General features: G+C 43.0%; 2 protein-coding genes across 2 annotated transcripts; one reads left to right on the top strand and one right to left on the bottom strand.

Moving 5' to 3' along the window:
• Positions 1–1,728: 1,728 nt before the first annotated feature.
• Positions 1,729–13,147, top strand: LOC134542855 (small ribosomal subunit protein RACK1). The gene is made up of 7 exons (XM_063387425.1): positions 1,729–1,973; positions 3,888–4,096; positions 5,463–5,573; positions 8,654–8,749; positions 11,235–11,345; positions 11,627–11,767; positions 12,929–13,147. Exons 1-7 carry the CDS (start codon positions 1,865–1,867, stop codon positions 13,103–13,105), a joined length of 954 nt encoding a protein of 317 aa, XP_063243495.1. The 5' UTR covers positions 1,729–1,864; the 3' UTR covers positions 13,106–13,147.
• Positions 13,148–19,194: 6,047 nt separating this feature from the next.
• LOC134543223 (monocarboxylate transporter 2-like) lies at positions 19,195–96,766 on the bottom strand. Its single transcript, XM_063388126.1, has 10 exons — positions 96,502–96,766; positions 94,264–94,429; positions 88,685–88,779; positions 46,648–46,941; positions 35,045–35,213; positions 29,704–29,868; positions 28,608–28,887; positions 27,849–28,023; positions 22,390–22,596; positions 19,195–21,914 (listed from the first exon to the last, which is right to left on the bottom strand). The coding sequence occupies exons 1-10, from the start codon at positions 96,764–96,766 to the stop codon at positions 21,493–21,495; spliced, it is 2,238 nt and encodes a 745-aa protein (XP_063244196.1). The 3' UTR covers positions 19,195–21,492.
• Positions 96,767–139,455: the final 42,689 nt, after the last annotated feature.

Here is a 139,455-nt window from a genome sequence, read left to right as displayed (position 1 = left end):
TACCTATCTTTTGTGAATATTTTGACTTTCCATTAATTATTACGGCAATTAAATACACAGGTAGGTACTCATAATACAGGGCCTAATACACGGCACGGAGCACTTACTTAGTTATGGACACACTAACTTGACTCCTGCGGATGTGATGCAAGGTTGCGTTCCGGCAGCGGGGACGTACTGGCAGGGTGGAGACCGGGCTTACTATCATAGACGGTACGACGTCAAAGAGAACAAAGATTGATGGGCTCTGCGGGGCGCGCGCCTCTAACCTTGTCGCCGAGAGGCGGATAACTGTAGGTGACCCTGAAGGCCATGGCGACAGGGGGGGTCTCCTGCAAAAAGACCCTGTAACTGCGAATAAGGCGAAGCCATGGCTTTGAGCGAAGTCAGGTCATTTAAAAAAATCATTGAATAGTTATATGTTTATTATCAATGAAATACATTGTCTATTAAATAAGTACATAACTATAAAATAAACATACTTAACACAGAAAAGAGCCCTATCGATTGTTGCACGGGCGGCAATCAACGTGACAGTAGTGGCGTCCGCTAACCGCACAGAACTACACTGCACTCACCCGACACTGATTGCATTCGTGTCTCGCGCACGTCCGCGCTCACGCCCCGGTGAGGCGACCGCTGGCCATAAAGGCCTGTTCTAGCGGAGGGAGTACTAAGTTATCCTGCTGGGTTTTACAAAAATCTTATTAATGTTCAAGATTATTTGGCCAGCATAAAGATTCAAAGTATATTGTAATTTTATAAATGTAAGTAATCAGAGGAGCCACACAGACTTGTGTCATTATGAAAAGTAAAAAACAAAAGGTCTGGTTGTGACTTTCGCGCGATTGATAGTCAACACAGAATTAGAGACTGCTTCTCTTGCCCCGCTGTACTGCCCTGCCCCTGTCTATTGTTCGGCATGGCGAACGGCCCTACTCTGTCCACACACACCTTGCTAATGCGTCGACAGAGCCAAGCGTCTTGTACATTTAGATGGAGCAGCGGCGATCGGCATCCGTGTGTATATATGTGACGCAGGGTCTTGGAGAATTATGAATTATGATTAATTTTTTTTTGTTTTCGTTTAGTTGTATTTGAATTTAAACTCAATTGTTTTGATGTTATTTTGTGTGTGTGTTTAAAAAATACAAACATTTGTAAACTAAACAAACTTAATTTTAAATAGGGAGAATATGAGATTTTTGTGTTCTTTTTATTAAAATTTTAATGTTACTATTGGATAAATAATTTTAATGTCAATTTTTATAGTTTTATAAATATATGTGTGGTTAAAGCCCTGTATGTGTTGTATACCTGTGCTGTATTATTGTAAATTATTGATATAATTAAATATGTTTGCCAAGTAAGAAATGAAAAAAATAAATAATAACAATAATTATATATAAATATAAAATATATACAATTGTATATTATTAAAAATATATATACTGACTAGGTCCCATTTTCTTTCATATATGTACTACTCTACCATGAGTTAGTGAACGGTTTTCCCTAATTCTTGGATCAGCTGGCACCTGACTACATCATGTTATTTTCCCAATTCTTAGTTCATTCCACAACATTACGAACCCAACTTCACCGTCCAAAGGGCATTAACGTGACAAATTGTTACTTTTACTTTATAAATATATTATAATTGTTTCCGTTTTTATTTTATATTTAGTATTTCTTAGTTTACTCTATGCTTAGTACCAAATATTTGCTAATACTCTATGGTGCTGACTCCTTTTCCTGTTTCCTTTTACATTGAAGTGTGTATGGATGTTGAGTTGTGGAAGGATAGATACTTTTAATTAAATCAGTATTGATCCATGCAAGTTTCTTAGGAAAACTCTGAAAAATGGCAGAAACACTTCAGTTACGTGGCACTCTTCGTGGCCACAATAATTGGGTTACGCAAATAGCGACGAATCCAAAGTATCCCGACACAATTTTGTCGTGTTCTCGAGGTAAGAAAATATTTTACATTTCCGTACTTAATTACTATTGTTCTTTTGATAATTTACGTATTACTAGGTAAAGTTTGAATGTTAGTTATTACGTTTCCTGAATAGTTGTGATCTTTGTAGAGTGGAGTGTATTATGATTTATTCTTAAATAGAGCTTTTGCTCTTGGACTGTGCTGTCTGTCATGGCTAGTTTTTCACTGAATGCGGTATTAAGGTCCCCACATTCTTCCAAGTTTTTCACTGAATGCGGTATTAACGTCCCCACATTCTTCCAGCTCTCATTTTGGACTGCTTAACCTATATTGACAGTTTGAACAGAACTGAAGCTTTACCCATGCGCAATTGTCTTGTTTGTTTTTGACGTATCCTTTAATAGTAGAATTTGGTAGAAACTTTAGATGTTACAATTGCAACTGTTTGTTTAATTATAAAGAAAATAGCAATGCAACCGAAGAGTAAATAAGATGTCAGCCATGATTTTTAAGCTGATAGATTTTTTTGTACTGGTGAGATAATGCTCCCACACATGACATTTTGGACACGTGGCATTTTGGACTTAATTTTGAGCTAACAGTCCAATTTGGTTGAGTGCCATCTGTTCAAGCTGTTTAGTCCACCGTCCTTGGATACACAACGGCAGTTCCGACTGAAAATTGAGGACAGATGGTGTGGGGAGCCCTAATAGGCTCATTTTGCGTATTGTTTGGTAGTGTCCTACACAGGCCTTTAGATACACATTAATCAAAAGTCTGGAAAATTGTAAGGGTTGTGGTTTTTCTGTAGTAGTGCAGTAACATTTAATTCATCCAATTAATATCATGTTATTTATGGCAACTGGTGCATCTGGGGTAGTATTTGTGCTTCTGCAGTAACTAGTTCTCTTAAGGTCCGTCTAAAATAGTCCGAACCTGTGCGTGGTCCGTGTCCTTATCCGAATGTGAGTGACGTCACATTGTCTCACCGAAAACTGCCCTGTCCACAATTGCGATGTCCGATGTCCGAATGTATTGATTTCTAAATTTGCTACCAGAGCGCAGTAAATGTGCCAAACAAAATGTTTTTGTTTATTGTTTTGATGGTTTGTAGTTTGAGATTGAACTTTTGAAAGTTGTGGGAGTTTAATTTTATATATTTATTCAGTAAGGCAAAGTGGCAAATGTAAATCCAAAAAAATGAACTGATATAACAGCAATCGAACAGCACTAATTTAAATGTCGTCTTGCTCTTCTTGAATTACAACACCTTCTATTTCCTTCAATAACAAAAACAAACACCACATTTTCAAACGGGAACCGGAAATTCAAATATCGTGAGTGTTCTGTTCTTGTTCTGTGTCCGAAGTACACAGGTTGGGACAAAAAGTTCAAATTGACGAATGTCTTCGGACCAGTTAGGTTCGGACCTTCGCCCACTTGACGCATGACGTCAGAGGGTCACATGGACCAATCAGCGACGAGTGTCCTTTGGACACATTTTAGGACATTGCTATTGTAAACGGGCCTTTATGGTAACTGGTGCTTCATGTTTATTTGTCAACCATATAATTTAATTGGTTGGATCTCTAGTTATTTGCATTGTGATCACTTGTTACCTGGTGATAATGGTGGTTGAAGCAGAGCCGTGAGTACAGAGCCGTGATTGTGGCAGACAACACGCTGATCGTGTGGGAGCTGACGCGGGACGAGGCTAGTTGTTGCACTGTGACCACTCGCCACCTGGTGACAGCGGTGATTGTGGCAGACAACACGCTGATCGTGTGGAGAGGCTAGTTGTTGCACTGTGACCACTTGCCACCTGGTGACAGCCGTGATTGTGGCAGACAACATGCTGATCGTGTGGATGCTGACGCGGGACGAGGCTAGTTGTTGCACTGTGACCACTCGCCACCTGGTGACAGAGCTGTGATTGTGGCAGACAACACGCTGATCGTGTGGAAGCTGACGCGCGATGAGGCCAACTACGGGGTGCCCCAGAAGCGCCTGCACGGCCACTCGCACTTCGTGAGCGACGTGGTGCTCTCGTCGGACGGCAACTACGCCCTGTCGGGCTCCTGGGACAAGACCCTGCGCCTGTGGGACCTGGCCGCGGGCAAGACCACGCGTCGCTTCGAGGACCACACCAAGGTGCGCGCGCGGCCGCCCAGTGAAAAAAACGGAAGCTTTTTTTTATTACAATTTTTTTTATAGTTGAAGTGGATGTGTACGCCTGCACGTAAGTAGAAGCTTGTGCTTGTAATTTTTTTTTTTCAACCCATTCAATCGGTTGTATTCAAGTAGGTTCAGAAATACATATATTGACAGATTCCACCTTTTGAAACTGTTTGATAACAAGTTTCCCTATATATACAAATTTTTTACTCCCGACTGTCATCTGCTCATTTCACATCACAAAATTAGTGTTATATTTGTATACTGCAGCTTAACAGCTGTTTAGTAACCAGTTTTTTAGCCCTGTGAAAATGAAATGTGACTGACGAATAATTAAAAAGATAGAAAGGTGCAGTTTGAGTCTGCGCCGTAGATTTTTCATGAAAATGTCTGGATCAAATCATACTGTGTTCTGTGTTGTCTGGCTACGATGCCTGCACATCCTCGTAGACTATTGGACCCACTGGCCGCCGTGTGCCCGATGGGCCAGCCACGTAATCTCTTAGCGCGGTTTTTCATGTCCTTTTTGATATTGCTGTAGCTCTTGCATTCGTTCGACTGGACGTTAGTCCTTTTGGATTCCTTTTGACGTGAGCTTTCCTGACTTTGGCTTTCTATAATTCTGAACATAATTATGAGTAATGAGTCAATATCTTTATTTCATTTTAATCCCAATTTTTGTTTATATTCCAACAAATGTTTTTATTGTCTCATTTTTGCTTCTAATGGTGCTACGCAAGCTCTTCACAATGATGTCCTAATAAATGCCCTAGTTTGATGTGTTTCCATACAACACCAATTTATAACTTTACACAAAGCTCATTTGTAACAATTACACACATGCGACTACACTGCTACGATGTCATAGGCAAAATAAATACAGAGTGACAAACATGTACAGACATGATATATCTCTTGTGGGCTCAACCATTTTTGGCACATTATTAGTCTGGTAGTTTTTAGAGATTCAAATCTTACTGTATTTTGTCACACAAGAAAGTTCGTCCCATTATCACTAATGAACGAATAGGCATTTTCACGTCAAACATTACATTTTTTAATGCATGTAGATGCTGAAACAGTATCATTTATTGTCAATTTGTATACGTCGCAATGTCAGGGCAGTTGTAGAAATCTTTTAGGTTATGTGCAGTGCCTATAAATGGTCTTTGCTCTTAAATAAAAGATTTCATTAATTTTTTTTTATTATATTGGGCCTTACGTCTCGTTGACAAGAGCATACGTGGAGCATGGTTGAAGGAATTGTGGGTTGGAGCCGTGACTTGGCAGCCACAGTTGGGGGCGAGCGGAGAGGGGGCAGCGGGGTGCGTGCTTGTTGAAGGACGTGCTGAGCGTGGCCTTCTCGGTGGACAACCGGCAGATAGTGTCGGGCAGCCGGGACAAGACCATCAAGCTGTGGAACACTCTGGCTGAGTGCAAGTACACCATCCAGGTGCGTACTTAACACTGTTCACTCGCGTATGATAGAATGTACTGCGATCCATATGCCAATTTTTCCATTTTGGGTAGTAAAACAAAACGGTAAATCTGTATTGTACGGATTAGCGCCAAAAAAAAATCGTACAAATATGAAATAATTTTCATTATATGCTCTTTTACGTCCTCTTTTCAAAACCGCCTGCGGAGATTAAAAATTCCAATTACTTTTGGAGATATCGCCGTTCTTATTTTGCAATACAAGCCCTATGTAATCATTCAACAGACGCCATTTTATATTTTGCCGTGTGTGCGTGAATGCCTAAATAACAGAAATTTTCCATTAGGTAAGGTTAGTTACATGATACATACTTCAAAATAAACGGAAATTAAAAATAATATCAATTAATTTTACTTGTATGGTTTTAAGTATTTATAATGTAACTGACCTGACCTAACAAAACGGGACAAAGGTAGATTAGGTCAGGTCAGCTACAGTATAAATACTTTGAAACTGAACGGACATTAAAAATAATAAAATTAATTTTAATGGTTGTTTACTTTTAAAGTACCGTATATACTCGTGTATAGCGCGCCCTTTTTTCCCCTCAAGTAAAGGAAAAAAATAAGGATGCGCGCTATACACGGAAAAAAAAAATTGGAGGGGGGGGGAGGCGGGGAGGAGTGGAAGTCGTTAACTGCCGGGTGATTGTTGACGTTTCTGGCCAGCCCCCACACATACGCACAAGCAACAAGGCCTCTCTTTCACACACACACACACACACACACGCACACACACAACCTGGTCTCTCTCTCTCACACACACACACACACACACACACACGTGCGCGTGCAAGCACGCAGGTCTCTTGTTTATTTTTAGACCTCCCCCTCTACAGCTAGTAAAATAAAAGAGAGAGAGAGAGAGAGAGAAAATGTTGACACCTGTCCCCCCCTACCACTTCCTTCGCTTCTTCGCAGCTGCTACCGGTGAGTCATCTACTCCGTGTCACATTCCTGCCTGCCTCCCTTCCTCCCGTCCACGTACCAGTTGTGACGTACAGTGCTTCATTATCTTCCGTCTACATAGCAGAGTTTAAGTATTTTCCTGACGCATCACCACACATCAATTTAAATAATCAGGTACCACAAAATGTTAGTAAAATTTATTTATGGGAAAAAAAATTTCAAATTTTTTTTTTCTTTGGAATTTGTTGCAAAAATCGTGGTGCGCGCTATACACGAGGGCGCGCTATACACGAGTAAATACGGTATTTATAATGTAGCTGACCAGACCTAACAAACCGGGAAAAAGGATGAACAGTAGGAACTCACGTAATTTTCTTTTTACGTGATGTAGTCGTTCAACTACGTCGTGAAAAAAAAAAATCATACTTGTAAACAAGCAACAATGCAACAATGGTGAACGCGGGAAGCCTACGATTCACTCATCCTTCTGAACATACCCGAATACTCACGTTGGCAAGCCTTCTTTCAACAGACGAGAGGAAAACGCCCGATCGTGCATCTTCGGTTTTTTTTTTTTGTTTATTGTAAATAAATATGCAACTCATGAAAACTAATGGTCAATTAGGTTATGTTAGCTACATTATAAATACTTCAAAACATTGTGGATGGTTGATTTGGTTAGGATAGCTACATTAAAAATACTGTGAAATCATGTAAACGGTTTCCTAGTGCTGGATAGCTACATATTAAAAAGTTATTTGCTAAGCAACCATGAAATGATTTTACAGTTTTTTTAATGTAGCTATACTTACCTAATATAACCAACCATCCATAGTGTTTTAAAGTATTTTTAATTACTTCTTGCTAATTTTAAGAAAAGAAGGCTTGCCAACGTGAGTATTCGGGTATGTTCAGAAGGATGTGTGAATCGTAGGCTTCCCGCTGAACGCCGCATCAGTGCACAACATGAAAATTAAAAAATTCCATATCTCCTAAAGTATTTGGAATTTCTGATCTCCGCCAGGTTTAATGAAAAGAGGAAGTTAAAGAGCACAGAATCGGATTTTTAAATTTTTTTTTTAAAAAAATCGCCAATAAATGAATATTAAAAAATTCGATATCTCCAAAAGTAATTGGAATTTTTAATCTCCGCAGGCGGTTCTGAAAAGAGGACGTAAGATAGCATATTATGAAAGTTATTTCATATTTGTACGATTTTTTTTGGCGCTAATCCGTACAATACAGATTTACCAACAAAACAGCATTGCACTGTTATGGTTGACTACATGCTTAAATAACTAGGTTTAGTAGTTTTTAATAAATATGTGATGAGTAAATATAAATTGTTTAATTAAAATATCTCAGCTATGCGTGCAAAGCATCATGAACTGCGCTGCTAAGCTACATCTGCTAGTACACCATCCAGGTGTGTAAATACACTGTTTACTGGGCGGATTGTTTGTATGATAAAATGTAATGCGACCCATATGCAAATTTTCCATTTTGGGTAATGAAAAAAAAACAGCATTGCACTGTTATGGTTGACTACATGCTTAAATACCTACGTTGAGTTGGTTTTTAATAAAAATGTCATGATTAAATATAAGTTGTTTGCTGGCCTGGTTCTGGGCAAGAGGGAGAATCTTAAAATAAACCAACCAAAGAGAAGGTGAAAGGGGAAGGGGATGTGTGTGTTTGAGTGCGTGTGGCCAAGCATTAGTGTTTGTGGTTCTCCCGCCCTCTCGCCGTAAATGTCGCTGAACTGGCACCGTGAATTTTTCATGTGTTTAAAAACAATGTTAGTTTTTGCTGCTGCATCTCCCAAGTACCTACGACCACTGTCAGCTACTGCCTCCTGAACCACGGGTGTGACAGGTTAGGAATGTCTGGTGGGAGATGGGGCGAGGGGATAGAGCATGTGCGTTCACCAGTGCTCGCTCGTGTGCGAGACAACCACCTCGCTTAACCTCTGTGGTGTGGTTTAAAGAACGTTAAAATTACGATTGTGACTTAGCTTGGTAGGGTTTCATTTAAACATGTTGTGTGTGTGTATGCAGTGAGATTGTTTTAAAAGATAAGAGCAGGAAATTTTGAGTGTGGGACACTGGGTGTGGGTGTGTGTCGCAGGACGACGGCCACAGCGACTGGGTGTCCTGTGTGCGCTTCTCGCCCAACCACTCCAACCCCATCATCGTGTCGGCCGGCTGGGACAAGATGGTCAAGGTGATTGTCTGCCGTTCAGTCGGCGTGTAGTTAGTGCGTTGTCTGTTATCTTTGAAAGATTTGTGCAATGGGAGTGCATGACTTGATGTAAGCTTTTGGACATACGCCATTGCTAAGCACATTTATGTCTGTAGAAAAAAAATAAAAAAAAATAAAAAAATAAATTTTTCTTTGTTGGCCATGTTCCTGTTACGGAATATTTTGTGGTGTTTATATCCTTGTGATAACAGCATTTTTTGCTTAATTTTGTGTTTTTTGTCTTTTTTGGGTATTTTTATTTATTTATTTCTTTATTTTTTATTTATTTTTTATTTTCTAGTTTTTCTTTAACAGAAAAAGTTCTTAGCAATGGCGTATGTCCAAAAACTTACATCAAGTAATGTGTTATCTGTTAGGGGCCCGCCTAGTCAGGGGTGTATGAGTGTTAGTGTGAAGCGTTATGATAAGTGCGACTCGCTGGTGCTTCTAGCGCGGTGACGCCTCTGAACTGGCGTGCAGAGGACGACTAGGAGATTTGAGCAGTAACCGTAACATTTTATGGTGGAGACGTGAAGATAAAAGTGTAATGCTAGACCTGCGAGTACTTTCAGGCATCTGTGCTGAGGGTTTTCTTACCTAATATTTAATCTAAAAGCATACATTTTTGTCATTTTCACCTCTAAAACTATAGTTTAAAAATAAATATGGAAAGAAACTACTCATCAGTCCCCAGTATATTCTTAAATGCTTTTTGTAAAGACACCTCCGGGATATCCTGAGCAGTTTTCAATATGCTTGGTTTTTTTCTGAAGCTCTGCATACACAGTGCTCAGGTGGGAATACACCTTAATGTCAAATTTGTGTTTTATTTCCCCCCTTCAAACTTCTACTAATTTGCTTTGATTCCTGTGTGTTTGAAGATAAACAAGGTTCTTGATGGCAAGTTATTCTGTACTGTAGCCGTGCGAGACCTTGTCAGTGGGTTAGGCGATGATGATCCTTATGACCTCATGATGATCCATGATTGGTCTGCGGATATGGGACTGAGCCCAGCCCTGTTGAAGAGTTAAAATAAAAGAAATGATTTTCAGAGTATTGACAGCTGAGATTTATGAATTCAGTGCCTTTATTCTACTACGTTTTTAGCTTTGTTATGGATGTTGAAATCATGCTCGCTGCATCTGAAGGTTTTCTTGTATTAAGTCAACCCTTGGATCAAAATTTGGAATTAATCAGCTTCAGTTTTTTCCTAAATACAGTTAACATAATTTTATCATCAATAAAAAATATTCACATTCGTAAAATTTAAAAAAGTAATCATTTGAGTACCAAGACAGAAACTACATGTATTTCCTGCTTTCCACAGCTGTGACTTGCACAAATGAAAGATTTATTGTATTTGATTAACATGAATATGTATTTATTGGTAATACTGTATTGTCCCAAATGTTGGAAATTTTTCCCTAAATTTATAAATAAAAATGCACACCTTACTTATGTGCTGCCATTTCAGAAACGTTTAATAAAATAAAATAAATATATGTATTCTTTAATAAAACATGTCTATTTATCCTACATATCAGAAAATAACTAGAATTTTTCAAGGGTGCAAAAGCATTTGTTTATTATAATCAACACATTTGTAATGTACAAATTGATGAGTAGCAAGTTGTTTGTTCGTCCCTCGAAGCCTGCAGTGAAGAGTCAGCTGCAGTGATGGCTATAACTATATTGACTGCGATTATTAAGTTGTTACCTTAAGTTTCAGTTTTAATTCTTTCATTTAAAATATTTTTTTAAAATTTTGTTGTGCAACCCTAACTTGTAAAAAAATAATTTGTGTCTAAAGTGTGCTTGATGATATGTAATTACAGTACTAAGTTCCCAAGAAGTACTTTAGATTATTTGTAAGCAAGTGTATATATTATTTAAATATTTTGTCCCAAAGTTTTAAATTAAGAAGTAATAGGTAGAGACCTGCAAAATTCGCAGATTCATTCGGTGATAGGCTAGAATTCACACACACATACCTCTTAGATAATTTTGTTATTGGCTTACTGTTCATCTGGACGAATCTCAACCAGTTATAATTATAAACCCTCAACCAAAGAAGGAACGAATCACAGACAAACCAGCTGAGACGACTTACAAGTCGGCAGCCAATGAACTTGCGTTATTTGCCCGAGTGTACAGGGGTATGTGCAATCTATCCTGCAGGCCATAGAAACCGCAAATTTTGCAGGTCTCTAGTAATAGGTTTACTCGCATGAGAACTAAGTTAAATTTCAGGATGATTAAATGATTGTTAGCCGTTTTCATTGTTATTGTTTCCTGTTGTTTGACGTCCGACTTTCGTGTTTGGCTGCGCTGTGATGACACCTTGAACCGGATGTGCCGTGACGTAGTTCAGCGGATATGGGACTGAGCGTGACTGCAGCCCGGCATCGCTGGAGGGGGGAGGGGAGCGTCACAGACCGCAGGTGTAGCTGGAGAGTGTTGTTGACAGGTGTGGAACCTGACCAACTGCCGGCTGAAGATCAACCACATCGGCCACACGGGCTACCTCAACACGGTCACGGTCTCCCCTGATGGCTCGCTCTGCGCCTCCGGTGGCAAGGTCGGTGCCGCGAATCTTGTCCTTAGTTATCTGTGTTGTAATGAAGTCATGTTGGAACAAGTATTCATTTAATATTTTTTCGACATTTTATGTTTTTTTTTGTACCAAGTTAAACCTATAAATAGTTGCTGGGAAATACAGTTTTAATTAAATATTTTTTCGACAATTTATATTTTTTTTGTACCAAGCTAAACCTGTGAATAGTTGCTGGGAAACACAATGCCAACTGCTGGTAGGATTGAGACGATGAGGGGTTGGTTGTGAGGCGTGCGTGTTGGCAGGACTGTAAGGCCATGCTGTGGGACCTGAACGACGGCAAGCACCTGCACACGCTCGACCACAACGACATCATCACGGCGCTGTGCTTCTCCCCGAACCGCTACTGGCTGTGCGCCGCGTTCGGCCCCTCCATCAAGATCTGGGTGAGTGGCTCGTGCCGTACAACTGCTCTAATTAATTGTTTTAAGCTACTAGGCTTGAACTTTTTATTCATATCAAATTTCAAATTGAATATAGATCTATTCACGAATATTGAATATTTTTCTAATCAAATTTATAAACTGCAGAATTTTCCATAAAATGTGTTTTGAATGAGTTGGGTGTATAGCTTATTAAAAACTGGACAATGTGGCGTGGCATATGCTCCGAAGCTGTTAACATGCTGTTGCCGAGTGCATGACGGACAAGTTGCACATGTTTTTGGACGGAGAGTTGCGGTAATTACTGAAGGTTTGCAGTTGCGGTCATCTGCGTTTGCAGGAAATCCCTAGAACTAAGGGCTCCACCTGCTTGGGCACACAGACGGTGCGCAAAGCTCCAGGAAAAACAACGCAATTTCAAAACTACTCGAGATATCCGAGCGGGGTCTTCCTACGAAAAGCATTTAAGAGTTCGCTGAGGGCCGAGAAGTACATACTTTTGATTTCGGATCAAGTTTTTAAGCTGTATTTTTAGAAGAGTTAAAATGGCTAAAACTCGTGTTTTCAGAGTAATTTTTAGGCGTAAAATACCGGTACACATTCTTGAAAGCACTTAAGGGTTTGAATTACACCCATATATTCATTTCTGGGCCATGTAATGTTACGGTCACTGCTCTGTGCACAACGTGAAAGTTAAACAATTGAAAAAGTCTACATGTTTGTAATTACTGTAAATATAAAATCTTGACCTGAAATGGGAGGCACCCCCTTAAGGTCCCTGCCTACCCGGACATACACACGGTGCGCACAGCTCCAGGAAAAACAACGCGATTTCAAAACTTCTCGAGATATCCGGGCGGGGTCCGCTTACGAAAAGCATTTAAGAGTTGGCTGAGGGCCGAGAAGTACATACTTTTGATTTCGAATCAAGTTTTTAAACTGTATTTTTATAAGAGGCTAAAATGCGTGTTTTCAGAGTAATTTTTAGGCGTAAAACAACCGGTACAGATTCTTGAAAGCACTTAAAGGAACTTGAATTACACCCATATCTTCATTTCTGGGTCATGTAATGTTACGGTCGCCGCTCTGTGCACTGGGAGAAGACTGCGCGCCGGAAGCACCCGCCTGACAGGTTGAGGGAAGAGGACGTGTGGTGTGCCGCAGGACCTGGAGAGCAAGGACATGGTGGAGGAGCTCCGGCCGGAGGTGGTGACCCAGACCACGAAGGCAGAGCCCCCACAGTGCCTGTCGCTGGCCTGGTCCACCGACGGCCAGACCCTGTTCGCGGGCTACTCGGACAACACCATCCGCGTGTGGCAGGTGTCCGTCTCCGCCAGATAGCTGTAGCGCCGAGCCAGAGTAAACGCCCTGTCTTGACTCGTCTCTGGTCGTCTCTCTTGCTGCCCCGTCCCGCCTCCCCGCTCCTTCCGTTGTAGCATTGCTGCAGGTGTGGAAATATTATGGAAATTAAAATAGTTGTTGAATACCTGGAAGAGTCAGGGAAATTGCCCAATATTTAGGATTTTTTCTTTTGACAGCAAAATGAAATGGAAAATACTGCATCTGCCAATGTTTAGAGAAAACTGGTACATGTTTTTTGGCTTAAGAATGTTTCATAAGTAATTTTTCTTGTTACAAAAATTTTTTTTAAGAAATCAAATCATTTGGTGTTGAAAAAAAGAAGTACAGTAAAACCCCTTATTTGCACTTTTCAAGGAACCCCAAGGAAAAAGTGTAAATTGCGGGAAAGTGTAAATTGTGGGAAAGCACTTTTATTGGCAGTTAATGCTAAATTTTAGCTTAAGAAAATGTATCAGCATTTACCTATTTTTAATTACTGTGTTTAAAGTACTAACAGGAATATTCAGTTCCTTGGCCAAAACAACTCGGGTACCCACATGCTTGTCAAACTTCTCAATAATTTTAATTTTATCTTCAATAGATAAAGTATTCCGTGGAACTTTATACCTATCCATCTTCAATCAAAATCTTGCCATAAATAATATTGTGAACGATAAAAAATTACGTGCTAACCAAAACGGACGTTGACTAATGTAAACAATGAAAGCCATCATAGATATGTACTGTACATAATGCAGCACTACTAAATATACGTACTGTGTATGAGCGCTTTCCGGTAGTATCGATAGCTCAGCGCTTCGGACTATGCTCTGCTACGAGAGTGCTCTATGACACCATAAATAAAACCGTTTGTGGTTCTGCTATGAAAGTTCTCTATGGCAGCAAAGATTAAAACGTTAGTAGAGGAGAGGCACCATAGAACTTGTCGATACATCAAAACGAAAGGTTACAGACAATAGGCGAACTACTTCAAACTTTTCACATCTATGACTAATGTGACGAGTATTTACATTTTTACCGTGTTTTGAAACGTACATTCCGGGTTTTTTGGTTACGTAGCGGTGTAATTTCAGGGAAAATGCAACACGAAAGTTAATGTACAATAAAACGCACCTACATAAAATGACGTTATTTGCGGGAAAACGTAAATAACGAGAACGTAAATACGAGGTTTTACTGTATTTGTGTTTTGACAGTGGATTATCAAAATCAGGACAACCATAAACTTTAAAGTGAATTAATTATTGGGAATTTCAACTTTGACTGTTGTAGAGCTTAAACCAGAATAATGGCATCTTTTTTTTTTTCTAGGGAAGTTTTTGTCAGAGCATTTGATATAATGCTACACAAGTTTTCTGTGATGAATGACGTAAATGCGGAAGTTGCCGGATTAATATTGTGTGTAGTACGTACAATGTTTTAAAGTTCAGATTTTTTTTAAATTGATAAATATCCAGTTCTTAATGCTTCAAATGATACTAATTCAGGTTCTGCTGTGGATAAATTGCCAATGGAGTTGAGTGAATCTAAAGTTAAAAACTGCTGAAGTCGGTAATGAAAATGTAAGAATTTTCAGCATAGTGAAGAAAGAACATCAGAACACTGTTCAAGTCATATCAGTTTCAAACAAGTTTGGACACTATCATGGTGGCAAAATCTTGACAGGGTTAGGTGTTATGAAACAAAAAGTGATGCTGAGTTTATTAAAAATAGCCAAATCTGCAGTAACATGGTCTAAAGAAGCTATGTATTCAGTGAATGTCTGCTGCATAAAAACAAGTGCTCTTCAACAGAATGGAACAACTGTGTGGTTAACGTTAAGCCCACGTTCTTTATTTGGTTTCTGTATGACTTGCACTTGCTACCTCCTCAGCCTTTCTACGCTCATTTATATTGTATAATAAGTAGTGCTGGGTCGAACGTTCGAATTCCGAACCGAACCCGAACTTTAGGGTTAGGTTCGGTTCGGTTCGGATAAAATTTCATAACAAATGTTCAGTTCGAGTTCAGTTTGAAATACTGACAAAGAGTTCGTATTCGGTTCGAAATTGAACGTAATTAACGAATTTTTAAACGAACCCACACAAAAAATATCTTACATCCACAACTCGTATTTGTTTGGTAAAACAGAAAGTGAACTACTGTTGCCAACATCGGTCACATAATGATTACAGTTAAAATCAATTATTTATCGATAGTTGTAAGCAGAAAAAAAATGGCGTCGCCTGTCATCTTTGCATTTAAAGATTTCATGCGGATATCATAGATTCTTTAACACAGCACACGTAGTTATTTAGTTGTAATCGTCGGAACATACGTACATTATCTTTCGTTCATCCGTTTCTTTAACTTCGTTGTTTGTTTTGCGTTTTGCTCATGGTTGGTGCATGGTGCATGCTGGAATTAAGAAATCGCTTTGTAAAAGGACTACGTTTATTTATAATTCTCAACAGTCCGACATTGAAAACTGTGTTATTTATTTTTTATTTCCTTACAAAAATATTGTGTTACGTTTTCATTGTGTACCTACAGGTAAGTGCATTTTTAAGTAGCTTCCCACAGTAAAATTGTTTCTTTATATTAACTAGAGCTGTGCCGATCTGGATCGGCAGGTACCGATATTGACGATATTTTTGTGTATCGGATCGTATTCAGGATCCACCAAAACGAGAAAAATAATTGCTCATACTGTTTTTTTTGTCCAGATAGTATTTACTACGTTTCCATATCGGGTTTAAAACATTTCGGGTATCTAATTTAGTTTGTGTACAATACTCGTTTCCATGCATTATTTTGATCCAATTGAAAACGACTTCGATTCGCTTGATATATTTGCATGTTATGAGGGTCGCGACATTGGCTAACGTGAAATAAATAAAGACGTAATCAAATAAACTCAATCTGGTGATTTGTCATTCTGCTCCATTCGGAAATACTTCCCCTACTAAAATAGAATGGATAAGCGAAAGTCTTGATATTTCTTGGCTGCATGGCAATTATTGTTGGGTGTATTTCATTTATTAGGGAAGTGGGCGCAATAAAGAACTGCACAACAAAGGGAGCGCAATATTTTCGTACATCAATTATGTGTGCAAAACTTGCATTATTTCAACATAAGGTAAATATGTATTTGAGCGGCCGGTCAGAAAGAAAAGTCTAAAAAATCCGAAAATAACTTCATTCTATTCTCTAAAACGTCCAACTACTGTATTTCAGAGTTCGGTTCGAGTTCGATGAATTGGACTAGTGTTCGGTTCGAATTCGGTTCGTGATGGAATGTTAAAGGTTCGGTTCAAGTTCGGATTTGGAGAAACTGTTATTCAATATGTTCGAGTTTGATTCGAGAGATAAAAATGGGTTCGACCCAGCACTAATAATAAGTATTTATAGGGATATTTATCTTTGTTCTTTGAAAAAAACCATTACCGTGCCGCTTATAAATATCACTGCCATGTTTTATTGCATAATTGTCACACATTCAATACTAAAATCAAGTTTGAAAAGCAGGGGTGTGATTTGACGTATACTAACAGAAAAGGTTATAATTTTTGAAAATCTCTTTAAAATGACATTTACACATCCGACAACTTCGTATTTCTGTTAATTAAACAAGTAAGCGTTAATATCTAAATGAATATTAGATTTAAATTTTGAAGTACATTGTTTTATTTGGGAAACTACTTACACAAAGCACCTGGAATATTAACAGCAGGACCAAAAACATGCAACGTTTATGTGAGAATTTTTTTTCTTAAAATTTTGAGGCCCAAAAATAATGGTGTGAGTATTATGTGATAGAGTGCAGTATTTTTTTTTAGTGATATGTCGAATCCAATATTGATTCCCAGAGTACTTCGAATATACCCCTTGAATCGGAATCTAGATCTCAAAAGGATCAAAAATAAAATAATAATCAGAAATTAAAAATTTTAACTCTTAATATTTACACCAATATTTAACACCAGCAAATTTTCCAAGGTTTACTTTGAAAAATGCTTAAATTGCAACATTTTGCCCTTTCAAAACAAAACCTTTTCTGGAGTAACTCTAGTTGTGTACATAAGCTATGTTGTATTGTTTATGCCAATGACATCTATTTCATTTCATTCTCAGCTATTGGAACATATATTTGCAATGGGCCTTATCCTTCATAGAAAATAATTTATCACTTTATAATTAAGAATACATGAGAAACATAGATTTGCCTTTTAACATCTTGGGACAAAAATCAACCAGGTTACATAGCATTCAATACTAAAATTTAATTGAACTCATAATTTAACTGGGTTATTTTTACTCATGTTTAAACACCTTACAAGAGCTACTAAATAATTAAAAAAATACTGTCACATGTAATTTAGTTCTACCCAATACTTTTTATTTAAATATTTTATGTAATATTAAATGGTTGGTTTTTGTTTGTTCAGATGTAACCACAATTTATTAAATTTTAATCAAAAGTAGTGAGGGTACATGATAATTTTTAGAAAAACTTTGAAAATCCTGGAAGAAATATGGAATCTGATTTTTCCAAGTGTGGCCACGTAAAAACTTACCAATTTAAATATGGCAGCATTGTAAGAACAAAGAATATATTATTTTTGTTTAACATTATGCTGTGATCCGAATCAAGTAAAGTTAATTCAAAAAACTGTTTTAGCAATAGTATTAAGGGACAAGAGTATGTGGTGAATTTCGTTAAAAGCATAAAACCCATATACGTATAACATCATAGTTAATGACCATATATCATAGAAATTCAGGTGAAACCACCGCAAAATACAGAAGTACAACAAACTTATATTATGAAACTAATCAGCATTTTCAATCAAAACTAATGATGAATACGTAATCTTTTAAGTTATAAATATTAAGTCAATGAAAGTAATTTATTTAGCATGATGTATGTACCGCAAAAAAATTTGTAACAGTTTGCTATTATTCTTCTGACAGTTACTATTATTAATTTACTCTTTTTTTTACATTATGACCTTAGATCTTTTTCAAAAAAACAGAAATATTAAAAGATTTATCTTATATGCTACCAAAAAGAGATGTTTATTACAGATCATATTGACAAGTGCATCATGTTTTACTGTTAGTCAAAATGACACTTTTTTTTTTAGAAATTATCATGGAACATTCAGTATTCTATTTGTTCAGTAGTATGCTTATCATTTTAACAAACTGCGGTCTTAAAAAAAATTTATTTATATATTTTTAAATGAAATTTTTTAAAAAATGTAATTGGCCTGGAAATAAAATCATTAAGTCCTGCTTCTAGTAATAAGTAAACATTAAATGTGTACGTATTTGGAAGCTGTAGTGTTGTTGAATGAGTGTACTTCACAGTGAGGGAGCATCACAATTGTACGTATCCTACCGACCAACAACCTCCTCAGCTGTGGCTAGGGTAGAGCCATGCTCATGGGTGTTAGAACGTGAAGCCAAGTAGCTCACGCCTAGCTTCTTCCAGGCTGTAGTTGATGTGACATCTCCGGCAAGTCACACAAGCCACGACCCTGTGTGCGTGATGTTCATCGAGCTGACTCCGGCCAGAAACTACCTACCTACCTTCACCGCCTCATCCTGGAGTGGAGATTCTCGGTTAATAGTTGCTGTTAGTCATTTTAGTTTAGTGTTTCCTTTTTTCTAGAGAGTTGCATTCAACATTTGGCATTTTCTCCAGATTTCGTTGATAATCTGGCAAAGTGATCTACCTGTATAATGGGAAGATTCCAAGTAAAAACTTTATAAAGTATGAAAGGTGTTTGTAATGAATACAGAATCTACATAAATGCAAGAGAATTCGATGTGTGACATTTATAATTTTACTGTCCACAACATATCCTTACAATATCTGAAGGCATGCTCATAATGTGTGCAAACCACTCTGTTGTATTACCGTGTTTTATTTCATATTCCATTGGTAAATTTTGAGTCATTGAGTGATATAAAAAAATTCTTTGATAGTTTGTGGTTTTATTAAATGATTTTATCGGAGAATAATATGTTTGCAATTTTTGTAACTAACTTCAACTTAACAGTAGAAATGAAAACAAGTTTGGTTTTGGTGGTAAAATTTTAATTTTTTATTTGAGCAAGAATTTTATTGTAACTCTGAACAGGAGTATTGAAATTCTAGTGTACATATTATAGATGTTTATTTTGACTTACAATCAAATAAGTAAGTACTGTAAATTTTTCTAATTCATATATTAACATCAACAATAAATTATTTTGCAATTTACAATATAGTAACAATAATATAGTGGTCTTTTATTGGTTGGTCCGTAGCGATATTAAAAATTTGCGGAATTACTTCTTTACAGTTAACGATGATGCTATGCTGTGGCAGTGGTGCGTGCTATTGAGTGATGTAGGCCTGGTGGTTCTGCCATTCTCTGATGAGTGTGTCCTGGACTGTGAATATAGTTTATCTGATGTCTTGCGTTCAGCAACCACTCGCTAAAATATTGCATCTGAACTTGTATTGGTCTCTTCTCTCGACAGATTCTTGCACACCACTACTGAACTGCTCCTTTTGTAAGGTACAATAAATTATTTTTGGTGTTCTTACACACACTTGTGTAAGTGAAACGACAAGTGTGATCATGTGTTATTATTTCATGTCACTTCAGTCGTAATGACCGGCATCTCATTAATTCAGTAATGAAATTACATATAGAAAAATACATCTTAGTTGCAGTTGCACACATTTGAATAATTGATTACAGAGTTGATGTGATAGTGAATATTAAACATCTCAGATGATGTACATCAACACTGACACTTAAAATGAGACTCAATGTTGGCATAGATTGATGTGTGCATTTTTGTTGTCGCAAAGCAAGTTTTGCGGCGAGAGGAATTTTGTTGTGGGTTTGGGGGTAGGAATAATCTCTAAAGAAAAGTGAGAAATATGAAAAAAATTAAGCAACACTAAATCAATGTTTTTAAGCCAATCTGGAACTTAAAAACAGTTTTTCACAGAACGTTAGACAAGAAAAATGAAAATGTGCCACATGGGGCCTTGGAGTAGCCCGTGACCAGGTGGTCTGTGATGTACTGCCAAAAAAAGTGAGCGATTCTTTCAGTACTTGCCAGAGATGTGTAACATCTAACCCTGATAACGAGCAGTCATGTGTTCTCAAGATGCAAATGCACCTGAAATATGGAATTGGCACAAAGTGAAACTTGGAACATTAAAAATAATGCAGAGGATAATTAATATATACGCAAAATTATTTTTTCAGGTGTATCTCACATTTCCACATATGCCACAAAAATTCGCTGCTGAACCAGCTATGTTGACTAAAGAATCATTTGGTTAATAAATCCAAAACTTTAAACCACATACTATATATATTTCCAATTAAATCTAAAAAGAGTTGGAAAAATACTTTACCCCGGCTGTGGGCCTGATTTTTGACAAGTAATTTTATTATAATGCTGTCCATATTTTTACAATTCAACAATTAATACTTAAAGTTTCCCTATTACATTGTGAACTTTTGTTGGCACCATTTGATGCCGTATACGGAGAGCTAAAATGTTGCACATTTAAAAATTGGTTGGCAATGCAGGAATTAGCATGCTGAATTAAGTTTTTTTTAGACCTATTTTTATAAGATTGTATTATGGCACATTTGTAGGAACCTCGCTACTATGTTTTGAAGATGGTGTCAATTTGAAAATTAGCAGAGTGAAGAGTTAGTTTTTGATATTGAAATGCGGCCAAATTTTGCCGGCCCACGTAACATGGGGAGTTCTGTCAGGCTAGGTGCATGAGAGAGTTATGCCTGACTGAAGAAAGCACTGCATAGGTTGACATAGTCTCACCATCTGCTTGATACTGAGGCATGTGGGTGTAAGGTAGTGGCACAACCACTTGGGAGAGGTCAGCAGGTTCTCTGGTGTAAGTTTTGTTGGGCTTTAAGTAATCCCTGACCAGGAGAATTTAAAGTGTTAGGAAAATGCCATTGAAAAGTGGTCATGTATGGTGATCCGGTACAGTAGGTATCTCAGGCTATCGAGCATATGCATCTTTGCATTGTCAGCTGCTGACCCATTAACCATTTGGGCAGATAAAGGTGGTTGACATGGAAGGGTTTCCGGCGGTGCCACGTGCGGACTAGACCCAACCCCTCTGGCATGCTCTTGCTGGGCCAGGGAGCGTGTGTATGAAGCCAGCTGGTACGAGGACGACGCAGCTCAGACCGAGGTGGTCATCTGCTCGATGACTGATGTGGCGTAGAGGTCTCCGGCGGTGCCACTCCCTGCGTGCCAAACCTAACCCCTCTGGCATGCTCTTGCTGGGCCAGGGAACGTGTGTGTGAGACCAGCTGGTACGAGGACGACGCAGCTCAGACCGAGGTGGTCATCTGCTCGATGACTGTGATGTGGCGTAGAGGTCTCCGGCGGTGCCACTCCCTGCGTGCCAAGCCCAGCCCCTCGGGCACGCTCTTGCTGGGCCGGAGTGGCCGCTGACCAGGGAACCCGGGCAGGTACTCGTACCCGACGAGCGCCTCCTCGGATATGCACCCCAGCGGAGGGACCTCCGGTAGGTCCAGGGTGGTGGCGAAGGAGATGCTCTTGGGCAGATGCGGGCGTAGCGGTGGCGCCGGCGACGCGGAGGGGCATGAGCACGTGTCCAGGGCCAGCGAGGGGAACAAGGGCGGCTCCGGTCGCTTGGGGCAGCCCACGAAGAACAGCAGTGCCGCCCCCAGCATCGTCGACAGGAACGAGAAGTAGTAGCCGGCCTTGGGGTGGCTCTGGTTGATGTAGCCTGCAAGCAGTCGCCATCATTAGCATCTGCTTGAAACTCACAACTTTATAGATAATTTTGCGCCCAATAAAATAGTGTGTTTGGAAATGTTATAATTAGAAGGAAGCTATAAATCTATTAAGATGATATTGAACTATAAGACATTAAGTAAATGTTTTATATTCTACATTAATGTACAATTGCCTCGAAAATGTGGGCTTTAACCTACTTGACAAACCACCGTGAGAATTATGAACAGATAGTGTGTTAGAAATTGTTGATAACAAAGATTTTGGTGCCTACAGTATCTGAAAAACTAGGAAACGAGGGCCTATTGTGTAAATGTTGAACAAGAAGGATGGGGACTTATTTATTGGGATGATTAAGAAGTATCAAGACCATAGTAGCTGGTTCGTTAGTAACTGCGATGAGGGATTGTATGGGTGGAAGATACATTTGTTGGACATGGAGGACGGAGGTCAGTATGTGCCAGTACCTGTGATGGGCACGCCCAGCAGAACGGGCAGCGCCTCGGCACCTTGCACGAAGCCCCAGGTGCGTGTGAAGTGTCTGGCGCGCACGCGCTCCATGGTGAACATCTTGAGCGAGTAGAGGAAGCCGCCCAGGCACACGCCATACAGCCACACGAACAGCACGTAGCCGTGGTAGCCCTGCACCGTGCTGAGGGCTAGCAGCGACACGCCTGCAGCCAGCCACACACCCTTCACTCACCAGGGTGCCCACGTGATGTTTCATACCATGGCGGGTCCAACGATCTCCAGGATAAACTCCACACTCCTCGCACACTCGAGCTGATGTCTCCTGTCGATTGTTACCGAGTAGGTACTTTGGCTGGAGTGCACTGGTGCAGAGGGACAGTGGAAACTAACTCGGACAAGGAACAAGTGACGTGTTTTCGGACGCTCTATGCTTGTGAAACCATGATGAACTGCTGCAGGTTGGAGGGTCGTGTTTTTCAAGCGAGCTCGCTCTCAGTTCTAACTTTCTTTATGCTTGCAGGAATGGGAGGGGTGTGCTTTGGAGAGCCTGGCGTAAGTGCCGTAGAACATGTCGACTGGGTTGCCTGTTATTCGGTTCAATTTTTAGTTGCTAGTTCATTATTGACAAGAATTTTGAACCAAATGCCAATTGCAGACGCAGGACAAATATACACGTTATTAAATGTTTGCCGTCGCGAAAAGAATTCTCGAGTTATCCCGTCTTCCGGTAGTGGCAAGATACCAAAAACAATTTGCGGATTCGTTCCGTGATTGGCGTCAGCTCGAATAAAATTTACTTTCAGCTGTTTTTTGAAGGACCACTTTTCATTTGAATACCTCTGCATCAGCAAAATAATTTTAGAAATATGGACATCTTAGTTAAGACATCTCATAAATCAGTAGCAAATTTACGAGTACTGTGGAGTCTATCCTGTAGGTGATTGAACCAGCATTTGTTTTATAGTCCTAAGTCATTAGCAGTATTTAAGTTTGTTAAACCTCTAATCACTCTTATGTCAGGATATTTAGTAACTTAAAAGCCTACATTAAATACACACTGCATCGAATTGGAGATTGAAAGTCAATTATTTTAACAAAAGAGCAGGATTGTTGGAGTTACATTGTGAACAAATGCTGGTATTAGCAATTATATTAGCAAATTGTTATATTAATAGGTCTGTGCACAAAGTAAAATGTTTATTTTATTAGTGGGAATAACAGTACCTGCTGCAGTGTATATGACAACCTTGATCAAGATACATCATTTCAGATTAAATCGGCTACGAATTTTTCAGCCTTGGGATACTCACTCCTTTATGACCTGCACATTTGGCAAATGTGCAGGCATTTACACATTTGTTATCATCTGGATCTAAACTTAGCCGTGCATCAGGAAGTCAGGGGAAACCACTTAGGTATTGTTTATTTCCTAATGTAAATATAAGTTAACCTAAGAGGCAGGTTATAGGGCTAGGAATAGCTATACTGGCATGTGATTGATTACTTCGTCATATTATTGGCCTACTTTAATAAAAGAGAAGAAAAAAAGCTGACCAGGTCAGCATCCTGAACTTGCATATCCATCTCTGTGAACCAAGACCCATCACATTATATTCCAAATATCAAGCAAACGTTTATGACAGGTTTGGTTATTGTCTTCAGTCATTCCATGCTGTAACACATTGATAAACTTCAGGAAGTAAAATTATAGGTCAGAAAATTGGACAAATAATTAAAAATAAACAATGAGATGAACTTAAAAAAGAGCAGAGCAAGATCTATCTGAATAATTTGACTATAGCACCAATCTGTCTTATTTCCCATTTAATTACTGCGAAACGTCAGCACTAATTCCAATCACATTTTGGTTAACCCTTGCACATTTCTTCAGTCGTAAAAGTGAATTCTGAAGCAGAAAACTGGTGGCCGTTGCCAGCAGTCGCTGGGTTATTTCAAGGTTTTCAAGGTATTCCAATCCCCCATCTGTTCAAACATGTCGTACATTCATAATGACAATTTCGGTTTTCTATTGTTCATTAAATCACTTGACGCAAATGCTGAGATGATTTGCAGGATGATACCTCACCCATGCACCTGTGTTGGGAGGGAGGGATCCACAGATCTCCTTCATTGGGGATGACCACAGCGCTCTCTTACCAACCCCGACCATAGCGACCTGGCAGAGGTACTGTCGGGAGATGATGGGACGAGACCTCACCCATGCACCTGTGTTGGGAGGGAGGGATCCACAGATCTCCTTCATTGGGGATGACCACAGCGCTCTCTTACCAACCCCGACCATAGCGACCTGGCAGAGGTACTGTCGGGAGATGATGGGACGAGACCTCACCCATGCACCTGTGTTGGGAGGGAGGGATCCACAGATCTCCTTCATTGGGGATGACCACAGCGCTCTCTTACCAACCCCGACCATAGCGACCTGGCAGAGGTACTGTCGGGAGATGATGGGACGAGACCTCACCCATGCACCTGTGTTGGGAGGGAGGGATCCACAGATCTCCTTCATTGGGGATGACCACAGCGCTCTCTTACCAACCCCGACCATAGCGACCTGGCAGAGGTACTGTCGGGAGATGATGGGACGAGACCTCACCCATGCACCTGTGTTGGGAGGGAGGGATCCACAGATCTCCTTCATTGGGGATGACCACAGCGCTCTCTTACCAACCCCGACCATAGCAGCCTGGCAGAGGTACTGCTAGGAGATGATGGGACGAGACCTCACCCATGCACCTGTGTTGGGAGGGAGGGATCCACAGATCTCCTTCATTGGGGATGACCACAGCGCTCTCTTACCAACCCCGACCATAGCAGCCTGGCAGAGGTACTGCCAGGAGATGATGGGACGAGACCTCACCCATGCACCTGTGTTGGGAGGGAGGGATCCACAGATCTCCTTCATTGGGGATGACCACAGCGCTCTCTTACCAACCCCGACCATAGCGACCTGGCAGAGGTACTGTCGGGAGATGATGGGACGAGACCTCACCCATGCACCTGTGTTGGGAGGGAGGGATCCACAGATCTCCTTCATTGGGGATGACCACAGCGCTCTCTTACCAACCCCGACCATAGCGACCTGGCAGAGGTACTGTCGGGAGATGATGGGACGAGACCTCACCCATGCACCTGTGTTGGGAGGGAGGGATCCACAGATCTCCTTCATTGGGGATGACCACAGCGCTCTCTTACCAACCCCGACCATAGCGACCTGGCAGAGGTACTGTCGGGAGATGATGGGACGAGACCTCACCCATGCACCTGTGTTGGGAGGGAGGGATCCACAGATCTCCTTCATTGGGGATGACCACAGCGCTCTCTTACCAACCCCGACCATAGCGACCTGGCAGAGGTACTGTCGGGAGATGATGGGACGAGACCTCACCCATGCACCTGTGTTGGGAGGGAGGGATCCACAGATCTCCTTCATTGGGGATGACCACAGCGCTCTCTTACCAACCCCGACCATAGCGACCTGGCAGAGGTACTGTCGGGAGATGATGGGACGAGACCTCACCCATGCACCTGTGTTGGGAGGGAGGGATCCACAGATCTCCTTCATTGGGGATGACCACAGCGCTCTCTTACCAACCCCGACCATAGCAGCCTGGCAGAGGTACTGCTAGGAGATGATGGGACGAGACCTCACCCATGCACCTGTGTTGGGAGGGAGGGATCCACAGATCTCCTTCATTGGGGATGACCACAGCGCTCTCTTACCAACCCCGACCATAGCAGCCTGGCAGAGGTACTGCCAGGAGATGATGGGACGAGACCTCACCCATGCACCTGTGTTGGGAGGGAGGGATCCACAGATCTCCTTCATTGGGGATGACCACAGCGCTCTCTTACCAACCCCGACCATAGCGACCTGGCAGAGGTACTGTCGGGAGATGATGGGACGAGACCTCACCCATGCACCTGTGTTGGGAGGGAGGGATCCACAGATCTCCTTCATTGGGGATGACCACAGCGCTCTCTTACCAACCCCGACCATAGCGACCTGGCAGAGGTACTGTCGGGAGATGATGGGACGAGACCTCACCCATGCACCTGTGTTGGGAGGGAGGGATCCACAGATCTCCTTCATTGGGGATGACCACAGCGCTCTCTTACCAACCCCGACCATAGCGACCTGGCAGAGGTACTGTCGGGAGATGATGGGACGAGACCTCACCCATGCACCTGTGTTGGGAGGGAGGGATCCACAGATCTCCTTCATTGGGGATGACCACAGCGCTCTCTTACCAACCCCGACCATAGCGACCTGGCAGAGGTACTGTCGGGAGATGATGGGACGAGACCTCACCCATGCACCTGTGTTGGGAGGGAGGGATCCACAGATCTCCTTCATTGGGGATGACCACAGCGCTCTCTTACCAACCCCGACCATAGCAGCCTGGCAGAGGTACTGCTAGGAGATGATGGGACGAGACCTCACCCATGCACCTGTGTTGGGAGGGAGGGATCCACAGATCTCCTTCATTGGGGATGACCACAGCGCTCTCTTACACCCCCGACCATATCAGCCTGGCAGATGTACTGCTGGGAGATGATGGGACGAGACCTCACCCATGCACCTGTGTTGGGAGGGAGGGATCCACAGATCTCCTTCATTGGGGATGACCACAGCGCTCTCTTACCAACCCCGACCATAGCGACCTGGCAGAGGTACTGTCGGGAGATGATGGGACGAGACCTCACCCATGCACCTGTGTTGGGAGGGAGGGATCCACAGATCTCCTTCATTGGGGATGACCACAGCGCTCTCTTACCAACCCCGACCATAGCGACCTGGCAGAGGTACTGTCGGGAGATGATGGGACGAGACCTCACCCATGCACCTGTGTTGGGAGGGAGGGATCCACAGATCTCCTTCATTGGGGATGACCACAGCGCTCTCTTACCAACCCCGACCATAGCGACCTGGCAGAGGTACTGTCGGGAGATGATGGGACGAGACCTCACCCATGCACCTGTGTTGGGAGGGAGGGATCCACAGATCTCCTTCATTGGGGATGACCACAGCGCTCTCTTACCAACCCCGACCATAGCGACCTGGCAGAGGTACTGTCGGGAGATGATGGGACGAGACCTCACCCATGCACCTGTGTTGGGAGGGAGGGATCCACAGATCTCCTTCATTGGGGATGACCACAGCGCTCTCTTACCAACCCCGACCATAGCGACCTGGCAGAGGTACTGTCGGGAGATGATGGGACGAGACCTCACCCATGCACCTGTGTTGGGAGGGAGGGATCCACAGATCTCCTTCATTGGGGATGACCACAGCGCTCTCTTACACCCCCGACCATATCAGCCTGGCAGATGTACTGCTGGGAGATGATGGGACGAGACCTTACCCATGCACCTGTGTTGGGAGGGAGAGATCCACAGATCTCCTTCATTGGGGATGACCACAGCGCTCTCTTACCAACCCCGACCATAGCAGCCTGGCAGAGGTACTGCCGGGAGATGATGCACTGCTCGCTGGGGCGCACCACCACGACGCCGAAGCCAACGCAGCCCAGCGTCGTCGCGAACCCCAGGAACGTCTGCATGAGCACCAGCGCGCTGTCCTCTAAGCCCTCCTTGAAGCCCTGCAGCGCCTGCAACACCGCGGCCACACCCGGCAGTCAGATTACGTGAGGGGAGTAATTATTCCCATGTATCGTTGAAATGACTTTTTGTAACAGGTAAGTAAAAAAAAAAAAGAGTCCGTGTAACTCAGTACATGTGATAGAACTGCAACTTCTTTGACAATTCAAACTCGTAAGTATATCGTAAGGGGTAAATAATTTACAGAGAGAGAGAGAGAGTGAGAGACGAACTCTTAGCTGATGAAGCGAACACAATCACACACACTTTCAATATTAAGTTTCCTTACACCATAGCAATAAGTGGCGGTAATAACAAGCAAAAAAAAAAAAAAATTCTGTGGAAAATAAAGGTGTTACCCAAATTATTCTAATGAAGTAGGTAGTTTTGTTAGAGTGAACAAATTAACGGTGGTTGTAGAACATAGATTAATTAACACAATTTATAGCTCAGTGTTCTATCGTTAGTACTTTAACTAATATTTTCGACACAACCGTTGTCCAATTCCAACTTCAAAGACGTGGACTATCTAAGGTCGTGTCTCGGCACACCTGCAGGTGAGCCAGGAACCAGAGGGTCTGGAGGCGGGACTGACCAGGTAGAAGAGGGGCGTGTACAGCCCCAGCGCCGCCGTGGCCGACGACAGCAGCAGCATCTGCACGGCTCGCACGCGCAGTGGAGAGAAGTCGAGCAGTGGTGGCTTCTCGGGCCGGCGACCCTTCTTCTCCTTCACCTTTTTGCGCTGGTTCTTGAGGTGCAGGATGGCGCGACGCTGCGGGTGGTACAGCGAGGCGCTGCGGTACAGCGCGCCGGCGAAGAAGGCCAGCGACAGCAGGCCGGTGACCGCCTGCAGCCCGAGCCGCCAGCCCAGCTTGCTGTGCGGGGCACCACCACACCACCGTTACACCACCGTCACACCACCACCGCCTTCAACAATCTGGCCGCGTCCACCCAACACACATCTCCCACGCACGGGCGTCAAGTTTACAAACCCTTTTCATCAACTTTTCACTATGTTCCATGGCACAATAGTAGTAGCCCATATCACATTCGAGTGTAAGGAATGCAGTATCTAGTAAATAAAATATGTCCTGGTAATGAGTCGTCACGATATATTTTACCCACATGCAGCCATTCGCACAGACAGTTAGAATAATCCTTACGGAGAACTTGAACTTGTATGATAATTCTGAAAGTGATCACGACACTGCGGTTTTGATACATATATTTCACGATGCGTCACTATTATGGAAAAAAGGGGGAGATGGAAATGTTATTGAAATACAATTATTTGCATGAAAGTGAAACTCAGGGCTGAATATACTGGCTTCATCCGAATGTGATCTCCATGACTTGTGCCCGACAACAACCGGTCATAGTTAAATAGCATTTAAATATATTTTCTGCAATCATTTTTCCATTGCCTACAACAATCAAGGACACCCAGCAGCAAGCACTAGACCCATGCACTCACTGCGAGTGTGCTAAGTTGAATGTGAGTGTGCTGAGACTACTGTAAGTGATATGGTCCACTGTGAGTTTGCAAGGGTCCTCTATGAGTGTGCTTGGCCACTTTGGAAATGCCGAGTTCACTGTGGCTTTGTTAGTTTGCTGCGAATGCCTCAGGTCCACAGTGAGTGTGCTGGGTCCACAGTGAGTGTGCTGGGTCCACACACCCGGACAGCACTCACCCGACGGCCTCCTTGTAAAAGACGGAGAAGAGCGCTATGCCGATGCCGGCGCCCGCCTGCACCACCATCTCCACGAACTCTCGCCGCCGCTTGAAGTAGTTGCCGAGCATGAGGCTGGACGTCTCTCTCACCAGCCCCGTGCCCACCCCCATCACGATGCCGTAGCTGCAACCACACCGCGCCCCGGCAACACTGCAGGCAGTTGCCACTGCACTGGAGACCACAACCACACTGTCAGCTACTCATGCAGTAGTCTCGCACCAGCCCCGTGCCCACCCCCATCACGATGCCGTAGCTGCAACCACACCGCGTCCCGGCAACACTGCAGGCAGTTGCTACTGCACTGGAGACCACAACCACACTGTCAGCTACTCATGCAGTAGTCTCGCACCAGCCCCGTGCCCACCCCCATCACGATGCCGTAGCTGCAGCCACACCGCGCCCCGGCAACACTGCAGGCAGTTGCCACTGCACTGGAGACCACAACCACACCGTCAGCTACCCAGGAAGTAGTTGTTGCTCAAGTGGGAAAAGTAGTGCACTTATGGAAACAATGACAAACACTGAATACAGTTGCTGCTAAATTGTTAATAGCCAGGCAACAATGGTAACATTGTTATCAGCGAAAGGAATTGATGCCACTAAAGTGGTAACAGTTGTGCAACAATAGGAAAGAAATGTTATCAACACAAATATTTGCTGCTAAAGTGGGGAAATTGTGCAACAATAGAAACTGTTAAACAAAATATAGATATTACTAATGGTAACAGTTGTGCAACAATGGAAACATTATTATCTACACAATAAATAATATCTGCTAAAGTGGAAACAGTTGAGCAACAATAGGAAAAAATTTTATCACACAAATATGTGCTGCTAAAATTGGGGAAGTTGTGTAACAATAGACACACTGTTAAACAAAATACAGATGCTACCAGTCTTAACAGTTGTGCAACAATGGAAAAAAATGTTAACCACAATATAGTGGCTACTAAAGAGGTAACAGAAGTTCAACAATGGAAACAATGTCATCTTTACCATAAATAGTTGTTACTATAGTCATTACATTTGTGCAACAATGGAAACAGTGTTATAAATACCAAAAAATAATTTTGATTATGTGGAAACCGTTGGCATCAATTAAGGCAATGTTAACAACAGTGAAAAAAGTTGCTGCTAAGATATTAATAGTTGTGCAACAATGGTAACATTGTTAAGAACACAAGGAATTTGTGATAAAGTGATAGTTCTGTAGCAATGGAAGCAATGTTATATTATCAACAATATCAGCAATATTATCAATGCAAGGAATAAATGCTGTTAAAGGTGGGAACTGTTTTTTAACAATGAAAAAAAAATGTTATAAACAGTGGATACATTTGCTAATAAATTTGTATACTTTTGTACAACAATGGTAATATTTGTGCCAGGATTTGAATCACTGGCAGAAAAAAAAACTAATTTTAAAGCGGGAACAGTTGTGGCAGCAATGCAAACAATGGTAGCAACACTGGAAACAGTTGCTGCTTAAGTGGGAACTGAAGTGACCTAGAAAACAAATTAGGATTCATTATTGGATACTTATTTTTAAATCTTGCTCCTTATTTTACCAAAAAAATACACAGTATTCAATATAATCAGAGAAGTACTAATTTTTCACATATTGTGATTATGGCAAATGCACATCTCTTTGATTAATTTAATAAAACCATCAAGTCTGTTTTTTTTGTTGGTATTTTCAGGAAAATTTCTTTCATATTTACCAGCCGCCCATCACTACGTTGCATCCTACACGCGTGGTTCTAGAGCTTTGTTTGGACAAATTTGGTTTTCCTGTTTCGCCCGGGGCTGCTCCGCTTTACCTGTGAAGCGAGACGGCGGAGTTGTTCCATAAACGCACCTTCGCTTTTGTCTCTGCATTAGGAAGAAGAGAGAGAGAGAGGGGGGGAGATGGAGAGAGAGACAGAGAGAGAAGGCGACGCAAAAGAATAACGCAATTACTCCCCCGTGAAAATGTAGAAGACGAAGGAACAATGGGCGCTATTGTCTGTACGCCGACCCAGGGGCTGCCAGGTGGTTGGTGGGGGGAAGGGGGTTGCTGGAGAGACGAGGCACTATTTTGGAATAGGAGCTGCACCCCCTCTGCCCCGCCAGCCCCCCACTTGCCCGGCGTCTGAGACCACGAGGGAGGCATTACAGCGCATCATTAGCCGTCCCAGTTCCTCCGCTTCCCTCATACACACCATCCCTCACCTCAATGGGGTAACTTCCCCCCCTCCTCCTCTTCCACGACCCACACGGACAGTTCAGTCCAAGGGCTGTTTTCTTCGCACAACTCCATCATGAAAGAAATGTTTGCTCTCCTACTTTTATTAGTCCATCTTTGTCCTCCTCCTGCCTGAACTTTTCAGGTTCTCAGCCACAAGGTAGGCACAAAGTCGGTGCTTATAATTTCCTGAGCAAATTAGATGAAAGCGGTTAGTCAAAGAAAACTGTCTCTTTGTTTGAGTTGGATAATTCAGGCTTGCAAAATCAAAAGAATGTCCAGCCATTTCAAAGGCGTTTTTTTATTTTTTAAATACGATGAAGAGGCAAGTCCGTATCTCTGGAAGCAAAAGTTACCTTGTCGTTGCCAGGGAAAATAGCTTGTCCTTTAAAGTCGAGCATTCTCTCCACGAAGCATGCGAAGGAAACTCGTAGTATTCTTTACACAGTGGGGTTTGGCCGGGTGCTGTGAGCGAAAGCAAAACTTGTAACGGAAATATGTAAAAGAAAATTCCAGGGGAACTATGTTGTGAGTTCTTCTTGTCTTCTGAGGGACTTATAGAAGGCTCCGTAAGGTTTCAAATCAATAGTTTTTTTTTAAAAATGAATTGTATTTTGAATGGATTTGAGTTTGAACTTATAATTTAAAATATATCGTTTTAAAATTTTGAATTATACTCGTCAAAATCAGAGGTTTTAAAAATACTTTGAAAATCAACATTCTATTCGAACTGTCACTTGTGTGGGCTGGCGTTGTTGTTAGATGTTTGTGGTAGATGTTAGTTGGGGTTGAGTGCCTGGTTACACATATACTTAACTAGCTGCAGTACCCAGCGTTGCCCGGGCTGAACACAGGGTGAAGGGAACTGTTTAGAGATCAGCTGTAGTTAGTAATTGTCTTCTTAATTTGAATGTCAAGTGTGCAAAATAATTTATATCACTTTCAGATCCCGACAGACGTTGTTCTGCCATTTTATAGTTATTTACCTGGTCTGTATGTAATCTAGACTCTATAAAGCAACATAGAAAAAAAAAACTGAAAAATAAGGTATTACTAATATTGAAAAGATTCCATTATCTAGCTAATGCTCGGCATGCATTGCCATTCCTCATTCAGTTTTGTTTTGTAATATGTCTCAAGTAGTTACACATATACAAATAATCTATCCATGTCTCTAAATATATATTTATCTCTATCTTCATCTAAAGTCCTATATATCTATGTATCTCTCTATCTGTATTTATCTCTATATGTACATATATACCTCACACTATCTCTATGTATTATGTATGAGGGTACTGATTGCTTCGTTGTTAATATCACACGGGTGTTTTTTTTACTTGTATGGGAAAATTAAGAATGATAAGACATATAGTGCGTGGCAACAATGTTAATAGGCAATAGGAAATAAACTTATGGCGCCTGCGGCATTGTCAACACACACTTTGTACGTGTACTGCATGTTGTATCTAACCCCCTCCAACGCATTTGATTCTAAATTTGACTTTTAGTAAGGATCCCTTATGTTATTGATGATATAATATAGCCTATAGCCTTCCTCGATAAATGTACTATCCAACACTGAAATAATTTTTCAAATAGGACAAGTGGTTCCTGAGATTAGCGCGTTTAACAAACAAACAAACAAACAAACTCTTCAGCTTTATAATATTAGTATAGATGTGTGTTTTTCTCTCAATACGTTTCAATTAACTTATTGAAATATACTGAGGGTACGACGTAGTAAGGACAAACTCTCAGTGTTCTAGAATGGAACCCATTACATAGAAAATCATGCCTAAAAATTCACACGAGATTCCTGTCATTGATTTAGTGGCACCTTATAAATTGTCACTAGCCTGTGATAAATATGCAGTAAGGTATATTACAGGTAGATATTTGTAAACACACACACAAAGAAAAGTTTGCGTGAGGTAGCACTAACGACTAATTAAGTTACATTTTTTTATAATATGATTTCTGGAATTGATATTTTCTTGTTTATAATTAGGACCAGGTCCCTTCCGATGAAATCTCCCGCACAATAACAATCACAGACTGTGTTTTGTACGCACCTCTTGCAAATCAATACGAGAAGCACTATTCCGTAGTTTGAATTAAGCAAATTGTTAAATCAGAAGCAGGCAACATATATTCGCTCCTTCCACGTATCAAGGCTCAGTCACGCATGCCAAGTGGCACAGTTGGTTATTTTGGTTTGTCGTGATTACTATTAATTAAGTATTTTCATGTGTTTACACTCCGACAGCTGTCTTGAATTACTTGTTGGTTCACTAATCGTTGGAGACCGGAAAAATTCGCGAATTCATTTCGCGATAGGCTAAAATACAAATATTTATACCTCGGTGCTGCCTCTGCCATTGGTTCACAACTCACCTGGATGACTCTGGGCCAATGAGAAACACCCAACCAAAGCTGTATTGAATCACAGGCTGCTACGTTGGGACGTCTCAGAAGACAGCAGCCCAATGAGTGGGTGGCATTTGACCGAGTGTACGTAGAACTATGGAGTTCATCCCGCAAGTCATTGAACCCGCGAATTTTTCCGGTCCCTACTAATCGTCTACCAGAAATTCACTAAGCTTTTATTTACGAGCAGTAAAGTGTAACGCAAGTGATATTTTACCGCTGTCAGATAACACACAGTAAATATCTGTTTGAGATAAATTTGAGATGAAACATAACACGCAAGAGAGCTTTAGAAATTAATTTGAAGGAAAATAATAGAAATGAAATCTAAATGAGATAACAAGTTGTGCAAGTGAGACCGAGGCTTAACATGAGCGGCACAACTATGTATTTGGCTTGATGTAAGCTTTTGGACATACGCCATTGCTAAGCACATGTATGTCTGTAGAAGAAAACTACAAAAAAAACCAAAAGACAAAAAACACAAATTAAGCAACAATGGCTGCATGGCGTATGTCCAAAAGCTTACATCAAGTCACGTACTCCCATTGCACAAATGTGTTCGGCACTTGCCGCGATGGAACTCGGCGGGGGAACCTGCCGCACGGGTCGAAGGGGCACCGCCGGGCGGGGACGGCCGCTCACCTGACGATGACCTGGTGCATCTGCACGGCGAAGGACGTGAAGAGGCAGGCGAGCGCCATGACCAGCCCACCCAGCACGGCCGTGAGGCGCGTGGACTTGCGGCGACACAGCGCCACCACCAGCGGCGCCGTCAGCAGCGACACGGCGAGGCACAGCGCGCCCAGCCACGCTGCCGCACACAACCACACACCGCGCTGCACATCACTGCACTACCTTGCACTGTCCTGCACACCACTGCACTAGCCTGCACTAGTCTGCACTGTCCTGCACTGTCCTGCACTGGCATGCACTAGCCTGCACTACCTTGCACTGGCCTGCACTACCTTGCACTAGTCTGCATACTACTCCACTAGTCTGCATACTATTGCACTATCCTGCACTATCATGGACTATCAAAAAACTGGTCTGCACTGTCCTGCACTAGTTTTCACTAACCTGTTACTATCATGTACTATCCTGCACTACCATGCACTATCCTGCACTGGCCTGCACTGTCCTGCACTAGTCAGCGCTAGTCTGCACTATCCTGCACTAGTCAGCGCTAGTCTGCACTGTCCTGCACTAGTCTGCACTAACCTACAGTGTCGTGCTCTCTAGTCTGCACACTACTCCGCTATCCTGCACTACCCTGCACTGTCCTCCCTAACCTGCACTACCTTGCATTATTCAGCACAATACTGCACAATACAATATTACTCCGCAGTATCCTACACTATAATGCACTATCCTGCACTGCTTTGCACCGCACGCATACGATGCAGACGCTTGCGAACTGGAGGATAGGCCTGCTCTGTGATCACTCAGGAAGGTGTTCACGCGAGCACACTGGCGCAGGGACAGGTGTAGTCGAGGGAGAGTTACAAGGAGCTCAGACCACCGCAGATCAGCTGGGAACCAGGGCGACGGAACCAGTGGTCAGATAGTTCTTCTGGTGATGGTTGAGATGGTTGCTGGGCGACCCTAGTCACCGCCATGGGGGATGGTTATGGTGTCTGGGGAGCAGTGGCGGATCCAGGGGGGGGGGGGGGGCACCAGGGGCAAGTTCCCCCCCCCCCCCCCAGAAAAACCAGTGGTCTGCTACATTAATATTGCCGACAAAAATGATTGTTTCTGAAACCAAAAAAAAAAATATTTTCATATAATTAATGAATTTCTTGTAGAATCATGAAATCTGGTGGTTGGATGTTATGTGGAGTGTGAGTAGATTAAATACAAATTTAGTAATTTTAAGACATTTTTTTTCTCTGGCGGCTCTGGAATCCTAGAGGTGAACCTCTGGATCCGCCACTGCTGGGGAGGCCCTGCCGTGACGGCCAATAGACAACTCGACCGAGGACCGAACCAGGCACCCTCGACACAGAGCCGGGAGCCATGTCCACTGAGCAGGTGCGACTGTTATGTCACGTGTAGTTTACACACGATTTCAGCTATAGCAAAAAAAAAAAAAAAAGTGCACAGGTTTTTATAAAAGCCTATACAAGTTTTGTGAAAGACTTGATATTATACTTCCTAGTACATATATTTCTTTCACGTTCTGATAGTTGCTAAAGTTAAGTAATTGAATTTGAAACCAACACAAACTTTATGCTTTGACCCTCGCCGAACACCCCCCACCTCTACGTGGACGAAAATGCCCCACGGGAATAAAAAAGGTCACAATGATTTATCATCGATTTACGCCGATTTTAAAATCAATAGGTTGAAATAGCGAGGTTCTCGACAGTCTACTTCATTAGAAGCAGAGTTCTAACAGCAGGGTAGGTGGTATTATTTTCGCCTCTTTTAGTCTACCACCACCTGAACCTAGTCAAGGGTGTATCTGTGTTAGTGAGGCGGGATGATAAGCGCGACGCTCGCTGGTGCTTCTAGCGCGGTGTCTCCTCTGGACTGGCGCGCAGTCTTCTCGTCGTGCATCAAGCGGCGACCGTGACATTACACGGCGGAGAAATGAAGATAAAGGGGTAATGCAAGTCCCTTGAGTGCTTTCAAGAATTTGTACCGGGTGTTTCATGTCTATAAATTACTGAGAAAACACGTGTTATTAGCCATTTTCAAACTTCTGAATATACAGCTCAGAAACCAAATACGGAACCAGAACTACTGACCAGCCTCAGCATATTATTAAATGCTTTTCGCGAACAGGGAGACAGCGGGGAGGAGGGGGGGGGAAGCGCTGTGCAACAACCCGGCCCGGCGCAGTGATTGGCCCGGCGCCTCCTCTCGAACGACCAATCGATAATGACCTCCCCCTTCCCCCCTCAACGAACCGGAGGAATCTTATACACCCCCCCCTCAACCCACCGTGCGGTCGGACAACACAAATAAGAAGCAGGAGAGAGAGAGAGAGGAGAAGACTGCGCCGAGACAATGCAGGAACGGCGATAGCGGGACCGAGAGAGACAGACTCCGCGGAGGAAGAGTGCGGGCTCGCGCGAGATAAGAGACCGGGATAGCCCCGCGTGTATCTGAAAAGTTCTCGCCGAAACTTCCCGGCGGCGAGCTCCATTTGCGAGCCGTTCCCACGCCGGAGATGCCTGCATAACTTGCTCGCCAGTTTCCGAGCAGCACGGGCAAGGGCCCGAGATAGGGAACGAGCTAGAGCACGAGCTAGAGCACGAGCTAGAGCACGATCTTGGGACTTCTCGGCGAGGGAGAGTTGTGCCAGGCATTCTGCGCGGACAGGAGCAAGAAGTGCGAGGCGGGGCCCAAGAACACTGTCAAGTAGCGATGCCTCTGTTCGACATTCCGGTGATTTGTCCTCAGTAACTTCGAAAAAATACGATTGCGCACATGTATCTTTTAAATTCTTCTCAAACCTAATTTTCCGCTAATCAGGAAAAAAATATCATTTACTGTATTAACGTCTATTACAAAGCTAAGAAAATGTTCGGGAATCGAAACCGAATGAGTAAGCTTCGTATCACGTACAGTAATGACAGGACTTATCTTGGATCGCCGTCGGCTCAACTAAAGTGTACGTACGGCAGACAATGCACCTTTCACACTGATTGCTGCTACCCTGAAGATGGCAACTGCAGTGACGCTTCAAGACTGAAACGCGGCTGCAACCAGCAGGCGCGGCAACTTCCAAAGTAGCTGCACGAGTGGTTTGTCGACCTCGGCAGTAGCTACACGAGTGGTTTGTCGACCTCGGCAGTAGCTGCACGAGTGGTTTGTCGACCTCGGCAGTAGCTGCACGAGTGGTTTGTCGACCTCGGCAGTAGCTGCACGAGTGGTTTGTCGACCTCGGCAGTAGCTGCACGAGTGGTTTGTGGACCTCGTCAGTAGCTGCACGAGTGGTTTGTTGACCTCGTCAGTAGCTGCACGAGTGGTTTGTTAACCTCGGCAGTAGCTGCACGAGTGGTTTGTCGACCTCGGCAGTAGCTGCACGAGTGGTTTGTCGACCTGGGCAGTAGCTGAGGAGGCTCGGGTTCCTGTCCTCCCAGTAAGTCGCTCGACCCAGAAGCCCACGAGTCGTCCAACCAGAATAAATCGTCCGTCCCCGCTCATTGTTGCGCTACTATTATCGCAGAGGACTGCGGCGTGATCGGCCGGCTCTGCGGGCCATAAACAACCCTCCCCCTGCAGATCGGGGCCCCAGCCAGCCCTCCGTCGGGGAGCACATCTCGATGGTATCGCGACCGGTCCTGCACGGGGGGAACTCTGCACTCCCTCGAGCACAACTCCACATAACTCCACCGGCCGCCCGCCCCCTCGCAGGCGGTAATTACAGGCTGGCGGGTTGGCAGCCCTGCCGGGAGCCGCCATTACGCGACGCGCCGGCCAATCACGCTCCACGGATCTGCGACGAAACGCGCGGACGCCACGGACTTTCTGGTTACAAGGATTTTTTCTACCGTTTCCACCGCTTCGCATCATAATGCGTGCTTTGACTGGTAATACTGTTATTATCCATGAATTATTAAGGTTGTGTTTGCTAAATTTATCTGTGAAATCTTCGAAATGTGTTTACGCAGGGTGATTTTTCCAAATGAACGTTTTACTTAAACATGTCGATTTAAAACAGCAAAAAAAAAAAAAAAAAGATGGTGCGTATGTAATGGCCAAAAACATTTAATACATAATCTCTGATAAAAACTGCGTGTTCATAATAACCCTTATGATTTGCTCTTAGAACTCTGAAAATCACTTTATGTAAACAAAGCCAATTATGATTGTTGACATGGTATTCAAATATATCTATGCTAAAAAATATTACACGTAAATTACAGTTTTTACGTTAAAATTATCAAAATATGCTAGTGAATAAGTGCAAAACAGTTAACTGTTTTTAAACATGGACATACGGCGGGGACTCCATTGGCGCGCCACAAAGCGACGATGGAACGAACGATAAGGCGATACGGCGATAAGGCAGTTGATATACAGGATGTCCGTGAAAGACCGCACGTTTTTTTTTGAATCAGATAGAGAATAAATTTCTGAGATAGGAAGTCTTGGCCGATTTTTGATCTGACCCATAGATAATTAGTAGAGACCAGAAAAATTCGCGGATTCATTTCGTGGTAGGCTGAAATTCAAACATGTGTACAATTATGCTGGTTCTGCTATTGGCTCGCAGTTTAACTGGAGCTCTCTGGGCCAATGAGAGACTATCGACCAGAGAAGCGTTTAATCACAAGCTACCCAGTGGAGACAACTCACAATTTAGTACCCAATGAACACGCGTGTTTACTTGAGAAGTGCAGAGGATAATTGAGGCTATCCTAGAGGTCATTGAATCCACGAACTTTTCCGGCCCCTAGTTATAGTTTTCTGGTGGGTTCAGGACTGGGTGTTTGTGACGTCATGCCGTGGAGGCAATGGTGCGCCATTGCGGTATCACCCTGCCCCGGCAAGCACTGAGCCTTCACGGCGCTGCGTGCTCTCACGACAACCAGCAACGGGCCGATGACTCATCTTCGTGATCTTGAACTCATTTAATTAATTTGGTTCTTGTGCTGCTTCGGCCGACAGCAGAGGGGAGCAGGAGGGGAACTCTCGAGTTGAAACAGCGAAGCGAGTTCGGACATGACCGGTGAGTTGATTGCGCTGAGCGAGTTTCGAAGCAGCTCATTAGTCGTGGAGCGATCAGGAGGTGTACCCCCTCCCTACTCTCCCCCCCTCTTTCGAGGGCGTGGCCTCGCAGTAGAGACCGGAAAAATTCGCGGGTCCAATGACTAGGGACTGGAAAAATTCGCGTTTTCAGTGACCTCTAGGATAGACTCCACAACCCCCTACACACTCAGGCAAATGCCACCTGCTCATTGGCTATCGACTCATGACATCTGTCTACTGGAACGTTGCGATTCGATACTTTTTTGGTTGAAACTTTTCCATTGGCTCAAAGTCCTTCAGACAAAGCCAATCACAGAATCAACATGAAGGTACAGTTGTTTGGATTCTAGCATAACGCGAAATGAATCCGCGAATTTTTCCGGCCCATACCAATGACCTCCAGGATGGACTCCACCATCCTCTACACACTCGGTCAAATGCCGACTGTTCATTGGCTGCTGACTTGTGAGTCGTCTCGACTGGGTGGCCTGTGATTCGACACTTCTACGAGTGAGGGTCTCTAATTGGCCCTCGTTACTCCAGATTTACAGTGAACCAATGGCAGAAGCAGCACTAAGGTATACTTATTTGAACTGTAGCATGTCACGAAATGAATCCGCTAATTTTTCAGGTCTCTACGCTCTCATTGGTCGAGGGCGAACATAGGTGTCCAAACTCGCCAATAGCACACATCACCCGGAACTTTGCTTCCACACAGATACATATTTCAAGAGACTGGAAAAATTCGCGTATTCATTTCGTGATGAGCTAAAATTCAAATATGTATACCGTTTTGCTGTTTCTGCTACTGGTTTAATTTTAATCCTGAGAACTTTGGACCAGTTAGAAACCATCAATCAAAGAAGTATCGAATCACAAGTTACCCGGTTGAGACGCCTCACAAGTCAGCAGCCAATGAACAGGTGACGTTTGCCCGAGCGTGCAGAGTATCTTGGGAGTCCATCCTGGAGGTCATTGAATCCGCGAATTTTTCCAGACTCTACATATTTCATAAAAGAACCACCCTCCCCCCTTCGCTGACAGCTGGTGGGCTGTGCACATTGCCTTTCTAAACGGAACTCAAATATTCATGTGAAACCACACATATTTACAAACTTACACTAAACCAATCGTAACACTACAAACCAGTGTTCGCATTAATCCTGGGTTCGGAGTCTTACCCTGGAGTTTTTATGCCATATGTTGTCCGAGTATCTGTAAATTTTCCCTGAATAGCTTTCCAGTATAAATTACGCACATTAATAAATATTAAAAGAAAATAAAGTCCAATTATTGAATATTCGATTATAATTTTCATGTTTTTTTAATCCGAAATCAAAAGTACTTTTCAGCCCTCAGCTAACTCTTAAATGCTTTTCGTAAGCAGACCCCACTCGGATATCTTGAGTAGTTTTGAAATCACGTTGTTTTTCCTGAAGCTTTGCGCACCGTGTGTGTGCCCGGGTGGGCGGGGGCCTTAAGACCTTTAGTAAATAATACGATTGTACCTGTTTTATGCAAATTATGAGAGTAACAATTGAAGATAGTGTTCGCGAGCCGGGAGAGGAGGCTGTGACCACGTGGTGGAGGGAGTCAGGAGGCGACCAGCTGGGGACATGGTTGACCAGCCCAGGTATCAGTGGCGGGGGGGAATCAACAGCCGCTTCATCTGCATGCGGCCTGCCTCCGGCATAACCAGACCTCGACTCGCGTCTTCATCAGCGCGGGCCCTGCTGGTCTGCCCAGGTGTCTGCACTGCCAGTCCACACTCCTCCCGGTCAGGAACTGAGCTGAAGCCTTCTCTCACACACGGCCTGTCTCGGTGTCGGATCATCCGTTACGTCGCAGAACACGGAATTATATAGGGACCGGAAAAATTCCCGGATTCATTTCGTGATAGGCCGAAATTTGTACAATTCTGCTGGTTCTGCTATTGGATCGCGGTTTAACTGGAGCTCTCTGGGCCAATGAGAGACCATCGACCAAAGAAGCGTCGAATCACAAGCTACCCAGTGGAGACGCCTCACAATTTAGTACCCATTGAACACGCGTTTTTACTTGAGATGTGCAGAGGATAATGGAGGCTATCCTAGAGGTCATTGAATCCGCGAATTTTTCCGGTCCCTAGGAAGAAACCTTGGATGTTGCAATTGCAGATACTTTTTCAGTTGGATAGAGGAAAATAAAAACAAAAAGAGAATGAACGAAGATGTCTGCCACGACGCTCAGATGATGGACCGATTGTTTGGACTGACAGTTTGGACTGGCGAGACGCTGTCCACACACACGATCAGTCCGAACTTAGTCGAAATGTCAGTTCGGACTGATCGTGAGTAGGGCTTTTTCTTCTTCGTTTTTTCGTCATTAATTTTTTTTCTTCCACATAAACACGTTACCCGAATCAGCCGTTTATCCGATACAGACCGTTAATACTTGTAAAATATATTAAAAATAATAGTTTTATTTATATATTTATGTATGAAGAAAAAAAAAACATTGGTACCTAACTGGTTTTTTGTTCTTGTTTATGAAAAATACTGACTAATTGGTTGTACAAATTTAAAGTTGAAATAAATTCCCATACTCGTTTGGAGGGAGATCAAGGGAGTCAACTCAGAGTCCACGATAGTTTCGGAGGACCCCTCAAACCCGTCAGCGAATCACCCGCAGAAACAATATCCCGGTCTCCGCGAGAAATGAGTAGGGACCGGAAAAATTCGCGTTTTCAATGACCTCTAGGTTAGTCTCCACGATCCTCTATGTACTTGTGCAGATCACACCTATTGATTGGCTACTGACTCGTGACACGTGTTAACTGGGAAGCTTGTGATTCGATACTTCTTTTGTCGAACGTATTTCATTGGTCCAGAGTCCTTCAGACAAACTGTGTCCCGATCACGGAAGCAGCAAAAAAGGCAAAAGGTATTTGGATTCGAGCCTATCGCGAAATGAACCCGCGAATTTTTCAGGTCTCTGGAAATGAGATAGCACCGCACACACACACACTCACACGCGCTCGTGTTGAAACCCACTGTCGAAGGTAACACGGGTCCCCGCATGTCTGCGAGCGTCACACAGGGATGTTCGGGAGACACGGGGACTGATTGATTAATTCATGCGAGAGGGCTGCTGGGCTCCTGGGGGGTGGGGTGATTCCCTCCCTCCCCTCAAGGACCTACCAGGAGGTCTCTGGCGGCGCTCCAAGCCACTACGTCATGTCCGTCGAGACGCCTTTAATAGCGTGTGGGAACCGCTCATTACTTAGAGATATTCTGCGGCTGACACCCCCACTCCCTCCTCCTGGCTTGGCGCCGTGCCAGCCCACACAGGACCGGCGCTGACTCGGGACACGACTGTCTGAGTTGGGGCAGGACTTCCCCGGCCAATCCCGCCTCGCTCACCGTTTACAATGCCCCAGTCAGTTATTATCTGTCATTTGTTTTAACACAACTCTCTGTCCATCTCTAATTATTAGAGACCGGAAAAATTTCGTGATAGGCTGAAATTCACACATGTGTACAATTCTGCTGGTTCTGCTATTGGCTCGCAGTTTAACTGGAGCTCTCTGGGCCACTGAGAGACTATCGACCAAAGAAGCGTCGAATCACAATTTACCCAGTGGAGACGCCTCACAATTTAGTACCCAATAAACGTGTTTACTTGAAATGTGCAGAGGATAATGGAGGCTATCCTAGAGGTCATTGAATCCGTGAATTTTCCGGTCCCTACTAATTATCTATCCCTCTATCTCTACATATCCATCTAGATCTCTCTAGCTCTCTACTCTATAAACCCATATCTATATATCCCTCTATATCATGCCGCTCTATAGACATGAACATATAAACATCTATGTTATTACCCATATTTTTTACCTGCCACATAAGTGACATAGGTATACAGAAACACGCGCATATTTGAATGCAACGCTTTGTCAAAAATTTCAAAACAATCGGTGAAGAACTTTCGAAGATTTAAGATTTTCAACAAACGATCATTTACATTTCTATTTGTAATGATTTATAAAATATTTTCGATAGTAAAATTACATACAAATTAAATCACGGGGAAAATAACACTAAATTGTAGAATGAAAGTAATTTGGGAAACCACGCGACTGCAGCGCTTGTTTGGAGCCTGTTGGCCTGGCAACGTACGTCATGTGCCTGGACACGGGGAGCCAAGGTGTTGTTAATAAGTGTGATGTTTCTGTTATACTCTGCAACACCCTCGCACCTGTAGCACAGAACTCTGGGCGCCCCAGCAGCGCAGAGCGCCAAACGAGGAGGACGCACAGAGGAACTGGCGCGCCAATTCCCCGTCGGCCGATGGGAAGTTGATGGCGCGCTATGCGGGGTGTACAGGGAGGGAGAGAGAGGGAGGGGGGACAAGTGGGAGGATTATTCCGCGGGATATATAGCGCGCCTGCGCGTTGCCTCCGACAGTCCTGACAGGCGTGCTGGAACAGTAAATGCCCCGTTCACTCTTGACCAGAAGGGGGGATTACCAGGACGTCAGTCACTTTATGGACGTTGGCAAGCCTCATTATACCCTCCACTCTCCTCTTCTGGACGTGAGAGGCGGCAAACACAGCCTCCCGGCCTCAGTGTCTTGAGAACGTCTGGTTCTTCACCCCACCCTCCTCCCGTGCCTGTACCTCAAAGCTAATACCCAGGAACAACTCTAGACACGGTGTTATGAGCCCATGCGCCACATGCCAAGTGTTCCGCTTGCGAGACATGCCCCTCCAGGTGGGGATCGTGAGGATAAGTGGGTCCTAAACGAGTCCAGCCTTGCTTGTTTCACGCAGAGCTTGAGACGTAGGGCCCAAGTGTGGTGTGCTTGCAACCATGGAAACAGATCACTACATCTCAGCTGCAGGGCATGGGAGCTTTAACTTTGGTCTGAGGTTACATTCGACAACCAGGCCAAAAACCCGGCGGACCCTTTTTTTCCGCATACATTTCGGATTAAGGACTGCTTAACTGTAATGCAGCTTCCTTATCCGCCGCAAAGGTCTTTCCAGTGCAATCCAGTGCAATGATTAGGCACTGGAACCAAGGCCTGTGACTTGAAGCGCTGCCCTATGCTAAGTGGACCGGATCGCTCATGTTCACTGCGACAAGACTAACAATTCAGGAATCAGGAGCGTCTCTGCTACACGGAGCCGTAGGACTACGCTCCGAAAGGACTCCTCCCTATGTACCAGTTGGTCGGCACCAACCAGAAGCATGGATTGGCTCTTCATTTCTTCATTGAGGTGCTGTATATTTCCGCAATAAGCCGGTACATGTGCGTACTAGATGTAAGCCTTATTATGCACATGCTAGTCATGCTGTAACAGACACCGATTATTTATCTCTCCTTTGAGGTCTGTCCCTGAGAAATGTAAAAGTTCGGGTTTTGCATTGACTTCGGCAGCTATCAAGATGTTTTCACCCCTCAGGGCTCGGAGGAGCATATCCCATTGTTCCAGGTGATCCCCTACATCTTCGCGTTGGAAGCAGGTGGATACTAGGCAGATTTCTCTGCGGGAGGAATCAGTAATCTGCACCACAATGTGATGTGTGACGAATAGCTCATAACACCGGCATGTCCAAGTCAATACTGTGTACTTCTACAGCAACCTGGGGATGTTACATTAACATTGTTTTTACAGTCCAACAGGCCCTGAAGCCTACCAGAGACGGAATATGGTTCCTGGGTGAGCGGAATGCTCTTCGGTGTAGAGTTAATCGTAGAGTTGACGTGCTGGAATCTGCGCACGGTACCGCTTGCCCAATGCCAGAGATGGATAAACAGAGTACAATGATGGAGTAAATGAGAAAATACGTGAAATTAGTGTGATCCCAACTAAATGACATAAAATCAAGAATGTACGTTTTTCGAAAGCCAGATTACTCTCAGTCCAGGTGTCACCTTGGACACTCTCTGTGGGAGCCACAGAGGAAGGGAGAGGAGGAGCAGAGACTCACCCGTGTCCATGAGCGCGTGCTCGCCCAGGTGGAGGGTGGCGTAGAGGTAGAGCAGTCTCAAGAAGCCACTCGGTGGGAGCCACAGAGGAAGGGAGAGGAGGAGCAGAGACTCACCCGTGTCCATGAGCGCGTGCTCGCCCAGGTGGAGGGTGGCGTAGAGGTAGAGCAGTCTCAAGAAGCCACTCGGTGGGAGCCACAGAGGAAGGGAGAGGAGGAGCAGAGACTCACCCGTGTCCATGAGCGCGTGCTCGCCCAGGTGGAGGGTGGCGTAGAGGTAGAGCAGTCTCAAGAAGCCACTCGGTGGGAGCCACAGAGGAAGGGAGAGGAGGAGCAGAGACTCACCCGTGTCCATGAGCGCGTGCTCGCCCAGGTGGAGCGTGGCGTAGAGGTAGAGCAGTCTCAAGAAGCCACTCGGTGGGAGCCACAGAGGAAGGGAGAGGAGGAGCAGAGACTCACCCGTGTCCATGAGCGCGTGCTCGCCCAGGTGGAGCGTGGCGTAGAGGTAGAGCAGTCTCAAGAAGCCACTCGGTGGGAGCCACAGAGGAAGGGAGAGGAGGAGCAGAGACTCACCCGTGTCCATGAGCGCGTGCTCGCCCAGGTGGAGCGTGGCGTAGAGGTAGAGCAGGCCGAAGGACAGCTGCATGCCGGTGGTGAGCAGGTGCACCACGAAGCCGGCGCCGCACACGATCCACCCCCAGCCGCCCTCGGGGTAGTAGTGCTGGCGGATGGTGGAGGTGTCCACGTCGTGTCTGCGCAGAGCCGGCACGTTGCGGTGCAGGCTGCGCATGTCCCGGTCGCAGATCACCGGGCAGGAGTCCTCCTCGTCGGGGGCCGCCGCGGGCATGGGCATGGCCCGGTGTCCATCTGCAAGCCGTGGGCATGGGGCATGCGCTCAGTCTGGAGCCAGCATGCGCTCAGACGAGCCAGCACGGTGTCGCCTCTGAGCGCAGTCTCCCGTCTCCAACTACATACACCTTCCGAGAACCTGTATCGGGTGTGCCATTCTTGAAAGTTATTCCCAAACCAAGTGTTTATCCATTTTCACTATTATAAAAACACAGTTTAGAAACAAAATATGGAAACAGAACTACTCATCCGCTCTCAGCGTATTCTTTATTATTATTATTTTTTTCGAAAACAGACCCCACTGGATATATTAAGCAGTTTTCAAATAGCTAGATTTTTTTCTGAATCTCCGCATACCGTATGTGTGTCTAGGTAGGCGGAATCTTTAATACGCACAAGCTTTTTGTGCTTACCTTTTTATTTCTAATATACTCTTTATTCTTCTTCATGTTTTGTTTTTATAGTTATTAATTTTTAAAATGGCTTAGTTTTTTTTAGGGAAATTACTGACGTTCAGTAACCGCATCCTGGGCTGGGTGACACCTGAGTGGTTGTTTGTCATTATTTGGACTGGGTGACACCTGGGTGGTTGTTTGTAATTCTTTGGACTGGGTGACACCTGAGTGGTTGCTTGTCATTATTTGGACTGGGTGACACCTGAGTGGTTGCTTGTCGTTCTTTGGACTGGGTGACACCTGAGTGGTTGTTTGTCATTCTTTGGACTGGGTGACACATGACTGATTGATTGTAATACTTTGGACTGGGCGACACCTGACTGATTGTTTGCTACTGGCTCGCAGTCACGCGTAAGGCGTGTGAATGAAAAACCATCGCCCAATAATGAAATCAAACCAGATATGCATGTGCTGTACACACCCTATCACTGAACTAATACCATAATTCCTCGTGCCTCCACACACTATTTCTGCCCGAGAAAGTAAGAACTGATGATTGATAATGATGAGTGACAGGCGGTCCAAGTGAGAGGAATGTCTTGCCTGACTGATCCAGCAGCACACACGGTGGGAATCGCGCCACAATGGAGGGGGTTGCTAACAGGAGGCAGGGCTGTAAAACCTTCCGAAATGCTCTGCAGTGCAGAATGGTGGAGGAAGGGAACCAGGCTAATTACTCCACGCAGTAATGCTATAACAGGGGCTTGCCGAAAGGGGAAGGGGGGACATGAGATACAGCCACCTCCACGTCTGTCATCTGCCACTCCTCTTCCTGCCCCCCACACCCTTCCCAGCCTCCCACACAGTTCGCTGGAACACGGAACACTGCAGTTAATCCGCGCGCCCCATTCGACCACTGCTAGTCGTCCAACTACGTGCAGATATAAGCCATGCAAAACATCTCAATACTGTGTATTTTATACAGGTTCTATTTTTTTGTGGATTATAGTTTTTGTTCTCGTTTATTCTTTTTTAAATTTCTTATTTGTATTTGTGTACTTTTCTCGTTAAGATATGAATATTTGCGAAAAAATTCTGAACGCCTATTAGACTGCAACAAGGCATACCCCCACCAGTAGGTTCTTCCTTGTGATTGGCGGCCATCTGCGAGAGAAGTCGTTGCCGTATTTCACCGAGCCACTCAAGACTCGTTTGGGGTTCAAGGCAGGGCCACTTGGTAGATTTTTTTTAAAATTATCCAGTTGGAATATTTTAAGATTTAGTAATTTGAATATTGATTTTTTGGCTTTGTTGAAAAGGTGCCAATACCTACAATGTTTTACATGGTGTGAAATGGGTGGGAAACTGACACAAAGTCTGGCCAAAAACAGTAAGTTGTTTGCTTTTCGTGCAGAAGAAACATTTTTCGGATAGACTTCCCTTGCAAGAAGTAGTCATCTCGTGCCACTTGAATTTTAGTTTAGTGCACATTTCATCCCGAGAAATTGTTCGATTTTCCCAGATATGAAGGCTCTAATGACCAGGAAGTAAAATCCAACAGTCTTGTCTTTCCCGTGACTCCCTGCCGAGGTAGAACATAAATCTTTCACTTCGCTGTGTTGCGTCTGATCGTCCTATTTTGCAGTTAAGCGGTTTTTTTTTATCGGCTTCACTTAAAAAAAAATACCAGACCTTGTTTATTACGCTACAGTGCAGTTACGAAGGTGGTACAATCTAGCGTTTCAGGTTTAACATGCTTATTTACCGGTCTCTAGGCATATTACTGAATCTTCTAGTATCCTAATTTAACCACAGCTTGCAGCCGAAGTGTGAATAGAAGAAGTGTATAATTTTTTTTTAAATTTAAATAATGCACGTATTTCCCAGACGCTGAGGAATAGGCCCATGTTCATCGTTTAATAATTACGAGGCCAATCTTCGCTCCTTGCTGCCCGGACAAGTCGCGCATGCCAACGGGCGGATCCCATGTAGCGGGCAACACCCCCTCCTCCTCCTCTACAACCCAAGGGGGGGGGGAGAACACGAGGTATGCGCACGAAGTGTATAATTACGGTTTGTAGTCGTTTAACGTATTTTCATGGGAGGGGTGATTGGGGTCGCGCGCCCTCTGTAATCACACTGTAAACACACCCATCACCCGAAAGGCCCAAAAAATGTTATTCCGACCTCAACCTCCTCCCCGACCACCTTTTACGATCTCTTCCTTTTATTCCCGTAACCCTTCTCTTCCTGGACCGGGGCGCTCCGCAGACTCCTGATCTGCTGGTCGCCGCGTTGCCAAACTTCACACTGATGCACGCCACGCGTTTCAGGCCTGGAGAAGGAGGTGACGGTTAGGGAATATCCAGCAGCACCTACATGGAGTGACTGAACTGGAAGAAATGACAGTATTTGACACTATCCGATGTAGAGACCGGAAAAATTCGCGGATTCAATGACCTCTAGGATAGCCTCCATAATCCTCTGCACTTCTCAAGTAAACACGCGTGTTCATTGGTTACTCGATTGTGAATCGTCTCCACTGGGTAGCTTGTGATTCGACGCTTCTTTGGTCGATGGTCTCTCATTGGCCCAGAGAGCTCCGGTTAAAACCGCGAGCCAATAGCAGAACCAGCAGAATTGTACACCTGTTTGAATTTCAGCTTATCACGACATGAATCCGCGAATTTTTCCGGTCTCTAGCGGCGAGCTAACCTCTCTCTGGACCTGGCTGTACACGGTCGTCTGTCTCGCCGAGCGCACATTATGGGTTCGGTGTTCGGCGGGACGTGTCTGGCAGAAGGAGAGGCTCGCACACACTAGACGCACGCTCCTGGGCCTACAGTTATTCGGCGGGGCGGGTCCGTCAGAAGGAGGCTCACACACACTAGACACACAGTAACTCGCGGGACCCTACCATTTCGCATCGTATCTCACCGGCAGGTTGGCATTTACGACGTTCTAAACACCCTAGAGTAGTGCGCCGGCTGCCGTTCCTGAAGGCTGTCGGAGGTTGTCCACCCGAGGAGGCTAATGGTCGAGCTGAACCCAGGAACCTACCGCGTGGTTCTCGAGGGGAGATCTCTGCCAAACTCGAGGAAGGGCATCGCTCTGTCGCGAGTTCAGTTCCCTGGTCGGGTGGCTCGTGAACTTGGACGGGCGAGGCACAGTAACTTGATTTGGTGTAAGCTTTTGGACATACGCCATTGCTAACTAAGCACATGTATGTCTGTAGAAGAAAACTACAAAAAACCAAAATACAAAAAAAACAAACACAAATTAAGCAAAAATTGCTGTTGTCAACAGGATATATACACCACATAATATTCCATAACAGGAATATGATCAACAAACAAAGAAAAACAAAGAAAAATTGACTAAGGAAACGAAAAAAAAAACCCTCACAAATAATGAATTGAACCCCCCCAAAAAAAATTCAGCACAACAGTTGAAACGAGACAAAAACACAACAAAGCGAAAAGACGAAACAAACCCAATAGTTTTCCAAAGCGGAAACAAGCGACGTTTCGGGAACTGCTATCTGCTCCCGTACTCAGGCAGAGAGAGAGACGCACATGGTACGAAAACACAGTAAATGTACACGACTGCCACCTCCAAGTCCACAGTGGACACTGAGCCATTTCAGCTCCGACTCATAATGTGTTTTTTGGTCCAAACAGATCTGGGTGAAAATAAGTTATCTCATTGCTGAAATTTTGCAAACATACGGGTTTCTGATGTTTTTACGGCCGTCAGTTAATCAATACATAAAACAGGTCCTGTTTTCACCAATTTATTTTCAAGCAGCGGGAATGTTTTGAGGTGGTACTACGATGAAATAAATCTACAAAACCTACTCGTTTATACAGTAGACTAGCATGGCCTCACACTGACGCGAATGAGCTACGAAAGAGCCCACAGAAAAGTCTCGTAATGAGTGTAGAAGGCATCATATTGCAAACTGTGCAGTGCCCAGTAAAATACACCCGAGCGCAGTACATTCAGAATCACAGTTTACAATAGTTACATGGTTGCAAGAACAGTTTTAATCGTGACTAACAGAGACCTTCACAAGTAATTTGCTGTCAAAAATGAGACAAAATACTTGGCAAAAATTTTTTTTTAAAGTAGCTTGGCTTCTGGGTTGTAGCCGTGTCCTTGGCGGGTAATTCACCGACGTTTCGGTCGACATTACAGTCGCCATCATCAGGGAGCAGTTACCTATTGAGGTTCTTACCAGTTATCCTGCCGTGCGTCTTTGTATAAAGACTAATGATAGAAATATATTTAAAATCTTGGAAAATATCGCATGGAAAGAATCGCGAAAATTTCATCATGAAGCGCGCATATTTAAACAAAGATGTTGACGACACATGAACATGGAATCAACGTTAAACTTAAATACAAACAAAATAAATGTTATTTTTCACTACATGAGAAAGGGAGGTGGAGGGTCGTTTCCACGTTGACTTCGATTACCAAACAAGGGGAAGATTGCACAAACATGCCCCTTAGCTTATTACCTCCATAGTTTTATGCTAAATGAACAAAAAAAAAATGCACAGGGTAAGAGAGACGTAAAAAAGCTTTCCACAACCATCTTAATTTTTTTCCCCCTGAAACTTTATTCCCTCCTGCAGTATTTGGAGGCAGAGGCGGTAAAAGATAGAACGACCTGAAAATACGTATATTATGCGCGGACTGCGGTCAGAAGGTATTCCCAGCTGATTGTGTTGCATGCTCCGTTTATAAACCCGGGACCGTCGCACTGGGAGACCCGCAATTATGAGCGCGTTAGCATGCCCGAGCGGGTGGAATGTTACAGCCGGCCAATTACACAGCATCCCACGCGGCGACCGGCGGGGGAAAAAGAACCGACTGTAACATAGTCCGCCCAGCTCGCGGGCAGCTGTGCCACACCTGGGGCGCTGGTGCGACCACCCACGGCCGGCATTTGTCACGTGTCGACACGTGCAGTGTAGAGCAACAGTTACATGTTGGTACGTGCAATGTAGAGCAACATCTGCATGTCGGTACGTGCAGTATAGAGCAACAGTTACATGTCGGTACTTGCAGTGTAGATCAGCAGTCACATGTCGGTACGTGCAGTATAGAGTAGCAGTCACATGTACGGTACGGGCAGTGTAGCATGTCGGTACGTGCAGTGTATAGCAACAGTTGCAGGTTAGTACGGGGAGTGTAGAGAGACAGTTGCATGTTGGTACGTGCAGTGTAGAGCAACAGTCACATATACGGTACTTGCCGTGTAGAGCAACAGTTGCATGTTGGTAAGGGCAGTGTGCAGCAACAGTTTCGCTCGGCTTGGCTCGTGTATGCGCGTGTTCTGACCACGAGCTAAGCGACTCCAGCTCGCTGTTCGCCGACGGCTACCCCCGCAGTGACGCGGTGTCTCCCCCCTGACCCCGGTGCAGTCTCTCCGGCCAACACACGCCTCGCGCCTCTCGGCCGACATTCCTCGCCGGTATTACTCATGCAAATGCCCCACACACCAGCCTTTTTTTTTTCCGTTCCCTGGAAAGAGCCGGAGCTAATGCACTCCCCTCCCCCCTTCACCGGACAAGCTCGCATGCCTGGGCGATGCCGGGGGCGGCGCTAGGTCACCTCCCGGGTGGGGAGCACACATAACTTAGGGTGTTACAACTTAGAACAGTCATAACTTAGAATCCTTGACTAATACCCCACTTAAATTAGAACTGTCATAAGTTAGAACGATCATAACTTAGAAACACGCACTACTTAGAAACATCACAACTAAGAGTCAACAAACTGGAAATGTCATAACTAGGGACTGGAAACATTCGCAGGTTCAATGACCTCTAGGATAGACTCCACGATCCTCTATGTACTTGTACAAATAACACGCGCTGACTGACTACTAACCCGTTACACATGTCAACTGAAATGCTTGTGACTCGCTGTTTCTTTTGTTGAGGATTTTTCTTTGGCTTAGAGTCATTCAGGTAAACTGTGGTTCAATCACTGAAGCAGCATGTATTTAAACTAGTTTGGATTCAAGCCTATCGTGTAATCAATCCGCGATTTTTTCCGGTCTCTAGTCATAACTAAGAAACACGTAACTTAGAAACACACAACATTGCAACACACAACTTAGAAAGTCATAACTTAGAACTGTCTTAACTTACATAACGGAATATCGATTTGTTCCGCGAGGAAAGTTATATAATAAACACTTTCCCCATACATTTTGATTATGTTCGCCCCCCCCCCCTTTTTTTTTTTTTTACAAAAACTGCCTGCCGGATACCTTTTTGAATGTATAATGAAAGTGAATTTTTTACTATGCGCGCGTACCATGTAGCGAAATTTTTACAGGTCGAATAAGATGCTAAATTCAAATAAAAATTATATATGTGTTCTTAAATCTTATAATTTAGTGCTTGATATTGAATACTGGTTCATATAATTGAAAACATTTATTCACTGTTAATATTTGATTGAATTTATACTTTATGAACCGTATTTATAATATCACTCCAATCCTATTATTATATTTCTATTAGTTATTTGTATACAAAATTAGGTTAGTTTTTTTTTATCACCCCAAGTAAGTATAACTTCTAACGTGCGTACATGAGTACACGCACTTTTTTCTTTTCAGTTGTTTAGTCGCTTATGATCTCCACCAAATACATTAGATGATTATATCGTTTGATGCGGGAATCACAGTTACATTAATGATCAGTGTCTAAATAAAAATACGATTTGGTGTTTCGCACTACGTTTTACGCAAGAGTAGTATTTCTAGTTGTGAAAGTATGCCCTACTCCTTAATCAACACTGGAACGCTGATGAAACTATTCTGAAGTTTTTTTCCTTCCCCCCAATTAACGTTTATATTCTGCACGAGTAATTACAAAACAGGAGCCGGTCCATATATCCATCGAAAAGGCCGAGCCCGCTAATTACTTCCAGTTGACGCAGGCGGGCGTTAAACGACGGACATCAACAGGTACAGTCAGGTCTGTTTGAGAACTCATTAAGACCGAAGGGGCCGGGGCGAAGGATTTTGCAGAAATACGAGCGTACTTTTCCTCAGCTGTTTCGACGCTTTTGCAAAGCTTTTAAAACGGCGCGTGTTCATAACACGGGGGGTCGTAAATCCTTACGACCGAAACAAGGCGTGTTGTGATGTTCAAGACCACCTGAAACCCTGCGAGCAGTCTTTTAAGTTTCACGGTGACGAAGTTAGGATCGACATTTGCGGCACTGTACTGCATCATCCTGCTCCGAAATTCAGCCCGGCGTTTCGATGGTGGTCTTGTCATTTGCAGCAATCTGCATAATTTTAAACTCACTGCAGCGAAAATAAAATCGCACAACCTTTAAAAAAAAAAAAAAAAAAAAAGGAATCTGACACAGATTTATCCGTGTGTTGATGCCGTACACCGTAATTTCATGTAAATGCAGGCCTCGCTTCTGTTACGAACCGCAAGTTATGTCCCAGGAGTGATTACGTTCAAGTGATTCACCTCACGAAAATTTGAGCTTGTCATTTTGCAATTGGAATTTCATGACATATTTTTGCATTTAAATTGTTGGATTAAAAGGGTAACGGGTATTGCTGATTATAGACGGTTTTCTTAAGACGTTGAATAATGACTTTAATTTTTTTTTTCAAGCTTTAAAATGAAGGAAAAATTTAATCTTTTACTTTTTAATGTTTACAGAAAGAGATGAAAGCAATACAACAACAAGAAGAAACATATTATAAGAATAGTTTGTATTTCACAGCAACATTCGCACAGGATGAACTCCATAAAAACAAGTCGGTGTCTATTGCCATTGGTCGCTTCTACACGTACCCTCCCAGCGGGATAGCCTGTGATTGGGTCATTTGAATTTGGCAATTCCGTTATTGGTTTCTTGTCCTTCGAGGCGTGTCAGAACTTCTTACGGGCCAATGAGAACGAACTCCAAGTGTATAATAACAACAACAACAACGCTAATTATGCAGGTCTTTATAATGACGTATAAAGTTAGAAGCATTTTTTCATTGTTATTTTTTCCCCCTGTAACGCGAGAAATTCTGATCAATAAATCAAAACTGAAATTGAAGCTAAAAATAAATATAAAAAAAGGGGTTTGTCTGTAAAGTCGGTTTACGGACGATTATATTACGTGATAACGTCATAAGAAAACATTGATGAAAAATTTAATACTTTTTAATTTTCAAATATTATTTACAGGTTTTGCAAATTTAATTTAAATAATTTGTTTAAATATAATCAAGAACAATTAGTTAAAAAGCGCGCCTTAACTGTTTGATATTATAGAAGATTTTCTCGCACGGTGGTTGGCCGGTTCTTGCACGCTTGGCTCAGGCGGAACGTGACAATTTTTCGTGTGTGCAGCCGGCGTTCATCGATTTATAAGACGTTATCTCGTCAAAAAATAATTATATAAAAAAATTGCAAGCTCGCTGGGCCTGCAGCGGGCATCAAACAGACTGTTTGATTGGTCGGTCCAGTCATGGTTAGCGCCGGAACAGACTGTTTCGAGGAAGAGGTCCTGGAATCCCTGGAAGATGGAAGCTGGAATCTGAGGTCCTTGAGTCACGGTCCACGCTTGTCGAGATCTCTCTCCGAAGCGAGCGCATCTTCTCTCTCTCTCTCTCTGTCTCTCTCTCATCTCGAAGTTTATCTCCGAAGGGTCGTAGGAGACCCTTCGACCCTGACCATTACTCCGAAGATTGGATTTGGAGGGAGGGCCCCGTAAGAGGCGAAAATGAGAGTGAAAATTGACGTGGAATCTCCAGCACTTGAGAAGTTCCCTGGAAGTCGCCCAGAGAGAAAACAAAACTCAAGGTGGAACATGCTTCAATTCAGTACTTTCGAGCTAACACAAAATGAGCATTAATCGTGCCGTTCAGAATAAACGAACCTTTACAGTTCACCGACAATACGACTTGTCAAGTTCCTAGTCAACTATGAAAGCAGTTACTTATAGTTAGAGACCTGCAAAATTAGCTGTTTCGATGGCCTTCAGGATAGACTGCACATACCCCTGTACACTCGGGCAAATAACGCAAGTTCATTGGCTGCCGCCTTGTAAGTCGTCTCAGCTGGTTTGTCTGTAATTCGATTCTTCTTTGGTTGAGGGTTTATAACTGGTTGAGATTCGTCCAGATGAACAGTAAGCCAATAGCAAAATTATCTAAGAGGTATATGTGTTTGAATTCTAGCCTATCACCGAATGAATCCACGAATTTTGCAGGTCTCTACTTATAGTTTACAGGAACTGCAACTTGTACGAATCATACTCATGCCAGGAGAAAATATGCTTAATTGTGCACGATGCTTGTATATAAATTTATAACGAGAATATTTAGCGCCAAGAAAGCTCACTCTAAATATGAACAAACTATCCAACAGTCGAGTTCTTTAAACCAATATATGATCGTTTCAACCCATCCGGTGCATTTGTTTCAAACTTTTTTTCTAAACTAAAATATAACTACGTGTTTATACATAAATATCTTAAAATATCAAGTGTAAAAAAAAAAATAGATTAATGTAAAATACAAACGTCATACATCAGAATAAACAAGAGTGAATACCGAACGAAATGGCGAAGATAAATATATCGGAAGTTATCTGAACTGTAGAACAAACGACACTTCACAAAGGATCAATGTAAAACAAGGGCACTACACCCAATTATTCCAGTGAAATGATTTTTTTTTTCGAGAGCGACAAGTTTTGCAGCGGTAGTTATTTTTTTTTTCGAACCAAACACCATACAGACGTTTATTATTCCATGTATTTAATAACTGTATCTGTTGTTTGTACAAAACACGTGGTTCGAATCCAACCCAGATTCGAGACGAGTCCTCTCCAGACCACAAGACGTACACATGTTTCAAGTTATTTATTCATTTATTTGCGTGTCCTCTGAACAGCGCTCGGCGAATCCTGGCCACCGACATGGCCTACAATCGATGTCGCGTTCGCTATTCCAGCGTCTCCAGAGCGCCCCCCCCCCCCCCCTCAACACGTCACTGTCACATTCCTGACCAGTGGACCGAAATAACCACCCCCCTCCCTGCAGCAACCCGGTGTCTAGTATCCGACAGGTTACAACAAGTAATGCCAATGGCTAGGGACCGGAAAAATTCGCGAGTTCATTTCGCGATAGGCTAAAATAAAAAAAATATTTATACCTCAGTGCTGCCTCTGCAATTGGCTCACAACTCACCTGGATGACTCTGGGCCAATGAGAAACACCAAAAAAAATCTTCATCGAATCACAGGCTGCTACGTTAGGACGTCTCACAAGACAGCAGCCCAATGAGTGGGTGGCATTTGACCGAGTGTACGGAGAACTATGGAGTTAATCCTGCAGGTCATTGGACCCGCGAATTTTTGCGGTCCCTAATTATATTATATTTTAGAGACCGGAAAAATTCGCGATTTCATATCCCTAAAGGATAGACTCCATGAACCTCTATGCACTCGTGCAAATTACATCTGCTGATTGGTTACCGACTCGTAACACCTGTTGACTGGAATGACCGTGATTCGCTAATTCTTCTGTTAAAGATTTTTCATTGGCCCAGAGTCCTTCAGATAAACTGTGGCCCAATCACTGAATCAAAATAATGTCAAAAGTATTTGGACTCTATCCAATCGCGAAATGAATGCGCGAATTTTACAGGTCTCTATATATATTATATTTAGTGACCGGAAAAATTCGCGGATTCAATGATTTCTAGGATAGCCACCATTATCCTCTGCACTTCTCAAGTAAACACGCGTGTTCATTGGGTACTAAATTGTGAGGCGTCTCCACTGGGTAGCTTGTGATTCGACGCTTCTTTGGTCGATAGTCTCTCATTGGCCCAGAGAGCTCCAGTTAAACCGCGATCCAATAGCAGAACCAGCAGAATTATACACATGTTTGAATTTCAGCCTATCACGAAATGAATCCGCGAATGTTTACGGTCTCTAATTATATTATATTATAGAGGTGCGCGCGCAGAATCTCCGGTCCCCCGTGGTTGCGGCAGGTAGTTACCCGGACTGCTTGCCGTCTGCTCCGCAGCTCTTCATTACAGGTAATTACGTGCGTCACGTGCCTTCCGCCCAGCACGAGGGGCTTAGCTGCGCAAACAACACGCCTGTTGGCCGGCGCGCTCCCCCGACCTCCCGCGCGCCAGGACGGCGGGCAGTTGTTACCAAGGTCGCGCCAGACCACCTCTTGAAACTGAGCACCAACTGCAAGAACCGCGTGTTGAATACAGTTCTGTGGGAGGTGCACGAACTGAAGTGGCGGACGGGTTCACGAGCTCTGGAAGCGTGGGGTCGCTAAGGGCGACACTGGCTCGTGTAGCTCACGTCTCTTCGCCTCTATGTGCCACACTGTTAAAAATTTTTTTCACCCGGTTAAAAATTATCCAGGGTTCTTCGTCAATTTACGGTCATCTTCGTGAATTTACGGTAACTGAGTTCACTTAATTTGAAAATGTTTCCAACATGAACATTCCAAAAACTGGTCTAGTTTACAGTAAGAACACTTATTTTGCCCAAGCGTGTTTTCACTTTTTTTTTCCAGACAGAATCATCAAACTCAGAATTTGAAACACGGCGCAGTTTCTACAAAGATTAAGTTATTTGAAATTATGGAGAACTATTCGTTTATTTGAGTAAGATTATTCGTGGAAAAGTCCGTAAATTAACTGTAATTCTAGCAGTGCAGATACTGAACTGGCATGGTAACCACCCTTAGCGATGATCACGTACTTTTGAGCTAGAATATTAAAGATAAAATCTATTGTTTTCGCGTCCGTGTATTTCTTTAGAACAAAAAGGTCCGTGGAAACACCCATTTTTTCCTTTCAAACTGTCCAATAAAATACACGTTAAAAATGAAACCACAAAAGAAAATTTACATGAGCAAGTGTAATAGCTAGGGGCATGAATATTTCGCGAAAATATTCCGAGACTAGCTGAAAGTTAAAACACTGTATCATCGTCTGTGTTTCGAGATTGGGTGAGTTTCTTTACGGTATATGCCCATTGTTACAGCACCAATCACAGTAATTCAGCACGGAAGCAAACGCGTCCTGAGTGGCTCGGTCAAACAAGGCAACGACTTCTCTCGCAGACGACCGCCAATCACAAGGAAGATACCTCTGGTGCGGGTATACCTTGTTGCAGTCTAATAGGCGTCCAGATTTTTCCGCGAAAAATGCCTGTCCATAGTAATAGCCCTTAACTGCTTTTCGTAATCAGAATGTTTGAGAACTAATAATTAGGGACCGGAAAAATTCGCGCATTCAATGACTTCTAGGATAGCCTCCATTATCCTCTGCACATCTCAAGTAAACACGCGAGTTCATTGGTTGCTAAATTGTGAGTCGTCTCCACTGGGTAGCTTGTGATTCGACGCTTCTTTGGTCGATGGTCTCTCATTGGCCCAGAGAGCTCCAGTTAAACCGCGATCCAATAGCAGAACCAGCAGAATTATACACATGTTTGAATTTCAGCCTATCACGAAATGAATCCGCGAATTTTTCCGGTCTCTACCAATGAGCAGGTGTAGTTCACCCGAGTGCGTAGATTATATTGGAAATCATCCTATAGGTCATTTAAATAGCGAATTTTTACAGTCTCTAGATATTACACTAAGTGAATATTTGATTGAGTTATTTGTAACAGCAAGGGGAGGTATGGAGTGTACCTCAGATGAAAGTAGCGAGGGGAAGTAATGGCGTGTATTACCGAGCCAAAACAGACAGCACGACTGGACGGCGAGGCAAAGGGAGGTCTTGCTGGCGGATCTTCCGACCAATGGACGTCGAGTACAGTTCCCGAGAGTCCGAGAAACGAGAGAGCAGGCAGGTCGGCGACAGTCCAACTCCTTCCTCCCTCGCTCTTTTGTTTCTTCGGCACGTGATCGGAGAAAGGTCAGGCGTGCACAAATCACAATCGTCTCGGAAAATTGCGCGCGACCTTTTAACTCGCCGGCATAATAACCACCGCAGAAAATTGACAGCAAGGGCAAAGGGAGAGGGGATAATCCACCGTAGGCGCGTGCGACGTGGGCGCAAAGAAAAATTACAATAAAATCGCTACCCCATCCCCCCTCTCCTCTTTTGTGAGTTTCGCGAAGAACATTTCACCGCCGCGCCCAGAACTTCTTTCCAGCGCAGTGCAAGTTTTTTATTATTTTCTTTTTGGCGAAGACGTGGCTCGTTAGCGAGCGATAACTCAGGCGTGATTGGCGCCGGGAAAGCGATAATTATACGGCTGGAATCGCGTGGTCGTACCCCCCCTCCCCCCTGGTTATGGCTCGTCGCGGGCGATTGTTACCACTGAAGAGCGCGTGGCGCGAGGATAGACGGTCTTGGAGCGAACAATACAGGAACAACAGCCAGTCCTGCGTCTAATCTCCGCTTAACCCATCCCCCTTCAACGTTCTGGGCAATTGCATTTACTTGGCATAGTAACATCTAACTATGACAATAAATTAATACTGATGTTACACTGGTGCCAGGACCTGGGGGTTAGGCCCCTCTGGTGCCAGTATCTGGAGGTTATGCCCCTCTGGTGCCAGTATCTGGAGGTTAGGTCCTTCTGGTGCCAGTATTTGGGTGTTAGGCCCCCCTGGTGCCAGTATCTGGGGGTTAGGTCCTTCTGGTGCCAGTATATGGGGGTTAGGCCCCTCTGGTGCCAGTATCTGGAGGTTAGGTCCTTCTGGTGCCAGTATCTGGAGGTTAGGCGCCTCTGGTGCCAGTATCTTGAGGTTAGGTCCTTCTGGTGCCAGTATTTGGGTGTTAGGCCCCCTTGGTGCCAGTATATGGGGGTTTGGTCCTTCTGGTGCCAGTATCTGGAGGTTATGCCCCTCTGGTGCCAGTATCTGGAGGTTAGGTCCTTCTGGTGCCAGTATCTGGAGGTTAGGCCACTCTGGTGCCAGTATCTGGAGGTTAGGCCACTCTGGTGCCAGTATCTTGGGGTTAGGCCCCTCTGGTGCCAGTATCTGGAGATTAGGCCACTCTGATGCCAGTATCTGGAGGTTTGGCCACTCTGGTGCAAGAATCGTGGGGTTAAACCCCCTCGCCCTTCTGCTGTATCTCTTCACGGTTCTGTAATTTGAGAAGTATGTATTTTTTTTAAAAATGAGAATAGCTTATTTAATAAGTTAAATCACACGTGTCTGAAAGCCATCACAATTTGACACCTTACAATCCTTCCGAAACTGCTCTTCAGCATAATGTGTTTCAAGAGCACGATCGCAGTATGTGCTGGAGGCGCTGCCAATTGTTTCGCTGGAGAACTCTGTGCGGGTGCTCTTGCACACGTATTGCAGTTTGTCCAGTGGTATGGAGTAATTTTTTCTATCCTTAATTGCTGGGGGGGGGGGGGGGGGGGCACTCTTGATTGATAAGGGGGGTGGGCTCCCCCACCCTCTGTTCTGACATGTGGGCGGTGGGCGTACCTTAGCATTTGTACCCTGGTTCCAGAACACTTTCAAATACAGAAGCCCCAAAGCATACCTTATGTACACGCTTCCATCTTGCGTTGTATTTTAACGCCAGGCGTACCTCAGTATAATCTCGTGTGTTTTGGCACATTGCCTCAGCTATCTGCTGCTATTCAGCGGACTATATTCACGTATTTTGAACTGTTTTACGATACTTTTGCATATTTTTTATAACTGTTTTAATTTTGAGTAGTTTTAATACATATTTTCCTCATGAATTGATGTTTTTAGGGTTATTTTTCTAGTTATTTTAACACGTTTGTGCGATTTAAAACAATTTTTTGACGTCTTACCCTCACTTTTTCATAATTGAAAATTTTTTTTAAAAGAGAGGGTAATTATACTTATGGGTTTCTACTCAATTGTATTATATATTTGATCACATTCTAATATCTATAATCTAATAAACACTTATTATAATAGAAGTTATTATTAAGGCGACTTTTTTATTTACTTAACGCAGCTTTTGAAATATTATTTAGATTTTAGATTTCTTGCGCTGCGTTGTTTTCTTACTATTTATGCTTGTTTCATCTGACGAGGCGCCACCGCCGCTCTGCCAGGGACTGCAGAGCTGCTGCGCTTCTGCACGCGTGTGTTCTGTGTCCACCTGCCCTGCCCCCCCCCCCCAACCCCCCTGTCCTCGCAGCGAGGCTCTCCTGGTCACGACCGGCCGATTAAATTAAAACACGGACAAAAAAGAAGAAAAAAAACCCGCCGAAACGAAGTAGATGAGCTTCGAATAAAAGCGTCCGAGATGAGTTTCACTGAAGCTCGGGGAAATATTTATTTATTTTTTGTATCGCGGGGGAAAAAAAAGAAGCAATACGTAAGCTGCATCCCGAAAAGTCCGTGGTAGGGGGCGTGTGTTTCAAACAGCTTTACGGAACGAAAGGGGAATGCAAGGACGAGAAAAAAAAAGAAGCAACATTTAAAATAACCTGCATTCATCGACAACAAAAAAAAAGTGGACTTCATGCAGAAAATTTGCCTCGTTAAAAACGGATAGCTTTCCGTCTTTTCCGTTAGTCCTGCAAAATAAATCTTTCCCATTACTTGCAGAGATAGATAGATAGATAGAGAGAGAGAGAGAGAGAGAGAGAGAGAGAGAGAGAGAGAGAGAGAATGAGTTGGAGTAGCCGAAGAGTAAGGACGGCTTTGAGGTGAAATCTCGAACTTCGGTCATCACACACACACACACACACACACACACACACACACACAGCCAGTAACTCTGGAAGCTTGTAAAGTGCAGTTTAGCGGGAAGGCTAATCACGATACGGGGACTTAAGTTTGGTTATGAGAGACACACTTAGGTTCCAACTCAGGCCCTTCAGGACCTAGACTGTTCATATAGGGCCTAGAATGTCCATACAGTGCCTAGTCTGTTCATATAGGGCCTAGACTGTTCATACACGGCCCAGACTGTTCATACAGGGCTTAGACTGTTTACACACGACAAAGACTGTTCATACACGACCTATACTGTTCATACACGGCCTAGACTGTTCATATAGGGCCTAGACTGTTCATACACGGCATATACTGTTCATATAGGGCCTAGACTGTTCATACACGGCATAGACTGTTCACATAGGGCCTAAACTGTTTATACACGGCCTAAACTGTTAATATAGGGCCAAAACTGTTCATACAGGACCTAGACTGTTCACATAGGGCCTAGACTGTTCATACACAGCATAGACTGTTCACATAGGGCCTGTACTGTTCGATGATCACGATGCATTTTTGAAAATAATTGGATAATTACTAACCAGAGTTCTTTGTAAATTTGAGGTGATAATTTTTTTAAAAAAGTGTATGTGAGTTATTTTTTCTTTGTCACCAGTTAACCACAGTCTGCGAGCCCACCGAGGCCTGACACAGGTCAGAAGTCGTAGGACACGTCATCTGGTTGCCGTAGCGCTGGCCCAGCTACGGCGGAGCTACGACCACGGTGCGGCACGTGGTGGTGATCAAAGAGCACTGCCGGAGAGAGAGAGAGAGATAGAGAGAGAGAGAGAGAGAGAGACGGGGCTAGGCAGTGGAGCTGATAGCATCCGGCCCGCCCAATATAACACTTCCCGGAGTCCCCCTATCTCCCCCCCCCTCCGGCGAACCCTCTTCCTCATTCCTCCCCTCCTGCCCCGGGCCAGAGGCCGGAGTGTCGTCGTGTTGGCACACTGCCCCGCGCGCTCCTAAACAACCCGGGCCCCGGCCCATCGATAATCGATACGTATCGATCTATTCGGCCCGAGGGGGGAGGAGGAAAAAAAAATAATAATCTCTCTCCCAGTCCCGGACTATAAAACGCTTTACCTCCCCCCCACTCCTCTCCTCCACCGCCCTATCTCCCGGAGTAACCAGTGAACACTCGCTTCTCTCATCGCGGACGGCAAATCGCGGGTCCCGGGCTTCTGCGACCCCCGTGACCCCGCCACCCCTCGACGGATCCCGACACGATGACATCCGCGCGCGTGTGCGACAAGCCACCGGCTCGGCACCGCGACAGATAAGCCCCTCCCCCCCTCCCCGGACATGGAGACTATCTGGTCGCGCGGGGAATCACGGGAGAGTCCTGGGTGTTGATGAACTGCAGCCAGACTGATCCAGGATTCGAAAATGGGTGGGGTGAGGAGGGGGGGGGGGCGAGGTAAACGAAACCGCTGGCGCCGTAAACCACGTGAAGGGGGGGGGGGGCTTTTATTTTTTTTACGTCTCTTATAAAATCTTCATAAGCAGAGACCTTAAAAAATTCGCGGATTCACTTCGCGATAGGCTCGAATCCAAATACATTTGCCTTTTTTTTTTTTTTTTTTTTTTGCTGCTTCAGTGATTGGGCCACAGTTTATCTGAAGGACTCTGGACCAATGAAAAACGTTCGACGAAAGAAGTATCGAATCACAAGCTTCCCAGTTGACACGTGTCACGAGTCAGTAGCCGATCAGCAGGTGTGATCTGCACAAGTACATAGAGGATCATGGAGTCTATCCTAGAGGCCATTGAAAACGCTAATTTTTCCGGTCACTATTCATAAGTGCACAGAAAGTTTTACATAAAAATTCCAGAGTCAATTAAAAAAACAGCACTCAAACAATAATGTCTACTTGCGAATATAATTAAATCACCGCGAAGTATGATAATATTAGGAGGCTTTCACGGCCATTGTCTGAAGTAGCTTGGCTTCTGGGTTGTAGCCGTGTCCTTTGGTGAAAAATTCACCGACGTTTCGGTCGACATCGCAGTCGCCATCGTCGGGGTGCAGTTTCCTACTGTAGCCAAGCTACCGCGAAGTATACTTTGATATTTGATGCTTAATAACATGTTTTTTGAATAGGTATAAATAGAGAAGGGATAATTTCGCGATTTAGTTTACCTCTAGGATAGACTCCACGATCCAGTACACACTCGGGAAAATGCTGACTGCTTCTTGGCTACTGACTTGTGAGACCTGTCAACTGAGATGTCTGCGATCTGATATTTATTTTTGTGATTTATTTTAATTGGCTTACATTCATCCAGGTAAAGTGTTGTCCAATCACAGAAGCAGCATGGAGGTGGACGGTTTTGATTCTAGTACATCTCAAATAAAAATCCGCGAGTTTCTCCAGTCTCTAGGTATAAAAATGTGCACCGGCATATTTCATCGTGTGATTGTGCGTTCCCTGAAACTGAAATAATTCATTTTAAAATTTACTATCATATTTATCAGTCCGTTAAGATTCAATAACTTCAACGTTCCCATGCGATTTGTCAAATTTTCACACGAGAAAAAAAATTAAAAAGGTTAGGTGCCGAAGCTCTAATACTTGGTGATACCGTTGAAAACATCTGTTAAAGAACAACAAATGGAAGGAAGGTCTCAAGTTAAAAATTTCTAAATTTAGCCTTTAAATAAATGTAATGACGAAAATACAAAAATGCTGAGTGAACCAAGCCCTAAGTAGCTGTGTAGCAGCCTGAAGTATATAACGACATTTACCCATATTTTCTTCACGGATTTTCAAATTACCCCTTGTTTATGCAGTGAGAGAGTTACTACTGGTATAAATGCAAGATTACAGATACAAACATTCCCCGAAACCTTCGTCCACTTCCAGAACTGATCAAACCATGAAAGACACACGACACACCCGTTTTTAGCATGCGTAACCTCGAAATATTTTCGTTCGAAATTCGCCGGCGCCCTATTTGTCATTAACCGCGGGAAGGGCGCTCTCCCAAGTGTCCCAGGAAAAAGTGACAGCAACAGCCAGACTGCAGCTACGCAGAAACAACAAATGCAATTAATTTTTGCCGCGCGGTCGTTACGCCTGGAAACCTAGATGCAGGCGTGGTAGCCTCGCGATGAAATACGGGAAGCCATGTTTGTTTTTTATCTTTTTATTTGCAGCCGTAACTTTCTTGTGCAAATATTTCAGAACGCTGGAGATTTGTTTCAACAAATGGCTTGTTTGCTGTCTGGCTCCCCGAGAGAAACGCACACGCAAATAAATTGTTAAAAATGTTACGGCTGTTGTGTCCTGATGGCAACACTGCGTAAATAAAAAAAATGAAAATTCTGTATAAATTCAACGAAGTGTGTGCTTGTAAAAAGTTTTCATTTAAATTATAACTAGCAGTACATGCTAAATATTATAATTAGACTTGGAAACAAGACTCGTAGAGAACGAATTTAAAGAAAAAAATTTAAACAAAGTACTGCATTAAGAAAAAAGAAAAAAAGGAACATTGGAAATAGGGATGACATTTGTCACAGCGCCAAAGTAGTGAAATAAAACCATAAAATATTTTAAAACTAAATTTACAGAAAAAGAGAAATACATTAATAAAAGTGTAAACTAAACTTTTATTCAGAAGCGAAGGTGTTTTTCCTTCGGTTCTGAGATTGCAGGCAAACAGCGCTATGGGAAACACAACATCCTCGGAGACGCATGGTTACTGAAGGCCTCATCTCAAAGACGTTCACTTAATATCGACATTTCTGGAAGCTGAATCGTTGCCATGGCAACATAAGGCAATCTTGCGACTGTCACGCAGTTAGCCAACTTTCACCCCGGGTGTGAAAACTGTACATAAAAATTTATCGCAGACGTGAAATTATTTTATTGGAGTGCTAGGGTGAACATGTTTTGTGGTGGTTGTAGAACTTGTTCAGTTAAAAATTATCAAGGCGCTCTGTTTTACATCTTAAATATCTTATAAATAATAATTTACAACGAACCGGTTACAAAACTGAACTCTCAAAGGCGTATAGTCAATCTCGAGATGGACTTTACGCAAGAAGTAAATACTTTTTTTCTTTTTCGTTTGTCGGTCAAATTCAAACTCATTCCGTATATGACATAATTTATTTATGTAATCACATTTATTCGTATACAGCCCACAACAAAGTTTTCTATTGAGAAAACACAGATTAATAGCACAGGTGTAGCGAATACATCACAATACCGGAGAACAGATCAAGTGCCGACGGATTGGCCAGCGCAAGGTTGCCAAAGATGTGGAGTGGAAATACGAGTACGATGACCAATGGGTTGGGACTTTAGTATTTGGAAATAGAGTTGGTTACAAACACTTCAAAATTCCCTGGAAAAGAGACGACTTGGACATTTGTAACATTCTGCACAAGCATCGCGAGAGGACATCAAAGACTATGTCTTAAACTGTGGAACGTCCACAGTTCTGCTAACCTAGATAGTTCTAATTGCCTTCACTTTAATTTAGTCTCAACTTTTCGGAAACATCTGCTTCTTCCCCAAGCTAGCTGCGAAGGCGACATAATCTTAAATACTTAATAACATGGAGCAGCTTGAATACGTCTTGTGTATCGAAACAAAAGGATGATCGTAGTGAAAACTATTTCTTCTCCTTAACTATCGTCAGGATATAAACACCACATACTATTAAATAACAGGAATATGGTCAAAAAACAAAGAAAAATGGACTAAGAAAACGGGAAAAACCCCCCACAAATGATGACAGCATAAAACTATTGAACCCCAAAAAAATTCAGCACAACAGTTGAAACGAGACACAAACACGACAAAACGAAAAGACGAAACAAACACAAATAGTTTTCCAAAACAGAAGACAACAGCAATTGTTGACAACAGCAATTTTTTTTGCTTAATTTGTGTTTTTGTCTTTTGGGTATTTTTTGTAGTTTTCTTCTACAGACATGCACGTGCGTAGCAATGGCGTATGTCCGAAAGCTTACATCAAGTCCCCCCCCCCTGGATTCTGGGCTCGTGGACCAGTCCGGAGGTCGGATCCCATCTCCGCCGGAGAGGCTCGCATCCGGCCTACCCCCGCCGCAGATCCGTCCGCCCGGCCGGATGGCAGGGCGCGCGCCGGCGGCCGACGAAATTGGGTTTCAGGGGGCGAACCAGGAGGGGTTTGCTGGGGGGGAGGGGTGAGCTACGTGAGGAACAGAACTCTCTCTCGGTCTCGACAATGAAGTCCTCGGGAGAGCTGGCAGTTACCACGGAATCCACACACACGTGCTTCCAAAACATCGTGATGTTAAAAAAAGGTGGTGTCTGTAAAGTCGGTTTACGGACGATAATTTTACGTGATAACGTCATAAGAAAACATTGATGAAAAATTGCATACTTTTTTTTTTAATTTTCAAATATTATTTACAGTTTTTTTGCAAATTTAATTTAAATAATTTGTTTAAATATAATCACGAACAATTTGTTTAAAAAGCCCGCCTTAACCTGTTTAATATTATAGAAGATTTTCTCGCACGGTGGTTGGCAGGTTCTTGCACGCTCGGCTCAGGCGGAACGTGACCATTTTTCATGCGTGCAGCCGGCGTTAATCGATTTATCACGTCAAAAAATAAATTTTTAAATGCATAAACATGTTAGCTCACGGTGTGCGACATTGGGTAGGAGTGATTCCGTGAAAAATGGAACAGGAAGTCGATGAACGGAAACGTGACACAAAGATGGCGGACCCACGTGTAGATACAAAAATCATGGTCATTTTTGTGAACATTAGGGAACGTACAAAACGTATGGGTATGGTGTGACAAATGAAACAAATTTTCACCGAAATTTCAGAGGGCTTCTTCGTCACCAAATGAGTTTGCGATTTTTGTTTGTAGTTCTAATATAGGCATTATTTTATATTTACATTAAACATTGACTTAGAGACCCGAAAAATTCGCGGATTCATTTCGTGATAGTCTGAAATTCAAACATGTGTGTAATTCTGCTGGTTCTGCTATTGGCTCGCGGTTTAACTGGAGCTCTCTGGGCCAATAAGAGACTATCGACCAAAGAAGTGTCGAATCACAAGCTACCCAGTGGAGACGCCTCACAATTTAGCACCCAATGAACACGCGTGTTTACTTGATGAGGATAATGGTGGCTATCCTAGAGGCCATTTAATCCGCGAATTATTCTGGTCCCTATATATTGTTCAACTTCCAAACTTTTAAATTGATAAAATCATAAAAAAATATAATTTGCATTATAACGGCGTAAATAACTGCTAAGTTACATTAAGAAACATGTTATTAGTGTATTGCCAGTGATAAGAATCAAATTGAATAAATAACTAAAACTATTTATTTTTGAATGCAATGCTTCTGGCTACATCATAATAAAGTTTTAATTTTGTTTCAAAATATTTATGTTTGGGAGTGGAAAAAGGAAAGGGCACGTTCAGTAACTTGAAATATGGCGTTTATTATTTCTTGGTTTTAAAGAGAAAGAATTCTGTCTCTGGACGAATACAGAACGTACCTTGAATATTCCTAACGGATGTTTTTGGGACTAAGATATTTGGCTCGATCAATTTTGTCTCATTGTTGACTGCAAAATACTCATACACATTTTTGTTATTTACCAACATTTTCCATTAACCCTGAGATATTTATTCCAACCAAAATAGTTGGAACAAGTGACGGTGATTTGTTGACTTGACTCGACGGCCGTAATTGCAGCCCAGCGCGCTGGCGGCGAGACAGCCGCCTGCTCGCAGCTGATTGGCTGTTGCGAAACCCGCTCATCCAGCGCCACCAATCAGCCTCCACGCGCGCCCAGGAGCGCGGAAGTGAGAAGTCATCAATAGGGGCAGGCATTTTTCGCGAAAAAAACTGAATACCTATTAGACTGCAACAATATATATCCACATCAGGTGTTTCATCCTTGTGATTGGCGGTTGCCTGCGAGAGAAGTCGTTGCCTTATTTGACCGAGCCACTCAGGACGCGTTTACTTCCGAACTGAATTACTGTGATTGGTGTTCTAACAGCAGACATGCACCTGAAAGAAACTCGCCCAATCACTAAACACAGACAATGCTACAGTGTTTTAACTTCCAGCTAGTCTCGAAATCCTTTTGCCAAATAAGGATGTCCTTAGTCATCAGGACACTTGTGGTTGTAATGGAGACTGACGCTGTTTCCTAGCCAACTTGTTAGCATATTTGTTCAACGCTACTCACTACGTGACGACATCTTTACGATTCTCCCTACACTGTAAAAGAATTTCCACCTTATGTTTACTAAGAACGCAGTTTTCACATTATCCAGGGACCTTATATATATATCCTTACCTTCGTGAATTGACGGGCAATGAGTAGGGGCATGCACATTTCGCGAAAAGATTCCGAGACTAGCTGAAAGTTAAAACACAGTAGCATTGTCCGTGTTTAGTGATTGGGCGAGTTTCTTTCAGGTTCATGTCTGCTGTTAGAACACCAGTCACAGTAATTCAGTTCGGAAGTAAACGCGTCCTGAGTGGCTCGGTCAAACAAGGCAACGACTTCTCTCGCAGACGACCGCCAATCACAAGGAAGAAACACCTGATGTGGATATACATTGTATCAGTCTAATAGGTATTTAGTTTTTTTTTTTTTCGCGAAAAATGCCTGCCCCTAGTAATGAGTAGAGACTGGAAAAATTCGCGCTTTCAGTGACCTCTAGGATAGACTCCACAACCTCCTACACATTCAGGCAAATGCCACCTGCCACGATATCATCCAAACGATGTACTGACATCGATGTATCGAGACGTGTTGAAAATGCCGCCGTCCCGACGGGCGCTGCAGGTTATGTCGGGGTTGCACCACAGTCGGAGGACGTAACTGCTCCGTGTGTCGGGAGACGGCGACATAACGAGCGGTGGAGCGACGCCAGCGCTTCCGCCGGCGACCTGAAACACTGTTATTATTTAATTTCCCGGCCGGCAGGCTCGCACCGCGCCGTAACCGCTCCCGTTTAGATGTGGCAACACTGGCTGCAGGCGCTGCTCCCGGAGAGCAAGATGGCGGCTCGCGAGGCGCTGTTGCCGTCCACTATCACTCGTTCAGCGACACAGGACACGGTCGCGAAGATCACGAGACTCATATCGGCATGGCAACATTACTAGAAATGACCAGGGACCGGAAAAATTCGCGGATTCAATGACCTCTATCATAGCCTCCATTATCCTCTGCACTTCTCAAGTAAACACGCGTGTTCATTGGGTTCTACATTGTGAGGCGTCTCCACTGGGTAGCTTGTGATTAGACGCTTCTTTGGTCGATCGTCTCTCATTGGCCCAGAGAGCTCCAGTTAAACTGCGAGCCAATAGCAGAACCAGCAGAATTGTACACATGTTTGAATTTCAGCCTATCGCAAAATGAATCCACGAATTTTTCCGGTCTATAGAAATGATAAATTTTAAAGTTGACAAAAGAAAGAACAAGAGAAACATAGGAAACAAAATTTTAAGAAGTGACAACCCCAGTGGCTCATCTTATGTCAAGACAATCAAACTGAGTTTTTTTTTAATACACGTGACTTATAACGGAAATACAATTTTACCTGAAATGACAAATTTTAATAAGCTGACAAAGAAGACGGAACAAGAAAGAAAAGAAAGGGAACAGGAAGAAGGTGGAGGGAAGAGGCCGTGGATGCCGCAGAAGGGAACAGAAAAGGTTTCAAAGGACAAGACGAGCTGGCAAAGAGAGAAACATCAGAAAAGTGTGGAATAAGTGTCGTCGCATGTCGCTGTGGCAGGTACAGGCAACCGTCCTGAGACAGACGGCGTGTAAGCGATTCCACGCGGAATGTCAGCAAAGGTAAAATCATTCACCGCTGTTTTCATTGTGTGGACACAAATGTAAATGGATTTTAACTAACAATGGCAAGGCTTTATTCTGGCTGCTGGCACGGCTGTGACATCAGACATCAGGATGGATGTGTTATTCTCGGTAATGGCCCACAGAATGGTTTAACCATTCACAAGGCAGAATGGAACAACTAAGGCCAACAACTCTTTCCAATGTCATCTTACCATGCCATTAGATGCTTGGAAAGTAAAAATATCAGAGTAGTGCTCCTGGTACACCCTCACGGGCTCAGCTCTAGGAGGAGGAGGAGGTGGTGAGGCTAGGCCGGGTTTTGCCCGGAATAACATGTCGCGGAGAGATCACCGCAGAAAGAGGCTGCGTGATCAGGAACACAACTCTTCTCGTTCAACTCCAACCAGTGATGACGTCCCGACGGTATATATCGTAACATTTGAGTACGAACACACTTTTCGGATGGTATTCATCGCACCGTTACTACGTTATACACCACGTGTGTTATCAACTGGAGGCGTGAAACTAATAAGTGGTTAGCGATGTTGTTCAACTAAAATAAGTACAGTCAACTCCCTATTATCCGCGTTGCGGATTATCCGCGCATGTTACGAAAAAAATACAGCACATATGTAAATCTGTATTTTATTACAAGTGAGCACAATTTGAACTCTACTGACGAGTGTATTGTGTGCAGTATACAGTAAAACGCCACAGGCCTTCTGTTCTCGGAACTCACACAGCAGGCTGGCATGCGTTGCTATTTTTGTCTCTGTCGCGCTTTGTTTCTAGTCGTATGGTTGCTCTTTTAGTGTCTAATGAAGTCTCTGAGTACGTACAGTATTGTATCCTTGATACGAAGTAAGTAGGTACCGAGCACTTTTATGTTTACATTACTGAAATGTATTGTATGTTAATTATCCAGTAAAATACTAAAATTGTAGCATCATTAATTTTTTTTTACTATTCATTGTAACTTTTACTGTACATAAATTTTTAGATTTTTAAGTTAAAATTAATGTTTACTTTTTTGCTTCCCATTTTCGGCTCTTTTGCGGATTATCCGCGATTTTCACTATCCGCGGTGGCCTGCCACTTAATTTCGCGGATAATCGGGAGTGTACTGTATTAAATAAATTGAAATTTAATGAAACGATTTTATATATCATATCTAGATGTGTTAAGAAGCCAAACATATTTATAATGAACATTAACGCAATATTTGAGGTTAGTATTTGTTACTGTAGTATTTTTTTATAAATGGTTTCATGATTGCTATGGCAAATAATTGAACATTGACGACTCAAAATTATTTCACTACACAACCACTGAATGTCATGGTTTTTTGCAAGTTTTGTAGTGAGATATATGCTGCATGTACCTACATCCACAAATTTTGGAGTTATGGGGAAGAAGGAGTGCTATGAGTATTTTTTTCCCCCTAGAATATTTTAAACCTTTAACCGTAACGACATATCAGTATTCACTCGTGCTGACAGAACTGAAGGTCTTTCTTTCTGGTGTTCAAATACTGAAATAATCTTTGTTCCACAAAAATAAAATCTTTAACGATTCGTTAAAAAACCCTTGAGAAAAAGGTAACTCAGCACTTCTCATAGTTCTTGCTCAGATCTCAATTGTGAAAAGTTATGTATTTTCTTGGTAACGGTTAGTTTAACTGCACTAAGATGAATCACTAAAGGTCATTTTCAACGTTTTCGATGTTTTGTAATTAATATAATTTAACTTATAGGGTTCCATTCGAGAAATATTTATTTGTATAAATAGGGAATTAGAAAAAAAAACAACCATGCAATATGGTGGGCAGAGCTTTAGAAGAATCATTCGGTTTTGGCGAGAACGGGTGATTTAAGAACAAATTTTGGAATGGAAACTACTGATACATGTTTCTAAAAGCACCACAGGGACTGGCATCTCTAGTTTATTTTTATTTACACGCTATAAAGTGTTATAATCACAATTCATGTTATCACAGATTCCCTAAGCACGACGAAAAGACTGCGCACCAGTTCAGAGCCGTCATTAGAGGCGATACCACGCTGGAAGCAGCAGCGAACATCGCTCTTATCGCTCCGTCTTACCGCCACGAACAATCCCCTCGCTAGGCGGACCCTTAAGGGGAAATGGATGCTGGAATTGGTTTCGCTCATAAGGAAAAGTAAAACATTGGGAAACAAACAGCAAGTATCGTACATAACGTATCGACTGGGGGGTATAACTATCAAGATGAATGCGACACAGTATGCCGAAACGTTGGAATGAATAAGGCTTCAACCATGACGGAAAGATATTTCTAACAACGTAAGGTTGTTGAACTCTCGGTGATTGCCTCTGAACGCGGTATTCGGTGATGTAATACTATTTAAAATGTTTAAGTTTCCCATGATAATTAAGAAAAAGGAATTTTGATTTACAACCTCGTGTCTTGTTGGGATACGCATCATAAATAACATTAAAAACACATTACTAAGTTGGCTGAAGCAATAAATCAACCGCATTAACTCTCACTTTCCTTGTGAAGCAAGGAAACTAAAATTTTAATAACTAGATATTGATTTTTTTTAGTTAACTTCAAGCGTAGCCTGCGTTAACTACCTCAAGCTAGTTTCAGATTTTTTTATACGCAACCTCTTTATAACATGAGTCCGTTTTATTAATTGCAGAATAAACATTTCTGACCGTTCAAGGCTGCGAATCGAGAGTCAAATTTGGTCATGCAAACTGGTTTCAGTCATTAAACGGAGTCGTTAAAGGAATGTTCAGTCTGCTACGCTTGAGATCTTACTTGTAAGAGATTAGAGGGAACATTCAAGGGTTCATTTTTTATTCTTGCATACTCGCTCTAGCCTGTACCGTCCGTTTATATGCAGCTGAACATGTGAAAGTTTTCAGAGATTTGCTCAGATTTGCACCAGGCAACCTGTAGCGGCGTTGGTTGTAGAGTAAAAAACCTGCGCAAAGATTTTAGAAATTTAGCCTTGTAAACAGATAAAGGCTTCAAACTTTCTGGTCTTGGAGTTAGAATTCATTCAACACATATGTTAGATCTATAACGAGCACATTAAAATAGACAGATATTAGAAGAGGTGTCCTGTTCTAAGACCTGAAAAAATCGTTTGTATGAGGAACAGGGTAGCCCAAGATAAAAGCAAGTCAAAGAAACGGCTAGATAATAAAACTTTAAAAGAAAGCTTTCTTGGTTGAGAGGGTGGTTCGAGCGAAGGGGTGAAAAGGGAAGGGGGAAGGGGTAAAGAGGGCGTTGACCCGGAAGGGGCAGAGAAAGAGAAATACTTCGCCATGTTACTAATTGTAGAAAACCATTGTATACTCCCAGAAGAACGTTGTTTTGTTCAAATAAATGTTAACATGTTCACTTTTTAAATTGCAATTTTCATTATCTCTAAGGGAGTAGTATTCTAAATCATTTGGCTTTTATAATTTCTTGTTTTTTAATTTTTTAATATACTTATAATGTAAAGATATTATATGTTTTACAATTATATAATTTTATAAATTTAACACGTGATTATTCAATGGCGTTTAGAACTTAAACACCAATTTAATTTTAACCCTTATATAAACTAAGATTATGTAATCATGTAGTATCAAATTTTTATTGATTTATGAATGATAAACTAAAAAAAAGAGTGTTACGACAAAGGATACATTCAAACAATTTATTCAAAACTGTTTAGGTACCACATGTTTACATGATCCTAGATCATATTAAGGTTGCTAAAAAAGGTTGTCTTAAGGGATTCAAAACTTTTAAATCAACACTTATGGAACTGATCTAACAATTTATAAGAACCATCTATAGTTATGTTATGTATTTTTGTTTGATATCGAGAGCCAATGAACGAAGCCGCAGAAGCCCACTTGCTCAGGATACAACACAATCTCTACACGCACTCGACACGCAGTTGGGAGCCAGTTGTGTTCGACTCGGCCACGCGATGTCAGTCCATTGTGCGCCGACCGTACGTCATTACTCATTGGCTCAGAGCCCGGTGTCAAACATTGTTCCAATGAAAACACGAATCTCAAATTACGAAAATTATGGCGCCGCATCTGATGAGATACGTCACGGGGAGCTTTGAAAAATGAAAAAAGGCCGCTACTATAGTGGAACTGAAACACATGTAACTCATGTTACAGGCACAGCTGCCTGGGGCCACAGACACAACCACTGTACTTGTTGCAGCACATCGCGATTGTATCTGATGGTAGTGCGTGAGAACTAGTCACTAATTTTTCACAATATTAATAAATAAATATTATCTTTGAAAGATTTGTGCAATGGGAGTGCATGACTTGATGTAAGCTTTTGGACATACGCCATTGCTAAGCACATGTATGTCTTTAGAAGAAAACTACAAAAAACCCAAAATACAAAAACACAAATTAAGCAAAAAATTGCTGTTTTTTTGTTTTTCTTTGTTTGTTGACCATATATGTTTATATCCTGTTGACAACAGCAATTTTGTTTGCTTAATTTGTGTTTTTGTCCTTTGGTTTTTTTATAGTTTTCTTCTACAGACATACATGTGATTAGCAATGGCGTTTGTCCAAAAGCTTACATCAAGTGATACATAAATATTTACTAACTACCCAATTGACTTAAATTTTTTTAAAATCAGTTCACTCGTCATGATTTTATTTAACAAAACATAATGCAGTGATGTAATGGTAGATGAGATGTGAAAAAAGTTGCGGAATGCGTATACTAGTCGCACAGGGAAAAACAAAAAAACAATTAGACCAGTCACTCATGCAATTACTTTTTGACGTGATAACGTTTTATGAATCGATGAACGCCGGCTGCACGCACGAAAAATTGTCACGTTCCGACTGAGCCGAGCGTACGAGAACCGGCCAAACACCGTGCGAGAAAAATCTTCTATAATATCAAACAGATTAAAGCGGACTTTTTTTAAAACTAATTGTTCGTGATTATATTTAAACAAATTATTTAACTTAAATTTGCAAAAAAACTCTAAATAAATTTTGAAAATTAGAAAAAATGTATGCAATTTTTTTCATCAATGTTTTCTTATGACGTTATCACGTAAAATTATCGTCCGTAAACCGATTTTTACAGAAAACCCCCCCTCCTCTTTTTTTTCTTCTGTGTGTTCTGGCCGAGGCGAATGTAAAGGGTTGGTTCACCGACGCGGCAAAGCAGTCACCATATTCAGGGTGGAAGACCTTCGGCCACAGCCCGAGAGGCGAGCTGCGACAGGAAGCCTGAAAGGCGGTGACCCTTATATATTTTTGATAGGTTTTATATTCATCCGACACGCCGTGTCACGTGTCCGCCTGTCCGCCTGTCCGCCTGTCTGCCCGCCTGCCACCCTCAGGGCAGCGCGGGTGAAACTCGCCCGGGTATAAATAGGGGCGCAGCGGACCAGAGAGGGATGCTGGTTGGTAGGAGGAGGGGGCGCGGCGGTAACTGGGCCAATCAGCGTGCAGAATGGCGCGCGCGCACTGCAATTGTCGCCGGAGAGGAGCGGATGTTGGTCCACCGCGGAGACTGCTTCGTCAGCAGGCCTCCCTGCTGGACCCTGCTGAACCCTGCTGAGGCTGGCTATAACCACCACCAACACATGTCCGCCAACACTGGGGTTTCACAATGCTGCTTCTTATTTGCGTGTCCACGCTGAAATATTGTACACTGTCAGAAATCACAGTGAATTTACGGTCGTTTCAACCAAAAGTTCTTCGTTATTTCAGGCATGTGCATGTTCGCAAAAACTACACCTTACTTCAACTAAGCCGTAGGGACCGGAAAAATTCCCGGATTCAATGACCTCTAGGATAGCCTCCATTATCCTCTGCACTTCTCAAGTAAACACGCGTGTTCATTGGGTGCTAAATTCTGAGGCGTCTCCACTGGGTAGCTTGTGATTCGACGCTTCTTTGGTCGATAGTCTCTCATTGGCCCAGAGAGCTCAAGTAAAACCGCCATCCAATAGCAGAACCAGCAGAATTATACACATGTTTAAATTTCAGCCTATAACGAAATGAATCCGCAAATTTTTCCGGTCTCTACTTATGAGTGATGTTTTTTTTTCTTCGACATAAACACACCCGTGGTTGAAATAAGTGTATTTTTGCACGAGTCTTAACCAGTTTTTTTTATATAGCAAGATTATTCTTCAGGCTCGTTTTCAAAGAAAGTGAACTTTGTGCCCTTAATTTACGAAGATAAACGGTACATATATGAAGATCCCTGGCTAATTTATAATAGTTTTTCGTAAATTTTAATGTGAACATTTGTAACAGTGCTAACTAAAGTGAATTGACTGCTAGGGGCGTGTATTCAAAGATGGCTGCTGTATTTTGAGCTCATGATTCGCGTGAAATAAACAAACTAAGTCCTTTGAGTTGCAGCGTTTTGGGAAACATCTTTACACCAAAGGTTTTCGGAGAATCCAACTGTCCGTTTGTGGCGATAACGGTGGTAAAGTTTCCTCAGTGCAGTGGACTGTCTGGCGGGTTGCGGTTATACTGTTACGTCTCCAAGAAAATGTCATGCAAGCAAAGATGAAAAAAAAAATGCTTCTCTTTAAATGAGCGACTCGAACTAAACCATGTCTCGCGTCTGGAGACCATCACAGCCATTCGCAGAGATAAATAAACCATTGCGAAAAAACAACATCAAAGCTGAAACCCTCGCCGCAGATTGCGAAACCGCAACATAAAAAACTGCTTGAACTAACAGAAGTTTGTTATCCCGTGTTTAATTCACCGCGCCAGCGAATCCCAGTAAGTAAGCCACGTGCAGTCATCCAGTCTGCTAGTCACGTGTGTCTGCCAGGACACACAAGCTTAGACCTCGCCACGTTCAGATCCACTGAAGGCTTCTTTCTGTGCGTCGTATATTTATAAATAACAACTATCAATGTCGAAATGATGTTTTTTTCCTCCCCACTTCAACTGTATTTTTGACGTGATAACGTCTTATAAATCGATGAACGCCGACTGCACGCACGAAAAATTGTAACGTTCCGCCTGAGCCGAGCGCGCAATAACCGGCCAACCACAGTGGGAGAAAATCTTCTATAATATCAAACAGGTTAAGGCGGGCTTTTTAACTAATTGTTCGTGATGATATTTAAACAAATTATTTAAATTAAATTTGTGAAAAACTGTAAATAATATTTAAAAATTAAAAAAAAGTATGAAATTTTTCATCAATGTTTTCTTATGACGTTATCACTTAAAATTATCTTCCGTAAACCGACTTTACAGACAAACCCCCCCCCCCCCCTTTTTAGAGTTAAACAAAGCATCCCTCTCTAGCTCTATCTGAATATCTCTACATATATATATATATATATATATATATATATATATATATATATATCTCCATATCTCGCTATATATCGCTATATCTCTCAATGTATCTATCTATATATATATATACCTCTATCTTTATCTCTCCATATACCTATCTATGTATGAGTTAGTTTCGCTTCGAATGCCAGTGATATCACGGGGCTAGCCTGGTGTTAGCGAGGCGGTATTATACGTGCGATGCTCGCTGGTAATTCTAGCACAGTATCGCCTCTAAGCACAAAGATCTGAACTGTCTTCTCGAAGTGCAGAGGACAACTATGAGATTCGAGCGGTAACCAAAACTAGAGACGCGGAAATTTTGCAAATATGTTTTGATGATAGGCTAAAATTCAAAGCTTTATGTTTGCCATACCAAAGTTTTGCTGATTTTTTTTTTTTTTTTTTTTTTTTAAGCGAGAACATATTATTCTCTTTAGTAGACAGTACCTGATTCGCTTACTTCTCTCATAGCTGGACATCGTTGGCTCACGGTCGCAGAGGGGGCGTGTCTGAAGAACTGCGGTCCAATCATCAACACAGTGCAAGAGTATGAAGAATTGCATTCTAGCTTGCAACCAAATGAGTCCGCGGAATCTCAGTACCTCTACTCATATTCATCACGCAACAAGCTTGTGAAATATATAATTACAAAAATTATGATATTTTAGTTGTAATTACAAATGTTTGTGTTGCCACGAATGTATTTCACCACAATTTAAATTGTTTTCAACGTGTGGTTTCAGTTGACCTAATCACTTCTTCTCGAGCAGCGAGGCTTCATGGGAGTCTGCAGGGAAATACAAGATAAAAAGAAAATGGCGAACCACTTGTCTTGGAATCGGAGTAAATTCCCCCCCTCCCCTCGCCGCTACCTGCAGGGCTAGGTGCCCGAAGCAATTAAAATTAATTGGAACGTGAATTAATTCACGTCCAACACGGCGACGGCGCTCTTGCAAACTCCAATTATAACTTTTTTAATCTGCGCTGGTCTGCATTCGCCGCGAGGCCGCCATGTTGCAGGTGTTTCAAAAGCAAACTTATCCCCCGTTCATGAATCGGCCAAGTTCTTTGCTCTCCGAGCCGTTAATCTAAGGAACCAAGTGCGAAAAGATTCGTGAGAGTTCCACCCCGAAACACTGAAGCACACAAGTCCCAGCGCTCCTACGAAAATGAGTAGCTCTAAGGTGATCTCACACTTCGGGCATCAGAGCCATCGATGAGTTACGTCTCTCTGATACGTTCATACTTATGTCGGCGCTCTAAACAACATTAAATTTTCCTCTGCAAGATAACTCAGGTAAACATATTTCTATCCTGTCTTCAAGATTTTGTAATATTATATTTGCTAAAAATTGACGGAATGTTAGTTTCATTCAGTTACGTAGATTCTCTGGCTTACCGGTAATACTAATGTACGTTAATAAAAGTGACGTTTGCTTATTACTAAAAATTTGTTTTCCGACGGTAAACAGGCCGTAAAAGAATGCTGGTACACAGTGAAAAAAAATTTGTCATTTTTAAATCAAGTTCTATAAGGTCTACTTGGAAAAGTATTTTTTTACAGGTCAAACAACTCTGAGCTCTAGCGACGTCACAATGAAGGGGCGTGACCTTGGCGAGATGGGGGTGAGGGTGCGTCTGCACCAGACTCTACACAGAAACTGAAAACATCGACTCAGATGACTTACATTTTTGTAACTCGACCCCGGTGAGTTCTGCCATGCCATCAATTTTCTCTGCCGACGATAGTGCACTAGCATCACAGTTACCACTGCCAATGCCACCTAAACATACTATTACTTTGTCCATATCGAAATCAAAACGCACACCTGTTTTGTAATATCCACTCTCCAATTTATTTACATGCTCACACAACTGCTTCTAATCATCTTCGCCCATATAATTAAAAAAAATATCGTTTTATTTTTAGTTAGTTTGTTTTTTCGTTACAAAGTTGTTTTGTTTAGCAAAGCTCCTGGTATCGTGGTATTAGACTACGACCTGAACAGTACAGTGCTGCGGGATGCATAACGCGGAACTCTCAGGCGGTGCCTATATCACGCATACAGGGCTAGGAGAAATGTCACCATGCGGTCATATAGTAAGGTCTGGCAACTTCATATCCTTCTCCTTGGCGAGATCCGCGGGCTTAACAAAGCTCACGGTGACTAGCGAACTAACGGCGCTGATAACAGTTTAGTTTAGTACTTCGTCACCAATAGATGACCTTGCATTGAATTCGACACGCACTGTCGCTCGTTTGGTGCGTCCGTCACGGCTTGTCTTCTTACTATTGTCTGTTACAAGCGCCGCTCATTTTTAGTTCTAACTCTTACAAGTATTTTTATAGGTATTTAAAATTTACAAACAGAAATTTTCTTTACGATCTGTATGAGGTTAGAAATAAAAACAGACACTTAATCTGTACTAAAAATTAAATAAATGGAAAAAATTCCACATACCAGACTAAAAAGCAGGAAATAATTAAATAAAAATAATATAAAACAGTTGTTTTTTAAAATGAAATAAAAGAGATGGTATTCCCACGACAGCTAGTGTGAAGAAAGCGTTGCATGCTGCTCAGAGACTAGGGAAATATACAGATGGAGCATAAGGCCCAATTCTAGACGAAGGAGGTGAAGCCAAAAGGAGAGGATTTCAGTGCACTACACGTACCAATATGGCGGCCGTTTGTTTACAAATGTATAATCTGTATCTGTATTGGAGGTTGAATGGTAGAAAAATGTCAACTCACATCGTTAAATTTTGTGTTATGAAGATCCGTTTTGGACTTTTAATATATATATAAACACATTAACCAGTAATATTTTGATCTATTTTTTTCCCGAACAGCTTAATTACAGTCGTTAATAAAAGCAGGCTAGAATGGCTGATAAAAATATAAAATGACCGCCATATTGGTATGTGAAAATCAGAAAAAAATGGGGGGAAAAAACGGCTTCACGTCTGATGGCCATTGCTCCACCTGAATCCTTACTGTTGCCAGATTGATACAACCCAGGTTATTAAAATTAAAAGTTTTATTCTGTATACCATTATTAATCGTAATAAGTTTTGATGTGTAATTTTAATTATACAATTTCTTGATTTTTCTAAGATTGTAACACAGTGTCTACTGACAGTATTATTATAGTTGTAGTCACCTTGACAGAAAAAAAAATTAAATTCTAAACACCAATTATTATTTCTCAGGCGAAACTATTTGAAACGGTCACTATTTTTATAGCAAGGCATTCAATGAAAATATGTGCAATGCTGAAAAGAGCCAAAATTCTTAAAATTTAACAATATAAACCAAATGTAAACAAAAACTGCTGAAACTAAGATGGCGTCTTTCGTTTACATCTCCTTATAAATAAAAAAAATGGAAATTATCAGATTCAATACACCATAAAATGTATTTACACAATTCTTATTCTAAATTTTACCTTAAAAAATACAATTTTTCCGATAGATTTTACGAATTTTCATTATTACCATGTTGTCTCTGAAACATTTGCGCTCTATGGCGGGCATCTGTTAACAGCGCACACCGAAGAAGGACAGCGCTAATAGCAGAGATCGTGCATTAGAAAGAGACAGTAAATTCCCATTTAAATGCACAATGCAATCTAAAGAATGAGATTCTCCATAGCATATAGTGCAATTTGTACAGTAGATGGCACTATGACATGAAAAATAAATACATTACCTGAACAATCAATTGATGTAAGTTATGTGCCAAATTTATGATTAATATATATACATAAAATATATTGTTTGTGCTTCAAAATAAAGTGACAGGACATGAACAGTAAATCTATGACGTCCTTTTAATCGCAAAAATATTGTAAGTGAAGATTTTTTTTTTAAAGAATGAGCGAGAAAATTTATAGCACCAATTAAATACTTCTAAGTACGATATCGGTATCATGCTTGCCTAATTATATAGCGAAATAATTTTCTCTCTCATGATGGTCGCGTTAACAGACGATATAATCATTGATGGCACTGTACGACAAAAACGATATATTTCTTTCGCGTCTATTATCACTGTATCTGATGTAGGAACAACGCAGGGAGATACAATGTTTGCCTAGACAGAAATTACAATGTACATAAGCTTAAATTCTATCTCGACATTCACTTTACGTACTACACAGTATATTCGGTAACAGAGTTCCATTATTTACACACAGTTGAAGGCGCCGGTACCGAGATAAAGGCTGTGTAATGTAACTTGTCTCTGATTTTATTGACAGTTCTCAAAAGTAATAACAATGGTTTAATTATACAACGGTCACTTGAAAGGTAACTTATTACATTTGTTTACAATCACTGACAATCGCGTATGATGCTAGAAACACTGTTGGCATAACAATAACGGCAAAAAGGATATGCAGAACATTGGCAAATACTACTCTTAGGAACTGTAAATTTTTAAACAAGGTACGTGGCACAGACTATATGAAGCGAACTGGCGTGGGCGCAGGGCGTAGCTCAGGGATATTCCACGAATGAAATATCATCGAGAGAAGGAACATGTGTCGCCAGTGGACCATATGCGTGCGAGAGTTTCCCGTCTATTAATCTCTCAAATAAATGTCATCGACTTGGCAACGACATAAGACAGTTATAAGCGGAATATCGCACGGAGTTCTGTTCAGCTATTTTGGGGCGTTGCGTTGTGTTGAACCGCTGTTCCAGAATAAATTGACGTCACTACTGTTTTGTTTTTAAAAGATGGCGTGATAGTAGATGGTGAAATATTTCATATAGGGCCTATATGCGTATTCAGGGGAAATGCGCTATGAAAAGATACGATGACCTATCAGAAAAAAAAATGCTGCTAGGCTAAGATTTTTTTTTACAACACGTAACTGCTTAGTTTTTTTAAAAAAAATAATTTTGTCATGATCAGAGATTTGAATAAAATTTCAGGTTTTAGTGAATTTCCATGTTTAATCGAGCCCCTAGTTATAATAAAAAACTTAAAACTGATGCAATATATTTCATACAAAGGGAAGTTTACTGATTTTAACCGTAAAAAAAACCCGTACCGATTTCTTCTCCCTCGATCCATTTATCCCCATTAACGAACTCGACCAAGATTTTTCATTTCTATTTTATTTTTCGGTTTAGTGTGGAATTAATTTGTGAGTTATTATGGCAGTTATTGTTTCCATAAGACGTGATAACATACAGTATGATACCGGATTCGACCTATAAACTTCGACAGTACATCACGAAAAAAACAGAACGATGAAAACATGCATACAATATAAGTTTGGTATACACTTTTGAAGTCAAACCTAAAATATTCTTTTTGCATATAATATAGGAAGTATTTACGACGGAATATGATTATTTGAAGAAAGTCCTACAACTTGTCGCTGTTGTCAAATTATATCATTGAAATAATTGTGGTAACATTTTTATTTTACAACCATTTTTCTGAGTTGTTAAACTAAATTATTAAAATAAATCATTTGAAGACATAAAATAATGTTTAATTGGTCGTGAAAATTGGTTCAGATAAAAAATATCCAGATGGTGTTCATTATTAAATAATTTCTTAATTATTTGCGTTAAAAAGTTGTTTACTTTGACCTTCAAAAGTACCTAACAGTCTTGGGAAGAACCTTAGGTCACAATCCGCATAAAAAAAAAAAATATATATATATATATATATATATACACACACATTATAGTTGTCGTTGGGTTTTGGGATCTATGAACCACTAAGCTAAAAACAATGTAGAAATGTTCCGGAAGTAGCACCAGGTAACTATTGCAACATGTAGAACTCAGAATACGCGGTTAAACGACTTTGTTCACAAACTAAGTCATTTGTTTGGGAAGGTGGCAGGGGTTTTGAGGGGGGGGGGGGGGAATTATTTGAAACGAAACCTTTGTCACTTCAAAGATTTTTGACAAATTTTATTTCTCCTTTTAAGACGGCATTAAACTATTTTTTAAATTTTTTTTTTTTTTAAATTACATACGATTGCGGAAGAATAGCCACTAATATTTTGCAGACACCTTCAATAGTCGGGCGTGAGGTTTGTCAAAAGCGACGTTGCCATTATTCATCGGGGGACATACATACACGTGACATGCCCAATTAGAAATACATATTTTACTTCTACACTTTTCGGAAAGGCGAAAATACTGTTGACGTCCAAAGAACCCTGCAAGCGTCTGCAATATAATTGGACATCTGGAAAACAACGTACAAGGGTTACATTGGAGTATAGATGGCGTAGTGGCGAATGTTATATTTGTAATGGACCCTTAGAGAAACTGTAAGTAATTTTTTACGGACATTTTATTTCTAACACCCATGACAAATAGGCCGTTTTTGCTATTTTTATTTAAGTTATGTGTAAAATATAATTAATATAAACGAAGAAATTATAACTACTCGTACGAGATCAGTTTTAACATGTTCTTCGCGATTAAACATTGACATTAGGGGCTGCTGAATTCGAGGAAAACATACCTAATTGTATTTTAGAACTCTATAAGTGTCAAAATATTTCTTTAAAAGATTGGTTTTATATTTAATTTTTTAGTAGATACATTGTATTACGATTATTTGGAAACTTCGTTCAGGATTTCTATTATAATGAAGAAAAATTGTATTAAAATAAAGCTATTAAATTGGTTATACATTTTGATACGCAAACTTCACAGGATGATAATGGCTTCACATACCTACATTTTCCAGAATAATTTAAGCATAGGAAAAAAGGAAGTGTAAATCCATTTCAATGCTAATTTAGTAAAACTTTGAATTGAAATTTGAAAAGTTTCCTAGTTCAAACAAATCTCCAAAATTAAATAGCTAATAAATATGACATTCAACTGGGGAAAAATTGAAGTCGCCGAGAGTAGATAAATCTCTTTAAATAAAAGTGCGTTATGTACAGGTCTCAAAAAAGTTTGAGACCATTAGTAGATTTAATATAATAATGTTTTGGTTCTAAGCAGCTGCTAGGAATTACATCTTGAATTTTCTATTGTAGAATAATTGCTCAGTATGAAAACGCTATCACGTCTGTAGCTCTTCCACTAAAACTGCAATAAAACGTTGAAAAATGTACTAATATTTGTTTACTCAGCTTTATTTACAAATTAAGATATTTTTTCTTAAGATTTTTTAAAGTATAACATTTTTACAATCTATACTCTTAAAAAACATTAAAAAAACAAAATTTTAATTTTAGTAAATATTTCTAGAGCTCTAATTATTTATTTGTATATCATACGCTCCTATTTATGGGCAATATTAATAAGAAATTTGAACGCAAATTTAGAATCCAAATATTACTATCTTAAATCTTCATATAGTCTTATACTTTTAGTGGAACTTGTATGCATAAAGTATTACTAAAAATTAAATTAGCCTATAGTCAAATCTGGCAGTATGGAATGAGTCGCATTTTATTGAACGCAATGAACGATAAATGTCACTTCTACTTACCATTTTACTGTCTAAAATCCACTGTAAAATATCCGTTATAGTCATTTGAACAATAATGTGAGTACATAGTTGGCTTCAAAGATACTGACATAATTATACGCGTGTTTTTACTTGAAACACTGGTCGAAGCTAGGCCCAACAGCAGAATGTCCGATAGTTTACCAATATTCAACGAATAGTTTGGCTACATTGTCAAAAATTTTAAACGGTTTACAACGAAAGGTTTTTCGGGAACATAGTTGCTAAAATATTTTATTGCAATGCTACAGTAATTCATTGTACCGCTTCCTTAACAAATTTATGCTGAACTCACAAAATATACGGATTAACTCCAGTTTTATTTGAATTTAGGAGGTACAGTAATTGATTTTTCGTATGGAACTATTAGTTTAATATACGCATGAGTGATGAATTGTAGAATTAACAATATAATACCGCTTGATTTGTCAAAACTAATTGCTTTAAAATCTAAATATGAGCCAGTGGTTTGAATCAAAGACTGCAAGTAAATAGAAATTCTTCCAACAAGTGGTTACTGGCTGGTAAATCACAATGAACCTGAGATTAAAGATACGAACTCACTGAGAAATTAGTGAAATCTACTGATTATACAGTGGCTTCAGTTACAGGAACGAACGACAGGAAAAGCCTAATTCAAGTAGAGCAGTTTATGTGTTAAGTGTACAAAGACAATTAGTGTATTCACAAGAAAGTATTCTAGCAACTTTAATACAGTGTAGCTGAGGCTTTTGATCCCACAGTTGGAGAACACAGAAGAGCCAGATTAGCGATTACGCCGGATTAACAAAAGTCATTATAAATTTCAACAGTAATATTAAAGAAAAATTTATACACGGTACACTGTAATGTTTTCTTATAAAAAGAAATTAAAAATTAATTTAAATGTGTAAATGAACACGAAAACAACTACAAAATAGTGTTCGCAGTACTACTGGGTTCGAATTCTTACCCGGGAATTTATGCTTTGTGTTGTCCCAGTAGTTACAATAGTTACAGTTATTTGCAAATCGTTCCCTGTAAAGCTTTCCAGGATTAACTCCATATATTAATTAAAACGGTGAAAAAATATAACGTTAGATTATTGAATATTCGATTATCTTTTCCATGGTTTTAAAAATAAATTATATTTAAATGAAACACCAATTGAAGAATAAAATTACGCACCAATTTTCTTAATAAATACTCAGTATGATATTGAAAGAAGAAAAAAACGTGTTTCATATATGCAAAAATAACCACAGCCATATGTTGTCCAAGCTTACAATATATTTCTTGAAGTTTTACAAACTGATTATTTTGGCAACTGGTGTCAAAAGGAATCTTCTTAAAAGTACAGGATTTTTTCCCCCTGTGTACAGTAACAGTTAAATAGCTGAAAGAGTTGTAAAAAAAAAAAAAGAGCGCGTGTAACTCAGTGCAAGCGATAGAAGTGAAACTTCTTTGGCAATTCAAACCTCGAATCATAAGTATGGGAAAAAAACGGCAGGGACAGATAGAAATAGAGAGAGAGTTAAATAAGAATTTTTAAACTAAACATGAATTAAAAAAAAAATATATTACTCACTTCAAAATAAGCTCAAACCCCGCTGTGTTGCCCAGATACTCCCTTACTAGATGCCAGCAAGTCGGATGGTTGACACGCCTATCCCTGCAGCATGGCTGGGGTTCAACCTGAGCCGCACTAAGCCACGTGGAACTTGTGGCCCCGCCCAGTTTTCTGCACCGTCCGCAACCGCTTAGCGTCAGAAATCGTGCATTGAAATTCAGCCGTGAAGCTCTACTCCCCTCGCGGCCAAAGAGGTTCCACTGCTCCGCGGGACGACGGGAATACGGGAAGACGGGAAGACGGGAAGATGGTGCCGGACTGCAGGGCGTGCCGGACTGGGTACCTGCGGGTCGCGGCCGGTCCATGTGTGACGCCTCATCGCCGCAGTGGTCGACCGTCAGCTCGCCGGCGCGCGCGGCCGCCGACTGCCCGTCGCGGCTCAGGGGGCGGGGCCTCGCGCGTCACGTGGCTTCCACCGGTGATGGATGTCGCGGGGAGGGGGAACCAGCGAGGGGAGGGGAGTACTGGTTCACTGCGCTCCTCCCAGGCGGCGTGTATTTTTTAAAATTTACTTTTGGAAGTTGGCCTTTGACAGCGCAGCGAAGGAGCATTACGATATTTTCAAGTACCATTCGTATATTGGCATTAGTAGAGACCGGAAAAATTAGCGGATTCATTTTGCGATAGGCTGAAATTCAAACATGTGTATAATTCTGATGGTTCTGCTAATGTCTCGCAGTTTAACTGGAGCTCTCTGGGCCAATGAGAGACTATCGACCAAAGAAGAAGTCGAATCACAAGCAACCCAGTGGAGACGACTCACAATTTAGTAACCAATGAACACACGTGTTTACTTGATATGTGCAGAGGATAATGGAGGCTATCCTAGAGGTAATTGAATCCGCGAATTTTTCCGGTTCCTAGGCATGTGGTATTTTCACACGCGGTGTCTAATTCAAAAATAATATTCATAGTAAACGCCCATGTTTTCGTAGGGTAAAAATACGTCTTAAAAAAAACTTTTGGTACTAAGATGGCGTCTTAAGATCTTACATACCATCTTAAGGTAGAGTTTATAGCACTGTTTTGGATTTATTAAACATAACAGCCGCGGTTTGTTCGGTTGTTCGACAGCGTTAAGGTGAAAGAGCTTCCAGACGACGGCGGGCTGCGAGCCACTGAAACTCAGACTCAGGCCGCAGCCTGACACCAGCCCAGTGGATCCTCCGAAAGGGCATGGTAGTGGGCGCGACCATCTTTGCGTGGCTTCCTAATCCTCGCAATGGATGCCGGCGCATCCCTGCTTGCGCCCACTGCGACACTCGCATCCACTGATGCGTCCACACGTCCGTTGGCTTCGGTGCAGTGTTTTGTTTTGTTTGTAGAGACCGGAAAAATTCGCAATTTCAATGACCTGTAGGATATACTGCATGATCCTCTATGTACGTGGGAAAATTACATTTGCTCATTGGCTACTGACTCGTGACACCTGTTAACTGGGACGCTAGTGATTCGATACTTCTTTTGTTAAAGGTTTTTCATTGGCCGAGTATCATTCACATAAACTGTGGCCCAATCACTGATGCAGCAAAAGGCCAAACGTTTTTGGATTCTAGATTATCACGAAATGAATCCGCGAATTTTTACGGTCTCTATTCGTTTGTATATAATATTACTTCAGACTTTTCGCAAAAAAAATTGTTTAAAACGTATTAAGCGTAAGAGATAACTCAAATAGAGACAAATAAAATGGTTAATAAAAATTACTGTGAGGTGAACTTAAAGTGATACGGACAAAAACTCATTTCATGTTTCTTGGCTGTAAAAATCGTTACAAATTTGAGAATTTTTAAAAGCCAGGTAAAAATAATTATTATTTTCTGAAAGAAATTCAAACCATTTCTTGAAGTAGCCAGTGGCATTGCAGTTAAAACTAAAAAAGTTTCAGTTCTGCAATAAATTGAATTCTCCTTACATATTTGTACAACCCAAAAACGTTAAAAATGGAACTTTGGCAGCTAATTATGCAAAAAGTATGCGCTGAATATATTTTTCTTTTCGCGAAAGTTAAACAATCAAAAAGGTCTAAAAGTTGATCACTGATTAGTATAAATATAAAATCATGACCTGAAATGGGAGGCACCTCCTTAACTGAAGTCACCCGCGGGAAATAGCCAGAGGATTTTCCTTCCTGCGTTCGCATGCTGGGATCTGGCTCACTGTCACGACACGGCGAAACAAATTTAAATAAATAGTTTGCGCCAAATAACTGCTGTACTGATTGCAAATAGGAATGAAGTTTCACTGCGAACCGCGGAAGCCTCGCCAAGTGTCGGATGACATGGATATCACGAGAAAACCCGTCTTCAGTTATCCCAGAGGTATAATTTTTCAGGGCGAATTTCTCCCAATCTTTTCTTCAGCGGAGATTCTTTCACTTAACTCCATGTTTCGCACAACGAGTGAATGTCATTCATCTATGAGGTCAATTTCCTTTAGGCTTTCGACTACGGTTAGATAACTTTATAGGTCCTCAAGCAGATGTTTTTGCCGGTAATGGTGATTCAGGTCGGCTCGGATATCACGGAAACTCGGATAATCAGGACTCTACTGTTGGAAGTGGTCAGAATTTAACATGTCGGGGTATGCTCTGTAGGCTCTCCATTTAAGTGGTAGGCCACTGAAAATACATCAACACGCGGAATTGACAGGAAGCGAGGAATCTGCCCCTGTAGAAGACACTGCGCCTCTGTAAGGCGGGCTGCTCCGTGCCTTGAAAAGCTCTGTGGCTTAAAATAACAAAAAAAGTACACTTATTGCACTTGACTTCTACAGGCAGTTCTGGAACAACTACGATGCTTTGGTTTTCACCGAACGCAACCCAGGTTGGGTTAGACTGATTTTTATTTATTTCCTACGATTGTTTCTCAAATCCGGTGCATTTTATGCGCTCCGGGTAGTTTCGGAACAGTTATGGTGCAGTTCGTGTGCTGGTGTTGACAGGGTGGTTTAAAAGAACAAGTAAAGTTAGAGCACTTGATGTGCTACAGGTAGTTTATGAACAATTGCGATTTTTTTTTGTGTGAACCGAACTCAACCTGGGTTAGATTAGGTTATATTTTTTAAAGTTTATTTCTACAATTTGTCTCAAAGTGGTGAGCCGGGGTTGCTGACAGAAGTTTCGCCAACCCAGAATGCGCCGTGATAAGGCTCTGTTCCACACGGCGGTGCGAGGTGAAGTAGTGGTAATGTGCTGAACTCGCGCGCTGGAGGTACGTGCTCCAGCCAATCACATTCACGATCTCAAAGTTGCCCCCCAAACCTGTCCCGGCGAACACCGTAGGGGCGGACGCCAACAGTTACCCCGCTCGGCCGTTGTCTCGGGCTGGCCAGTTATTAACGGTTTTTCTAAAGTGGTCTAATACAACGTTAATTGCTATCATAAATCCACAGCAGAGATAGCCAAAAACAATTATGGTGAAATAATGTCATTCCTCCAATCATTTCCATTAAAATATGTATACGATAGCGGAAAGTAGTGTTGGTTGTAAAACTGTGACTAATGAAATATTTTCCATACTTTAAGTTTTCTATTTTAAATAATTTGTCTATTATTTGCAATAAACTATTTGTCGGTTCCAAGTTTAAATGCGTATACCAGCCAAGTGAAGAATAATTAGGCTATTAGTCGTAAACATGGTTTTAACTTTTTTTCCTTCGTGATGAGTAGGGACTGGAAAAATTCGCGGGTTCAATGACCTGCAGGATGAACTCCATAGTTCTACATACACTCTGTCAAATGTCATCCACTGATTGGCTTCTGTCTTGTGAGACGTCCAACGTAGCAGCCTGTGATTTGATAAAGCTTTGCTCGGGCGTGTTTCTCATTGGCCCAAGAGTCATCCAGGTGAGTTGTGAGCCAATGGCAGAGGCAGCACTGAGGTATAACTATTTGTATTTTAGCCTATCGCGAAATGAATTCGCGAAATTTCCGGTCTCTAGTGATGAGTCTGCAGCCGAAGATGAGTTGAATACTGGAGATATGCCCCTAAATGCCGCGGTGGTATCTAACAGAGGCATATTCCTTTTACAGTTCGTGTTGTGGCGTGTCACTCCGTCTCTAAGGACCTCTAAGGACCTCGCTGTAAGACGACACACGGGCATCCACCGCTGAAGGACCTTCAGGACATTGCCACGCTCGTAACCACCTCGGTGCAGCGGCTGTTAGAGTGGAGTCATTATTCAAAGTAGTCAACCGATCTTTTATGTCAGTGTTCGTAGAACACTGCAAGTTTCATGTTACCAGTTTCCCCGTGAATTATCTGATATTTCCTCTTGGTAATTACAGTGTAAATCCTGTCGATATCACACTGTAAAAATCTAAAAAAAAAGATTAGAGTTGTTATATCTAGTGATCTGCCACAAAATATTTATGTAAATATATTTAAAACAGACATTATGGCAAAACGTTTAGAAATAATAACAAATTGGAGTTCCTTGCTTCAGTTTTTAACGTTTAGCATAAGCAATTTTGTAAGAGTGGTTATAGGTTAGTCTGGATTATTCAAACACGAATTACTTAAAAAAAAAAAAGAGGATTCCTTTTTGAAAACGCATTAGCACAAAGTTGATTTAATAATGCACGAAACAAATTATAATGTTGGCCAGTACTTTTAAAATTAAAGGAATCACTGAACCGATACCTCCACGAAGAGGAACATGGAATAAAACTTATTTAAAAACGCGAAAAAGAATAATGTGATGGAAAAAACTGATAAGAGACGAAAATATAAAAGAAGAGCCAAATACCAAGGTAAATATCTAGGGATTTCATACAATATTGATGTAAATAAAAGACATGAGCCTGCTGTAATCTTGTAGGTCTGCATAACTACGTGACGCCAGACGTCAGGAATCCTGCCCACAGCCATCACAATGAGAATGAAGAGCTGAGTGTATTTAGATCACCCGAGAAAACCTCAAAATAACTTTAAACCAAGTAAGTTTCAAAAAATCTTGAAGAACCCCACTAAAAGTCGGCTAGGCACACGAAACCACACGACTTCCGTAGGAGATCACTGTATTTTATCTGAGACTGGAGCCAGTCTGAAATAAGGCGTATCTCAAGCGTATCCCGAGCTAGTTAACTATAATAACACCTTTTTACTTTACTGCTCAAAAATGTTGTGCAATAAGCCAGTAAACAATAGTAGATTGTTATATCGCAGCCTCTCACACACCCAGTTTTAAGAAGCAATTCACAACAGCCTAGCATTTTCCATACCACCGTTTATTCCCCTACAGGACAATTTTGGAATATAACTTTGAAAAAAAAAAAAAAAATATTTGTCTGTAAAGTCGGTTTACGGAAGATAGTTTAACGTGACGTCATAACAAAACATTGATGAAATGATTGCATACTTTTATGAATAAAATTGAATCATTTTTATTGAAATAATCACTATTTTGTATGGATACAAAGAAGGAGTGAAATGAAATATACAATTTAATTGATAAATTTACTTTTATTTGCACTCATTATTTCAAATATGTTTGTTACTTTAACGAAGAGATTATTTTAACTATAACCTTTATACATGTTTGCTATTTAACTTCTTCCAATTTGTGTTATTCTGTTAAGGATAGGACGATGATAGGAAAAGTAGGAAACGAATGGGAGTGTTTCAAGTTTAATGTGCCTCGAAAAAGTCAAATCGATGGTTGTTCCAATCGAGTGGAAGAGAGATAGATGCGGCGCAAGCGTACAGTGAGCGTAACGGGACAAAGCGTTACGGGACAATGAGTCATCCTTTTTCGTGCGTGCAGCCGGCGTTCATCGATTTATTAGACGTTGTTACGTTAAAAAAAAAATCCCTGTCCGTGAACGCACATACTACAGTTCTGCCACTTGTCGCTCCTGACCTCGAGTGCAGCCCGTGGTGCGAAGCGAACAGAGACGACATGAGACGCACGTGGTGGGAGGGCGTCTCGGCGCACGTGGTGGGAGGGCGTCTCGGCGCAGCGCTCAAAGACTGGTCCAACAGCAGATGCTGTCTGGGCGCCGCGCACGGCTGGCTCCAGGCCAGGTCTGAAACAACCCGCGGATAATACCAGCCCGTGGGCGTAATTCGACGGAGGAAAGTGATTTTTTTTCCCGCGGAATCACCTCGGCCACTTGATACTCCTTAATGCCTCGGCTCGTTGCCTCGTTTCCACGCCTGACATCGTCTCTGTCTCGAGAGGGAAACATCTACAAACTTTGCGGTAACGAGAACATAGTTCGTGGGAAATTTTCAAATTTATTGCTTCCGTTCGGCCAAGAGCAGCTTGTCAGTTGCTGAAGGCGTATGAAAGTCGCTCCTGCACAATTTGGGGAGTGCGGTAAACTTTCGGAATTAATTGTCTTGGAAGAATGCGCCTCGAATACACAGTAGTTCCAGAACCTGGAACTTGTTGGAAATTCTCCGGGTTACAACATTCGAATTATGTGTTCAGTTTCAAACACGCTAGTGGAAAGAAAAAAAAAAGAGTGCGCTGTAGTGGACTTGAAAGTTTTTAAAATTTTTTGACACATCAAAAATGATTCTTGTGAGTTTATAGTCATAGAAAGTAAACATTTTTGCGAACATAGGAGTGAATATAAGAATATACATGAATAATTCGTAACTTTTGTTCTTTTTTTTATAACAGTACGTGATTGAATCATGTACTGAGGGGTGTGGGAGGGGCAGGGAACTGACAAAAAAAAAAGACTAATCATCTCAACCTTAGGGATACGCAAGCTTCAATTGTTGCACAATTATTTCATTTCAGCAAAGTAAATGGCTAAAACAATTCAATTCGCCATTATTGTGGGTCGTGGATGCGCCAGACTTAAAGAACAATTATCGGACGTCTCGAATGACAAAGCAATCGCCATATTCAGAAGGTCCTTCTCTGTTCAGCGGATCTCAACAAAGCCCCAGAATGTAACTACAAGCCTGTAGATGGCGATTTCAATGTCGACCGGAACGGGGGAGAACTATTTCACAACTTTGTCGCGGCTAAAAGCCACAAGCATAGTAAATCCTGCATATTTCATTTGCCAAAACGTATGTTTTCACGATATTTTGAAGGATATAAAAATTTGTTTCGCGATAAGTAAAGTGGCACTAGTGAACACAGACAAAACTAGTTATTATTGTCCATCCTTAATTACTAGGACCAACTTTCAAGGCGGTAGTTAGCTTAATGATTTGGTTTGTATAATTTGTTATTTTCGCCGATGATTCGATTTATTTCTCAAGTTCATGATTTAACTGTTGCTGAATCTAATAATTGGCTTCATCTGCTCAAAAAGTGTTTATTTAATGGTTTTTAAGTCTCCACTCTAGTATGAATCGGGAAAATTAAGCAGATGCTGAATTAGAATTAAATGTTATTACGTATTCTTTGTAGTTAAACTTGTTTTCAAGATTTTAATTTATATGTCTCCAAAATATGAATTTTCCAAAATCAGAAATGAAAACGGTTTTTTATTTTATTTTTGGATTTAGCAATAAAAGCCTGGAAATGAAACAGTTTAACGACAAAGTTTTTTAAAACCATCAAATTTGCAGTTACTGAGTTTCTGCAGCTATTTGAAACAGCCAAATTCGGCCACAATAAGAAATCAGTTGGAACCGGGTGCAAGCGCAGGGAACAACGCAAGAAAGCGAGAGACGCCTAGCCGCCGGGAACAAGGCACACCAGTTCTGTGACTCACGAGGCAGGCTGACAACGTGACAGACTTACAACAGGCAACATTCCGTGACGTATTTCATCTCGCGTTTCCAATCATTATTTCATACTTTACTGCGCGGGGTTGGTCGCTCCGTGCCAGCAGTGTTGCCAACGCCCCGCGCCACAGGGACAGTAACTTATGCGCGGTTGGCGCCCCTGGAGGGTCGGAGCTGGGGAGAGACGGGGTAACGAACTTAATTATGTTGTCTGCTCGCGTTATCAGTTAGTTGAGCGCTCAACAAACCAGCCGCCGTAAATCATTAATTAAAATCTTAAGCGGGTGCGCGGAAGCCGTGCCGAAAACATCAGCCCCCTCCCCAAACCCACCATCCCCCCAGTGACGGTTCATTAAAGACTGTGTGGGGTGGAGTGCGACAGCGTCGAGGGTCGGGCGATTACGGCTCGGCACTTCCGAGCGCACCGTGCGCACCGTGTGCATCGTGCGCACCATGCGCACAATGCGCACCATGCGCACCGTGTGCAATATGTGCATCATGTGCATCATGTGCATCATGCGCACCGTGCGCACCGTGCTCACTATGTGCACGATGTGCATCATGCGCACCGTGCGCACCATGCGCACAGTGTGCACCGTGCGCCCCGTGCGCACGGGCGAGTGTTCCGTAACTTCGCCGGTGCCACGGCCTTCTCCCGACCAGCACATGGTCGCAGGCACAGGCGTGTGGCGGTGCCGAGATCATGCCCGGGTCAGCCAGCATATGAACGGTCAGACGCAGACTCATTAAGGGGGTGCCTCCTATTTCAGGTAAAGATTTTATAATTTACAGTAATTACAGATAAACTTGTAGACTTTTCAATTGTTTAACTTTCACGAAATGAAAAATATATACAGCGCATAATTTTTGCACAATTATCTGCCAAAGTTACATTTTTAACGTTCATGGGTTCTACAAATAAGGCAAATTTAATTTAATGCAGAACTGAAACTTTTTAGGTTTAACTACAAAGCCACTGGCTACTTCAAGAGATGGTTTGAATTTCTTTCAGAAAATATTAATTAATTTAATTGGCATTTCAAAACTCTCAAATTTGTTACGATTTTGATAGCCAAGAAACAAAAGAAATTTTTTTTTCAGTACTTTAACTAAAGATTCATTTGGAAACCAGTTGCCAGGAAATAGTCTGTAATACTACAAGAAATACATTGTAACCTTGAGCACACAATGCTATTTCCATTTTTTTTAAAATATGAAATGACTTTATCTAGATAACACATCCACTCTAATAATTCTTTTCATATCGCGCCTACAGAAACATAACTTAAAAAAAAAAATCGCCTTTCTCCTAGTGTCGTATCGAGAGGATACGGGTTCAATGACCGAAACACGTTTTAATTATTCATTTCCATCTAGCTTTTCCTTCTTGATTTGACTAAACTGCGACAGCCACTGAAGGCGCAGCTCTAAGTGACCGCTAAGAAGCGTTCCGGGACCGATGGCAGACGATATTACCGCCATCAGCGGGATTGTTAAACGCCACGCTCTTCGTCGCCTGAAGAGTAATTATTGCACTCGACGAGCTCCAGCTTGCCGCAAGCGACCGTGCTGCAGAAGGCGTATCGCCTCGGAACACGAGGCCGGGAACTCCAATTGGCTCCGCCGAGTCCATGCTAATGCCGGAGCCTGGAGTAATGACGCCATCAGCGACAAATGACCGACACAGAGTTTCGGGGCGCAAAGCGCCCGGGACAAACGAGCTAATTACCCGACAGAAGCTGTCTCAATAACGCAACGGCCGAGCGTTGAAAAAGGATGACAGGGTTAAGAATAAAGCGAAGCAATTTAAACAGGAGATAAACATCCCAGAAATGTACAACAGAACTTGTTTGGAGCGAGAAGCTACTCTGGAGTTGGCAAGACAGTATTTGTCAAGTAGATAAATGAGTAATCAGGGAATGCTGTCACAAGGAATAAAAGGGCCAGAAACCGTCTTGGAATTGTAGATTTTCGAGAGTTTTAAAGATATTTTTCTGACCACATGCAAATGCTTCCCTTTCTTATTTTATTGCTAGAGAAGTCAGTTCTCAATCCCAAAACAAACAACACGGCACTTCGCTTATTCTCCGAGTTATAACTCCTGGGAAGTTATGCAGCCATTCGCACTCGCATATCGTAACAGACGATTCAACTTAACTTATTACAGTTTTTAACGTCGCGCTGTTGAATACAGAGACTTATTTCTGGGTCTCAAACGCATGTTTGTTATTTACTTTAATTCCCATTACTTTTTTATTTTTTTGGGGGGGGGGGGGGGCTTTTTCTTAAATTTATATACGATAGCTGTCTTGCATTTTATGTTTCTATTTGAAAGTTCACAATAGATATTTACTTAATACTATCTGAAAGAGGTAAAACATCCAGAAGTCACAGTGCGACGTTTTTCAGCTGGTAAATAAAGTTTAGTAAATGACTGTTGAGAAAAGTTGTGACTAATCGCAAGGTGGTTACAGGCGTAGTGATGGCCAGACAGCGAAAGACACCCTCACACTGTAGTGGAACCCGAATCACTTGACGGATGCCTCATCACTCATCGGCTGGAGTCAAGCCGGGATGTTGGCATCAAACCCACGACCCCCTGCTCATGAATGTGCATCATCAAGCCAAGGCTACATTCACGATAGCATTAAACATCACGTTAACAGCACGCACGCGTAGCACAGACGTAGAAGATACATTCGCACCCAACATAGCGGTCCGAAACTTTGCAACAGTTTTTTACCGCTTAAATTACACCCGTTTGAAATTTACAGTTCCAAAAGTTTTAAATTTGTCAAATATTACTATTTCACGAAACAGTTGTTTGCTCAAACACAACCGTACTTTTACACAGGTTTAATTTCAAAACTACATCTGCCTCGCAAAATAAATAAAAACATTTAAATATTTCTCAAATAGTCTTTGCCGCTGACGTAGTGTCTGCTCAACGGCCGCGAACAGAACTCGACGCGGAGCACAGAGAGGAGCTAGAAGCGGAACAAGTCTAGCACCACGCGTGTGTGTGATGTCTCCAGATGCAGCTGCAGCTGCAGTGCGACTGTACGTCCAACTGCCGGCCGAGTGCTGTCATTGTGGCGCAGCTGGGCCGCTGCAGGGAGACTCAGAGACTGTCTCGCCCCAGCCCCAGGTCACATCTCCACGGCGCACCAAGCTTCATTAGAGGGGCAAGAGTTGGTAATCAAAGTTGATTAATCACACGCGTGTGCGTTTTAATTGCGTGCGTCGCCCAGCGGGACGTGGGATCCTCCCTGAAAGACACCTGCACTAGAAACTACTTCCATTAACTACTTCTTCCATTAACTTCTTCCACTAATTACTTCCTTTCAACACTCACATGTTAGCCCAGCAAGTTTTAATGGCTGCATGGTTGCCAATTTCAAAATTATTAATAAATAAATCTCATGAATATCTTTTTTTTTTTTGCCCAGGCAAGTTTATTGTGAACCGTGTGCCTGTAAGTAAAAGGTTTTTGTGTCAGGATCATTCACTGCCTGTTATAAACTAGTTATCGTTTGGGAAATAAATTTTTGAGAAGAAATATATTTATATTTCAGTTTGCCCACGCACTTCGTATGTAGTCGACGGTTATAAATGTATTTCTGCTCCGTGAAGGCTTGGAGACCAGGACCGTCTACTTGGCTGACAGTATGCTTGAGGCAGACTATCTCTCTCATGCTTGACAGACTATCCCTCTCATGCTTGTAGCACGATGTTCTTCTTGCGCATGTGGTCGGGTCTGTGTCCAGGGACAAGGTTATGGCGGCATACCTTGTGACAGTGCCTCGAGTGTTATTGTAACGCGAAAACGTTTAAAAAAAAAAGGATTCCATACCACAAGGTCCCGTCAGAGTTAGTGATGAAATAATTTTATTTTTCACCAAAAATTTTATTATGTAGCTCGTGACTCAAGGGTTGTATCGCCAAGTGTTCTATGTGTTGTGAAAATATACCACTTTACGTTGCCTGTTAGCGCAATTACGCCATCGTGCGCCTACGTCCTTGCACGGCCGGGGGGAAGAGGGGTTGAAAAAGAGCCTTGAAATTCTCTCTGCGCAGCCAAAGAAATAGTCATAACTCCGCAACGGAAGATGTTACACGAGTTACTTTTGCGTCGTCGTGTGGATATTGAGGCGCTCTGATAGGTTAGCTAAGCAGTACGAGCATGTTTCTGCATTGTGCACCTGTCCTGTAAGACTTGGCAACTCCAATTACATGTCTTTGAAATATCTTACATTTGCAAAAAATAAATAGGTAATTGAGAATCACAACTGTTCGTTAATTTATATATTTTTTTGGGGATATCAAGTATGGAATATTTTTCTATCCAGTTTGTGATGACCACTGGGCACACGACAAAAAAATAACTAGTTAGTAACCCCCTGGTGTTTTTGTAAACAGGTAGGGTAAAAGATTTCGTATTTTTGTTACTCCCAGTTTTTTTTAAACCTTCGTCAAATTGGAACCATGGAATACGAAATCACGGACAGCAACATCATCATCTCTGTTGACAGTGTGCTGCCGCGCGCACTCTGAGCAAACAGACAGAATGAAGAGAAAACAAAACACCGAGGAGTGGGACAACTGTTTCCACCCCTTATTTGCATGCCCCCCTCCCCCCCAAACCCCTGTTAGCACGGGGCGGGGGGGGGGGAGGTGGGGAGGCGCCTGCCAGTAGGAGCAACCGCATAACTGGGAAACCCTCGCATTATTTCCTTGGCAGGCTGAGCCACAAGTGCGTGATTGCGAATTCTCAGAAAATTCCCGAAAAATTTAAGGGTATCGTCAATTCACGGAAACCTGATACCTAGAGACCCGTGAAATTCGCGGATTCATTTCGTGTTATGCTAAAATTCAAATAATCATACCTTAGTGCTGCTTCTTTCATTGGTTCTCTGTTAATCTGGAGTAATGAGGGCCAATTAGAGACCCTCACTCATAGAAGTGTCGAATCATAGGCCACCCAGTCGAGACGACTCACAAGTCAACAGCCAATGAACAGTTGGCATTTGCCTGAGTGTGTAGACGATATTGGAGTTTATCCTGGAGGTCATTGAACCCGCTTAATTCACGGGTCTCTACTGATACCTAATGTATAGATAACGTAAAACGTATCTAATGCCAGTATTGTCAGTATCTATCAATTACCCATCCATCAGTCATCCATCTACCATCAGTCATCAATCACCCATCCATCATCCATCCATCAATCATACATCCATGAGTCATACAACATCTATCACATATATATCAATCATCCATCAATCACGTATCCTTCAATCATCATCAATCATTGTTCCACCCATAAATTTTTCATCCACTAATAATGTATCCATAAATCATTCATATATCAATTTTATATCCATTAATCCTCCATCAATCACCCATCCATCTATAATTCACCCATTAATAATTTATCTATCAGTTATCCATTCTTCAATCATCAGTTCATAAATCATCCATTCATCAATCATTCATCCATAAAATGAAAAAAATCTGGCCATATGTCAGTATTTCTTGAAACATGGTTCCTTTTGTAATTGCTGTAGCTTGAAGGACGAACATCACCGGAGGTACCCAAGTCAGAGAAGCCCGAGTGAGCTCGTTACTGTTGCAGTCGAGACGATCACAACACTTGCACTTTTAAGTCCTCAGGTGTACGAAAGTGCCAGAAATCAAATGTAAATTCCTGTATTTCGAACAGTTAGCGAAACAGGAAAAATATTGAAATATTAATGCTACAATGTACGATGAATTTTTAATCCATCCATTTCTGTACACGTTCAGGACTGTTTTTATTTTTTAGGTCTTTAAAAAAAAATATAATAGACAACTTTCCTCACTGTAATGTTAATTTTTTCTATCCGCCGAATGACCTCCCTGTTACCAGCCGTGGAATCCCAAATAAACCCCGTGTTCTTGCCGACTGCACAGACTGCACTGACCGCACAGACTGCAATGATTGCACAGCCTACACAGACTGCACTGACTGCACAGACTGCACAGACCGCACTGACTGCACTGTTTGCACAGACTGCACAGACCGCACTGACCGCACAGACCGCACAGACTGTACGGACCGCACAGACTGCACAGACTTCACAGACTGCACGGACCGCACATACTGCACAGACTACACAGATTACACTGACTGCACTGACTGCACAGACCGCACAGACTGCACGGACCGCACAGACTGCACAGACTCCACAAACTGCACGGACCGCACAGACTGCACAGACTACACAGACTACACTGACTGCACAGACTGCACAGACCGAACATACCGCACTGACTGCACGGACGCACAGACTGCACAGACTGCACTGACTGCACAGACCGCACATATTGCACTGACTACACTGACTGCACAGACTGCACAGACCGAACATACCGCACTGACTGCACGGACTGCACGAACTGCACGGACTGCACAGACTGCACGGACTGCACAGACTGCACGGACTGCATGGACTGCACGGACTGCACGGACTACACAGACTGCACGGACTGCACGGACTGCACAGACTGCACGGACTGCACGGACTGCACAGACTGCACGGACTGCACGGACTGCACGGACTGCACGGACTGCACAGACTGCACAGACTGCACTGACTGCACAGACTGCACGGACTGCACAGACTGCACGGACTGCACGGACTGCACAGACTGCACAGACTGCACAGACTGCACGGACTGCACGGACTGCACGGACTGCACAGACTGCACAGACTGCACGGACTGCACGGACTGCACGGACTGCACAGACTGCACGGACTGCACGGACTGCACGGACTGCACGGACTGCACAGACTGCACGGACTGCACAGACTGCACAGACTGCACAGACTGCACGGACTGCACGGACTGCACGGACTGCACAGACTGCACAGACTGCACGGACTGCACGGACTGCACGGACTGCACAGACTGCACGGACTGCACAGACTGCACGGACTGCACGGACTGCACGGACTGCACAGACTGCACAGACTGCACGGACTGCACAGACTGCACGGACTGCACAGACTGCACGGACTGCACGGACTGCACAGACTGCACAGACTGCACAGACTGCACGGACTGCACGGACTGCACGGACTGCACAGACTGCACGGACTGCACGGACTGCACAGACTGCACAGACTGCACAGACTGCACGGACTGCACGGACTGCACGGACTGCACAGACTGCACAGACTGCACGGACTGCACAGACTGCACGGACTGCACAGACTGCACGGACTGCACGGACTGCACGGACTGCACGGACTGCACAGACTGCACAGACTGCACAGACTGCACGGACTGCACAGACTGCACGGACTGCACGGACTGCACAGACTGCACAGACTGCACAGACTGCACGGACTGCACGGACTGCACGGACTGCACAGACTGCACGGACTGCACGGACTGCACAGACTGCACAGACTGCACAGACTGCACGGACTGCACGGACTGCACGGACTGCACAGACTGCACAGACTGCACGGACTGCACAGACTGCACGGACTGCACAGACTGCACGGACTGCACGGACTGCACAGACTGCACAGACTGCACGGACTGCACGGACTGCACGGACTGCACAGACTGCACAGACTGCACAGACTGCACAGACTGCACGGACTGCACAGACTGCACGGACTGCACAGACTGCACGGACTGCACAGACTGCACGGACTGCACGGACTGCACAGACTGCACGGTCTGCACAGACTGCACGGACTGCACGGACTGCACGGACTGCACGGACTGCACGGACTGCACAGACTGCACGGACTGCACAGACTGCACAGACTGCACGGACTGCACGGACTGCACGGACTGCACGGACTGCACAGACTGCACGGACAGCACGGACTGCACAGACTGCACGGACTGCACAGACTGCACGGACTGCACAGACTGCACGGACTGCACGGACTGCACAGACTGCACGGACTGCACAGACTGCACGGACTGCACGGACTGCACGGACTGCACGGACTGCACAGACTGCACAGAATGCACGGACTGCACGGACTGCACGGACTGCACGGACTGCACAGACTGCACGGACTGCACGGACTGCACGGACTGCACAGACTGCACGGACTGCACGGACTGCACGGACAGCACAGACTGCACAGACTGCACGGACTGCACGGACTGCACGGACTGCACGGACTGCACAGACTGCACAGACTGCACGGACTGCACAGACTGCACAGACTGCACGGACTGCACGGACTGCACGGATTGCACAGACTGCACGGACTGCACAGACTGCACAGACTGCACGGACTGCACGGACTGCACGGACTGCACAGACTGCACAGACTGCACGGACTGCACAGACTGCACGGACTGCACGGACTGCACGGACTGCACGGACTGCACAGACTGCACAGACTGCACGGACTGCACAGACTGCACGGACTGCACAGACTGCACGGACTGCACGGACTGCACAGACTGCACGGACTGCACAGACTGCACGGACTGCACAGACTGCACGGACTGCACGGACTGCACGGACTGCACGGACTGCACAGACTGCACGGACTGCACGGACTGCACGGACTGCACAGACTGCACGGACTGCACGGACTGCACGGACTGCACGGACTGCACAGACTGCACGGACTGCACGGACTGCATAGACTGCATGGACTGCACAGACTGCACGGACTGCACGGACTGCACAGACTGCACGGACTGCACGGACTGCACGGACTGCACGGACTGCACGGACTGCACAGACTGCACGGACTGCACGGACTGCATAGACTGCACGGACTGCACAGACTGCACGGACTGCACGGACTGCACAGACTTCACGGACTGCACGGACTGCACGGACTGCACAGACTGCACGGACTGCACGGACTGCACGGACTGCACAGACTGCACAGACTGCACGGACTGCACAGACTGCACGGACTGCACGGACTGCACGGACTGCACGGACTGCACAGACTGCACAGACTGCACGGACTGCACGGACTGCACGGACTGCACAGACTGCACAGACTGCACAGACTGCACAGACTGCACAGACTGCACGGACTGCACGGACTGCACGGACTGCACAGACTGCACAGACTGCACAGACTGCACGGACTGCACAGACTGCACAGACTGCACGGACTGCACAGACTGCACGGACTGCACGGACTGCACGGACTGCACAGACTGCACAGACTGCACGGACTGCACAGACTGCACGGACTGCACGGACTGCACAGACTGCACAGACTGCACGGACTGCACAGACTGCACAGACCGCACAGACTGCACTGACTGCACGGACTGCACGGACTGCACAGACTGCACTGACTGCACGGACTGCACTGACTGCACAGACTGCACTGACTGCACGGACTGCACTGACTGCACAGACTGCACGGACTGCACGGACTGCACGGACTGCACAGACTGCACGGACTGCACAGACTGCACGGACTGCACGGACTGCACAGACTGCACAGACTGCACGGACTGCACAGACTGCACGGACTGCACGGACTGCACGGACTGCACAGACTGCACAGACTGCACGGACTGCACAGACTGCACGGACTGCACGGACTGCACAGACTGCACAGACTGCACGGACTGCACAGACTGCACAGACCGCACAGACTGCACTGACTGCACGGACTGCACGGACTGCACAGACTGCACTGACTGCACGGACTGCACTGACTGCACAGACTGCACTGACTGCACGGACTGCACTGACTGCACAGACTGCACGGACTGCACGGACTGCACGGACTGCACAGACTGCACGGACTGCACAGACTGCACGGACTGCACAGACTGCACGGACTGCACGGACTGCACGGACTGCACGGACTGCACGGACTGCACGGACTGCACGGACTGCACGGACTGCACGGACTGCACAGACTGCACAGACTGCACGGACTGCACAGACTGCACGGACTGCACAGACTGCACGGACTGCACGGACTGCACAGACTGCACGGACTGCACAGACTGCACAGACTGCACGGACTGCACAGACTGATCGTCACGTGGCAGCCTGCAGTGCCTCGCCGCGCACACACTCCACGTGAGCCGCGACTCGGGAATATCCCGGGAGCACGCGGCTCATATCTCGTCCAATTACCGCGGCCCGCGATAAGCGGGTTAATTGCGGCCATTGACAGGTTATTACTTGTCCACGCTTCATTCACTCCGTGTTCCCACTCCAGGTTCTCAGACGCTTCTAGAAAACACCTCGCCACCCGAGCTATAATTACGAAACAACTTAAAAATCACTTCCTGTTCCTAGGAAACTTCACGAGCAGATTATCAAGCCTTCGACACTTAAGAGCCATTCAATTATTTTCCCCGAAACGGTTCAGATACATAAAATTAACATATAAACAACCCATATTGATTTTTTATAAGGCTATCTTAATGCGGAATTTTGGTTGAGTTTAGATTGAAAACTAGAGGCAAACCACAAAAACGTACCAAATATAAGAATACGCTTTATATTAATTCGTTAAGTCTTTTCTAAATGAATTTCGTTATCATTTTTTAAAATTTTATCTACAGATGGTTACCTCTATCAACACATTTTATAATTTAAGGACGTAAAATTTACTTCACTTGCAATAGTTGTTTGCGTACATATTAATTTAATGCGAGAGAGTATGTTTTAAACACTAGTTTCCTATGACTTTAACATTTCTTAGAGAACATTTTGAGAAATATTTTAGCACACTCTATAATTATATAAACCGTTTAAAGTACTGCTGACCAGTTGAATTTTACTAATGCACAGAAGTTTTAATACTTCTATGTTTAGCGTGCATTCGTATTGTTTTTTATTATATCAATTTATTGATGATAAATTTCCAAACAATTACTCTGAATGAGCGCTCAACAAGCCTATTGCGACATAGAGCTAAGACTGCATATTATTTAAACACATGGCAATATTAAGAATTCCGTGGGGCCGAGTCCACCAAAAGAACGACAACGTATTATTAGTTCAGCCAGGAATATTTCGGTGATTCACTTAACTCCAGGCCAGACCCAACTTGTCTATATGCAAGCGATCATTATTAGAGTGTTCATTGATCGCTAAGGTCACAACCGTTGGCGGGTAGCACGCGATTGGGTGACCTCTTCTTCTCCTTGTTTATAACTGGCCCAGGGTATTCTAGGGCGTGTCATGAGAGCGCTGTGGTCCAATCAGCGACGTGAAGAGGCACATGCTCGTGCGATACAAGTATACCTAGAGACCGGAAAATTTCGCGGGTCCAATGTCCTCCAGGATAGACTCCACTATCCTCTGCACACTCGGGCAAATGCCAACTGTTCATTGGCTGCTGACTTGTGAGTCGTCTCGACTAGGTGGCCTGTGATTCGACACTTCCACGAGTGAGGGTCTCTAATTGGCCCTCGTTACTCCAGATTAACAGTGAACCAATGGCAGAAGCAGCACTAAGGTATACTTATTTGAATTGTAGCATGTCACGAAATGAATCCGCGAATTTTTCAGGTCTCTAAGTATACCTTGCTTCCGCCTGAATCCGCGAAACAGTCGAGACTACAGTCACTGTAACTGGTGATTCATCCTAGTGAAATGTGACTGCGTGAAAGATAGAGACCGGGGAAATCCGCGGGTTCATTTCGTGATAATCTAACATTTAAATTATTATACCTTTGTGCTGCTTCTGCTTTTGGTTCACTGTTAATCTGGAGGACTTTGGGCCAATTCGTAGAGAACGGAAACATTCGTGGATTCATTTCGTGATAGCCTGAAATTCAAACATGTGTACAATTCTGCTGGTTCTGCTATTGGCTCGCAGTTTAACTGGAGCTACCTGGGCCAATGAGAGACTATCGACCAAAGAAGCGTCGAATCACAAGCTACTCAGTGGAGACGACTCACAATTTAGTAACCAATGAACACGCGTGTTTACTTGAGATGTGCAGAAGATAATGGAGGCTATCCTAGAGGTCATTGAATCTTCGAATTTTTCCGGTCCCTACCAATTAGATACCCAGGATCAAAGAAGTATCGAATCACAAGTTACCGAGTTGAACCGCCTCGCAAGTCAGTAGCCAATGAACAGGTGGCGTTTGCCAGAATGTGCATAGTATCGTGGAGTCCATCCTGGAGGTCATTGAACCCGCGAATTTTTTTCCTATCCCCAGTGATAGGCTAAATACTTAGTCCATATGTGCAATATATCTCTTCTTATTGTCTACGGCCTTAAAAATATGCTCGGTTATAATTTAACTCAGCCAATGTGGAAATACATACTTTAAAACAGAACTTATTGATTTTCACTAAAATAACAACATTGTGCCAAATGCAGTATGTCCATAAAATAATATTCCAGTTATAAATTTTAATAGTAGCAACTGAAAGCGTTGTAGTGTGCTGGTTCAAGGTCACAATCAAAGAGTAACTCAAACAGTTTTAGATAAGCGCATGCACGAGTACTAATTTGTTGTTTTCTGGTTGCAGCTCGAAAAAATGGCTCTTTCCCCAATCAGTAGAGGGTGAACCTGTAAACTTTATTTGACAGTAGAATGAAGCTTCTCCCCATTAGAATCTCTTTGTATGAGAGTGGTTGAACGTCAAAGTCCCTGACCGTTGGATTGGTCGTAATGGTCGAGACGACAGAGCTCTTTTTCGCTGGCCTCTAACGTTCACCTGACATAATGCTATGTGTTTTTATTTCCTTTGGGGCTTTATAAAAGATCATGTCTACGTTCCGCCACTACCTAATGTTTGCCAGAGTTGAGACACAGAACTGAAGAGGCTATTGCTTCCATTACTCCGGACTTGTTAACCAAAGGGTGGGAAGAATTGGACTTTAGGTTTGATGGGTGGCGTATGACTAAAGAAATTCTGTAAAAATGTATGATTTGTTGTAAAGAGTTTAAATAAAACTGTTATAATATAACATTGAAAATGGGACATAATTTTATGGAGAAACTGTATATTTCTTCCAATCGTAAGAGTGAGAATGTAACAGGTAGACCATTGAATTTTAACGATAAATCATAAGTATGTATTAAATTAAAACTATAAACCAATTCAAGACACATACTAACGTCAACTCAAGTGACAGCTTAGCTTGAGCTGCGAGCTGAGTTCTTTGGCATTTCATTGTCATTGCCGTCATGTGATGTCTCTTCCTGGTTACTAATCACGTCACGTGATAGTTCTTCCTGGTTACAAATCACGTCACGTGATGACTCTTTCTGATAAAAAAAAAACACAAAAACTCTCTTGTAGTTGCCTGTTAGTATATTTCCTCGGCAGATATTTATTAACAATATTTTCCAGCTGTGAAAGGTCGCGCCTGTCGCAATAATTATGAACATTTGCGTGGCCTTTTACCACTTTCAGAAAACATCTGCTCAGAGAGCTTGAGATGGAACTCAAAATGCAAATCATCTGTCTAGTAAATATACGGCTGGATAATTTAACTGATGATGAGATCTCTCTAATATTTAAGAAAGATTTTATTTTCTGTGACAGAATATGTATGAATTTTTATCTTGATTGTGATTTAAATGGTTTAGATATTAAAATTAGTTTAATACTTTATCTAAAATAAAAATATTTTTTTAAAATGTCTGTTTTGAATTTAATTAAATTTTTGATTAAACTTTTCGTCATTTTTGTAATTTTTTGTAATATTTCATTGTAATTATAAATACCGAGAAGAAAGACGTATAGAAGAAAATGTTTATAGGTGAATAAGTGATATAGTTTGAAATATTTCCGGCTGGTATTACGAAAACTTGCTACCTGGCTGAGAATATCTTAGAAAAGCATGCATCCTTCGTGCAACCAAACAAATTTACCTTCGCCTACGAACAGTCATATTAACATCCAACTAAACATAAATCTATACTCTGTCACTTACACCTCTTTGATTCTAACCACCGCGTAAAAAGGTTAAAGAAACTTTTACGCACGAGTTTTGCGTTTTTGAGTGTTAAAATTTCCCGATTAGAATATGTAAAAAAAAATTGGTTGTCTGTAATGTCGGTTTACGGACGATAGTTTAACGTGACAACGTCATAAATAAACATTGATGAAATGATTGCATACTTTTATGAATAAAATTTAATCATTTTTATTGAATTATCGCTATTTTGTATCGATAGAAAGAAGGAGTGAAATGAAATTTACAATTTAATTGATAAATTTACTTTTATTTGCACTCATTAATTCAAATATGTTTATTACTTTAACGAAGAGATTATTTTAACTATAATTTTTCTACATGTTTGCTATTTAACTTCTTCCAATCTGTGTTATTCTGTTAAGGATAGGACGATGATAGGAAAAGTAGGAAACGAATGGGAGTGTTTCAAGTTTAATGTGCCTCGAAAAAGTCAAATCGATGGTTGTTCCAATCGAGTGGAAGAGAGATAGATGCGGCGCAAGCGTTCAATGAGCGTAACGGGACACAGCGTAACGGGACAATGTGCGTAACGGGACACTTTTTCGTGCGTTGCAGCCGGCGTTCATCGATTTATTAGACTATGTAAAAAAAAAAAAGGGAAGTAAATAGTGAAGGTGCGAACCACGAGAAGGAGATGAGGCAAGCGAGCTCTGGGTGACGTCACTGGTGGTGATGGTGGGAGGTGGGGGGAGGTGGGGGGAGGTCACCGCCGCGACACGGGGTCGGCGGGTCTCTGTCGCAAGGGACAGCTCCTCGAGCAGTAAGTCAGGCGCCGTCAGACAGTCGCCCCTAACTCCCGCCGAGTCTCCCAGCCTGTCCAGGGTCCGCTAGGCCCGGACCACGCTGCAGAGCGGACCAAACAACAGTGTTCCAATGCCCGGGATCACGACGAAGCAACCCACGAGCTACTGACGCAGCGAAACCTCCTGCCTCGTGTCCTGTCAGCGCATGGAGAAGTCAGCGTATCGGACACGTATCCCGCTGTAGCCTGCGACATGCGCGCTTCATCAAATACCAACATTTGACATCGACGCAACGGTATGTCATAGATAATACCGCAGAGACCGCAAAAAATTCGCGGATTCATTTCGTGATGGGCTGAAATTCAAACATGTGTGTACAATTCTGCTGGTTCTGCTATTGGCTCGCAGTTTAACTGGAGCTCTCTGGGCCAATGAGAGACCATCGACCAAAGAAGCGTCGTAATCACAAGCTACCCAGTGCAGACGACTCACAATTTAGTAACCAATGAACAGGCGTGTTTACTTGAGAAGTGCAGAGGATAATGGAGGCCATCCTAGAGGTCATTGAATTCGCGAATTTTTCCGGTCCCTAATAATACGTAATTCAAAATATGAAATCAATTTATAAATACATTTTTTTTAAATATTTTATAATATATCACAGAATGTCCATAAAATAATGAGTGAGTTTCAATGATATATTTTAACAGTTTAGTTTAGACCAGCTGTTCCCAACCGGTGGGTCGTGACTCTATCCTAAAACTATCAGAAACCATCGAATAAACCATCAGAAAAAGATAAGAAAAATCAAAACAAATCGAATTGTGTTTTGATTGTTCACTTGGTTCTTGATTTTTATTTTGGCATCTGGGACAGACAACAAAACCATACAACCCCTCCCAGTTGACTCACACAGTCACACGGATGGTGCCTGAAAAATTAAAATGGTCTTTGTGTACTTTTATAATTGTAGATTTTATCTTCACCTAGGAACGCTCGTTAGTGAGTATGAAACCACTTGTTCCATATACCTATTGCAAATATACATCTATTGTTAAATAAATAACTGTTTTGCTATAAAGTGATTATATTTTGTCAACAATTTTTAAATCAGAACACAAATTGTTATTCAATAATAAGTCTGTATCTTCCAAAAAGCCTATATATTTTATGTAATATTTGATGGTAAATGATATATATACACAAGGAAGCGATACGATACAAATAAGGATTTTTTTTACTACACCATGGACCGATGGACCGTGGAGGTATTCCTGTAAGGAAAAGGTGGGTCGCCAGATGAAAAAGGTTGGGGACCACTGGTTTAGAGTATTATAACAAATCATACATGGAATTGAAGGTGAACTAACGCGAGCAATCCACACGAAGTAAGAGCTGCTGAGTGTGCTGTCGCGAGGGCAGATGTCCGCTGTCCGTCCGTCCGTGAGACCCTGAGTTGGAGACGGGTCCACCCGCCCTTGCACGAGGCCAGCTGATTAATTCTCTTTGAAGATGGCCGGCTGACTGCGCCACTCTCTGTGGACCAAGGCGGTCCAGCATCCGAGGCTGCAGACTGCCGACCTCGCCACATCCAATCACAGCGATTGTGTTTACTCGTGTCCGCTTGGTAAAAACACTCGCAACTTCTGAAGTAGCTTGACTTCTGGGATGTAGCCGTGTCCTTTGGCGAATAATTCACCGACGTTTCCGTCGACATTGCAGTCGCCGTCATCAGGGAGAAGTAGGTAGCTGCTCCCTGATGATGGTGACTGCAATGTCGACCGAAACGTATGGTGAATAATTCGCCAAGGATACGGCTACAACCTAGAAGCCAAGCTACTTCAGACAATGGCCGTGAAAGCCTGCGCACATTATTACTCGCAACTCTGCTTTGGGTGCTAGCTTTTAATAATACTTCAGGAAAAGGGAATTTTCATTCCCAACAGATATGGGCGTGCATTAATAGTAAAAAAGGCTCTGAAACCAGCTGTGTGGTAAAACTGTGTAGCATGGTCAGTGTTTCATGATTGGTCAAGTTTTTTTTTCAGGTATAAGTCTTTTTTCGTCACATCAACTTGCATCAATTAAGAAATTGTTTAACTTGCAACAAATCATACATCAAAATTTAAGGTAAAATAACCTAGTTTTCATTACAAATGTTCAATATTTGTACCTTTAGTTATACGGCACACATCCAAACTAAAGTCTAATTATTACCACACTTTGTCCAGAGTAATGGAAGCAATAGCCTCTTCAATTCTGTGTCTCAACTCTGGCAAATCATTAGGTAGCGGCGAAACGTAGACGCGATCTTTTATGAAGCCTTAGAGAAAAATAATCGCATGGCGTTATGTCAGGCGAACGTGGAGGCCAGCGGAAAAGCCCTTTCGTCTTGACAATTACGACCAATCCAACGGTCAGGGTCTTCGACAATAGAACTTTTAACGAAACGTACGTTGGGCTGAAATTACAGGTTCACTCTTCGCAAATTGCAGAACACAAAGCCTTTTTACGCTCAGGAGTTGCCATTTTGCCGTAGGTGGCGTTGAAAGCGAGGAAAAAAAAAACAAAGCAGTTGTGCTTGCCTAAAACTGTCTGAGTTACTCTTTAATTGTTACCTTGATGCAGAACTCTAAAACGTTTACAGTTGATAATATTAAATTTTTAACTGGGATATACTCTTGTGGACATACGTATTTTCCTATAAATATCATATATATGTGTGTGAAATTAAAAAAAAATATATATTATTCGATTTTCCGGGGCTATTTCAGTGGTAGTTATAACTTTGTGTTGTTTTTATTTTTAATTTATCATCTCGTAAAATGGGTCCAAATTCGTGCCGGCAATCATAAATCAGTTGTCTAAGAGGGCTGTCTAGTTAGACGGCTGGATCACAACTGTGAGAAAACAACCGCCGAGAAACTCTCCAAGTTCATCTCTTCCTCTGATTGTTCCACACGCGGCAGGTGTTCCGTTTATATTATTCGTTTTTCAATTCTTCTCTCACAAATTATCATCTTTATTCCAACTATAGTTTTCTAATCTACCATCAGTAAATGACTCTTTGTCTTGTTACAGTCGTCATTTTGGTTATTCTTCTTACGGGCAGTCCATCAATGTCTGAGGCGCTGTTGGAAGGTAGAGCCCGTTAACAGACTATACAATGAAGTATTCATCCAAACTTAACTAATAAAGGAAATATTCGTACGAATACGAACCACGTGGAACTCCCAACTTCAATGTTCTTTATTCGATTGTTAACACGCACGTGGAAGGAAGAATAGTGTTTTATCTTTGAAAGATTTGTGCAATGGGAGTGCATGACTTTATGTAAGCTTTTGGACATACGCCATTGCTAAAGCACATGTATGTCTGTAGAAGAAAACTACAAAAAACACAAAAGACAAAAACACAAATAAAGCAAAAAAAATTTGCTGTTGTCAACAGGATATAAACACCACATAATATTCCATAACAGGAATATGGTCAACAAACAAAGAAAAACAAAGAAAATGGACTAACAGAACGAAAAAACCCCCACAAATGATGACAGCACAAAAATATTGAAACCAAAAAAAATTAAGCACAACAGTTGAAACGAGACAAAAACACAGCAAAACGAAAAGCCGAAACAAACACAATAGTTTTCTAAAACAGAAACAAGCGACGTTTCGGGAACTGCTATCTGCTCCCGTCCTCAGGCAGAGCCGCACATGGTACGAAAACACAGGTGCGACACAGGTGTTGATAACACCAATTTTTTTCTTAATTTGTGTTTTTGTCTTTTGTGTTTTTTGTAGTTTTCTTATACAGACACACATGTGCTTTAGCAATGGCGTATGTCCAAAAGCTTAAATCAAGTCAATAGTGTTTTGTTGTCAATTTTAACATATTTCCAAGATGACACTCGTGAGTTCTGTTCAGCTCCGACACGACGACCCAGCATCGAATCTGCGCCAGCAGAGAACATTCGCAGACACCACTCTGTCTGCGCCGTAGAGTGTCTGACTCGCCTCTCAGCCTCACTGACACAAAAACACACTCTCAGTGGTCTGCGATACCTCAAACAAATTACGTTAACACACTTTCGAAAAGTATCTCCTTTGCGACTGCAGGTAATTCTCGCCACGATTATTAAAACTAATTTAATTACTCTGTGCCATTTGTTTTAACCTCGGAGTCAGCACTATAAGGGTAATGATTAAAGGTCACGTTAAAAAATATTTTTTTTTTGGCTAAATTTAAGGAGTTATTAATTTACTTTAAATTTATAATTCAATTTTAGTACATTCATTTAAATCTGTGTTTTCATAAAATTTAATACAAATAATGTATATATATATATATTTAAATTATGTGATTATTGATGACAAGATAAGTTTTTCTCTGCGTTAAGAAGCAATCATTGTCGGTGAGAATGGTATTAAGTAGTATTTGTCCCGGCAATCTTGGATGTTTTTGCCGAGCAGTTATAATTTCGAGTTGTTTGCCTAAACCTGGCACTTGGCCGTGTATAAATGCCACATCACTAGAGGCAGGAAAATTTCGCGAAAAAATCTGAACGCCTACTAGACTGCAACAAGGTATACCCACACCAGCGGTTTCTTCCTTGTGATTGGCGGCCGTCTGCGAGAGAAGTCGTTGCTTTGTTTGCACGAGCCACTAAGGACGAGTTTGCTTCCACACTGAATTAGTGTGATTGGTTGTTGTAACAATCGACATGCACCTCAAAGTAACTCACCCAATCACGAAACACAGACGATGCTGCAGTGTTTTAACTTCCAGCTACTCTCGGGATCTTTTAGCGAAATTTTCATGGCTCTACACATCACCAAGGTTGCGCACCTGGTTATAGCCTGATACTATCGACGCAGACAGGGAGGACATGGGCGGTTATTCCACGCGGACGGCTGCGAGAGTCGCGACACTCCCAACAGACCAGGAGCCAGAGTGTGGACATGCATGCCTCACTGCGTGGACACTCTGCGAACCCACTCCGTGTCCAGCTGATGGTCCAAGCCTGGTTGGCTGGACACCCAGAGTAGTATAGTTACTATACTACTACCCAGGTCACTAGCGATCTAGAAACAGCTTGGATTCTGGGTTGTACCCGCATCCTTGGCGAATAATTCCCCGACGTTCCAGTCGACATTGCAGACGCCATCATCAGGGAGCAGGGAACAGTAGGTAACTGCTCCTTGATGATGGCGACTGCAACGTCGACCGAAACGTCGGTGAATCATTCGCCAAGGACGCGGCTACAACCCAGAATCCAAGCTACTTCAGACAATGGTCGTGAAAGCCTGCGAACATTTTTCTAGAAACAGTTTCAAAGAACTGTATTTCATGGCAGTGACCGTGTTTAACGACGGGAATTCTGGTTCACACACATCCAAACTACAATCGGCGTGGTCACGCACAATCTCTGCGGTGTCTCGAGGGTTGCAGTAAGGTGATGGTGAGATGAAATGGGACTTGATCAACGTCACAGTTTGCCCTCTACTGCCGATTACTAACTCCGTGACAGAAACATTGACTGCAATGAACGTCCAAAGCTGGACACTATGCCTTGCAGCAAGATGAGGTTAATACTGAGAAACAATAAAGACAGCGGAGACTGATAACTAGAGACCGGAAAAATTCGCGGGTCCAATGACCTCCAGGATGGAATCCACCATCCTCTACACACTCGGGCAAATGGCGACTGTTCATTGGCTGCTGACTTGTGAGTCGTCTCGACTGGGCGGCCTGTGATTCGACACTTCTACGAGTGAGGGTCTCCAATTGGCCCTCGTTACTCCAGATTAACAGTGAACCAATGGCAGAAGCAGCACCAAGGTATACTTATTTGAATTGTAGAATGTCACGAAATGAATCCGCTAATTTTTCAGGTCTCTAGCTGATAACCCTAAGGCTTCACCGTGAAGTATCTTACCAGAGATCTTAACCCAAGTACTCGAGAACGGGCTCCGTGTTTCCGTGAACCAGCCTTAACTACCGACGATTATTTTTTCTTCGTCTCATTGTCATTCATGGGCCGGGCCGAGCGCAATTTACGGCCCGCTTCGTGATGGTTCTCCAGCCCCCCCCCCTCCTAGACTCCAGGGGCTCGCTAGTCACGTGTGTAATTACTCGTGCCACGTGGCGGCACAGGTGACGTCACAGCAGCCTCAAGGCCGGTTCTTCCGGCGCGTCAAACAAGGGAAACTTCATGCTTCAGTAGCCCACTCGGATGTTGAAACCATGTATTCCATAATTAGAGACCGGAAAAAATTCGCGGATTCATTTCGTAATAAGCTGAAATTCAATATAATTCTGCTGGTTCTGCTATTGGCTCGCAGTTTAACTGGAGCTCTCTGGGCCAATGAGAGACTATCGACCAAAGAAGCGTCCAATCACAAGCTAACCAGTGGAGACGCCTCACAATTTAGTAACCAATGAACACGCGTGTTTACTTGAGATGTGCAGAGGATAATGGAGGCTATCCTAGAGGTCATTTAATCCGCGAATTTTTCCGGTCCCTAGTTATAAGGAATCGTAGCACACGCACGTTCTTATACGTTTCAGTATGAAAAAAATAAGGGTCGGGGATACATGTTAAGTTCCATAAACCAGCTGCTTACGGGGATTGTAGGAGGTGGAGAGTGAACGTGACTTTACGCATGCTCAGTGCTTTGTGCGTAGAGGCGAGGAAGCACGCACACGCCACTGAATGTCGCCCTAAACACTACTGCCGAGCTCTTCGGTATCGAACTGCAAATTTAAACCTCAAATTCAGGCGTGCTTATTGATATGCGGTATTCAACGCGGCCGGCCGATGCAGGAATAATAGGAGGAATAATTAAACAGCAGATAAAAAAAATTGTTTTTGAAAACGTTCTCTCGAGGGAAGCGAAATGACACACCGTGTCACTCATAAACAAGCGGTCCGCTAATGGCCTGAAATCAGGCAGCGTCCGCCGTGTTCAATCAGGCCTTATTACTAACAACTTGTATCATTATCCCCCTATTTAACACTGTAATGGTATCTGATTGCGTCGGGAGCCACACACACATTTTCACTCGGGCGGGTTTTACGTAAATATAGAATGCTTTGTTAAAATTTATTTCAGGAATATTCAACATTCTAGTCACGATTTTCTAGTCGTGAGTGTGTGATTGAAATATTAAGAGGCAAACCACAGTTAAGTAGTTATTCTTGGTTAAAATTGCATGCTAATAAATCACATTGACGGCAAAAATGTTATAAAAAGGCAGATGAATCCACCTGATTTTGGTAGCTGCGGTCATTATTTTAAGTGCTGTTTGGCAAGTAGACCTTGATTATAACCGTGGCATTGGGCTCGGAGGTGAAGCATGAAGTTACGCCGCTCTATTGGCGAAACCAGTCATTAGCCCGGTCCGAAGAAGAGGGGGGGGGGGGGGGAGGGGGTCCGTGCCCACAGGTTGCTTTCAGGCCTAGGTTGGCTCCGAGCAGACTAAAATAGAACACTGATCCAACTGATCTACTAACTCAAAAATTATTTTTAAATTACACATTTCAATAAAAAATAAACAATTTTGTTTAAAGCAACAACACGTACTGTTCGGAAAAACGGCAAGATAACGTTCTTATAAGTTGAGCCTGAGTAATAATTCAAAACTGAGCGAAATATACGACAAACAGCAAAATTGAGGTGACTTCCATTATACCAATGCGTGTAAAGTGAATTTTTTTTTGTGTCAGCCGCAAAAATAAAAGTATGTTAATTTACTAAAACATTAAGATTTTTGTTGTGACAGCGAAATAATTTTGTAGCTCAAACTACCATTTATTAAATACTGTATCTTTCTGTACTATCAAGCCAATTAAAAGACGTCAAAAATATTTTTTTTTGTCAACCCAAAAATATTTGTTAGTATCGGCCCCGTTCCCAGAGCCCCGTCTGCAAAAACGTGGCGTAACTAGAACGCCACTGTTCTTGTAACTTCGACGACGCGACCCTCTGAAGGGCTACGAGACCCTTCAAGGGCGGGGCTGAGAGGTATGTAAAGGCGGATGATGACCTGCTAGAGGGCAACAAAGTGGCGAGCGATAGCGGGCGACGAGCGACGAGCGAGAGGAGTCACGGCACTGCGTGAGCCAGCGTGAGGCAGTGTGTTTGGGACCGAGGTGCGAGGTGGGAGACACGCAGTCCAGCCGAGCTCCAGTCAGGATATAGTGAAAGTGTCTTCAAACTGTTGTAATTGAAGCAATATTGTAGTTATTAGTAGGGGCATGCATATTTCGCGAAAAGATTCCGAGACTAGCTGAAAAATAAAACACTGTAGCATTGTCTGTGTTTAGTGATTGAGTGAGTTTCTTTCAGGCGCATGTCTGCTGTTGGAACACCAATCACAGTAATTCAGTTCGGAAGTAAACGCGTCCTGAGTGGCTCGGCCAAACAAGGCAACGACTTCTCTCGCAGACGACCGCCAATCACAAGGAAGAAACACCTGATGTGGATATACATTGTTGCAGTCTAGTAGGTATAAAGATTTTTCGCGAAAATGCCTGCCCCTAGTTATTAGTTAATAATTGATGCAATGCACTTGATTGATCGGGCTGTTCTTGTGGACACACTTGTGGCAGCAAGTTGTTTCGGGCCGAAGCCCGGCCTAGCCTCTCCACCTCCACCTCCTAGGACTGAACCCGTGAGGGTATTCCAGGAGCACTGACTTTTCTTCTTTTCATCCTGATGTCACCTGGTCTTAATGGCATTAGGATGTTTGGCCTCAGATGTTCATATGCCATGATTTGAATGGTTTAGCACCATTCGTTTGCCTCAACCAGAAACAACTTATCCATTCTGTTTGAGCCGCCGTGCCTGCAGCCAGAATATAGCTTTGTCAATTTTATAATATACTTTGTCAAATGCATCCATGCAGATTTTAAAACACGACGGCTGATGTTAAAACTCTTCAGTCATTCCGCGTGGGATCTCTTGCATGCCATTGCTCCGGGACGGTTGTTTCGGGCCGAAGCCCGGACTCGTGGCAGCAGGAGGAGAAGCAGGGAAGCCACTGGACGCGGGACGCCGCGACGCCGGAGGTCCCGGAAGACGTCTCTCTCCACGCGGCGCCGGACGCCAGTTGGACGCCTTACAGAAGAGTCACGAGACACCGACGCGTCAGCGACGCCGGGCAGCGAGTAAAAACAAAAAAAATATACAATACATCACGCGACGACGTGAAAGCGGAGCGGAGACGCACCTAGGCGTGGATAGACACGCAGTTTCTGGGCTACCATTTCATAACTTTTTTTATTTGAATTATCACGATGTGAGAGGAATTTTAGTTTGGATGATTAGGACCTTTTTTTTTTAATAGGTAGTTATTTTAAAACAGGCACTGGCTACGCATTTAAAACGAGTGTTTTTTTTATATAAATGATGTACTAATACAACTTTCATATGAAATAGTTGGTATGTTAAGAGCAAAACTTCACGTATTGTACGAAACATTTAGTCTGATAGAAGATTAATTATGTTAATGACTGTAAAGAGAAAAAAACCCTATTTGAAGGAGGGAAATTTTGCAATTTTATAACCAGGTAAAATCCTGGCTCCATAATTGAGTGTTATGAGTAGAATCTAGAAAAATTCGCGGGTTCAATGACCTCCAGGATGGACTCCAAGATACTCTGCACGCTCGGGCAAACGTCAGTTGTTCATTGGCTGCTGGCTTGTGAGGCGTCTCAACCGGGTGACTCGTGATTCGATACTTATTTGATTAAGGGTTTCTAACCGGTCCAGAGTTCTCACGGTTAAAATTAAGCCAGTAGCAGAAACAGCAAGAAGGTATTCATATTTGAATTTTAGCTCATCACGAAATGAATCCGCGAATTTTTCCGGTCTCTACTCATAACTAGAGACACTAGATACCGGAACAGTTCTCGGATTCATTTCGTGATGGGCTGAAATTCAAACATGTGTACAATTCTGCTGGTTCTGATATTGGCTCGCGGTTTAACTGGATCTCTCTGGGCCAATGAGAGACTATCGACCAAAGAAGCGTCGAATCACAAGCTACCCAGTGGAGACGACTCACAATTTAGTAACCAATGAACACGCGTGTTTACTTGAGAAGTGCAGAGGATAATGGAGGCTATCCTAGAGGTCATTGAATCCGCGAATTTTTCCGGTCCCTAGTTATGAGATTGTTGGTTTGGTACAGGCGAGTCGGGTCTAGCCTGTAGTGGCGGGTGTGTGGTCCTCATGAGGCGTCCATTCTGTGGCGCGCCGGCCCATTCATAGCGCAGCCTCGGCCTCCCACACGCCTGCCCCCGCTATCGATCACCGCGCGGTCAGCCCCCGCCCCCACCGCCCCCACCCACCCCCGGTGGCGGACCAACACCCGCCCGCCAGCCTATCTCTGCACGGGAAGCCTTCTTTTCACAGACGAGAGAGCCGAAACCCGAAGTTCCCCGAAGTTCATGCTTTTTTTTTCCGTATCTTTAATGTAGCTATCCTAACCAAATCAACCGTCCACAATGTTTTAAAGTATTTATAATGTAGCTAACCTGACCTAATTGACCATTAGTATCCTTTTATCAACACCGCCATATTTATTTACATTGAACAAAAAAAAACAACCGAAGATGCACGATCGGGCGTATGGCTCTCTCGTCTGTGGAAAGAAGGGTTCCCATCCCTGCACGGCGTGGCGTGACGTCACGCACGGCAGCTCCGCGCTACCCACCCGCTGGTAGTTCAGTGTTTAACTTTGAATATTTTCCCTGCCAATCTGGAATACTTCGAATACCAAGGTTTTGATTGGCGAATCCCACAGAGGGATGCATATAAACGCCGCTGGCGACGTTGGCCGGGGAAACAAGGGTAGTAAACAAGGCGGGATAGCAGAGTGAGCTATCTTCCAAAACCTTTCGGTCTGCATCCTCCACCACTCCTCCCGAATATACGCTCTTTAAGGGTGGATTTGGAGTCGCCTTACAGATCCTTGTTTTTTTTTTAAAACTCCTGAGCAATTATATGTTACGACAGACCTGTGGAGGGATTACACTCCCCCCGTCGATCAGGAAGGTGTTGGAGTCCCAGGTCGACCAGACTAGGACCTGCCTCGCTCAGCTGATAAGACAGTTGAACTGCACCGCAGAGGCCGCCAGCTCAACCAGAGCAGGGCTACCCCCCCTCCACCCCCTCACGCGGCATGGCCTCCACATGGACCCAGGATCGGAGACGGCCCCCCCCCCCCCCTAAATTTTACAGTCACGTGCTACATTATTATTTTAAGGGCATTTCTTATCACACTCTTTTTAGAATGTTATTTAACATTAAAATACAGGGTATGATTATAGTTACTATTTTGTAAGTCACGCACTACATTATTATTGCATGGTTATTTCTTACCAACACTCTTTTAAAATGTTTTTTTACCTGGAAATACAGGGTATGATTATGGTTACTATTTTATTAGTCCAAATTAAGCTTTATTTATAAAATTATACTTTTTTATAATTATTATATTATATTATTATATTATATATATTATATTATGTTATATTATATTATTATAATAATTATTTTATAATTATACTTTATTTATAAAATTATACTTACATAAAATTACTTTTAAATAACTACAGCGAGATGGTATACTTATTCCACACACTGATAAAATTATAATTAAAATAGTTACAGAAGAATCAAATCAGGCTGTGCCCGGGCCCTGGACCCAGGGGTCCACCAGCCCCACCCTTGTGGGGCCATGCCCCGGGAGAGCCTTGTGGGGCCGTGGAGGGGAGGAGCCCCGGGAGAGCAGCTGACGGGGGGCGAGGGGTCGCGGCTCCGGCAGACAAGAGGAGCCGAGGAATTCCTGGAAGACTCAGCAGGAATGGGAGGGGGGAGGGAAGGTGAGAGGCGTCTAAACGGAAAGGAAGGAAGCCTTTTAATCATTTCCAGAGCTCCGCCGCGCGGCCACCAAACTTCCGGAAGAGACCCCCGGCGCGGGAGGAGAGGGGAGACAATGGCCGAGGAGACGGGGGGGAAGTGGCTCGTGGATCACGCCCTTCCCCACCCTCCACCCACCCCTCGCTGGGCCGCTCGCACCCCCAGTGCATTGTCTGGTGGGGTTCCCGCCGATACCCCCCTCACCCCTGAACCACCACCGTACCTCCCGTCCTGCGCTAACGTTTAAATTAGCGGCCGTTAATTCCCTGGCTGCTTCTCCGCACCGCCTCACCCCCCTTCCTCCCCCCTCCCACCGCAAGACGTCATCCGTCCTGCAGGCGCGGGAACTTGGCCTCGCGACGGAAGTTTTTTTTAATTGACGCCGCTCCGCTGTCGGCATCTCGCGGGCGGAGCTCATTAAGCGTCGCGCTTACTGCCAGCTCAGCTCAGCTCAGCTCAGCTCAGCTCAGCGACTCTGTTATTATTATTATTTTTCAAACTCAGGAGAGCAACTTGTTGTTTCACTCGGAGGGGGGGGGGGGACTCCCTGTCATCACCGCCCTCGATCCGTCCCGGATATCAATTAAGATCTTCCGGATTTGGAAACCAATATTCTGAGAATTTTTTTCATGTGAAGATAATAAACATGAACATGTACCTTGAGTTCACTAAATAAAATGACAATGGTCTTGTTTTTCAAATAACATTTGCTAACATTCGGCTCATGAATATGAGTCACGGTGTGAGTCGGCTTCGAACCCACGGCCCTCGCAACGTGAGACCGGTACGACAGCGATCACGGTCGTATAGGGCTACTGTAGATCATACTGTGATGTGTTCGAAATGTCGACTCGAACTATGTCCAATTGTAGCATGTCTGCTACCCCTAGATTATTTATTTTTATTTTAGTTTTGTAAGCCAGGAACTTTTTATTAAATCATTGGTTATTTTTTATGTTTAATTTAGTTTTGTTTCTAATTTTCAAATATTTCAATTGGCCAATAGAGACGGGACGAAAGCCATCGTGTTAGTCAGCTTTAGAAAGTTTTATATTAATTAATTCATATTTTTAAAATTTGTTTTACTATTATTAGTTTTATTGATTGCCTGGTTTATTTAAGTTTTACGTGGAGTATTTTGAATTGCACAATTGAGTTGTTGTAGTTGATTCCACGTACTATTATAAATTTAGATAAATATAACTCAAGGTTTATTTGGTACGAAAACAGAAACAGAGAAATGCTGGGGAAAAAAAAAAAAAACAATATTAGCTACGCCCGAGTTGCTAGTCGGATGATTCACCTGCGGACGTCGCTCTGTTTCACGGTCCGCGTAGCGAGGCTGATGGCCAATCGAGACTCTTCACAGCCCGGAAGGGACGGAGTCAGCGAGGCGCAGTTACAGGGGCCCGCCAGGTGTTTGCGCCTGGCGCGCATGTCGACGGGCAACCCGCGTGACAGCGCCGCCATGCGTGCCGGCAGCCCTGCCTAGCTCCCAGGGGCATCTGTCCCGTGCTCACCTCTACCTGCGCGCTGGACCGAGATATTTAATATCTGGAGATTAATTATAATTTCAGGTTTAAAGGCATATATGAATATGGTAAATTAATATTACATAAACTGAATTATGATACTCCTATCGACATGAATTATATAATGTATTAGACTAGTCATGTTTTTTTAAAGGAGGAACAGGGCAGTGAACCTGCGAACCTCGGCTAGGCCTCGGTCTCACCCGCAGAGTTGGTTATTTCAATTCTTCTCACAGCTTCTCTGTCGGGGCTTTCTCTGTAATTTCATTCCTATGCATCTCTAGCATGTTTTGTTGGAGAACAAATTATCTGACTAGATTTTTCGTAAATAATTATTTTCTAGCTGTAAAAGGAAACACATTAAAAATTTAATTTTTGGTAATCATTCTACTTACAACCAATACTATTATATATGTATATATAACGGGTGTTATCCATTTTCTGGAATATTTACCTAGTTGCATCCAGATTTTTCATGGGTTAAAGAAATAATATAGTTGTGGTATTTACGAATAATTCGATTGGGTTAAACACTTTTTTTTGTCTTTTCCTAGATAACTAAACTCCCGTTAAATTTTTTTAGCTGTCTCTGCTTTTTTTTTTGGTGTGGAATTTCTAAGGCAGTGGAAGTGACTAAGAACATAACATCTCAATATATTTATTTTTAAAACCTTTTTTTCTTGGGTAGCGACGGGAGCGGGGTTGTTCGAGAGCCGCATGACCACGTGTAGAGTTCTCCGTTCAGACGCGCGGCCGTCGCTTCGACTCGCTTGTCCAACAATCGGAACAGTATGTTCCCTCGGACAAAACAAATTAATTATGCTTATTATTTGACTTCAAAACCCCTGCTTTGCTTATAGGCAATAAGAGTAAAAAAAAATTGGAAGAAGGAAGAGGTTGGTAAAATTTATATGTTAGAAATACACGTATGATCAACAGAATTTGCTGTTCGTCATTGTCCTTAATATAAGGAAGATAATGAATGTTTAACACCAAACATTATAGACTGTGTGAGTTATATATTTCTTACTTTTAAACCATTTACGTGAACTGAAAAATTATTTTATTTCTATAAAAATTAAGGTAATTAATTATTATTACAATTTTTGAAAGATTGGGACATTATTTTATTTTATTTCAAGCTACAAAAACTATATCATTTATGTTAAGTCAAATATGTTAAGAAGACAGACACATTATGACGTCATGTTGGCGTGACGCACGTCTGTTGGCGCCGCGGTCGCAACTGCAGTCGAGGGTGAGTTCCTTGACAAATGTAGGGGGAGGGGTTAGGGTACAGGAGGAGGGATGGAAGGGTTTTTTTCCGTGAACGCGGGCCGCAGTGACGTAATTTCCCAGCTGACGGCGGACAAAGTTTTCCTTTTCCCCGCCCGTCTCCTTTGTTATTTGATTACTCCTCGTCTATCGCCCGGGGCTCACAGCTTACCCCCTCCCCTCCCTCCGCCCTGCTGGGATAGTACTTCCCATTTACCCCCCCCCCCCCCTGCGGCACTCGGGGGCAGAGGGGTGGGTCCGGACAGCGCTCAAGGTCACTGGTTCCACTCACACTCACTCAGAGACGCGTCGCCTGGACCAAGTCTTGTGACGAACTCATCGAAGTTCCTCTGTAAACTAAGCACAACTGAATGCGTAAATACAGTCTAAAACGCTGCGGTTTTATTTTCAAATAGTTATTTAACTGTTTTTTTTTGAAAATCATTTGTAATGTCAGGTGTTTTTTTTAAATCCCGTATAATAAAGTTTCAAAAATACTTCAGCGAAACCTCAACCCCCCCCCCCCCCCCCCCCGATACCGTAACTTAAAAAATATTCAAGTGGTTTCATGACAAAAGAGTGTCATTTTACCTCTCACGAAACTGTAATAAACTGTTTATTTTTATGTAAATGTAAAATAAATATGACATGAACATTCACAAAAATTCTGTTCTCAGATTCTTACCCAGCACCTCCAATAGTTAAAGTTAATTGAAAACCGTACTCCGAACAGCTTTCCAATATTAACTGCTCACATTAATAAGCATATTAAAACCTAATAAGGACAATTTGTTTAATATTCGGTTATATTTCCATGTTTTAAAAAACGCATGCTTGTAAAAAAAACATAAATCAAAATGTACAATTATGCGACAATTTTCGTAAGCGTGACAAGAAATTCACAGTAGTGTTGCGAAAACATATTTTATATATGCAAAAATAACCTTAGCAATGCGTTGTACAAATTCATGTTATATTTATTATAGTTATTTCAAACATTTCTTTGGCAACTAGTTTAACAAGGATTGTTTAAGTACAAAAATTCTTATGTGTTTAGACCACTTTCAAGTTACGGCTTCATTGGTCTCAGTGGCTATGCAGGATTTTTTGTTCTTTGCTAAAACAGAGATTTATGACGAAGTATTTAGAATATGTGACGTTAAAAGTTATATTTAGAGACCGGAAAAATTCGCGAATTGATTTCGTGATAGACTGAAATTCAAACATGTGCACAATTCTGCTGGTTCTGCTATTGGCTCGCAGTTTAACTGGAGCTCTCTGGGCCAATGAGAGACCATCGACCAAAGAAGCGTCGAATCACAAGCTACCCAGTGGAGACGCCTCACAATTTAGTACCCAATGAACACGCGTGTTTACTTGAGAAGTGCAGAGGATAATGGAGGCTCTCCTAGAGGTCAATGAACCCGCGAATTTTTCCGGTCCCTACAGATCGGATTCCGGAGAATCAGCTGTGTAGCGTGCATAGGTGTTCTCCGTGTAACAAGCATGGTGAAGGAGGGGGGGGGGGGGGGGCTGGACCTCGGCTGCTTCGCCGCCGCGAAGGAACGGTAATTAAACCTGCTCATTAGCGAGGCGTGGCTGCCCCTCCCCCCGCCACCCTCGCACGCCGGACCGTGCCTCCAAGGCCGCCTCACAGTCGAGCGCCCCACTCTCTAAGCCAACGAGTGCCGCACTTACGACAGTTTCCCCTGAGATCTGATTACGTCCTCGCCTCGACTTAGGTCTTGAAATTAAATAAATATTTATTTCAATCAAGGAAAGTATGAATATTGCTAGTTAAAGTTTTTTTGGTACTTTATTTTGATTTAGACGTTTATTTCTTTGAGGTTATAATAATTTGGACTGCAGAAAAAAAAGTTCTTTATAGCAATATTAGCTAACTCCGTCAATAAGATAGTTATTTCGCTACATTCATGACGAAGCTAGCTTGATTATACAATAAACTTACGTGTCAAAATAAACTTTTTTTCCCCGCAAAGATATTTGTTATCAGTAGCTGATATTTAAGCCGGCAAGTCGTTGTGGCAAATTGGTGTAAGAGTAGTGCTGTGTAAGATAGGGGAAGCCTTCTTTTCACAGACGAGAGAGCCAAAACCCGAAGTTCCCCGAAGTTCATGCTTTTTTTTTTTTTTTACGTATCTTTAATGCAGCTATCCTAACCAAATCAACCGTCCACAATGTTATAAAGTATTTATAATGTAGCTAACCTAACCTAATTGACCATTATTATCCTTTTTTATCAACACCGCCATATTTATTTACAATGAACCAAAAAAAAAAAAAACCGAAGATGCACGATCGGACGTTTGGCTCTCTCGTCTGTGAAAAGAAGGCTTCCCGTAAGAGAGCTCGCGTACTGCATCTCGGGGAAGCATGTCGAATACGTCACCCCCCCCCCCCCCCCCCCCCCCACTGCGCCATCTTTCCGTTCCCGATCCAGCTGCGGGAACACACTGTCGATAACGTATGGACGGCACAAGTACGACTTTGCAATAGACCAGACGTATTAACACGGACTACAGTAGTTATTCATAGGGGCAGGCATTTTTCGCGAAAAGATCTGAACACTTACTAGACTGCAACAAGGTACACCCGCACCTGTGGTTTCTTCCTTGTGATTGGCGGCCGTATAGCGAAAGAAGTCGTTTCCTTATTTGACCGGGGCCACTCAGGACGCGTTTTCTTCCGCGATGAATCACTGTGATTGGTTTTGTTACAATCGATACGGACCTGGGAGAAACTCACCCAATCACGAAACACAGACTGTGCTACAGTGTTTAACTTTAATCTAAATATTTTTTCGCGAAATCTGCATGCCCCTAATTATTCATTTATTCAACAAAAAAATGCCGTTCTTTAATTTATTTGTTAAGGTTACACGACTACCAAAAAAATCTTCCGCTTAAGTGTGAAGAGATAGTGACAAAGATATGTCAATGTGGTTTCAACAGTTTTTTTTTGCAATACAAATGTGTTAATGTTGAATATTGGAAATTTGCATTTGTTCACACTGGCTCGTTATGAGACTTAAAAAAACATAAAATATTTTATAATTTATGGTATTATTAATGTTGTAGTAATTCCACAAAAAATAATACAATTCCAAACAATAATGATTTCACGGGAGAAATATTTTATAGCAATCCGTAACTTCTGACTTAAGATATCCAATACATAATATCCTATGCTTTTACGAACTGATTTTGTAAATACAAATGACCTGAAAATGTTGAATCCAGTTGACCCTTGTTTGCTCCTATCCCCTTGTAGGGGGTTGAGTGAACGGGACGCGCGATAAACAGGTTACAAGGGCGTCCTGGTCGTTAAGGTCGAGTATCGCCCTGGGAGTGGTGTGTGGGCCGATAGCCCTTGCTCCCTTCCCGTCGCCCTAATGACATTAAAACTATTAGCGACTGCGGGGCGGCCGTTACGGCCGGGTGTTTACGGCCGGCGAGTCGTAAAGTGCAGGTCAGATAGTACACTCTAGCATCTCCGTACCCCGGGCCTGGGGGCGAGAAGGGACCAAGTGCAGCTCTTGTTAGCGACCAACACACACTCCGCAGTTGTTTGATCATTGCGTCACAGAGTTATTTTGGTTTCACCACATATAACCCAGACAAACGGTGTCAAAAAAACGGCATCTCGTTGCAAAAAATTCCAGTAGCCGGTTTTATTTTCGTTACCTGTGTTTTTTTTTTTTGGGTACTGAATCCGAATATGGAGTTAGCCAACAAAATTTCCAAGTACGTTGTACACTTTTTAATGGTTTATCGCTCAAAATTTCAACAGTACATGTAGTAACCGAAAAACTCACTCTAGCCGTTTTTTTTAAAGAAGACAAAATGTTCCATAATTTGAGTTCCAATGCAGCTCTATATGTCTCATAGTTCTCGAGATATAGTACTTCAAAAATTGGTAATTTTATCCCAGAAGTGAAATTTTAAGTTTTGGGTCAAATTTGGAGTCAAACACTGGGAAACATACTGATCCTAAGATGAAAATCATTAGAAGTAAAGTTATATAATATATGTTTAAATTTAATTCAAGTTCAGAATGATTCATGTAGACCCAATGGTTGACTCCAATATAGGGAAGGGGTAAGGGGGTTAAAGAGATTAATGCTAATTTCTCTTTCAAATGTTGTTAACATATTTGTTCAACAATACTTGATTTACGTGACATATTTATGTGTCGAACTAGCGAGATTCATTAAAAATATCAAACGTCTAGGTAAAGTTTTTTTTATGAAGCTACGGTTTGTTTTTCTGACCAATTGCCAGCCACAGTGACTTCCAATTTAGAGCATATAGACTCTTTTGACTATATCTGAATGGAAATACATACAAATAACCATCCCAGAGACCAGAATGAAAGCAAAAAGTTACTTTCACGAGCAGGGTACAACATTTGGACGGGTTTGAAGCCGAGGGAAGAACTAGTCAGACAAGACGAGCTTGGGAAACGAAGCAGGCCAGCGGACCAATGAAGAAGCACTGGTGACAGAGGCTACTTCAAGCAAGGACTGACTCCTAGCAAAAACAAATGGAGGATAACGAGTCAGCCATTCTGCGCTCACTACCGGCGCCGGCTCCATCAGTGTCAGGAAGATGCGAGACTGTTTGTTTGACGTGTGGACCGAGAACCACACATCAGCATCGCAAAGAGCGGGTCTGCCTGATTCCGTAGATTCTTGGATACTTTCCCTCTGGGCAAGAGGGTTAAGAGTTTCCATGAAAATAACTTCCAGAGAAAAAAAAAATAAATTCAGTTTACGGACGATAGTTTAACGTGACAACGTCATAACAAAACATTGATGAAATGATTGCATACTTTATGAATAAAATTGAATCATTCTTATTGAATTATCACTATTTTGTATGGATACAAAGAAGGAGTGAAATGAAATCTACAATTTAATTGATAAATTTACTTTTATTTGCACACATTAATTCAAATATTTTTATTACTTTAACGAATAAATTATTTTAACTATAAATTTTATACATGTTTGCTATTTAACTTCTTCCAATCTGTGTTATCCTTTTAAGGACAGGACGATGATAGGAAAAGTAGGAAACGAATGGGAGTGTTTGAAGTTTAATGTGCCTCGGAAAAAGTCAAATCGATGGTTGTTCCAATTGAGTGGAAGAGAGATATATGCGGCGCAAGCGTACAATGAGCGTAACGGGACAATGTGCGTAACGGGACACTTTTTCGTGCGTGCAGCCGGCGTTCATCGATTTATTAGACTTTGTCACGTCAATAAATAAATGTATGCTGGGCACCTGTTGGTGGGGAGTTGTCTGATTGTTGTTAAACTGCACTATAACACGTGTTTACTGACGTGAGGTCATGGTACATGCAAAGTGCGGGTGGATAAGTGTAATATGAGGCGACTGACAGAACTGTGACACACGTCGCCGAGCTAACACGAACCGTGGCGCGACCTAACAGCTTCCCGCTGCTCGCAATTAGACATCCGCGGCTAAGGAGAAAACAGGGCACAAGTTGCTAGGGAGGGGGGGGGGGGAGGGGGGATGCTGCAGGCAAGCGTCGCTTCGCCCAGACAACTCCTGGCGGCGGCTCAGTCCTTCCATCTCGTCGGGAGCACTTGAGGTAACTGTATTGTTCTTCATATCGGTTTCACGTCTCGATCACGACTGATGCCACCAGACTGGAGTGGTCTCGGGAACCTAAATGAGGATGGCGTAGGGGCAGGCCTTTTCCGCGAAAAGATCTGACCACTTATTCGACTGCAACAAGGTATACCCGCACCTGGGGGTTTCTTCCTTGTGATTGGCGGCCGTCTGCGAGAGAAGTCGTTGCCTTATTTGACAAGAGCAACAACAACAAAACAGTTTCAACAAGAACAGTTAAATAACACTCGGACTCAAACCGTGATACTGAGCAGGTAATCTGGACCACAAACACCGTCGACGGCACAGATGAAGTAATTGGCGTGGTCATGTTTTTTTGTCTGTGGAGTGACGACCACACAGCTCTGTGGTGCGGATTGTTACGACATACACTTGGATGCGCTGAAAGTATTTCTGAAAAGAAACGCTATGTAATGAATTTTAAATTAATGTCGGATACGACAAACAATATGATTTTTTTTTAATAATTGAAAACTTAAATTTCCAGGTTTCTGGTGGGCGAGAAACGCCCCACGGAATGGTCGCACGCAGTTAAACGGTGACTGAATGAGCTTGACGTCTTGTAGAGTCGATGTGAGGGTGTGAGATGACAATGGATAGGGACAGGAAAAATTCGCGGTTTCGATGGCCTTCAGGATAGACTGCACATACCCCTGTACACTCGGGCAAATAACGCAAGTTCGTTGGTTGTTGACTTGTAAGTCGTCTCAGCTGGTTTTTCCTGTGATTCGATCCTTCTTTGCTTGAGGGTTTATAATTGGTTGAGATTCGTCAATATGAACAGTAAGCCAATAGCAAAATTATCTAAGAGGTATATGCGTTTGAATTCTAGCCTATCACCGAATGAATACGCGAATTTTGCAGGTCTCTAGCAATGGATAGAGACCGGAAAAATTCACTGATTCATTTCGTGATAGGCTGAAATTCAAACATGTGTACAATTCTGCTGGTTCTGCTATTGGCGCGCAGTTTAACTGGAGCTCTCTGGGCCAATGAGAGACTATCGACCAAAGAAGCGTCGAATCACAAGCTACCCAGTGGAGACGCCTCACAATTTAGTACCCAATGAACACGCGTGTTTACTTGAGAAGTGCAGAGGATAATGGAGGCTATCCTAGAGGACATTGAATCCGCGAATTTTTCCGGTCCCTAGCAATGGAGCATCGGGCGGGCGCTGCCATTGGCGGAGGCGAGTGAGAGAAGGGGTAGTTCTCAGTTGTGTCGGGAGGGTGAGGTGCAGGGAGGGTTGTAACTGCCGCCGGGTAATTGCGCATTGCACGCTCGTCCAGCAGGGGTCGGCGGCGCGCGGAATGCGCGATGAGCTCTGTTATTTACGCCCCTGGCCCTGCCCCCTCCTCGCCCACCCGTGCAAACAAGCCCCCACATGTCTCCCTTGCCTCGCGATGCCCGACGGTGCGTCATCTGAGAGCTAACTCCGCGCATTAGCCGGGCTGTCGTCGCCTCAGCCTTGCCCCCCAGCTGCGGCGTGTTCTGATTGGCTGAGGCCGGCACGGCTCGTAGCTTCGCCCGTGCTGCGTCCAATCAAGGGTGACGCGACACAGCTGGGGGGGGGGGGAATTCTGATTACACTAATTAGTAGAGACCGGAAAAATTCGCGTATTCCTTTCGAGACAGGCTGGAATCCAAACTCGTTTAGCTTAATGCTGCTTCAGTGATTGGACCGAAATTTACCCTGAAGGACTCTGAGCCAATGGCAAACACTCAACAAAAGAAGTATCGAATCATAAGAATCGCAGTAAACAGGTGTCCCGAGTCGGTAGCCAATGACCAGGTGATAGTTGCCCGAGTACATAGAGAATCGTGGAGTCTATCCTAGTGGTCATTGAAACCGCGAATTTTTCCAGTCCCTACTAATAACCTGTACAAAAATGGACATAATCTGGAGAAACACATACATTTAAATATATATTTTTTATTTGTTTAGTTTAAGAAAATAATTTTGTATATTCTACAAGTCAAGTGATTAGTATTAATTTAAGGAATGTCGCGTTACTCTGTTACAAAATGTTCGTCTTAAATTAATGAAGAAATCTGGTTATAAATAATCCGGTAATGCTCGTTACGTTTTATATTCGAAAGTTTGAGGAAACCGCACTAAACATAAACTGACAAAAATTATCCAAGAATTCCAACAAAAACATTTAAACACTTGCTAAGTCGCCACTAAGAGCTCCCTGTTCCCTGTCACGTGACTGTTCTCCCTGCCGACGGCGGGGCGCGGAGCTAGAAGGCGAAACACGTCGGGGTTTTTACGAACATTCAGTTAGAAATATTCAGTTATATCGTTTGTTTGAGGTTAAAAAATTCTGCAAATTGCCTGTATTTTCTAAACTGTGCATTGGAAGTGTAAATATAGAAATTACAAAATATTGTGGTGTCATCAGAACTGGCAAGTACTGGTTTATAGGTATTTTGTTAGTCTATGTTGTATATGATTATAATTTTTTTTGCTGATATCACAAAAAAAAAACATTAAGGGGATTAAATAAAAAAAACTTTTTTTTAAAGGGCTTGAGGTTAATCAAGGTATAAAAAAACGATGCGTATTGAGTCTTCAAAGAAATGTTTTAAACTGATTTGCAGAGGAACCCAACAAACTGGGATAGATTTATATGCATGCGGTTCGTATGACCAAGACGCGAACCACCTGGTGTTTCCAGGGAACGCTATTCGGGAATATATCGCGGGTCTGGATGCAATGTTCACCCCTCGGGAGTGCGGACTCGTTAAATAAATTCGCGACGCCGCAAAGGGAAGATTTGCACGTGTGTGTAGATGTATATGTGCGGCGTCCCTTAACCAGATAAGAGCGAGCGAATCGCAAAAATGTTGTCGCGGAATTATTATTTTTTTTATATCTCGCTGACTAATGGTCTCTGTCCCTTGCAGATGCCACGAGGCGAGGGAACTCCTTCTACTTTTTTTTTATTCCCCCCTCCCCCTCTTTGCAAAACCGACGGTTCTCCAGGGAAATTACGCTGCAGATGTTTGTCCCTAATCCGCAGTTAGCGCGGTTGCCGGCCATGATAAAAAAAAATGAAGGTGCGGCGTACAGCGACTGTAGGGAGATGCGAGGAGTGTGTTCCCAAGTCTCCGGCGCCTACTGTTTGATGAGATCTCGCTGCGTTTGTCTACCGGCGCTCGCTGCCTGGGAAAACACCTCTCTCGGAGGTAGCAGTGTTTCAGAAACACACTTTGCAGTCGCGCTATCCGCTCGGCACCTCGCAAAACACACACGCGATGATGTAAAATAAGTAAAACACCACACGCCGCATGCGTAGCGAGTCGTGGTCTTTGTTTCCACGTCTGCATTGCGTAAAACAAACAGTAACGGAATTTTTTTTTGGGGAGAAGGGGAGATTTTGTGAGTGGGATTGGGGGCTCCTTCTTTTACGCAACTTACATGTGTTACTTAATGTATTGTTCAGGAAAATTAAAATAATAAAACGTTCTGTGTTAACATCAGATCTTAAAATATCCTAAAAAAACCCTCAAAATTATAATTGAAAAATTTTTGTCTTCTTTTGGAAACATAATAAAGAACAATGGAGAATTTAAAACGTTTAAGTGATAGAGTTTCGGTCTCAGGATCTTCGAGAGAAGTTGAGGGTCCCCTCCCAATAATTTCAATCCCTCAATTGAAAATTATATTTATTTATCCTGTGAGCGTTAATGTGGTCATAGTTGTAAACGTGGTCTGTGAATATCGCACTGCTTGTAAGGTTACCAATGGATTCTCTTAGCAACAGACCTGTGACTTCTTCCAACCATCTGGGTAAACTCAAGCTCGAAATAAACGAAACTCGATGGCCCCTGGTTCTTGGGCCCCGGGTGTTTTTTACCCCCAATATTCAAATTGGCACTGACCAGCGTTTTAGTTTGTGTGTTCACGTTTTGAGTTTAAGACGACGGAAACGTGTCTAATCCGAACTTACACAATTCTCTTAACATCAACCCTTCTTTTGTAATATTTCATGAGTGATGTCCTACCCAAAAAAATCTCCCTTGTAAGATATGAGCTAAAAACTCCTGATCCTCGAAATAATGCAAATTAAGTATTTGCGAAAACGTATTATTTTTCTGTCTACAGAGTTGCTAGTCCACAGAAATACGATAAAGAGGTCGTTAGTTTTATCTCAGCCCGATACCACATAGTGCGATCGACTACAAAGCAACAATTTATTTTCCGTCTCTTAACTCTTTAATCTGAAGCGGTCGCGCTCGGAAACAAAAATGATGCGATAACTTTCCGCGCCCTTTTTTCTCCCGGCGTGCATTTTTTTTGTATTCGCCGTATCAGGCGCAGTCCTGCCCGCTACTTCTTGTTCCTGACGGCGGACGTGTCCAGATGATTTGCCGGCACTCGCGCGAATTGCGGCGGTCCGAGTCGAGGAGTAACGACCTCCCACGGGCTGTGCATCATCCGGGGGCCAACCCCCCCAACCCCCCCCCCCCCCGGGGAGTCCCCTGGAGGAGGGGGCGCATCCCACACGCCCTGGGTCCCCCCGGCCCAAGACGCCGAGGCGAGAACCAGTGATTTCCCAAGAAGAAACTTCCCGCACGAGTCCAACTTTTAAAGCACTCCTGATCAGCGGATACCGCAGAGGCACAGTTTTCTCTCCCTCTCTCTCTTTCTCTCTCTCTCTCTCTTTATCTCTCTCTCTCTCTCTCTATCTCTCTGAAACGACCACAAAAGTCACAGCCACACAATCCCTGAGAGGTGTTCTCGTGTACTTATTGTACACGAATATACAATCCGTATAGATCTCCGGCTACTGAAGTGACCAAAACAACAAGCATTGCTTTTAGTTAATAGTAATACACCTCTCCTCAAGCCCTGTGATGCACTGTGTTGGATGACATCATGGTGCTGCAGACGTCTTCGAGGAGTGTAATATTTGGAGACACGCTGATATTGGTCTTATCCCGGTCATCGAACATGTAAGATTCCGACATTGACGATCAAAGAATTGGCCGAGGGTTCGTCGGTGAAAGAACATCAGATGATCTCAAACACAAAATAAAGACCAATCGAGAGGATTCCGCAGATTTGCGTAAGCACATGCGAGTGATTCTATAAGATGTTGAGTGTTTTTACCACAAATAAGATAGCGGTTCTTTATCATAATAAAATGGAAATCAACATTACCAATTAGATAATGAATTTATGCATGAAATAATGTATTTCCGAAGACATAACCACCCATGAATAACTGGAACTAACATGTGAACTTAAATGATGGAATGTGGAAAGGTCGTGTTCAGTATAAAAATATCTTTTTCTATACCTTAAACACTACATTTATAAATTAAAAGAGAATGTGAGTAGTTAAGTTTTAATTAATTTTATTCAAGTGATACTAAAACGATAACATATTTGTATATTCCACATGTGATTACGTAATTTAATTTTACTAACTGAATGTCCTTTCACCACATTTGGAAATTATTACATAATGTCTTGAAGAAATTTAATCTATTTTTTTAAAAAATTATTTAATTTGTCGATAAGGACCACAATTACATTGGCAGGTAATTGAACAACGTCATTACGTGCATGAGAGCGAACGATGCTGGCGCTCTCTAGGAACAAACAGCAGAAGCAAATATGGTGGTATCCAAGATATTGGCCTCCAGCGAAATAGAAAAAAGATGGCTGCCGTGACATCATCCAAGATGGCGGCCTCCAGCAGACAAAAACAAGATGGCAAAATTACTGTAAAATCGAAAAAAAAGTGACTAATGTCAGATTCAAGATAGCGGATGTGATGTCAGAATTCAAGATGGTGACCATGACGAAAAGTGCAAAATTCGGGAATTAGGATGCTCAATGTCAGGATGGTTGAATCCAAGATGGCGGCCGTAATGATAAGTGCAACGATGATGTAATTCAAAATGGTGGTTCAAAAATGGCGGCCGGGGTTTAAAGGTCAAGGTTATCCAATGTGGCCTTCGTGACAACAGAATTAAAGATGTCGGTCGGCTCCTCACGCTCCTCAACCTAGAACCTGTTTCCGAACATACTATTATATACTACTAATACTAACCAAGATACAACTGAATGGAAAAATTTTCAAGTGTAACACATGTTTTTAATGCATTTTGAATTTTTCCAAACACATTAAAAGTGTTTTTAATAACTTCCATCACAAGCTTAGGAATGTAATAAAAAATATAGGGTTTAGTATTTCTCGAATTAGTTACTGAATTTTGTAACTAATGTATGTTTAGTGCTGTTAGTGCGATCTTGTTTGTCTCTGATTCTTCCTCGGCAGTTCTGCTCAGCTTGAACGCTCGGAAACAAGCTCAACTCGGACAGAAATGATCCGCACACAGCTAAGAGCGAGAAGATCCTTCCGCCAGTTGTTTCCACTTTAAAGCATTGTCCGCTGTAGTTCTCAGCCAAACGAGCTTCCGGTATCAAATTTGTGTTTACAACCGCAGGAGGGGAACTCGGGTGTTTACGAGTGTTTAATGCCCCGCGGGACCCGAGAGCAGTTGAACACTTGCTCCATAAATCTGCCGTGCACCCCACACTCGCCCGAGAATGCGCCACGCGCTCTCTCGCTCCAGCAGGGTAGCAGAGCGGAGGGGAAGGAGGGCAGTGGTTTCGAATGACCATTCTGCTTGCGGTACCAGCGGCCGCCATCTTGAGACGATAAATCCCGACGAGAGTCCCTACAATCCACTCGCCGGGGTGATTCACAGCGGAGTCCGGAACATGCGCGGAATCTTCTATACACCAGCAACTTGCGCTCGTGTTTCAGCTGGACTTGCAGTATTGGATGAACTGTCCGCTCCATCTGCAACTGCGATATCCCTCCTTGACACGTGTTGTTACCCAATAATCCCTTCTCGGCACGTGAGTCGTCATAATTATTTATATATACCCAGTAAGCTTTACAGATTTAGTGAAGACATCACTCTCTGATCCAAACTATTTAGAGAGAAATAAGCTGTGGTTGTTTTAAGCAAGAGTTTTAAACAAATTTCAAGGATTTCCATAAAAGAATGTCACAGTTTCATTGGTATATTAAAACAGTTTAATTTAGGCTATTTACAACAACTCATACATCAAATTAAAAGTAAACTAACCTATTTCTATTTTTAAAAATATGTTCAATATGTGCACCTTGAATTATGCGGCACACATCCAACCTAAAAGTCCAATTCTTCCTACACTTTGGTTAACACGTCAGGAGTAATGGAAGCAATAGCTTCTTCAATGCCGTGCGTCTCAACGCTGGAAAAATAATTGCGTAGCGGTGAAATGTATGCACGATCTTGCGTAAAGCCTTAAAGGAAAAAAATCGTATGGCATTGTGTCAGGTGAAAATGGAGGCCGGCGAAAGAGAGCTGTATCGACTTTGATGTACAAACACCCTCGTGCAAAAAGAGATTCCAATGGGGAGGGGCCTCCACCCTGTTGCCAAATAAAGTTTACCTGTTCACCTTGTGCTAATTGGGGAAAGAGCCATTTTTTTCTCGTGAATTCGCGCATGTGCTTATATAAACCTGCCTGAGTTACTCTTGTTATTGAACCAAAACTCTGCAACGCCTACAGTCGATACTGTTAACTCGGGTAACTGAGGAGGTTCTGTGATGGACTAGCTGTAGGTATGTAGTACGCGTGGTCTGGCGGTGCTGGCGGTCACACAGGGGCAGCAGAGCGTCACGGAGGGGTCGGAGTGGCGTGCGGGATGTCAAGTGCGGGCTAATTGCCGCCGGGCACTCCGCCCATTAGCACCCGAGCCCGTCCCAGCGGCGGTCTCTGCACTGTGGCGCACACTCGCCCCGTCCACACCGGCGGCCAACAGCAAGTCATCACACTCTTGGTAGCACTCCCAGTGTGATGTGGGAGATCGGGGAAGGCGCCAGCAGTGCTGATAAAGTCTAAGGGCACAGGACACAGCCAACTGTCTGGTCAGCTGAGTGCGGTAGAGGGGCTGAGGCGGTGACTATGCTGGGTTGGTGGCCCCAGCCGCTGGTCATTGCCGAAGCTCTATTACCCTCCCGATCAGCAACAGGGAGCGATCCCTACCAGTCCTGTATATTAAAAAGCTCTGGAATGTTTTTAAAAGAGAACTGGAAGATACTCCCACACTACCCTTCAAGGGCGCATATTGGGAGGGGAACGTGAGAACGCCGGCCGCAAGGTCGGAATTCATCTTGGTAGGACTACGCTCTATTGCTAGAGACCGGAAAAATTCGCGA

The sequence above is a fragment of the Bacillus rossius genome, assembly GCF_032445375.1.
Source record: "Bacillus rossius redtenbacheri isolate Brsri chromosome 9 unlocalized genomic scaffold, Brsri_v3 Brsri_v3_scf9_2, whole genome shotgun sequence".
Classification (NCBI taxonomy): Eukaryota; Metazoa; Arthropoda; class Insecta; order Phasmatodea; family Bacillidae; genus Bacillus; species Bacillus rossius.
Note: the sequence above shows the minus strand (reverse complement) of the source record. Positions and strands in the feature narration are given on the sequence as shown.

Coding starts and splice junctions, on each gene's coding strand:
- LOC134543223 (XM_063388126.1), bottom strand. CDS start 96,766: ATGTGCTGGTCGGGAGAAGGCCGTGGCACCGGCGAAGTTACGGAACAC. Junction 94,430..96,501: donor GCGCTCGGAAGTGCCGAGCC/GTAATCGCCCGA, acceptor GGGTTGTTTCAG/ACCTGGCCTGGAGCCAGCCG. Junction 28,888..29,703: donor TTTTACAAGGAGGCCGTCGG/GTGAGTGCTGTC, acceptor TGCCCCGCACAG/CAAGCTGGGCTGGCGGCTCG.
- LOC134542855 (XM_063387425.1), top strand. CDS start 1,865: ATGGCAGAAACACTTCAGTTACGTGGCACTCTTCGTGGCCACAATAAT. Junction 5,574..8,653: donor AGTGCAAGTACACCATCCAG/GTGCGTACTTAA, acceptor TGTGTGTCGCAG/GACGACGGCCACAGCGACTG. Junction 11,768..12,928: donor GCCCCTCCATCAAGATCTGG/GTGAGTGGCTCG, acceptor GGTGTGCCGCAG/GACCTGGAGAGCAAGGACAT.